The sequence below is a fragment of the Sturnira hondurensis genome, unplaced genomic scaffold (assembly GCF_014824575.4).
Source record: "Sturnira hondurensis isolate 20B ecotype Veracruz unplaced genomic scaffold, ASM1482457v3 Scaffold0006413, whole genome shotgun sequence".
Classification (NCBI taxonomy): Eukaryota; Metazoa; Chordata; class Mammalia; order Chiroptera; family Phyllostomidae; genus Sturnira; species Sturnira hondurensis.
Window position 1 is genome coordinate 58,276,811 of NW_028079044.1, and position 140,925 is coordinate 58,417,735.

The window sequence follows — 140,925 nt, forward strand, 5'->3', positions numbered from 1 at the left end:
TGTTGAGAGGCTCACGGGATCCTGAGGAAAGCGAGGGACCCAGCTCAGTAGGCAGCTCAGAAACCAAGCAGCAGTAGGGGAGGCTGGATCCCGTCTGCTACGGGAGCATACATACGGCATGGGTGGGCTTCAAAGAGTTCCGTTTTGCACCCCGCAAAACGGATGCAAAATACCTGTCTCCTACGAAACAGAGTTGTTAACAGCTTCCTAAAGGGATTGGGACCTGAGTAAGGTTAGGAACAGCTGCCTGGGCGGGGCCTTCGAATAAGCCCCGCCCAACTTTGCCAGAGCTGCACTATGACCCCGGAAACCTGGCCACACTGAGGTGGTGAGGCTTCCGGTGCCCCTACTGCCCGGTGGCTCTGTACCTTCTAGAGTTTGTTCCTGCATTCTGTCTACGAAGCACTACGATCTGCTGTGGGTAGAGTTCCCAACTTCACCTAGAAAACCTCATGCCTGGCCTTCCCCCTCTCAATAAATAGGATTGTCTCCCACCAATTGCTCACCCTCCAAATCAAATCCTCTGAAAAGTCCTATCTGCTTCATCCCAAAGAAGGTTTTCTAGAGTCTGCATTGCCTTAACCACCGCCACGCTCTGGGCCAGGCTAAGACCAGCACCTGCCTGATGGTCTCCTGGCTGCCACTCCCCTGCAGCAGAACTCACAGAAATCTTTCAAATACTGCCTCAGATGGTATCACTCCCCTGCTTACTTCCCAGTGCATGCACCTTTGAACCCCAACTCCTTTCTCATGCGGACAAGAGCCTGTGCAGCCTGGCTTCAGCCCAGCTCTCTGACCTCTGAGCAACTGCCTTGTTGTCTTGCTTTCCTGGCCTCAGTGTCTCTGCACTTGCTGTTCTCTCTGCCTGGAAGGCTCTGGCCTCAGCTTGCCAGTGCCGGCTACTTGGCACCCTTTGGACCTCAGCCCAAACGTCACCCCCACCACCACCGATGCCGTCTCTGATCCCCAGCGGCTCCCCTCTGCCCCTGCAGCTTCAATCACACCCCAGTACTGTGTCGTCTTTACCTCATTTATTACCTGAAATGGTTTGGCTCCTTGACAAGCAACATCTTTATAGTCATTGCTACCTGCCCACTGGAATGGAAGCCCTGTGAGAGCAGGGACCTTACCCATCTGATGGTCGTGTGTGCAATTATAGGCAACACTGAGAATAGGACAAGTGTAAATATTTGTGGAAGATGCTACTCTGAGGGATCACCAAGGACTGTGCTTCAGGCTCGCACAGACCTCCAATCATCACTTTAGTTTATTCATAACCCGTGGAGGAATTGTTCGTACCTTAACACGCCATTGACGACTGGATGAGTTTTCCATCGCTGAAGCACTGATCACGAGACTCAGTGGCTCACACAACCTGACCACCAGCTCACAGTTCTGTAGGGCAGGACGGCACGCCGTGGCTGGGCTCTCTGGCTCAGGGCACATCAAGGTGGAAACAAAGGTGTCAGCCAGTGTGAGTTTTGTTTTGGAGGCTCCGGGGAGAGATCTGCCTCCAGGTCCCTTTCTGTCATCTCCTGCCATTGTCACACCAAGACCCACTGTTTGGCATTTGTTGGTTTTGCTGGAGGTCAGCTGGGACTGCTGTTAGCTCCCAGGGTCCATCCCATCCTCAGGGCTTTGGGCTTCCCATCCCATGGGCACGCAAAACAGGGACACTCACTGAATTCCTTCCAGGCCAGCCAGAGGGGGGCGCTCTGACTTCCTCTTCTGCCTCCAGCCCAGAAAGCTCTTCCTCTAAAGAGCTCATGGGAGGAGGTACGGCCCTATCTCAAGATCAACTGATTAATAGCCTTAGTTGCATCTGCAATAATGTGTCAAATGGACAGAGGATGGAATTATGCAAGGGTGAGAGTCCTTGAGTCATCTTAGAATTCTGCCTACTGCAACAATTTGTATAGTCATTGTCATCATTATCCTCGTCCTCATCACTGAGCACAAGTTAACTTTCCTACCCAGGCAAAAAGAGAAGCATGCCTCCCTCCATACACCAGACTCCTGGCTTATAGCTAGGATTTGAGAAATTAAAGCTGGTTAAGCAGGCATACATGTGGCGACTACTACGCGTAAACACCTTGTTTAAATTGGATTGGAATAGCTTCAGGACTTACTGTGACTTTTTTGGATTCTTTTATGCTATTTTAATACTTCTTTACTCTTGAGCATATGCACTATAACCATAACCACTCACATATTCATTCGACAAACACGGAGTGATCCCTACCGGTCCAATGTAGTTTGGACATTCATCGGTATGTCTGCTTTAGATGTTAAGCTTCTAGAAGGCAGATTTCCAATGATGACATTATTGAACAAAATAATGCCATCTTGAAGTTCTTAATAATTTTTAACTCTTTTTAAATCCTCACCCAAGGATATGTTTATTGATTTTACATACATACAGAGAGAAGCATCAGTGTGAGAGAGAAACATTGATTGGTTGCCTCCTGCAACCTAGATGTGCCCTGACTGGAGATTGAACCTGCAAGCTTTTGGTGCATGGGACAACACTCCAAGCAACTGAGCCACCCAGCCAGGGCACTGAAGTATTCCATAATCTTTGAATAAGGGGATGCATATTGTGTAGCCAGTCCTGTGTACAGGACATAGTGGGCAGGCCAAGGAGAGGCTGGAGAGGCTTCCAGAAAGAGGAAGGCACATGGAGGATCAGAAAATGCAGCTGAAAAGGTAGGAAAAGGCCAGGTCATGAACATGGTAAAGTTCAAGTTTAGATAATCAACTTCATCCTGGAGCTAACGGGCTTACAGGCAGAGTGGCAGGGTCAGATGTGCACAAGCAGTCTTTCCGAGGCTGGTGTGCAGCTAGATTTGTGGGGTCCAGTTAGTTAGGCCCCAGGAGAGTCCAGAGGAAGGCCCGCGTGGGCACAGTACTAGTAGGAATGAAGAGGCGAGCCTGGATCCAGCAGCTGGTCGGGGAGAGGCATGCTCAGCAGCCCTTACCAACCGTCTTCAAGACCAAGGGAAAGGGCAGCGTCCAGGGGGCCTCCCAGTCTCAGAGTCAAGGAAGAGGGCAATAGCGATGGGTTGGAGGACAACGGGGGGAGACAACTAAATAATTCAGGATGAGATTTATCGTTGAGAAGTCCATTCTCATCACATTAATTTATAGATACATGCAATACCAATCAAAATCCAAACGGGCTTTTAATTTTTTTAAAAAATGTTTTTGAGCTCTGGCTGGTATAGCTCAGTGGATTGAGCACAGGCCTATGAACTAAGGGATCATGGTTCGATTCCCAGTCAGGGCACATGCCTGGGTTGCAGGCCAGCTCCCAGTGTGGGACACACAAGAGGCAACCATACATTGATATTTCTCTCCCTCTCCCTTTCCCTTCCCCTCTAAAAATAAATGAATAAAATCTTTAAAAAACTTTTATAGACATCAGCAAACTGATTCTAAAGTGTATACAAATGGAAAGAGTTGTTTGTTTATTTGTTTTTCAAAAACACTTGGGAGAAGAAAAACAGTTCGAGGACTTCATGCTACCCAATTTCCAGACAGACTGGAAATCAAAACAGTGTGACTCTGGAGTAAGAATCAACACACAGGGCAAGGAAGAGGAAAAAAAGCCCAGGAGACTCCAGTTAATGTGATCATCTGATTTTTAATGAAGGTACCAAACCCAACAAGAAAAGGAAATTCTCTTCAACAAACAATGCTGGGAACAGTGGACATCCACATGGGGAAAGTGGAGCTTGAATCCTATTGTATACCGTATCAAAAAATATGATTCAAAATAGATCACAAACCATAGATCATCGAAGTTAAAACCATAAAGCTTTTTAGAATTTTTTTTTCATTGATTCTACAGGGAGGGGAAGGGAGGGAGGGAGAAAGAGAGGGAGAGAAACATCAGTTAATTGCCTTTTACATGCGCCACTACTGGGGACCAAACCTGCAACCCAGGCATGTGCCCCGGCCAGGAATTGAACCCACCACCTTTTGGTATGTAAGATGACACCCAACCAACTCAGCCACACTGGCCAGGACTAACCATAAAGCTTTTTAAAAGAAACAGGAGAGTATCTTGTGACTTGGGGGACAGGCAAAGATTTCTTAGGTCACAAAAAAACCCATAATCATAAAAAAATTGGTAAATTTGAATTCATCAAAATCAGAAACCTCTGATCATCATAAGACACAGCCGCAGGTTGAGAGAAACTAGTCACAAAACACAGCTGGCAGAGGACTGGTATCCAGGATGTATAAAGAACTCTTGCAACTCACCCATTAAAAAAATCCAATAAACATACATTAGTATAGTAATGACTAATAAGCACATGAAAGTGTCCTTTACACAATTAGTCATCAGAGAAATGCAAATCAAAACCACAATGAGTGTTATTACACACATATCTGAATGACTTAAATGAAAAATTCCAACAGCACCAAGGATTAAGGAGGATGTGGAGTGACGAGAACCATCCCACGTGGTTGGTGGGCATGTGCCATTGCTGGTGGGTGTGTGAGTTAGTGTGATCACATTGGAAAACCCTTACCTGCCTTATTTGAGCATACATAAGCCCGAGGGCTAGCGATTTGATTCCCAGATACATATTCAATAGCAATGTGCCAACATGTCCAGCAAAAGACCTAGACACGAACCTTCTCAACAGAGTTATTCACGGTGACCCAACACTTGGAATAGACGTCGGTCCGAATACACTGTAGGATCCCGACACTGAACGCTGTACACCGATTAAAATGAATGACCCAGGTCTCGCTGCACGGAGGAGGCGACGGCCCACCTCACACACCTTCCCCGATGAAGCCAGGTAGTTTTCTGCCACTGACATTGCCCTTCCTGCGCCCATGTCCCCACATGCCCTTCCCTCCGCTCCTCAGGTGTCTGGGTCGTTCTAAACCGGCAGGCCTGTCCTTCTCCCAGGGAGAACTGCATTTAAAGTGGGTTTCCCCAGTTGCCCTCCATCTCACGGCCCCTTATTCATAAAGCTGTGAACAATGTGAGAATTCCTCATTTTTTTAAATTTACCTATTTACCTGTGTGGGGAAGTGGAGAGATTCCCCGCTTCATCCTCTGGTCCCTCTGCCCAGCTGAATAGTCAGATCCACAAGAGACAGACTGACGAGGGAAAATCAACTTTAACTTTGTGCTCGGGGACCCCATGGACACAAGAGTCAGATGAAAGGTCCCAAGACAGAAAGGGAAACTGGGGTATGTGTGCCATCTGGAGAGAGGGAGGAGGGGAGGCACCTGGGGGACTCTGAAGGGTCAGCGTAGGACGGTAAAAGAGCAGAGGTTCGGTAATTACTAGTTTGCCCTGCTGTACAAATAGGTCAAAAGGCTTATCTCTGGTAGTCTCTTCTCACGGGCAAGGCCCCTGATTCAGATTCCTCTAGATAATGGAAGGAGGTGGGGGACAGAAGTTTCTCTTGAGCCCTGTCGGTGTGGCTCAGTGCACTGAGTGCCGGCCTTCGACCCAAAGGGTCGCTGGTTCAATTCCCCATCAGGGCACATGCCTGGGTTTTGGGCCAGGCTCCCAGTAGGGGGCTCATGAGAGAGAACCACACACTGATGTTTCTCTCTCTCTCTTTCTCGCTCCCTTCCCCTCTCTCTAAAAATAAATAAATAAATGTAGGGGCAACTTTGCCTGCAAGTTCCCCCGCCTCCCCACCCCGGTCTGCCAGGGATGAAAATAATACTGCTAAGACATGATTCGCTTGGGGAGGAAAGGTGGTCAATCTCTCACAGGAGAAGGACCAAGAGCCTTTTCCTCAATGGGCTTTTATTGGGTTCATTTTGCACAAGAATACAGGTAAGGATCAAACAATAGATAGCGTTGAAAGAACTATGAGGGCTCAGGGTTAGATAGCTGAAGAGCCATAAAATTTTGAGGAACAAACTTCCCGCTTGGACCCTTATCACTTAAATGAGAGCATTCTAAACAAAGCAGGTTTCACAGGATTTTACATATTCTTTCTTAGGCCTGATCACCTGGGGAACCCACCCTTTCCAGCACAGGACTGTACCGCCTTCCCAGTCATAGGTTTTTAGGCTTAAGTGGATTAGAGCCAGAAAGCGCTTCTCCCAGGCGGAAGTGGGGACTCAAATATGTCAGAATAGCCGGGGGGGGGGGGGAGGCGGGGGGGGGGATGGTGAGGGTCCATCACTCCCTCTTTGCTGCAGCCCTGAGTCCTTCCTTGAGGGCCTCCCAAGTGATCGTGTCTGGCTTAGGTTGCCCCCCTCTGAGGAGTTGTACCCATCACTGACTAACCGACCAAGCGTTGGGGGCAGGGGATGAAGCAGAAGCAGCGCTGCTGCCAGAGACCAGCTTTGTCTCCTTAGTGGCTCGAATTCTGGAGGTCGCTCACTCAGTCTTATCCATGGGGGCAGTTACAACCCCTGAAACCAGGCAGAGCGGTTCCCAACAAATAAAATCTTTAAAAAAAGAAGGAGTTTTTCTTGAGCCTACAAGGTCTTAGTCACCTTTGGCTCAAGACAATGCACATACCACAGAGGCACGTCTTTGGGTAACTCATTCTGAATCCCCACACTTGCAGAGGACCTGTTTCAGCCCCAGAATGTGAGCTCTCTGAGGTAGGTGGCCTTGCCGGTTGTGTCCCCCACTGTTACCCCAGCAATTAGCACACAGTAGGCCTTCTACTGTCGGGTGAATGTGTGCATGGGCGGCAGTCAGACTCGAAGACTCTGGGAGGCCAGAAGTCCTCCCATTTGGGAAGGAGCACAATCAGCTGGCGGGTAGGGGGACTCAGGGGTTGAGGAGGAAGATTTTTCAGACAGAGGACCACTGAGCTTATTTGCAAGCTGAGGGGAGGTTTGGGAAGAATGACAGTGAGACAGTAAGGAAAAGGGGGGTGACCACCCCTTGATGGTCAGCTTGAGAGGATCTGTGGTGAGCACAGGAGGAGGTGCTGACACAGGCCAGGCAGCCAGGACACGTGGAAGAGGGAAAGCTGACACAGACGAAGAACCAAGCCATTTTCGGCCGTCCTGTGAGTCAAAAAATCCTATGTGCCCTCACCAGGACACTCTGGAGTACATAGTTTACAAGTCTGCCCAACCCGAGGGCAAAGAGCTTAAAATCACCCACTCAGGGAGATAGACGGAAGAGATCCAATTAGTGCTAACCACACCCAAGGACAGATGAGGTTAAGGGAATAAATCCTATATTGCTGTATCAGCATAAAGCTGATGAATATTCTATTAAGATTCTCCCCTAGTCCTCCCCTAAACTCCCAGCCTTTAAAACCCTCTGGACGAAGGACTCAGGAGGCTTTCTCCCTCCTAGAGCACACCCACGTTTTTCCCTTTTCCCTCCTCTTCTCCCACAGGTGCACCTCTCCTAAACTCTAAGGTCCCCACAACACTTGCAATCAGGGGTGCATAGGGCAGTGGCAGCTTGTCCCGGGCTAACCCCTGCCCCTGTCTCCAAGACCTCCACTTCTCTGACTTTTCGGTGAGCCGATAGCAGCCCCACCTAGGCCCAGTTCTGTCACTGTGACTTTTATTTCTCAGGGAGCCACGGCAGCCCCACCCTGGCTCTCTCCTGTTGCTGCTTCTACCCTAAGCCCTTCCTTGTTTCACTGTCCCCAGCTGTAATAAACACACTCCCAATCACGTACTCTTCACGTACTCTGGTATTGTGAAACCTTTCCTCCACAAAGTCAGGAGCCCACACACTACTGGCTGGCTGGAACCAGATCTGCTCCCGGCCAGTTCCTGTCCGGCCACGGTGCTGGCCTCAAAGAGGAGGAACCTGTCCCATCCTCCGAGGCCAGAGAATAAAGGCAGCAGTGGGGTAAAGGGGTCTGCGGGGTGATGAATCTGTGATGGCGGTATTAGAAGGGATGGGAGGGGACCACTTTTCCTGAAGTAGGAGGCAAGGGCAGCAGCAGAAGGAAGACTGCAAAGCCCAAGGAAGGAACTCCAACAGAACAGTGATGCTGACGCGGCTATGTCGCCCTGATGGCTGTTCTCTGTTTGCTGTCTCCCCCACCAGCACGTAGGTTCCCGGGGCAGGGGCTGGTCTTGCCTTGCAGACCACTCACCCCGCAGAGCCTTGCACGTTGCTGGCTCAGTGCACAGCTGTGGGATGCGTGCACAAGTGTGTGAGCACGGCAGAGGGACCTCTGGAGAAAGAAGGCCGTGTGTGTGCCAGGAGTGGCGCCGGTCAGCCCTTGAGGGGCCCTTTCTGGGACAGCTGAGCTGCCAGGATGGAGGTGGAGAACTCACACATTCTAGAGCCGATCGGTGTAGCCGAGGGTTTTGCTGAGACAAGGTGGGGCATTTGTGGAAAGAGTAGGGCTCTGGGGAACCAAAGGCGCCAATGAGCGGGGAATTCAGACAGTCAGGTCTGGCAGGAAAAGAGGCCAGATGGGGAGGAGGCACCAGCACAGGAGAAAGCGGGGGCGGGCCTGCACGTGTGTGCTCTGCGGGTGCATGCAGTGGGAGTTAGGCATGAGGGTGGGAAGGCCAGCAGGCTGTGGTAAGGGAGTGGGATATTGGTAATGAACCTGCATAGGTGGAGCAGTTTCAGGTGATGACAATGTGCAGGGTGTGGCCCCAGGAGTGGGCAGCTGAAAGGACAAGAAAGGGACAGACCTTGGAGTGGAGGAGATCCAGGTGGTGAGAGGTAGGGGTGGACATTGTCCTGGGGACACTCCAGCCACCTTTTCTGGGGCTGGAGAGCAGTACTGCACCAAAGACAGAAGCCTGAGTCTTCCCTGAGGAAGGAGGAAGGACCAGATGCCATTTCACTCTTGCATTCATTCCATCGTTCATTCATTCCTTCATGAAATACTGATTATTGATTACCTTAACCCCACAGTGAACCAGGCAGATGTGGGTCATCCTCTGATGGGCCTGGTCATCTGCACGGCCCTACCATTAAGGCACACATCTCTGTTTTCTCTGTTCTTTTCCAGGAGGGGCATAGGTGACCGGTGGGCTGGATGGCAGGATCCTCAAGGGCAGGGCCTTTCCACAGACATGGGGACATCTGGTCTGACAGCAGCTGTTTCCTCGGGGGTCTCCTCGGGTGGCCCCAGCAGAAAGCCAAAGGAAGGAGATGTTCTTGAAGGGCCTGCTTGGCCTGAGAGATGGCTCCAGGGGGCCCTGAGGACTCGGGATCAGGGAGAGAACACAGAGCACCCCGGGCAGAACAAGTGTGAGGACAGCAGGGTGACCGGGAAGTGCACAGGGTGGGGTGGGTCCCCGTGCACTCATGAACACCTGGCTCAGGGACATACCCAGCCCGGCCTGCGGGCCTGTGGGCCTAAGGGCCCGCAGGCCTGCAAGCACTCGGAGGGACTGAGCCCCCACCCACGCCTTGTGGGCCCCGCTTTGAGTGTTGGTGTGTGCAGGCTGCTCCCGCTGCAGGCGGGTCCCACAGACTCCCTTCCGTGCGGCAGGGCGCTTTGTGGCTCTTCTGTGTGTTGAGGACCACTGCTCCTCTATGATCTCTCATGCAGAGCTCGCTGTGCACACAGTGCTCCTTTTTCAAATGGAGAATACTCCTGTGCTAAAAAAGATGTCCGTCCGTGCTATCTTATCTCGTCTATCAGGGTGTCACCCCTGTCGCCTCAGTCTATGGGAAGGGGGAAGGGGGTGTACAGATCCTCATGAGCGCTCACGGGTGCCACCAGCAGCCCCGAAAGGGGTCCTTCAAACCTGTGGAAGAAGAAGGTGTTGGGCAGGAGCCTCATCTGCCCGCCAGGGCACCACCACTCACACTGCCCTCCCAAGGTGCAGGAGTGTAAGGGTATGGACTGTCCCCTGAGCGGGCAGCCGGCTCTCTGTGGTGTGAAAAGAGGAGGAGGGCAGGGCTGGCCTGACCCCAGCACTCTCCCCTGTGCTCTCTTGCCTCTCCCTCCAGACTCCCTCCCACTGGTTCCTGGGCCCGGCACAGGTCTCCTCGGTTAGGCCAGGCACAATGACCACAGCCGAGCCTTTCCTGAGGACCTGCTGTGTGGGGGACACTGAGCCCACAGCAGGAAGACAGTGGGGACCCAGAAACAGGCCCAGGGGGACCTGGTTTGTCAGCAGAGCTGGCCCCAGGCTGAGGGCCAGGAGGGGGTGGTAGCAGGCAGGGCCCAGCCACTCCAGCCACCTACACAGCTGCGCCCCCAAAATGTTGGCTGCACAGCGCTGAGACCAAAATGGAGGTCAAGTATTCAGAGAATCCAACATTCTTGTTTTTAAAGATTTATTTATTTTTTAATGTTTTATTGTTTATACTATAACAGTTGTCCTATTTTCCCCCTCTGGCCCCCTCCACCCAGCCTGCCCCTCACTTCTGAAGTCATACCCCACATGGTTGTCCATGTCCACGGGTCCTTCATGTATGTTCTTTGACTAATCCCTTCCCCTTCTGTCCACTGTTCCCTACCTTGCCCCTCCCCTCTGGCCACTGTCTGTCTATCCCATGATTTCATGTCTCTGGTTCTATTTTGCTCATTAGTTTATTTTGTTCTTTAGATTCCTCTTATAGGTGAGATCATATGGTATTTGTCTCTCACTGCCTGGCTTGTTTCCCTTAGCACAACACCCTCTAATTTCATCCATGCTATCACAAAGGGTAGGAGTTCTTTCTTTCTTTCTGCTGTGTAGTATTCCACTGTGTAAATGTACAATAGTTTTTTTTTAATCTACTCATCTACTGATGGGCATGTAGGCTATTTCCAAATCTTGGCTATTATAAATAGTGCTTCTATAAATATAAGATGCATAAATTCTTTTGAATTGGTGTTTCAGGATTCTTAGGGTATACCCATTGTATGCTCATGCCCCCTTTCTCAAATATTAATTGCCCATAAAGACATGGGTTTATTTCTGGGCTCTTATGTTATTTATTTAAAATAAATATAGAGAGAGGGGAAGGGAGGGAGAAAGAAAGAGAAACATTGATCAGTTACCTCTCACATGCACCACCTGGGCACCAAACCTGCAAACCAGGCACGCATGTGCCCTGACCCAGAATTGAACCAGCTTCATAGGACAATGCCCAACCAACTGAGCCACATCGGTCAGGGAAGAATTTGACATTCTTAACCTCTGATGTTCCTGCCACAGCATGGTTCTCAGAATCTTAGTTTCAGCAATGTTTGTTGGCTTTTTATGCACCAGGGATATACTATTCACAGCAATGAACAACATACGTATTTACCTAATAATCCTATGTCTGACTGATATACACATTCAGTACGATATTTCTCAAGATGAGCATTCGCTACTTAAACAAACACTGGCGACCTGCCAGGCATTGTGCCAGGTGGGGGTGATTCAGAGAGGAGTCAGGTATGACTCTCGCTTACCCTCCAATCCAGTCATGGGGACAGGGGAATAACCCAGGACAAACAAACGACCCACCGCAGTGACCAGGATGGGAGAGGCCAGGGGTGTCAGAATTCAAAGAAAGACCTGGGAATTTTCACAGGCAGGTCATGCTTGAGCTGACTTTTTTTTCCTCAGGTTACTTTTTTAGTAGGTGGTATCTGCAGCAGCTTTCTTTTTTGGAAAGAGCTGCAGTGAGATACAATCCATATGCCATATAATTGGCTGATGAAACTGCCATTCACGGGATATTTTGCCAGTCTGCAAAGGGAACTTTTCCTTTAGGGGGGTAATTTTATATAATTTCAAAATGACAGAAAAATCTTACAAGAATTTCCACAGATATAGATGTATAGATAGACACTGAGATTATATATTTACAGAGAGGTACATTACTATTTAGCTTGAGAGTGTGTTGAGAACACTGTGCACCTTTATCACCCCCTATTTCAGCCTGGGAGCCAGCCAGCTCCCTAAGGACTCCCAGATCCTTTCAGCGGACTATGCCCCTGGGTGTGGACTGTTGCTGTTCAGTGCCACTGGTAAGTCATTGCTTCCAGGCACTCTCAATTAACAGAGTTAAGAAATGGTCTCTCTGTCGTCTGTCTGTCTATCCATCCATGCACCCATCTCTCCACCTGTCTATCCATCTTTCCATCCACCTGGAAATCTAGCAGTTCATCACTCATACATCTAGTTCCAATGCAGCGACACAGGGCTGATTCTGATTTTTCTTTCTCTGTATCTGTAACTTCCTCCCTCACGTGGGAGCTCTGGCTTCCGTCATGCATTTGCTCAGTCGAGGGGACACCAGGACTGCCATTCATACTCTTCTGAGGAGTGGACTGCTAACTAGTGTTTAGCAATAACCTCTTTTAACATCTTGATATAATTCTTTTAAGATTTATATTATGTATTATATTTATATACCTTTTTTTTACAAAATTAGAATCTTAATTTTGGATTTCCACTTAAAATTTTATGCTTGTTTCTTATGTCATTTACCAGTCCTCTAAAACATTTTTTTAACGACAGCACGATATACGTTATTTAACTTGACCAGTCCCTTTTTGCTGAGCGTATATGTTGTCTCCAATTTTTAACCTTACAAACATAAATGAATGATTATGGATATCACTCGCGTTTCACATACATACCAATACTTATGCACACAGTGTTATATCTTTGTGACCTTTCAAATCTCTTAAAACTTCTGAAACAGCCCTGGCTGGTGTGGCTCAGTGGATTGAGCACCAGCCTATGAACTGAAAGGTCACAGGTTCAATTCCTGCTCAGGGCACATGCCTGGGTTGCAGGCCCAGCCTCCAGCTGAGGGCCCACAAGAGGCAACCACACATTCATGTTTCTCTCCCTCTCTTTCTCCCCTCCTTCCCCTCTCTCTAAAAATAAATAAATAAAATCTTAAAAGCAGTGTTATTTAATAAAATCCTTCTAAAACAGAATAGATTTAAGAAGAGAAAATAACTCTCACTCAGCTTCTCCTGATTCTCCAGGCAACTCCAGCACTTGAGTTCCCAGCTGTGGGTGACCCAAAAGTACTCATTGAGCAGAATCTACACAGTGCTAAGAACTTGACCATGAATGAAACAGATATAACTCCTGCCTTCCTGAACCCAGTGAGCCAGACCAAAAGGGCCAGCACACCAGGATCAGGCATGTTTTGGTGTTTAGCATGTTTATCGGAACTCTAATAATTAGACCTTGACACCCCCATGTTATAGGTGACGAAACGGGAGAGCAGAGAGGTTGGGCGCAGCTAATGAATAATAAAAACGGGACTTGAGGTCTGATCCTCTCAGCTCCAAAGCCAGAACTCAAAACCCCTGGGAGAGCTCTTTGCTGTACCTCAAAGACTCTTCCCAGAAGCCCTTGCTCCACTCTGCTTCCTACCAGGTCAGTGATATCAAAGATGTGCTGGAAGTCATTGAACGCACAAGTGACAAATGGACCACAGGTGTGCCACAGGCAGAATCAGTATCTTCCGAAAGAGCTCTGTCAGGGAGAAACCAAAGGGAGGGAAAGAAGCAGAGAGGAGTGGGGCTTTTATGGTAGTCAGTTCTCACAGAGCATCTGGACTAGTACTTGGTAGGGCCTGGCCGCTGCGCCATGCCATTTAGTCCCCAGAAAAACCTTGCGGGACACGTCCTATTACTCTCCCCGGTTCATAGCCCACTGAAGTCAGGTACCTGGTGCCAGTTCCCTCGGCTGCTGAGCGGAAGAGCCAGGACTTTCACAGCCAACAGAGTCCAGTTCTTTGGAGAGGGCAGCAGGAGAGTCGTTTAGATCTTATTGTGCAACACGCATGCACAAATAGAAGAATGAAGTTCAGGTCCCAGAGCTACCAGTAACTGCGCCCTTGATCTGATTGCTGGATCTTCTCAGGCCTGTTTTCTCACCTGTGGAATGAGGATCACAGGATTTCTTGGATGTTTTCATCTCCTTGGGAGCCTGCGTGACACCCTGCATGGTGTTTGGTGGTCACACCTTAGTGAGTTGGGGCTGCTCAAATTTTTGTTTCTCATACTTGCTCTGCTCCTACCACAAGTCTGAAAACTCTGGTTTATTTTTACAGACCTCTCACTACCTTGCAGATACTGAAAAAAAGATAAAACCAAACCAAACCATAACTCATTAAATGAGGAAATGACCAGAGGACCCTTCTCCTTAACTATGTCCATTTCGGCAAATAAATCATGAAAATTCCCCGGCCTTACTTTCTCTGACGAAAAAGCTGAAAACCCTCATGGTATCTGGACGTTGGCTGAATGAGGAAACGTAGATCAAAGTGCCCCCTTGAGGAAAGATGCTGTTGCTATTGCCACATTGCTGAGTGAACCCCGAAAGACCATTTGAGCAAGGATGGGCTATGAGAAGTGAAGGGGACCTCCCCTGAGCGCAGCGGGCTCTCAGGCTGTGTGCTAGGTGCCTCTGTCATCCTACTCTCTATCATCAGGGCTATTTTCCATCATCCTCAGAACGAGCTGGAAGGTGGGCTCTCCTACAGGGGATGGGCATCTACACTCCTCAAGGTTCAGCAGATTCTGAAGCCTAGTCTGTTTCTACAACACCATCTGGACTCACAAGGGACAATTCTGCTCACGTTTTTCTCCTCTAGAGACCTGTCCCTCTGGGCTCTTCTCAGCAAAGCCTAGGAAAGTTCGCCCAAAGTTCGCACTTGCAGGGGAAATTGCGTGCCTGTGCTAATTTGGACAGAGCATTCTCTGAGGGCTGCCCCCCCAAAGTCATAGTCAAAGGGGACCAGAAGGGCGCCTGCTGGGAGGGGCGGTGGAAAAACAGAGCAACTAGGCCAGCCTCGTTCTTCTGGTTCCCAAACTTGACAGGACTGTCGGATCTTGCACAGACGTCAGCGGGCTCCATGCGTGACCACTGCCAACTGCGGAGACGTTGCAGGCCTATCTGGCCAAAGCCAGATTCATAATAAGCTAGAGATGATTCAAGGTGGATGGCATTTCCTGCTCAACCTTTATTTATTTGTAGAAGAGATAGCATTCTTTATGACCTGGGTCCTTTCGGGCTGTGTGTATGAAGCACTCTCTGTGACCCGGGGGTATTTGACAAGCAGTGCTCATTCGCTGCAGGTGTTAAGAGACTTTGGAAGGGTGGGGTGGGGGATGGAAAATGGGCTGTTGAATGCTGACTCTCAAGGGAACGGCTTTCCTTCACAATGGAACGGCTTTCCTTCTCAAGGGAAGGGCTTTCTTTTGAAGGTGGGAATGATAGTTGATCTTCTCCTAATACACTAAGGGACCGGGCTGAACAACTTGCGGCTGATTCCTCCCCGTGATCTCCTTCAACAGGGAGACGTGAGGGATTAATACACGTCGCCTGAAAACTGATCAATATCTGTGTGGTTGCCTCTGGAAATTTCACATCAAAAAACCCTTGGGCAAGTTAGTGTGGTTTTCAACTCTCCCCCTCCCCCCTTCTCTCTCTCTCTTTTTTTTTTTCCCAAGAAGTAAGTTGTCTAACAAGATCTCTTTATTTGCCTTTGAAATGCAATGTCTCTGACTCAGGTCCGAGAGGTGACAAACTACTGATGACACCGAGTTAAACTGCACTGATAAGATATATTTGACACATTTCGTGATCTTAAAAAAGCAATCGCCAGCAGGATGCCAAACTTTATGTATAACACGTCCGTAATCTCAACCATGCCAAAAAGTTTATATGTTAATATGAATATGCATTAAAAAGGAACAAAGAGACTTTGAATGTTAACAGTGGTTACTGTCATGGAAACACAGGTGATATTTTTACATTCTTCTTCATACTTTTCTGTGTTTCCCAAAAACCTCTATACAAAGCATAAAATTACCTTTATAAGAAGAAAAAAATTATTCAAAAAAGTCAAGCTACCAGTAAATCAGTAGTCACTATTACAAATTCCAATGTCTAAAGATTTTATTTATTCATTTCCCAAGAGAGGGGAAGGGTGGGAGAAAGAGGGAGAGAAACACCACCGTGTGGCTGCCCCTTGCAAGCCCCCCACTGGGGACCTGGCCCACAACCTGCGCATGTGCTCTGACTGGGAATCAAACAGGTGACCCTTTCAGTTCACAGGACAGTGCTTACTCCACTGAGCCACACCAGCCAGGGCTACAAATCCTGATATTTAACAAGAAGATGACGATGTGAATGACCACAAAGACCGACCTTGAATGGAGAAATTGTCAGCAAGACAAGGAACATTGTAGGTCCTCATGCTTTTCTGAGTCAGACGTCCAGCCATTATTTGGTGCCTGATTCTTCCCTCGTGTCACGGGACAATCTACCTAGAGGAAACCACGTGAACAGGCAAAATGGTGCCACAGGCAAAGCTGGGGACCTCTCAAGGTGTTGCCCGGTCTCTGAGAAGCTGGGTCAGAGGTTCTGAAGGTGGAGGCCAGAAAAACGTTGACGGGAATGGAAGCCACAGGTCCTCTTTCCACGTCGCCCCTGTGTCTGGCAGGCTTGCGGGGAGCAGCTGGACAGACACAAGACGTGGGTCAGAGGCAAGTTCCACTCGCAGCTGGGTCGCTCTAACCAGCGGTGCAGCCCCTGGCAGCACGCAGTCTCTGTGCACATACGTCCCTGCACGTGTGTGTCCCCGTGAGGTCTGCTCCAGCTCCAGAGTTCTGGCTGGGAAGAGCATTCCTGGGTAAAGTCCAAAATTGGAGCTCCATTGCCAATATCCAACCAGGACACTCCTTCCCTGGAATTGCCACCTAATCTCCCCGCACAAACCAGGTTTCCTCATCCCTGGGTTTCAGGTGTCCTCCTCCCTCAGGAAGATGTTGCAAGGACTGACTAATGCACAATGGGGATGAGGCAGAGCCAGCTCCTGGGAGTTCCGGGCTGCCGACTCCAAATCTGCAGCAGGATTGCGGCAAGCTCAGCTCACTCCATGACCTTAAAAGCCACTTCCCCATCCCAGCCTGTGGGGGTGACACCTGGCTCTCCAAAGATCTGATGGCATATTCACAATAAGTCGACAGTCTCTGTATATAAAGGGAGAGCCCATTCTGAAGGCAGCAGCCACACCTTCTTCAACATCCCCACTCCGCCCCAAACATTAATTCTGAGATTATTTTTACCCCAGAAGGTTCTGAATACATTGTCCACAGAGGAAGGTACTAAGGTCTCCTCCTTTACTCCAGGGAAAATGAATTGTCAGAGTCTTTGTTTTGCTTTTTACCAGTCGCAGGTTATAGAGTCTGGGGCTTGATTCAAGCAGCCCGGATTGCGAGCTCCCATCGCGGTTCGCGGTCCCGCACAGGGCAGAAGGCGAGGTGGGCGCCTCGGGGCAGTGGGGAGTCTCCTGGCAACAAGGCCGAGCTCTCTCGCCCACGTCGACGGGAAGATCCACTGCTCTGCCCAGGTGTGCTCCCAAACCTGTGAAGCCCTGGCGGCGCTTTCCACAGGTCAATCCTGTCTCACGGTGACTTTTCCCTGAGACCCTCGTGCCCTGTCTCTGGGCCAGGGGTGGCGGGGCTGGGGGTGGGGGTGGGGCCGCCAGGAGAGGATGTCCGCGGACGCGAGAACTTCGCCTCTCCCTGCTGGGTCGTCTTCTTGTCCCGTCCCCTCTGCAGTGTCGCGGGGCTGACGACCCCTTCGGATCTCCCAGCACCCCTCCAGGTCCCGGCCGCGGCAGGGAGGGTCTTGCGGATATTTTCCGAGACCCGAGACCCGAAGGGCAGCGTCCCCTTTCCGCAGCCTTGGGGATGGCTCTTGGTCCGGGGTCAGGCGCCAGCGGGAGGCGGGGCGGCCCGATATGCAAATACCCGCAGGTGGGCGGGGCGGCCCGTCGCCGGGATAAAAACTCGGGGCGGGGCGCCTCGCTGAAGCCGCTGCTTCCCGGGAGCCGGCTCTGCGCTCCTGTCCCGCGCCCGCCCGCAGCCCGCCCGCGCGGCTCGCCGGCTCCCGGTAAGGACGCGCGAGATCCGGCACCCGAGGCGGCGGGGGGGGGGGGGGGGACGCGCGCACGCAGCGACCAGACTGGGGCCGCGCGAGCCGCCCGCGTCCTTTTAGTCCCCACGGGCGCTGTCCTGGTCCGCCCTTTCTCCGTGGGAACCGGTGCCACCGCTGCACCGTCCCTGTGGCCTGGCAGGTGCCATCTCCCCAGGTTGTGCTCCGGCCAGTTTGTCCCCAGGTAATAGGACAGGGAGGAACTGCTATCGGTGTGCGGGGCGCGGGTTAGGAGGCACTAAGCTGATCTTGGAGTAGAGTGAGATGAGTGTTGAAACGGAAAGCTTCTTGATGGGTCTCCGGTCATACCCTGTTTTTCCCCCGTAGCGGTCCGGAGACTATCTGGGGGAGGCCACCGGCAGGGAGTGACAGAACGAGAGGAGAAAGGGGTGGGTGTGCACACGTCCGAGTGAGCAGAGCTAGTGGGCTTGAAAGGCCACAGACGGTGGACAGAAACTACCTGCCGGCCCAGCAAGTTATCCGCTCGGCAGAGTGGACACTCACTCTCGTGGAAACGCGACTTTGGTAGTCCTTGTCCCGCACTTTTTTTTATTCTTTTAAAAAACGAGTCCTTCTGAGGTCTATTTTAAAGCTAGCACCCCTCTCTAGGTTGGGGGTTCTCCCAGGTGGCCTATTGTGAAAACTCCTCATCCCATTTCTGCTTCCAACGCATCCTGCATCCCAGAAGATGCAAAGTGGAAGGGAGAAAATACAACTGCAGAGGGTCCCGAGCCCTGCGTCCTGCGCCCCTGTTTTTGATGTCAGGTTTTCACCGCACTGGGGAGAGGGGAGGGAAAGAAGCCCCCTCCCTCCCCTGCTCCGGAAAACCTGTCGGAACCCCCTAGGGAAGGAGGACCTTTGGGAATCTCTGTGAAGACCTGAGGGCTTTTCAGGTGGAGGTAGGAACAGGGCAGCAGGAAAAGCCACAGATCCCAGAGAGGGTGACTTCCCAGGGAAGGCAGAGAAGTAGAGATATTTGACACTTCTCCCCTCCTGTTTCTTTTTCTTTTTTCAATATATTTTATTGGTTATGCTATTACAGTTGTCCCAATTTTCCCCCTTTCCCCCTACACCCAGTACCCCCATTTCCTCCCATAATCCCCCCCCATTCCCTTAGTTCATGTCCATGGGACATTCATAAATTCTCCTCCTTCTCTCTGTATGTGTGCCTGCCATTCTGGTCAGTAACTGGATAAAAGAAGACTGGAAGCATGTCGGAGTTTTGGTTAATTTCTGCCCCTGGCGATAAGGAAAATTTACAAGCACTGGAGAGGATGAACAGGGTAACCTCCAAGTCCAACCTATCTCATAACACCAAGTTCGCCATTCCTGACTTCAAGGTAAAAAAGGTCTTGGGGAGGAGGAAGGAGGTGATGAGTTTGGGTGGAGGTGGTGTCTTCTGGAAGCCAAGGAGAAAATAAGGGCAGCAAAGGGAGCAAAACTGAGAATCAGCCTGGGGGTGAGGATGGTCAGGGCGGAGTCAATGGTCCGGAGGGGACTTCATGCCACAGCCCAAATTTAGTCATGGAAACTATGGGCAGACTGAACTAGAAGAGAGAGTATGAGGAGCAGTGTCTTCAAAGAGTGGGAAGAGCATCCTACACTTGGCTTCTTATGAATTACTCTCAGATTCTTCCTGCTTCGTCTTCCACATCTACAGAGACCAATCATTCAGCTTAATGCTGCAGGCATGGAGAGCTTCAAGCTGTGACTGTGCTCTGGAACCAGGAACAGGACAGGAAATCCAGGACCCTTCTGGTTCTGTTGGAGAGGCGGGAAGGGGATTTAGGGATACCCGGGGAGATGGCAGGATTTGACCGTGTGTGAGTATCTGAGAACCAAGCTAGATTGAAACGAATAAGTCAGGGGAGAAAGATAGGCATAGTCCTCTCACTTCAGAGAGAGTGGACATTTTGCGATGCTTCCTAAGAGAATAGGTTTCCAAGGAGAAGCATCGTTGTGAGCGCTGGAGGGATGGCACTACCCGCACAGAAGTGGCTCTCCTAACACCCCGTCATACACACCTCTTTCGAACCTCAGCTTGTCCCTGGCCAAAAAAGCTGCACCACCAGCTGCCACAGCTGTTGGTGATGCCCCTACTCTTGCTAGTGTTTATCAGACAGTATGCTGGGGGTCAGGCACTTTCAACGGATCACCTTGAGTCTTTGCAAGACCCACGGTCTATATCAGCACGGCCTGAGAGTGGGCACTAGGGCTGTAGCAGAGCTGGTAAGCGGCAGCTCTGGGTTCCGAACCCTGTTCTTGCTGACTTTCAAACCTGCCACTGTTTGTCCAACGACAGATGCCATGACAGTGAGTGAATTCAGCACCCACTCATCACCTACCTTGTGCGAGGCAGCACACCAGCCTCGAGGGAACAAGGAGAAAAAAAGACAGGAGTCCTGCCCAAAGCTGCTGACAATGACATTTATTGAAAAGAAGCGACTTATTAGAGATATCCAGGCTTGCCCTAAGTTGGTTGGAGCATTGTCCCAAAGCCAAAGGGCTGCGGGCTCGATTCTTGGTTAGGACACAGACCTAGGTTGCATGTCTGATCGCTGGCCTGGGCGCAGGTGTGCGCAGGCCCCTGGTCCAGGTGCTTGTCCCCATTCTGGTGCGCAGAAGGGATGCTTCTCTCTCTCACCCATGTTTCTCTCTCTCCCTTGCTCCCTTCCTCTTTCTAAAAGCAATGAGAAAAAATGTCCTCGGTGAGGATTTAAAAAGAGAGAGAGAAATCCAAGCTTCATAATTTCCTAGTTACTTTTCAGGGCCTGAATCGGTGGTTGGTGACACGACAAAGTTTTTCCTTTTTTTAAAATTTAATTTTGTGTTTGTTTTCTCCCCATTACCATGTATCCCCTTGCACTCCCCTCCCCACACGATCACCAGGCTGTTGTCTGTGTCCCTGAGTCCTTTTTCCTCGATCCCTCCGTCCCCTGACCCCCACCCCCCCACCCCACCACCACCACCACATTTTTTTTTCTGATTCTGTGAATAGACCTTTAGACACAATTTTGGACTCTAATGATTTCCCCACACCAGAAAAGAAAAGGACTTCGACAAACGATGAAGTGGGAAAAAGCTGTCCCCTGCCCCAACGAGATCATTGTTAATAACCTCAGAAAAGGACAGGGAAAGGGACTTGGTTGGACCCTCGGAGAAGAAAGGATTTTAGAAATGATCGTGTCTCTGACTTGCTCTCTGGTGATCCCCTTCTCAGCTGTGGGGGTCAATCTGTGAGCAGCGGACCACAGCCATAACATGAAAACGAGCTGAGGGCCGGCCATGACCTCGTGGTCACTGTTTCCCACGGTGGACACATGACAATTTATCCTATTGGCAAAAAAAAAAAAGGACGTTTTTCATTCCCAGATCCACTGATTTCCTTTAAGAGCTGTTCCCAGTTTCCAGTTTGGCTACTGACCAAGACAACTCACTGAAGGTGGAAGTTACGAACCCCTGGCGCCGTGGAGCGCTGTGGAGAAAGGCGCACTCGCTCCTCTGCCACAACACCCAGTCTCTCCTTTCTTCCTATCTTTCTAGGTGGGGACCTTGGACTCCCTGGTTGGCCTCTCTGATGAGTTGGGGAAACTTGATACCTTTGCTGAAAGGTAAACTGTTGCTTATTTACTACACACAAGCAAGAGCTGGACCTTGTTTCCAGAGAACACAGTGCTCTGGCTTTGGCTGAGCCCATACTCGCCAAGACCCGGTCCTAGAAGTCACGAGGGGGGAGCCGGGGTGGGTCCGGTGAGGGTGCAGGGTCAACAGTGGCATGTGGGGCCCACCACATGGTTTTGTTGGCATGGGTTTGCTTCAGCATTTTTTAAGGGGGCTGTCTTCAAAATGAAGAGGACGGTGGGTAGGGGAAGGTGTAGAAACACTCAGAGAACTGGCACAGTTTGCCGCCTAAGGCTTTTTAAGTTTTGTGTTTGGGTTTGGGTTTGTAGTAACATATGCCTGTAGGAAAAAAATTCAACAGCACAAAAGGAAAGCTATCCAGTGAATATTGTTTTCCTCTGACCTGTTTTCCTCTTTCCTTTCCTCTTATTTCTCCTCCCTTTAAGGCAACGTTGTTCATGTTTTCTGGGAGAGCCTTCCAGAGACAGCCAGCACGTGTACAAGTAAATGCGAATGTATTGTTCAAAGTAGTTTCATGCAGTTGACAGCATGTACTCTGCACTTCGCTTTTTTTCACTTAATCACAAAAGTAGAGACAGGTCAGTCCATGACGCACGTTCTTTTTATTGGCTGCATGACCTCGAATAGCTGTTGCCTCCATTTATTTGAATTTCCCTGTCGATGGCCGTTTACACTTTGTAGTTTTTGCTTTACGAACAACTGCTCTTTTCCCTGCTTCTTTGTGCGCGTGCGCAAGTGAGATCATTGTGAAACGCTGCTCAGGGTTTGCCTGTGGAGTGTTACGGGTGGGTCCATCGCACCCTCCGAGAAGCTGTGGCTGTTCACTCTGCCCCCCAAAATGCAGGAGGATGTTTTAGAGTCTGATGATCATTTGTTGTCTGAAAAGAACTTACACAAAATAGGGAAAAAATCATTGGAAGTATTTATAGATCATAGAAAAGCACGAAAAAGGAGTTCCAAGTCACTCATAATTGCGCCACCCGGAGATCACCTGTGCTGTATTTGCAGTGTGTAAATCCACACTTTTGTACACATAATATTATTCCTGTACACACAGAGTAATCCATGCACCTCTATTAATAAAGGTGACACCAGGTGACACATATTTTGTAACTTTTCATATCTTATTCTTTCGATCTCTTCTTCCGTTAACTGTTCCACTGTAGTGCTATGTCATATGGACTTGCCATCGATTGTTGGGTGGCTTTTAAATAATAATGCCTTGTTTTGGTGAAATGAAATTCTGTTGTTTATCCGGCGACTTTTTATTTTTTTTGCTTCATTTTGTACACTTTCCTTTTTAAAACATTTTAAAATTATATTTATTTTTATTTATTTTTAGAGAGAGGGGAAGGGAGAGAAAAAGAGAGGGAGAGAAACATTGACGTGAGAGAGAAGCATTGATCTGTCACTTTTCCCACACTCCCTAACCAGGGACTGAACCTGCAACCCAGGCGGGTGCCCTGACCGGAACTGAACTGGTGGCCTTTCACTTTGCAGGGTGACACTCAACCACCTGAGCCACCCTGGGCAGGGCAGTAACGGATTTTGTAAAAATGCAGGTGGGATGGATGAGGAAAGGGTCATCAGGGGCCAGGCCCCACACCTCCTGAAATGACCCCGGCTTGACCGTCCCTACGGAGGGTTTCAGGGTTTCGGGGCCTGTGGGCATGCGCTGCTTTTTCTTGTTGGTTCAATGATGATAAGGCTGCTACTGCCTTTCCTAATGTACTTTTATGGAAGAGGTCGAGACTCCTTCGAGGCTTTCTGACCTTCAGAATCAGAGCCACGGGCCAGGAGTTTGGTTTCCTGTGTGCAGTTGTTGCTCAGGTACCCATTACCTAAGACTACAAAGAATCTGTGTTGCTAACGTTTTGTTCTACGTGGATGTTGGGCTGACCACAAAAAGGTAGTCTGCATCTCTGAGAAGTTTGCAGCTCTTCGTCTTTGAGTAAGAAGACTAACCTTTGGCTTTCTTGTCTGTACAATGGGATCATCGTGGCCACGACCGCGCTTTCAGGGGAGAATGAAGGGGGTAAAACCGGGTTAGATCAAGAATCACCAAATCCCAGGACATGCTCTGTGACAGCGTAACATCCAAGAAAAAGCAGCTGGGTCCCTAAATATCAGCTCCTTTTCTGAGTGGCTCTGCACGGGGGTCCAGGGGGGTCTGACAGATGTCAGGGGGAGTCAGCCCCTGCCCTAGGCTGGCGGTTGCCTGCCCTTTTCTTACCCTGACCAACCACAGCATTGGCTGAACTGAGCTGTTCCCCAGCCTGCTGCAGAAATGACCCCTACTCAGCAGTTTATCTTTCTAGACCTTTCCAGGTCTTTCTTGGCTACCAGTTTTCTTCTCGAGGGCAAGTCCTTTAACCCCTTCCTCACCAGAGGGTTTTTGAACTCTAACATTCTGTGATCCTGACTCACCATTGTGGCCACTTTCATTTTTTGTTGTCATTTTCAGTAAGTGTAACTGGTTTGTTCTGTATCTATTTGGCGTACAAGTTGCTTGTGATGGGGGTGGGTGGGTAACACCTGTTTCAGAAACAGTATAAATGAACATGTGCAAACTAGCAAAGTCGAGGCCATTGCTGTGAACAGAACGGACCCACATGAATTAAAGTTCTTTTTTTTTTAAAAAAAGGCTGCGTGTGGTAAAAATGAAGACCACTGTGTATTGTTTCCCTTGTAAGTATATATTCTCAAGAATCTTCCTACGGGGAGAAAGAAAGATGTCGTGCTCTGAGACTCCCACAGTTCTTATTTCCGGCATTTATCTAGACCAGAGAGCAGGGCTCCTTAGAGCTGATACTGGAGCCTGGGGTAGGATCGTGGGGTGTCCAGAGACTGGCTTCAGGTCTTTCAAATGCCCTACCTTGTTCTCTGAAAGGCACTCGGTTGTTATTAGATAAATAAATGCTCGCTGGCTGTGTAACCGGGGCAGCCTGAACCCGCCAGCTCTGCTTCTGGCCAGAAGCACAGAGAAGGGACACGAGTTTTCAGGGTGTATTGTTTCCATATCCTTTTATTATTTATTTACTCGGGGCAAGGCAGTGTTTTTCCATGTAGCTGGAAGGCAGGGTTTGCTTACTGGAGCCTCACATTTATTTTTGATTTATTCCCCAACGCGGCCTTTGTTAATTTACTTCGTATTTACACTGTAATTCACTAACATTTGAGAAACCAAACCATTTTATCTTTTAAAATGCTCTGCAGCCCCACCCCCACTGCACTGGGGTTTTTTCTTTTTTTTTTTCAGCATTTGAGCCCCACACAGTATCTTAGCTGTTTTCAATGAGCTGGTTGCAGTAATCCATTTCCCAGGAGCTTGGGCACTCAGACATACCTCATGCGCTTCTGTGGGAAACTGGTGATTGTCACATGAACTGGGATGCATTTCCCGGACTGCGGAGGAACTGTGGACTTTCTTTTGCCCACGTGCTTCCAAGCAGTTGACCGAGGCTTGGCTGATCAAAGAGGGTGGAGGTCTGCTTAGGGACGCAGATCCAGCGAGTCTGTCCTCTTAAGGGTGTCCTAGAGAGAAGCAAAGCATGATTGTTGAAAATTACTGAGACTTCTCTGGTACTGCAAAGTGAAGGTCACCTGCGTGACATTTCTCCGATGTATTCGACAGAGATCAATCGAATGCCTGCATGCACTGTGTGGTTTCTAGGTTCCTCGGAGCTGCTTGGCAGTCCTACTGTGTGTTCGCTCTTTCCTACACTCTCCAAGAGCGGTTTCAAGCCTTCCCCACGCCCCATTCACCCCCATGGTCATCTGTGCATCCTGCTCAGCTGCCCCAGGCTTTCCCGGTTCAGATCTTCTGACTTACTCTCTCCTGTCCCAACCCGAGTGCCCCTCCTGCATAGCACTCACCCGAGTGGAGTTTTACATTCTCTTGTGGGATTGTTTGCTTCCCAGCTGTCTTCCCAGGCACACTGCAAGTCCCACAGGCCAGTCTTTCTGCACAATCACGTCCCCAGAACATGGAATGTCACAGGCCCGCAGTGACCAGCAGAATGAACGATGGAGGGCAGATTCCTGGAGGGGCAATGCTACACAGGCCCCTAGAGACCTGCTCTAGCCCCTCATGCTCCGAGTGAGGGATGAAGACCCCAGAAAGAGCTCCGTGGGTGGGGGGCCTGGCGGGGGATAGACCTTTGATCTAGATTCACCAGTTTACCCGTTAGTGTCTATCTGTCTGTGTCCACCCTGCCCCTAACTGGTGTCCACCAGCCCCGCCAGGACTTGTCTCACTCATGACTCAGATGATTACCGTTGTCATTAAAAAAAAATAGTATTATAGTTACACATTAGAAATATCAAATGGTGTAAAGGTACCAAAAGAAAATAGTCCCACTTTAACCACAGTTCCTCTCCCTATAGGTAACCATTAGCAGGGGGCTGTGTGGTCCCTTTATTGGTAAAACAGAATGAAAAACACCCCCCGCCTCCACTCACATTCGTTAGCCAGTTCAAATGCTTACAAATCTCGAGGACCTTATTTTGAGATCTCTACCAAGCAGAAAACGATTTTTAAAAGATGTATCCTGAGCACCGAGGGCGGCAGCTGGCCCGTGGTTGGTGCAGAGATGCTGACGACGATTCCGGTGGCCTCACACGGAAAGTGCGGGGGGGTGGCGTCCGCACAGTCCTGAGCGTTGCCAGGAGCGGAGTTCGCCTTGCAGCGGACTCGTTGCTTTTTCTTCATCTTCTAGTAGAGCTTTTGTCTCTTGTTCAATAACGGTCCGCACGACATATTATTGATTTTTCCCTAAGTATCACTTTTTAGACATTGTGTTGCTATTATAAATGAGATATTTTCTCTAAATGCTCTTCATTTGTAGATAGGGGTTTTTAGGTACGAACTCCACGACTTGCCCCCTGATTGAATTTCCTTATTGTTTCTAGTGGTTTTCAGCGTTTCTTCTAAGGCTTTCTGGGCTTGATGATTTTGTCTGCAAATAGTAAGCTCTCCTATTTTCTCTTATTTTTTTCTCTTGCTTAATTGTATTGGCTAGTGTCCCAGAACAATGTCGGATTTGTCAGGGATGAGAGTGAACGTCTTAGTCTTGTTCCTGCCTCTCATTTGAATCATTCTGGTGTCTCACCATTGAATGTCATTTTGGCTCTTGTTTTAAAATGTGTATTATCACGCCGAGGAAGTATCTGTTTCTGTTTTACTAAGAGTTTGCCTTAGCGTGATATGAAAAAGTACAAAAAGAAAATAGGGATGAATCTTGCACATTTTTCAAATTCCTTTTGTGGGATGTAATAAATTGGTCTTAGGTTTTGTTTTTCCTATAATGTGGCATATTTATTAATTAATATAATTACTGAACCATCCTTGCATTCCAAGGTGAAGCCTTACTTGGAAGGTTGAACTTGCTAATGTTGAAACATTTTGCACCAGCGCGTGTGAATAACAATACTGCCATCGCGATGCCATCTCTATAGCCCGATAGTTCACGTTTGTCGAGGGCTCGCTCTGTGGCCTCCTGGGAATGTGCAGTGACTGCTGGCGCTGAGGTTAGAGGGCAGGGAACCTGGCTCTGGGGTCCCATTCTTACCCACAGTATTAAGATTGGTCCAGCGCTGCCCCGTGTGGCCCAGTTGATTGGACATCGTCCAGCAAAGCGAGAGGTTGCCGGTTTGATTCCCGGTCAGGGCACATGCCAGGGTTGCAGGTCAGGTCCCCAATCGGGGACCTGATACAAGAGGCAACCGACTGGTGTTTCTTTCTCACATCAATGTTTCTCTACCTCTCTTTTCTCCCTCCCTTACCTTCTCCCTAAAAATAAGAAGAATCTTTAATTAAAAAAATAAATAAATGAGCCAGAGGCTCTCAAACTGTGCCATCAGGACATTTGCTGAAACGTAGATTCCTGGGCTCTACCTCAGAATTCCTGGTTCAGCGGGCAGTCTCAGGCAGGGCCTGGGGATCTGCATTTCTGCGTGTTCCCGGGTGCTAGTCATTGCACCGTGACTGAGGACAGCCGCTGTAGAGGGTGACAGGGTGATCTGCTCGTGGAAGGTTTAAACTGTGTCATTGGGCATGTTGGGACCTGGTCTGTTTCTAGGAGTAGTTTCCAGTCACAAAATTGTCCAGTGTTGCCGGTCCCTTAGTTTCCTCTGTGGGGAGAGAGGCATATCAGTTTGGGTAAATTTAATTTTCCTGAACCTACTCCACTTTGTCAACTTCTCCAAATTATTTGCAAGGTCTCTCAATATGTATTTGGGTGAGTTTTGTGACGTGCCCACTAATGTATCTCTTTTGGAGGTGTTTCATTTTCTTGGATGAGGCTACACCGCGGTTCATCTATGTCAGCCTTGGTGTAGAGAAGCTGATCTTTTCTCAAGTTTTTAAAATCATTTTTTATTGATTGCTCTTCTTATTTCTGGCTTTGACATCTGCATGCATCCCAGTTTTTTCCCTCTTGCTTTGTTTGGGTTTGTTTCCTTGCTCCTCTCCATAAAACGGAATTGTATGCTTAGTTCCTGTATTTGTTTTGTTCTGTAAACCTCGAGGCAATGAATTTTCCTCTGAGTATTAGTGTATAACTTTTGACATGTGGAATTTTAGTGTTCTTTTTTTAAATTTCTGGAAGGGTTGGGGTTTTTTTTTTTTTTTTTGGTTTTGTGTTTCATTTCTAGTTCTATTGCTTTGTTGTTGGAGGATGAAGTCAGTGCTGGTTCTGCCTCGGGAGACTTCGGTTTTCTTTGTGACCCGACACGGTGCTGCTGTTTGTAAGCGACCGCGGTACCCGCTCTGGCGTCTTCTCCTGGCTCCGTGGGGGCCGTTGCTGTGCCCACTGGGCTGCGTGGTTCCCTTCTCTGCCGCCCCCTGGTTTTCACACGTGGCGCCCTTGGCCGCTACGGCTCGCTGCGTCAGGCTCCGTGACAGTTACACGGCCTGAGGGTTGTCCAGTGGTGTCCTCTCGTGCCTCTATTGCATTGTTTCCTGTCCTCCGTGCCACACCCCCCCGGGGCCGTCCCGTCCCTGTGTGGGAATGGCCACTTCTCCGTCGCACCTTGGGTGCCAGGACCGCACTGGGTGTTTTCTCTTTCTCCATTTGCTGTGACATCTTGGCCACAGCCCAGTGCACGGATGAACAGTCCCTCATTAGAGAGGAGAACACGCACAGTCACACTGTTAAGTCCCGCAGGTGGGCCGGGCCCCGTAGCCGACGTGTGTCACACCTTAACCCTGTCAACCTGCTTCTCTCCTTGGCACTTGGCAGCTGGCTTCTCCCCAGCCTGCCCTGCCTCCCCCCCCTTTCCCCAGGAGCTGCTGGGGTGTCTCTGCTTTGCCTTAGGTGGCTCCATACCTGACAGACCCCCTCCCCCACCGCCACCCCCCAACACACACATAACTCCCAGCAGCTCTTCCCAGACCAGAAGTCCAGCCAATGCGGAGGAAGGTATGTTGGCTGGCCACTCGGGTAAGGGCCGGCCTGGGGCAACATTGTGAAATTCGCAAACTAAATCCTTAGAGATTAAGTTTCATCTCAGGCACGTGCATCTTAGTTAGGCCTTGGCCGGCTCCTGGAACCCATGGCTCCTCCGGTCACCAGACCTCACCCTGTACGCTGTGGCACTTTGTGACGCCCTCCGTGGGTGGCAGCCACTCGGACTCTCCTTTCCAAGAGCTTAAGGGACAACTTGAAAGATTCTATTTGTATTTATTTATTTTTAGAGAGAAGGGAAGGGAGGGAGGAAGAAAAGGAGAGAAACATTGATTGGTTGCCTCTCGTACACGCCCCAACTAGGGACCTGGCCCACAATCCAGACACATGCCCTGACCAGGGATTGAACCGGTGACCTTTGTCTTATGGGGCGATGCTCAATCCATTGAGCCACCCAGGCCAGGGCAAGGGGCACCTTTAAACGGTGCTTTTTTTAGCATGGCTTCATGCCCGAAGTTGGTATTATTCTGAACAGGCAGCTCACGTGGATGCAGCCTCTTTTGACAAGGCCTCTCCACCTCGACACAGGCTCCCTGGGCTCACACACCTGGTGCTCACGCCAACAGCCTGGCCCTGCTCCCTGACCGTCCACTTGTGGCTCCAGTGAGGACCAAGCCCTGCGGGCTGCACCTCCCAAACATGTCCCACACCTGTCCACTTCTCAGTGCTCCGCCTTCATCCATGCCTGCTTCATGTATTTTTACACCAAACTGCTAACCCATCTTCTGATTTTCTCTTATCCACTCTCCACACAGCAGCTAAAGTGGTTTTTTTTTTAAAGGTATCACATGACTTTCTTACTTGTGACTCTCCTGTGGCTTCTCAATGCCCCCAGTGTGAAGGGTACGCGTTTGACCCTGGCTCCTGGATCCCTTAGCGTTCCAGTCCCAGGTTCTGCCCTCACAGCCATGGGCCTGCTCACTTCCCACCCCCAGGATTCACCTGGTCCTGGGCTGCGCATAACCCTAGTCTGAACCACCTCCATCCCACCCCACCCTGGCAGGGCGGGCTCCTTCTGTCATCTGGTCTCCGTTTAAACGTCACCTCCTCCAGAGGCCCTCTCCAGATTAGGCAGCCTGGTCCCTCTGGGACACCCTGTTTTGATTCTCTGCATTCCACGTGCCACCGTCTGGTATTTGCCTGGCTTGTCTTCATCTCTTATAGACTATAAGCCCCAAGAACACACAGGCTGTATCTCTGGGCCCAGCCCCTAGAACAGGGTCTGGCTCACTCAGGTGCTGAAGGACTATTTGCTGAAAACACGTCCATCCTGTCACAGTTCGGAGCCCCCACTCTTGGCACCTGTACCGTCTCCTGGTGCGCGGGGGCAGGGGCATGGGCACCCTTGCAGGGGCGCCGGTTGTGTATGTCCAGGGCAGGCTCCGGGGCTGCCTCTTCGGTGGGGGCAGGTGGGGTGGAGACCAGCCCACTTGCTGAGGCACTTGCTGCTCTTCGGTCGGCACTTCACACAGGTGCATTCCATTGAATCCTGATGCGCTTCTGAGAAGCTGACCCCAAGGCCAGGGATTCTAAATGTACATGAAAAAGCTTGCAGTAAAGCCTTTTTCCTTTCTGAACAGGGAATCTGTTCACACGCGTCGAAGTTCAGAACAATGCAAAAGGCTGCACAGGGAGAAGCCCCCCTTCCGCCCTCTCCCCATCCCACCCTCCTGGCCCCCGCTTAGTTCCTCGGGTGCATCTCCGGCGCTCCTTTATGCAGACACAGACAATTCCAGAATATGTTTCTGTACTTTCCCTTTTTGGACACAGAGTAGTAACCCACATGTGCTACTGAGCATCGCGCTTCTTTTTCATTTAGCAGCGTCTCCTGGGAGATTTCTCCCATCGGTATGTAGCCCGCTTTCCAGCAGCCTGGCATTCCCCATGGGGAAGCACCTGCTGGGCAGCCCCAGGGCTGGGCGCTGGCTGGTCCACTTTTATGGACCAGGAGCCTGTCACCGACCCTCATGCACCTGCATTGTCGCTTTGCACCTGTAAGTGTGCAGGTGTCACCGCAGGATGAATTCTCAGAACAAAGTTGCTGGGTCCTGGGGCCGTGCGCCTTTGTCATTTTGATGAGTGACACCGGATTTCTCTGGGCCGGCCACCCTGCTTTTCTGCCAGTGGTGAAGAGAGTGCTCCGTACCCTGTGATTTTTCTCATGAACTGTCTTGCCAACGTGGGGGATTTTATGAACCTCTGAGGTAGGAAATGCTGCCTCTGTGGAGTATCGGCTTTTTAAAAATGCCTTTATTCAAATACAGGTAACATGCAGTAAATGGCACATTTTAAGAGGTGCTTTTTGATTGTCGAGTTTTGACACGTAGGGTGGGGCAAGAGGAGGTTTACAGTTGTTCGTGTGGACACTATGACACAATGATCGATAACACAGAAATAAACTTCTCTGTACTCACAACTGCATACCTCCTTCTGCCCCACTATACACACACGATACTGTCACCACAGTCAAAATGGTCCACATGCCCGCTTCCCCCAAAAGGCCCCTGGGACCCCTTTGTCATCAGGCTCTTCCTGCACCTCAGCCACCACTGACTGGCTTTCTGTCACCAGAAGATCGTTGGCACTTTCAGAATTCTTCTGTGAATGGGGTGATGTGGTACACACGCTTCATTTTGGGTCTGTTTTTCCCTTGCTGTATCACTATTTGAGATTTATTCATGCTGCAGGGTCCTTTTCAGTGCTGCATAGTATTCCGTTTTATGTAAGCCACGGTTTGTTTATCCGTTCACCTGTCAGGCGATGTTTTGATGGTTTCTAGTTTGGGGTGATGGTAAATAAAGTTGTCATAAACACCCGTGTGCAACCTTTGTGCGGACATGTGATTTCCTCCCTCTGGGTTGACACTGACCCTCTGTTGAACCATTAGGGTCCTGGGCACCCAGAGTGTCCCTTCACACATTCCCTTTGATCTTGCAGCTGTCATATTGCTTCCTGGGCCTACAGGAGGGATGTGGCTTACAGGGGACAAGATTGGGATGCTCCAGAACACGGGGTCCCAGGGCCTGGCCCCCTTACCGGGGACAAAGGCTGCGTGGAGTACTATTTTGCCATCATAAGAAACACTGATCATTTTTTAAGGAAATGTCCATTCTTCAAGAAGTTCACGTTCTGGCAGAGGAGGTAGATGAGTAGAGATGGTTAACTGTGGTGACGTGTGCGTGATCAGGAGCCCTGGGCTGGGTCCCCTCTCTCGTCTTGGGGGCTCTCGTTCCGCCTGTACCTCTGGGCCGCCGGGTGTTCTGGGAGCCATTGCGTGTTTGCACGGTGTGCACGTTTTGTTCCACGGGACGGGCAGGGGAGGGAGGCAACGTGTCTGCCGGTGGTAACTGATGCAGCTGGGGGGGCGTTGTACTGGGAGCCCCTCGAGGACAGCAGCCATGGTCAGTTTGCTCACCCCGGTGTCCCCATCACGTTGCCTGGTGTGAAGCAGACACTGTGTGTGGGTGTGTTTAATTCTCACCTGAGGATATGTTTATTGACTTGAGAAAGAGAGAGAAACATTGATTGGTTGCACCCCGAATGGGGGTGGAATCCACAGCCTAGGTACGTGCCCTGACCAGAAATCGAACCCGCAACCTTTTGGTGTACAGGACTACGCTCCACCCACCTGCACCACCCAGCCGGGCCACACGATGTGTTTTTGTTGAGTGCGAGAAACAGCATGTATCGAGTGGGGTGTCATCCAGCACTGTTGTGTTTGTTACGGGTGAGTTGCCCCAGGAGGGGACCCATGGGCTCTTATAAAGGGTGAGTGGCATCCAGGGAGCTCGGGCGAGTCCAGATGGCCCCGGCACAGCGAGGGCGGGGTGAGGGGTGGAGAAAGAGGAAGCCGGGCTGGCTGGGGTGCTGCTTCTAAACTGTTCTAAGGAGTGAGAACCTCAGTGTTGGGACGCCTTGGGAAACCTCTGGCGTGGGTGAGACAGCACGGTGGCATGCGCACAGGTGTATTTTTAGACACCTGTCTGGCTGCCATGGGAGGACGCACGGGAGGAGGCCAGACTGGGAGAGGCAGGGGAGGCAGAGAGGATGCTTCGGAGGGAACCTGGAGAGCGAGGGCGGGTTCTGTCTGGGACAGTGCCCAGGGACTAGCTGGGCAGACTCGTGGCAACTGTAAACTAGGGTGCTGATGCAGGAGAGGGAGCAGAGCCAAGGGAAGGGACTTTGCAGAAGGTGTGACACCCAGCATAAAGGGCCAGTCTAGAGTCTCTGCCATTGTCCTCCAGGCTGGGTCTCCACCCTAAAGCCGAGAGAAAGGCTAAGACGTGTTTTTTCATTTGTGATACAATTCATCCACTGTAACAGTCACCCTTTGACGCGTGCGGTTCATTCCTCTCTAGTGTGTGTACAAGGCTGTGCGGCCCTCCCTGTCACCTATTGCAGAACCTTGTCACCGTCTACAATAGAAAAGAAAGCCTGCACACATTAGCAGTTGCCTCCCTCCCCTCCTCCAGCCCCCCCGCCTCCCTGNACCCCCCCCCCCCCCCCCGCCTCCCTGCCTTGCCATCGGCCACCCACTCTATGGGCTTGTCTGTTCTGGACATTTCACGTACGTGGACAGCCAGGAAACACACCCCCTGCAGCTTTGCCACAAAATGTGTTGATGGGGAACCAGATGGGGACTGGCCACATATGATGTCCCACAGCTGGAGTGGCAGGAGAGGCCCCAGGGGTGTCCCAGCCGTCCCTGCAGCTGGAGAAAATGTTTGCCTGAGCCGCCTGTTGCTTTCTCCTAAAACAAAACAAAGCTCTCTTAGGGTAAACAGACAAGGAATTTAAATGAGGATATGTCCTGTGGAAAAATAGTGCCTGGCCAAGATGGAGGTACAGGTAGAAACCCCTCGCTTCTTCACACAACCAAAAGGAGGATAACAGCCAACCTACAATCAATAAACAACCAGAAGTGCCAGAAAAATCAAACTGCATGGAGCTCCAACCACCAAGAAATTAAGGAAAACGTCAACCAGAACAACCAACCGGTAAGAACCTGCAGCGATGTGGCGGACTGCACGAGTGGGGCTGGCTGAAGGTGGAACTGAGCCTCAGAGCTGACGGTGGACTAGGGTGGGGTTGCCAAGGTGGGAGAAACTCCCTGTCTCACACGACAGTGCGCTGGAAAGTGCGCTAGAGCCCAGCAGGCGATCCACACTGTTCCCTCTCTGGCCCCTCCCCACAGGCAGCTCTGCAGCAGGGAGGGTTGCCTTGCCCTGGTGAGTACCTAAGGCCCCACCCCCTTACAACTTAACAGGTGTGCTGAACAAAGAAATAGGGCCCAAGTGAAAGAACAGAGCAAAACCTCAGAAAGAGAGCCAAGTAATGAGGAGATAGTCAACCTATTGGATGGAGAATTTAAAGCCCTGGTAATCAAAATGCTCACAGATCTGATTGAGCTTGGTCTGATTTTTCTACGAAAAATGAAGAAACAAATGAAGGATATCCAAAGTGAAATAAAGCAAAATATTCAGGGAACCAACAGTGACAGGAAGGAAACGAGGACTCAGAGCAACAATTTGGAGAAAAGGGAAAAATAAACATCCAACCAGAACAGAATGAAGAAACAAGAGTTCAAAAAAATGAAGAGAGACTTAGGAACCTCTGGGACAGCCTGAAACATTCCAACATCCGAATCATAGGGGTGTCAGAAGAAAAAGAACAATAGCAAGAAATTGAAAATTTATTTGAACAAATAATGAAGGAAAACTTCCCCAATCTGGTAAAGGAAATAGACTTCCAGGAAGTCCAGGGAGCTCAGAGAGTCCCAAAGAAGTTGGACCCAAAGAGGGACACACCAAGGCACATATCATTAAGCTACCCAAGGTTAAAGAGGAGAGAATCTTAAAAGCAGCAAGAGAAAAGGAGATAGTGACCCACAAAGGAGTTCCCATCAGACAGACTATCAGCTGATGTCTCAAAAGAAACCTTGCAGGTGAGAAAGGGCTGGAAAGTATTCCAAGTCATGAAAAGCAAGGACCTATGTCCAAGATTACTCTCTCCAGCAAAGCTATCATTTAGAATGGAAGAGCAGATAAAGTGCTTCCCAGATAAGGTCAAGTTAAAGGAATTCATCATCACCAAGACCTTATTCTATGAAATGTTAAAGGGACTTATCTAAGAAAAAGAAGGTAAAAATGTGAACAGTAAAATGACAACAAACAACTATCAACAAATGAACCTAAAAGAAAAGGAAAATAATGAAAACAAAAACTAAGCAAACAGCCAGAATCAGAGAAATGGACGTCACATGGAGGGGTTTCAGTGGGGAGGGAGAGGGGAGGAATAGGGGGAAAAGGTACAGGGAAGAAGCCACGTAATTAGTGGGCATAAAATAGATGGGGAGAGATAAAAATGGTGTGGGAAACAGAGGACTCAGAGAACTTATATGTACAACCCATGGACATGAACTAAGGGGGGGATGCTGGTGGGAGGGGCCTCCCCCCCCAGCCCCCGGCCCCAGGCTCCGTGTGGCCAGGGCTGGCCCCTGCAGCAGCAGCAGCAGACCTTGTTCTCCAGTTGGACATCGGTGACCGGCTCTGTCCTCCCACACATGCTGCCTCCTGCCTGGGAGCAAAGGGGATTTGGAGAGAGGGCCCGAGGCAAAGATTTGGCCCATCGGAACTTTCAGGCTTTCATCCTGGTTTGGCACTTTTCCAATTGCGGTTCTAATTAGCCAACTTCTACGAGTAGACCCTCTTTGCTACTATATGCCAGGTGCCTGATTAGTTATATTAATGCAATTATCCTGCAAAATGGCTATAACCACATTTTACACCTAAGAGAGCTGAGGCTCGGCGAGATGAAAGAAACTTGAGCCAGGTTATGCGCCTGGTAATTGGCGGAGCTGTGCAAAGTCACGTCCTTCTGCCTCCAAGTACTTTCTGAAGCCTTCAGTATACTTCTGGTGACTTAAAAAGTTTTAATTTTCTAATGATAAAAGTGATACCAGCCCTGACTGGTGTGACACAGTGGGTTAGGTGCTGTCCCATAAACCGAGAGGTCACTGGTTTGATTCCCAGTCAGGGCACATGCCGGGTTGCAGGCCAGGTCCACAGTTGGGGGTGTGCAAGAGGCAACTGGTGTTTCTTTTGCACATCAATGTTTCTCTTTTTCTCTATATCCCTCCCTTCCCCTGCCTCTAAAAATAAACAAATAAAATCTTTTTAAAAAGTGATACCAGATTATAATACAAAATAACTAAAATTGGAGGAACAGTTTTCACGGAGTTGTAGCCACACTTTCTGTACAGGTTTGATTCTTGTTTGTTTTCCACGTAGCATTATAATTCACGCCTCCCTCCACAGGATTAGAAATTCTTTGTAAACCTTGTTTACAAAGGCTGCCTGATAACCCCTCAGCTGCATGTACCAATATTTACTAAAACAATCCCCTATTGTAGAACCTTCCAGCGGTTTCCAGTTCTTCGCTGTCAGCCACACTGCTGCGAAGAACATCTTTTTTATTCAGAAAGCTTTTCCTGTTTGTCCTGTTTCCTTAACCAGTTCCCAGAAGTGGACATCCTGGTTCAAAGGCCGCCAGCAGTTGAAGCCTTTTCCTCCACATTGCCAGATTATTCCCCAAAGGGTGGCACCCACTCCTTTCCCCACCAGCGGGGCTTGTCTTCTGAGGGCAGTGTGCACTCTAACCCGCCCTGTGTTCTCTTCCCAAAGCCTCATAAAGAGAATGGCCCAGAGCGTGGTGGAGGTCATGGAGGACGCCAAGGGGAAGGTCCGGGAGAACCTCCTGGCCAACGGAGGTAGGTTGCCCCTCTGTCCTCACTGCCGTGCTGCCCCAGCTCCGCTGGCCCGTGGGTAGCCCTGGGTGTGGCCATACCATTCGGTGCCCCCCCCACCCCCCCAGGAGGCTCTGAAGTGGCTGACACTATGCATCCCGCTGTCAGCCCAACAGCAGGGAGGTTGGGAAGGCCTGCCCCTTGGCCAGTGTATTGCCCCCTGTCGTGTGTTTTTACCCCATAGCTGAAACCCTGAAAGAAATTTGAAGTGGAAATGTGTTCAGGGGAGTTTCCTGGGTGTCTTGCCCTCCCCGCCTTCTCCGTCAGCCTCTGCTCTCTCCTTCGTGGGCGGTTCCACCCTGGCCCCCAGCTCCCCAGCCCCCCTCACCCCCGACGGGTTTATTGGCCTTTTCCCAGAACAAGGCTGAAACACCCTGCTATCCTGCGTGATGTCTCAAACTGAAATTGTACCTTGGGCCCAGAAAATAGGGAGTTAGACCGAGAATGTTTTGGCCCATTGTGTACCTGGAATTGGAGTGCACTTAAAATGTGCTAGATGAAAAGTTGGCAACTTTGGAGACTTTAGAAATTAGGTGTTTAAATATCTGCTGTTAATTAAACCTGTGACGACACAGGCATCTGTGCTGAAAACGAGGGGTTGGATTCTACACTTAACATTGACATCATGTGTTACACAGAAATTCGTATTTCCCCCCTTCCTGGCAACCTTAAAAAGCTTTCTATTGGCTTGTTTCAATTGACAAATGGAAATGTTCATACTCCCAGACCTGAACTTGGCTTTGTACGTGGATGCGGTTGAATAATGACACCTTCTTACATTGCAGGTGTGAAGGAAAAAATGAAATGTTTAAAGAGTAGGTCGTGCATTGTTTGCTGTGTGTGTGTGTGTGTGTGTGTGCAGTGTGGTGCCCACATGTCCCTTGGGAAGGGGGGATCTTGGTCTGGTCATCAGGGTACAGTGACCTGGTGACAGTGGATTTCCCCAGTACCACCCGGCACTCGGTCACTATATCCATGTGACCCAGAGAGCAACTGTTTCATTCCCTTCTCCCTCCCTCAGGCCTCCCCTGCCTCCACAGCAGCTCTGCATACCTCCCGGAGTGGGGGTGCTTTGGCTCTGGGGTCTGGGTAGCCTTCTGCATCTTGGCCTTGCAGTCCCCCTTCCTGCCTGGGAGGCTGGCCATTGTGCGGCCCCAGGCAGCTGCAATGCCAGGCTTGGCTCTGTGCAGCCTGGATGGGCAAGGAGCCTGCTCCTCCCAAGCACCTGGAGGGAGCCCCTGTGCCCACACAGGCCTTTCCCAGTTTCAGCCTTAGAAGAGCCATTTGCTCTGGGTTTCCCCCACCGGCTTCAGCTGGAGGAACTATAGCCAGCAGACCCTTTAGGACCTGCTGGCTCCTACAGACTGGAAGCTAGCAAAACACCTTCCCCAGTGTAATCTCTTCATTTGCAGTGAGATTTCTTGCTGATGCTGATACACAGATTATGTTATTATAAAAATCAACTGGTCTTATTTCCCAGCAGGGCCCTAGACAGAAGAGCTGACTTAAGGTAGAGAGCTGCTTTTCTACAAGAAAACTGGTCTCTAGGGATGGAGGGTTCAAACTCACAGCCAAATGGTGCTCACACGCTGCTCAACATTCACGTGACTTAGTATCAGGCGTGGTTATTCCGTCACATCCCCTGCCCAGATGGCTCTGGCTCTGAGAGACCCTGCCTCCCTCCTCCAGGGGAGGCCATTCGGCTTTGCTCCTTTGAGTCATCATCTCTAGGCATCGTGCAAGTTGGGTCCCTGTGAGCTTCCACAGCTTGTTCTCTACCCGAGGCCATTGCCGACAGAGGCCAAGGATGCCAGGGTACGGGCTCTGAAAGGGACTGAGGTCAAGCGACCTTTTACACTTAGCTTGGCTTGGGCTTTGCTGATGTTCTTTCGATGGGGAAATCCTTTTGTTTTGAAGACCCTGGAACCGGGGGCTGACAGAGCCCACCAGAGGAACTCAGGGTGGCCCCAGCAGGTGGGATTTTAGTCCAGTCTCCCCCAGAACATACCTGGGAACTCAGATTGTGTGGAGGGCCAGGATCCCCAGCCAGGAGGCGGTCAGACCTGGCCCTGCTGTGGAATGTGCTGTGTGGCCTTGGCAGGTCGCCTCTCTGGGTCTTGGGGTTCTCCCCTGCCAATGACTTCATGCCTGTTCAGGCTGGTAGCTTTGCCTGGGCACCTTCCACTTTTGTTTGCTCTTTGCCCTGAGCTGAGCCTTGGACACAGAAGCGCATGGGGCCTGGGTGCATTTGATCTCAGCGGAAGCTGAGCGAGCACACCCTGGTCCAGCCCAGGCCCCAGAGGTGCACAGACGCTCTCCACGCCGGAAGGTCCCTGTGACTTCTGGGTGGCAGCCTGTGTGGTCACAGGTCCTCGTTCTGCTGCACGCCTGCCAGGCAGGCCTGGCTTTGGTCTCAGATGTGAGCCTTGTAGCTCAAGAGCTGCTGCCTGAGTGGGCCTGCCTACCTCGAGGTCTGGATGCACAGGCCACATAGCTCCCTGGGAGACCAGGCTTCGCTGACCTTGGCCAGGAGAGGGAGGGGAGGCTGGTTCTTTCCCAAGCGGACAGAGATAGGCTGCAGTCCTGGACATACCCTATGGCCCGAGGAGGCTATGCCTGCTGAGGGGCAGACTATCCCCAGAGCCTGTTCTCACCTAAGGCCATGTGTGGACAGGCAAGGCCTCCCTTGGATGAGTGACTCGGGGCCACGGTCAGTGTCTGGAGCTGGAGCTCCGGACGTGGTGGGGCAGGTGCTGCAGGGGAGGGGGCGGTCACTGTCACAGACTGCAGCCTTCCATAGGGAGGTCTGCATGGGCTCCTTACCCAGCCTCCCCTCCTGCTTCACTCACCAGACGTCCCTGCTTGGCTCCTGAGTGCCAAGCACTGTGCCAAGTGCTGGGCATCCAGATGTGACTGTCCCCCAGAGGAGTCAGCCCAGGGTGGGGGGCTTCCCGCAGCAGCCTGCACTCCGTGGTGAGACAGAGACCAAGGGTCTGGGAGCCACTGAGAGGGGGCCCTAAAGGGATTCTGGCCCTTCTTGTGGAGACAGGGAGCCCACCGTCCTTGGTCCAAGTGCCACAGAGATGCTGGACTTTGTGGAGGTGCACGGAGATGAGAGCTTGGGCTGCCACCTGCCTCCTGGGAGCAGCCCAGGCCGGGCGAGTTAGAACAATGACCAGGGTTATTAGGAAGATTCGAATGTGGGGCCCTTGCTCTGCACCAGGCCCTGGGGACAGCAAGACAGCGCGCTTCCCTTAGGGACCCCAAAAGGGCAAGCGACTCAGGGATGAGTGGGTAGCATTGCCAGTGTCGTGGGAAGGGGAGCTTGCGGGGGCTCCATCCTGATGTTGCAGCGAGGGACAACCCGGGGGTCAAAGGTGGCTTGGCTTGGGCAGTGGAGTCTCTACCAGACGCAGGAGGTGGTGGCAGAGAGGGGACGAAAAGGGGGACTGACCCTAAAGCCTGGCATCTCCTGCCAAAGGTGCCTGTCCCCTGGCCTGTGGGATAGGCGGCAGTCTCTGCCTGTCAGCGTGTGACCCGCATGCTTGCCCAGTGCCTGGACCACAGTAGGGTTCAGGAAGTGGGATCAGGGGCTCCTGGTGCCACAGGAGGAGTCCTTCCCGACCTTCCGGTTCTGCCCTTGACCACACCCCCTGTTATTATCCAGACATTAATTCGGTTCCTCCCAGGGCTGTTTCCTTTTACAAGGTCATTTCCCTGCCATTGGGAGGCAGTACCAAAATCCATACTAATGCCAAATTAACACCCAAACCTGTGTGACTCTGGTCTGGCTGCCATAACAAAGTACCACGAACTGGGGGCTTACCCATCAGACGTTCATCTCACGGTTCTGGAGGCTGGCTCAAGGTCAAGGTGCTGGCAGACGTGGCTCCTGGTGAGAACCCATTTCCTTCACTGTGTCCAATGCAGGCCTTTCCTGGGTACAAGCATATGGAGGGGGTCTCTAATTATAAGGCCATTTTATATAAAAATGAAGAACATACACTGGAAAAATGCACATCCATGCCAGATACTAAGAACCACATTCACCAGTTCCAACACTCTGCTCGTGTTTAAAACACCTTTACAACAGACCCGTGTGTTGAAATCACCTCTGTCCGGCGCTTGGACACAGGAGGCAGGAAGATGGCTCCTCTTGTGAGCAGGTGGCATCCAGGACAGTCTGCGTGTCTTTGGGGGTTGGCTGGGGGGTCCCTGGTGTGCCTTTGGGGTACCTCAAATCCAAAGGATAACCTAGCAGGGAAGCGTCTCCCAAGCAACTGTAAAAGGCAGGGAATGAGCCCGGCATCCTCGGCCTCTCAGCCAACTTCGCTCCTCCCTCGCTCCTCCCTCCTGGTGCCTGCTCTGGGGCAGCCAGCGGAGGCTGAGGCTGGGCAGAGGGCGCAGCTGGGGCAGCGTCCCTTCCGCCTGCTGTGCTTCACGGTGGGGTTCCAGGTGCGGGCAGCGGCCAGGCAGCTGGCCCAGCACTCGGCCCCGCCGCGGGGTGCGCTGCCCCGGAGCCCAGGTCTGTCCTCTGGTCCCTCTGATATTGCTTCCCGGCTGGGAGTGCAGTAGGTGGTTGGGGCCCGACAGCTGGATCTCACTGGTTATCAGCCCCGCTCACGTGCTGATACGCCTTTGTGTTCTTCCAGTTGATTTGACGTCCTTTGTGACTCAATTTGAATGGGACATGGCCAAATACCCTGCGAAGCAGCCACTGGTGGGTGTGGTGGACACCCTAGCAAAGGTAAGAGAAGGGCCTTCCTTCAGGGGATGCTTATGCTTCAGTGACCGGGGCCCTCGGACCATCCGACATGGATCTACATGCATCTGGGCCCTGGCAAAGCAGATGGACTTTCTGGGGAGGGCCAGAGCAGGAGGCTGGGCTGTCCCCGTGGTCACCCTTTCTTGACAGGCATGGCCTCCAGGTTTTGCTTCTCTGCTCTGGGGGCCCTGGGTGGGAGGTGTCTCATAGCTCGTTGTCTCCCTGAGGGCAGGCGCTGATGGTTTGTGACAGCCTGTCCCCACTCCCTCCACACTCTGTGGAGCCCTCCTAGGTCAGCTCTCCTGCTGGCCCAAGTGCCTGGGAGAGAGCCTGAGCCGGGCCAGGAACAAAGCGTTCCTGTTGTCTGCTCAGTGGCAGAGCCACCTGGGCAGGGCTGGGTGGACCGGGGGAGGAGGTGGCTGCTGGGACTGTCCCTGTGGTGCAGCTGGCCTCTCCTCACTGCAGGCCCTGGCCCTGCCTGGGGCCAGAGGGCCCGGAAATGTGGGTGCGGCTCCATGGGCACCCCTGATGTCACAGAAGTCCCAGCTCCTCCTGGCACAATCAGGCAGTGATTCTGGAAGTCCCTCCAGGAGGGGCTGCCTGGAGCCCCTGGGCCGGGTGCAGTTCCTGGGTGGCTGCTGTGCCCCTGCCTCCCCCTAACCCAGGAGCAGATGGCTGTCCGGCGGGCTGGCCAAGCCCTGCCCCCACTACAGAGGCCAGGTGGAGCCAAATGGGGCAGCCAGTGCCCATCTCTGAGTCCCCTGGGACAGTGCTCACCGCGAGGCTGTCCTGGGGTCACCAGACCCAGTGATGAAGGCCTCAGAGTGCATAGGGCCCTTGGCTGAGGGGGCAGAGCAGGCTGGGGGACAGAACCTGGCTTCTCTCTAGTCCAGGGGATCCAAAGAATGGCTTTGGCAAGGAAGTAGAGACAGGGAGAGAGCGGGGGTTTGGTGGCACCCTTGTGTGCCTGGGACCACGCGGGGCTCTTTCACTTCTTTTCCTTCTCATATCCGTCCTGGGAGGTAGGTGTCACCTTCCTCTGATTTCAGGTGGGAGGCCGGCCCAGGTGAGGTGCCCACTGCAAGGGCTGCAGGGTTGAGGCCTTGCACTAGGTGGGCATGAAGGGCTGGGTCATGCGGCATGCAGGGCACCTGCCCCAGGGGTGCTAGGCTGACCCTGCTCCCTGAGCCAGCCCAACAGAGGCTCGGGGCATGGGCTCCCTGACCCTGCCCTGTACCAGAGCCCCCATGTGGTGCCCTCAGCCCTGGCTCAGGCCTCTTCCCCCAGCAGGAGGTCTCAGCGGTCAACTAGACACATCCCAGCCCCTGGGAGAGCCGTGGGGAGGTACCTGTCACATGTGGTGGGCGTTGAGTAGCATCGTCTGGGTGATCGGACAGGTCTCTCATCCTGGGAGGAGCCCCGTCCTGAGACAGTCCGGGGAGGCTTGACCTGCTCAGCAGCCGGGAGCTAAGCCACCTACTCCTCCTTCAATGAAGAGGTGTGGGGAGAGCTCCCAGCCCTGCACACTGAGTGGCAGCATGTCCCCTGGCCGGGGGCCTGCCCAGCCCGTGGCTGTGTCAGCCTCCTCAGGCTGGGTGATGCTGTCATTTCAAAAAATCCCCAAATCTCACTGGTGGAACAGCAACAGATCCATTCCTCCACCATGGGCGTGTCTGCCCGTGGTGGAGGGCCAGCTCCCTGCCAACCCACGGGGTGCTGGCGGCTGGCGATGCCCCTCTGGTGCCGCAAGGGGCCTGTCTCCTGTGGGGGGTGACCCCCTAAGGAGCAGGGCTGGTGTTGAGTTCTGTTGAGCATGTGCGATCTCAGCTCTGCCCAGCACTGGCCACTCTGCCGGGAGGTGCAGAGGGGACCCAGGCCTGCCTCCCTTGGGAAGCTCAGGCTGGTGCAGGAAAGAACTCACCCCTGTGCACGAGCTGCTCCGTGCATTGGAGTAGCTTGCACCGGCGCCATGGCTCCGAGCTCATCGAGGTTCAGGGACAGACGCCGGGTCACACAGCTGATCAGAGTTGGAAGTCTGGCTCAGAGTCTCAGCTCCTCTCCCCATCTCATTGGGTCCCAACACCCGCTGTAGGGTGTTTTCATTGGCTTGTGGTGAGATCAGAAAAACAGAGAGGTTGCAGGATTTTAAAAACATATATGAATCTTATTATAGAAATCAAGACCTGTGGACTGTGCCCATGTCAATGTGCTGGTCACGGTGTCACACTGTTCCATGAGAGATCTTACTACTGGAGACTGGGACAGGGCCCCCATGGGCTATTTGTACAGTTTTCTGTAAATCAATAATCTTTGTAAAGTAAAAAACATTTTTAAAATTGTGAAAAAAAGTATAACTCTTTCCCCCCCAAATCAAACATAACCAAGTGTAAAGCTAAAAACATGAAAGGTCTCCTGGGACACCACGGCCCACCCCCATTCCTGCTCTCTTTAATCTCCCTAAACCGTAAACCGGTGTTGAGAAGTCTGAAGCAGACCCTTCCAGCTATATAAAAACTGTATGGATTTCAACTCAGCATTGTCCGTCCCCTACAGAGCGCCCCTTTTTCCCTATGAGGATTCTGGGATGTCCCCATGTCAGCATGTGCTGCTCTGTTGCGTTTGGTGGCTGATCACGAGTCACCGGTGAGGTATCACTGATGGTGGCCAAGGACAGGGATATGGGCACAGTGTCTCTCAGGAGCTGTGGGAATAGGCCCCGTGCCCCACACATGTCGGCTCGGGGAACCCACCTCGTTCGAAGTCCCTGTGCCGTGGGTGCCAGGCGCTGGGGCACCGATTCCACGGTAGGGGACTCTGCTGTTGCAGTATGGCCCCTGGAGGGCAGCGGCCGGTGGGCGTCCTTCCAATTCCCGACACCGCCCACTGCATAAGAAGGTCCCACTGAGGCCTGGGCTGCGCTTGTGGTGACTTCAGAACACTCGCTTGGGGAAGCCGTCTGTTGTGAGGGCTTCGGGCAGATTGGGCACTGGTGGACATTTTCTTTCTCTGCTTCTGGCCCCTGGGGAAGACATTGTCACTGTGGCCGGGCTGATGGGGTACCTGCGGCAAGAGAGCTGGGCCTTGGGCCTGGCTTGTCTCATTCCCTGCCCAATGCAGGAGGGGTCTGGGGAGTGCTTCTAAACATTCTGGAATAAGGGAATCTCCTGAACATCAGGCCGAGGACCGGCCTCCCAGCTAAAGGAGCCTTCCCACCTATGTGGAGCAGGGAGGGGCTGCCGTGGTGCACAGCTGAGCCTGGAGACCTGGGCGGTCAGGGCTGAGCCGTGGAGCCTTCACATACAGAGGTGTTTGAAGCGGCAGGACAGGGTCAGCCTGCGCTGGCCTCTGGCCAAGCCTGAGTGTGCACGTGTGCAGGCGCCCTGACCGGGGGGAGGTGGGCTGGAGTCCACGGCGTCCGCTCCCTGAGCCTCTGCATGTGCAGAGCAGGGCCACTTACCCCTTCCTGCCCTCCCAGGGCCTCACAGGGGGGCCGAATGTGGGTGCTCGGAGAGCAGGGGCGTGGAAGGGAGGCCATCCCTGGTGAACGGGCAGGACTCGTGGTTTGTCCTGAAGGGCGCCAGGAGCAATCTGTGGCCAGTTGGAGAAGTTTGACCAACTCTTCGAACTCTTCTGCTTTTACGAATAGCAACTGGCCCAGATCGAGACCGACCTGAAGTCCCGCACGGCCGCCTACAACGCCCTGAAGGTAACCCTGGAGAGCCTGGAGAAGAAGTCCCAGTGAGTGTCCTGTCCTCGTGCCACTCGTGGCCACTGAGCCCAGTGGGGGCGGGATCCTGCCCAGCCATGGTGGGAGCTGTGCTGATCGTGGGGTGACCGGGGTTTGTGCGTGTGAGAGAGAGTGAGACAGACAGATGGGCGGACAGGCAGACACACTTCTGACTCTGCAGGAGCTATGTTGGGAGCGGTGGACCTGAAGCAAATAGGGTGGAGGGTAGAGGGGAGGAAAGGCCCAGGCCGGGGTTCCTGGCATATCCCTGCCTATGCCCAGAAAGGAGCAGATGCTGACAGGTGCTTCCTCCCCTTTGCCACCCTCCCCCAAGTTGTTAAGAGCATCTGGGCTGCACCCCAAGGCTTCCCCATGGAAGCTCTGCAGATGCCCCTCCTCGCAGAGGCAGCAGCAGGCTGGGCTGCCAGAGCCTGGCCCCTAGTGAGCACCAGCAGGAGAGGGCAGTGGGCTCTGTAGTTGGGGCAGAGTGGCTTCAGGAGCTCAGGGCCCTTCTCTGCCCACCTGAAGGGCCACCACGGGGGAGAGGGAACAGACTGCCTGGCTCTGCAAACACAGCTAGTCACCAAGAGGGTGGGAGGTGTCAGGAGAAGAGCTTAAGGCCAGTGCCATCATGGCTGCCACTGTCTTATGAGGCAGTGAGCCCCCTGTTGTTGGAGGCATGTAAGAAGAAGCCATGTGAGCTCCTGCTGGGGAAGCTGGAAGGTGATCATGAATAGGGCCAAGTTGGCACCGACGATCCTTCCAGTCCCCGCAGATGGTGGATCTGATTCCCTTGACGGTTCTCTGAGACACTCCAGAGAAGGGAAGTGGGGAGCTTCCCTGGGGGAGCTCGGCACCAGCCGTCCTGAGGTTGGCCATCCTCCTGGTTGGCTCACCACAGTGAGCAGAGGAAACATCACCAGGGAGGTGTCCCTCCTACGGCATCTTCTCTCTTCTGATGGTCCCTGCGCCAGTTGTCTCCTTGTGACAAAAGCAGATAGTACATTCGTGGGGAATTTAAAACCAAAGAGGGAGACGTACTTCAATTAGAAACCATCCTTGGTTGCCTGGCTCTGTATCAGAACTGAATGGGCACCCATGGAGTTGCACCCCCCACCCTTGGCCTGACCAGGAAGGACTGGCCAGAAGGGCAGGGCGCCAAAGGCACACAGCCCTAAATGGTGGCCTTGGGGCAGATCCGCCATGGTATTGACCAGTGGGCCATGAGGCCGTTCGCCTACGGGGCCATCCACTCCCACCCCCAAATCGTGGACATGAGAATGGTCTGGGATGAGAGCAAACCCCAGCCCAGCCTGTTCAGTCCAGTGGTAAAGAAGTCCTCGCTGACTCAGCGTACACCCCAGGGAGGGAGAGGAGTGGAGAGGGTGAAACCAGCCCCCCTCCCTCCTCTGCCCTTCTTTTCTTCACCTGGTAGATGTTTATTAAGCACCTACTACACACTCAGGCCTTACGCTAGACCCTAAAGCCACAAAGCAGAAGAACGCACGCTTTCTGCCCTGGGACCCCTCACACTCACTCACGCAACAAACAGCTAGGGAGTGTGTGCTGTGTGCAAGGGCTGCACGAGCGTGAAGCAGGCAGGTGAGGTCTGACCGTGTAGGGAAACGAGGTGCCTTTGGAGAGGGGCCCTCGGGGACTTACTGGCGATGCAGAGGAGGCGGAGGGGAGACAGGGGCCGGCATTTCACCTGAAGCTGTGGCCTCGGCTCAGCGCCCCAGGGCTGTGCACTCGGGAGGCGTCGTGTGCTGCACGTTAGCTGATGCCATGGCCTGTGCACCAGCGGTGCAGGCAGTCCCATTGGCTGTATTGTGTCTCGTTTGCTGGTACAGTGGCCGTGATCCCAATGCTAAAAACACCATGACCCGGCACAGGCCAGGTTCCACTGGGCACACAGAAAGCCGTTTCAGGTGTGTGTCCCCTGGCTGCTGTGAAGCCTGTAAAGTGACACGGCGCTCTCTCCGGGCTGGTGCCTGCCCAGGACAGCCCAGGCAGCTTCGAGAGCTGGCCGCTGGGTTGACACTTGAGTAATGAGCTGTCTGCCACTAGTGGTGCCCTCCCGACAGTGACAGCAGTGGCTTGCGCCAGGGCAACGCAGGTGACGGAGGTGTTGGATTCAGCAGCCCTTCGGGTGACCGGTGATAGCACCTGCCAGCCACAGCGGTTTTGCTGGGGGCAGGCACACTGAGCCTCGGGAGGGGCCCCTTCCCCAGGGGCAGCCTGAGCCTCCCTATTTCCTGCCAGTGGCTCCTGGTTCTGCCTGCTCCCCTGCTACAGGTGTGCCGGGGTCCATGGTGCCTCCACATGGCTTTCTGCTGATCCCATCCCCTTTGTCCCACATGCACCCAGGGGAAACCTCCTCACCCGGACACTGAATGACATTGTGAGCAAAGAAGACTTTGTGCTGGATTCTGAGTATCTGGTTACACTCCTGGTCATCGTTCCCAAGTAAGTGGCGAGGGAGGCAGGTAATGGGGTATCAGCCTGTGTCAGTCATCACGGAGGTAGGCCAGCCATGCCCCAGGAGCTGGGGGAGGAGCCCGCACGGCCTGGTCCCAGGCCCTGAGCGAAGGCCACGTGGCAATCACAGGAGCGGGTGACAGTGCCTGCGGCGTCACAGCGGTGACAAAGGGCCACTTCTTGAGCACTTGCTGCGTGCCAGGTGTCACAGACAGCTTCGCATCACTTGCTGCAAGCCTGGGGGTGGCTGTGGTCAGTTGTCATGCCCAAGGCCACGCAGGGCCAGGGTTTCTAAGCTGCCAGTGGGGTCTCGGCTGAGTCCCCCTTGCAGGCCTTTCCCGCACGGCGCTAGGGGCCTCCCAGGCAGGCAGGGCTCCACCCTGCAGGGCCACACACAGGGTCTGGGGCTGTCTCTGGCCCCAGCCCTGCTCACCTCGGCCCCTCGGGGGAAAAGGGGTGTGCCACTCCCTAAACACTCAGGATGCCCGAAGCCTTTTCTGCGGGAATCACATAACCACTCTGTGTCCTCACAGACAAAACTATGCAGAATGGCAAAAAACCTACGAGTCCCTCTCGGACATGGTGGTCCCTCGGTCAACCAAGTGAGTACAACCCCAGCTTCCCCCAGTGCCCCTGGGAAGCATGTGCGGGCACTCTGGGGCACCCAGCCACCAAACACTTGTGGCCACACTAGCCCCTGAGTTCCTGCACGGCCACGCAACCAGCCTCCCTCCATCTTTCGGAACTTTGCTTCCCTGCCCCTCCTCCCGGGAGCCCTCCCTGGCTGCCCTCTGCCCTGCCTTTTCAGGCAGCTCCGTGTGGGTTCTGGGGCAGGGGTGGGGCCTGCTGGGGTCAGAGCAGGAGCAGGCAGTGAGGGCTGGCTGAGTCACAGAAGAAGGGATAAGAGAAAGTAGTCACGCTGATAATACCAGCCACGGAGCTGGGCCCAGAGTGGGCAGGCCTCGCTCTGTGGTGCTGAGCAAGCTGCAGAAGGCACACACAGCACGAAGCTACTTACTTACGGTCTAAAGACCAACGAACTCCACCACGTGGGACTTGGGCACACTCAGGTGCACAGCGAAATTATGGGCGTGTCCGGGGATAAGAAACACCAAGCTGAGCACAGAGGTGGCCTCGGGCCAGAGAGCAGAGGGCAGTTTGGGGCAGAAGCTGTGTGTGGGGGGCGGAGAACGACACAGGAGGGTTTCTACTGTATGAAAGTCGATGTCTAAAGCTGCATGGCAGACACGTAGGCATTTGATTGTCTGAAATAGCTTGTGATTTTCACAGGTTTGATCAATAGTGAGGCCCCTTCCTCTGCCTCCCAGGCCCTGGGGTCAGCCTCAGGGCAGCCCCGCCCACTCCCAGCTGCCCGGCTTGCTCTCCCTGGGTCCCGACTCACAGGATGTAGCTATCAGGAGCTAAAATGAGGGTTGCAGGGGACAGAACAGTCACAGCCTGAAGTCACATGGGAGGCTGGAGGAGAGAGCCCGGGGCAGCTGTGTCTTTGGTGGCCGGGGGTGGGGAGGTGGCACCGAGAGCAGAGGAGCCGGCCCTCGAGGCGGGCTTGCTTGCCTGCTTGGCAGCCTCTCCGCTGCGTCTCAGCAGCCAGGTTCCAGGACACCGGCCCGGAGAGTCTCTCAGACCAGAGCCCCAGGCCCTGTGGGCCCCTGAGAGTCCCAGAGCTGACTTGAGAAAGGGCTCTGGGGCCGGGGCAGCCTCTGAGGGTGCCGGCTCTGAGGAGCAGGACAGGCGGCCTGCTAGCATGCTCATAAAGCCCTGCCCAGTCTGAGGACTCCCCTTACCGGTCACCTGGCCAGCAGGAGTCACAGATGCCTAGATCACTGGCCCCAACCACCCCCATACCCTTGGGGACAGCAGCCAAGGCGGTTTTACATGGAGGTGTGCTGGGAGGCTGTGCCTGATTAGGCCACTGTGAAAGTGGACGTGAGATGGCCACTGTGAGATGGTCTTCACCAGCGTGTCAGGGCCAGGGGCACCTGTGCGCACACAAGGAGACTCAGACCCAGGAAGGGGTGGCTTGAGCCAGACCTCAGGTGACTGCTCGCTAGAGCCCAGTCCCCTGAGTCCCCTGAGGGCCTGTGTCTATGTGGCCAGAAGGCCCCCAAGGCTCTGGTGAGGAGAGCAAGTGGGAGGAAGGCAGCCGGGACCACAGAATTAGGACGCCCTGGGCTCCCCACCCTCGACGCCTGCAGGGCCCCAGTGCACAGGCCACAGGCCGAGGGGACAGAAGCCACCTCCACAGTGACCTAGTCCCGAGGGAGAGGACAGGCCCCTGCCAGCCCAGCGCCAGGTTGGGGCCTGAGGGTGAGGCCAGTGAACGGAGCTTCTCTCCCACAGACTGATCGCCGAGGACCAGGATGGTGGCCTCTTCACGGTGACCCTGTTTCGGAAAGTGATCGATGACTTCAAAACCAAAGCCAAAGCCAACAAGTAAGGGCCGCGATGGGCTTCCCCGGGTCTGGGCTCCACTGGGGGGGCTTTGTCATGAAAGCCTCTCGTTTGCTTGCTTTAAGGTTCATGGTCCGAGAATTTTACTACAATGAAGAGCAAATTAAAAGGGAAAGGGAGGAGATGACCAGGTTGCTGTCTGATAAGAAGCAACAATATGTGAGTACCCGAGTCGGGACACGGGTTTGCAGGCAAGATGGGCCAGAAGGGCCGTGTCGGGGCCCCCACATCTCAACGCCAGCGTCCCCATGGTCCTAGGCACACGCCACAGGTCGTTGTAGAGCTGGTGCCTGAGCCATGAGCCGTGGAGCGGCGCGCCCTCTGAGCACGATCCCAGCACTGTGCTGCCCGGGGGCGCTCAGTCCCATCCTGCTGATGAGAAACCGAGGCTCTGAGTGGTCAGAGCCTCGGGGGCCCTGGAAGGGGACCCTGCCTGATCAAGCAAGGCAGGCGGGGCTCCAGAGTGAGGCCTGAGGTCACACCACTGTCCTTGACAGTGTGATTCTAGGTGTGGTGTGACATCTCCGTCCCCAGCACCTGTGTTTACCTTCGCTCTGCTTTCAGCAAAGAGTGGGTGCTTATCCTTGAGACTTCCGACAACAGCCACTCAGAAACTTTTCAGGGCTGAGGGTGGCCGAGCTCCAGGGGCAGAAGGCCAGACTTGGGTTTCTGAACTGTGACCAGGGGCGCTGAGGACAGTCACTAGGATGCAGCAGCCTCACTGGCCACGCAGGGCTGAGCCCTAGCTCCTGTCTGGGTGGGGTGTTTTCGGGTTCCCTCCCCCAGTCCCCGTGGAGTGGGGCATCTGTCAGCACCTACCTCTTGTGCAGAGGGGAAGAATGAATAGAAAGCACTCGGGGCCTCTCGGAGGAAAGCCCGTGGGTAAACAGAAAGCTGTAAGTATGTGCTTAGCTGGAAGGCCAGAAGTGCTTCTCCTGGGGCCGTGTGTTTGCCCTGGGCCTTCTGGACATAGGACGGGGTTCAGTACACCTGACCTGACCTGCGCCGAGGCAATGGCCTTTCCCAGGGGCTCCAGGAGACCAGCCACCCGCAGGAGCGAGCACCAGCTGTGGGACCCCTGAAATGGCTCCTCGGAACCCCCCTGGACTGGCCTGTCCCTTTCGACCAGAGGGGAACTGATTGTATAAAGTGTCCCCAAGCATAAACACGCACACATATGTGTGTATAGACGTGTGCGCCCTGGACGGACATGCACACTTCTCAGGTCCTCTACAATGAAGGGCTGAGTCAGAGCCCTGGGCCCCCAGATCCCCTGCACCCAGGCAGGAAAGGGGGTCGCCACCAGAGGTGAGATCCAAAAGGTTTCCTCTGAACCTTGGCTCCGAGACCTGGGACTGCTTCCGAGGCCTCTTCTGGGGCCTCCGGCTCCCCGCCTCGTGTGGACAGAAGCCAGATCATGGCAGCTTCCATGAGTGTCCAGGCGGCAGGCCCTGCCCGGAGGACTGGTGGTCAGGTCCTTTGGCACCCACCCTCACGCTGGCACAGCCCCCCAGAGGATCAAGGTGACACACGAGCCTGCCACCTGCCACCTATGTCTCAGGTTGCCAGCTGGTGTCGGCTTCTGCACCCCCACGCTGGCCTGGGGAGCCCTGCCAGACCTCTCTTCTGCGGAGGGAATGGAGCTCCGGCGGAGACACACTGCCTTGGAGACAGTCCCTCTCAAGGCTCTTGTTGTGTGCCAGTGCACAGGGGACAGCTGGGCTCAGCCCGGCCTCAGGCTCTCCAGACTCTTACCCCTTAGCCTGTGTGTGGTTGGGTCGGACCCGCTTCCTGCATCTTTCCGGTTGCTTGTCGACCAGAAGGGATGGGCCGGGTCCCAGTGTCACTGAGAGCATAGGGCAGGATTTTCCTAAGCTTTGACTGTTTGAGAGAAAAATGGTGCTGAAGGGTGACACGTCCTAAGAGCAGGTAGCACGTGTAAGTGCACCCTGGCCACCAAGGAGGCTGCTGTGGGCTGCACTTGGTACGGACACCTCGACGGGGCCCAGACAAACAGCTCAGCAGGTAGAGTCTCTTCCACTGCACCCCCGGGAGCTGTCCTACCCTCGTCTGCTTGCTCAAGGGGGAGGCCCCGGGCCAGGCCAGGCAGAGGAGGGGTGCAGGAACTGCCCCTCGCCAGCCATCGGCTCTTTCCACAGAATCTGGAGCCGAACAGACTTCCCACGCCCCCAGGGCGGATGGCACACACCTCCTGGCTGCCAGCCCTATCAGGCAATGGGAGAAGTATTTCTGTGTGTTTCTCGTGCATGTTTCCTAAAAGATTAATCATTTCTGTGCCTTTAGCAAACTTCCAGTGTTGCTCTTAAAAAGGGATCATCCACCCTCTCGGACCACAAGGTTAAGGTAACCCCACTAGGTCATCCCGATAGGCCTGCTGTGGGGCACGCCGACAGAGAGAGTGAGGGCGAGGGCGAGGTAAGCACCCTGTGGGAGCCCTGGGGTTCCCTGGTTCGCATGTCCTCGCCAGCGCAGGTGCCTTCTGAGAAAATCAAGCCTTGCACTTTCTGTCATCTCTACGGCTTTCGAGGTCTTCCCTTCGAGGAGCCCAGATGGTTTCTGCCTCCTCATCTGGAGGCCTCTTTGGGGCTACGGGTGCCCCCTGCCTCCCACAGTGAATGGTGCTTTGGGGCCAGGGTGCCTCTGCTCTGTCTGGAGGTGGCTGCAGCTGGTGATGGGCAGACCCTGGCTGGTGATGGGGGCGGCAGTGGTCAGGCAGCCCTGGTGGACCCCCTCAACCTTCGTGGGCAGTTGGAGGTATCGGGGGGAAGCTCGGAGCCTTCGCTGCAAGACTTTGAACTCCCCCAGATGACCTGCCACCCCAGCACTGGTGACGGCTGCCACGGCCCTGAAGCGCTGTGGTCATGTGAGGAGCTTCCTGAGCTTGGTGGCCGTGGGGGATGCCGGCAGTGGGCCAGATTCTTCCACGAAGGTGGTCCCCTTGGCCATAGTGTCAGGTGGAAGCCTGTGGGCTGCCGGCTGAAAGCCCCGAGGTCAGGGGCCACCCGGCCTCGAGCCACCTGGTCTGAGGGGCCCGAGCACTTGCCTGTGGCCAGCTCGCTGAGCTTCCCGGCAGCAGACAGCCTGGAGAACATGGTCCTGGGCACCCGCTCCCGGGCCGCGCCGGACCGACTTGCTGCTTCTGCTGGCCCCTGGGCGTTTCTTCTCCATGCAGGGCTTGCTGTGTCAGACCGTCGCCCTTTCTTGGCTTGGTGTCAAGGGGCAGAGTGGCCAGGAGGGGTCACGCTCGCCTGTCTCTGCAGGGACCCCTGCTGCGCTGGCTCAAGGTGAACTTCAGCGAGGCCTTTATTGCCTGGGTCCACATCAAGGCGCTGCGGGTGTTCGTGGAGTCTGTGCTCAGGTAGGTGGGGGAGGAGCCGGACGAGCCAGGTCCAGGGGCACCTGGGGTCCCCTTGCCTGCCCCTCACCCCAGCCCCCCCAGCCTCTTCAGGCAGGACCTTCCCCCGAGCCCCTGGACTCCTGGCCAGGGTTTCCTGATCCAGTGAGCCGTCCCTCAGCTGTGAGGCCCCCTGCTGGCCGGTGCCCTTTACTGCCAGACCCAGGAGTCACCTCCCACTTCCCCGGCACCCACCCCCCTGGCAGCTGCCAGGGCCCAGGGCCCAGGACCTGGCTCAGACCCTGACCTTGAGGCCCAAGCCTGACAGAAAAGTCAAACACAGCCACACCAAACCACCACCACCAAAACTTTAATGAAAGCAAAATAGTTTCACTGTGGAAATTTTGGAAACTATGGATGAACACAAGAAATGAATAAAATCACCTGACATTTTAACAGGGAGAGAAAGCACTGCTAACAACACATACTAGTGTGTACTCCTTCAGATTTTGGGTTTTTGGCTTTTTAAATGTATAGAGATGGGTAATTCTGACTAAATTTTTATGAAAATGGGATCTAACGGAAATTATTTTTCGAAGCTAGCTTTTCTCCCTGCTCTGAACATGTGGGGTGTCGCGAACACACCACTGGCTGCACCCTGCTTCCCGGTCTGCTCTCCCAGCCCTAGGACCCTCTCTGCTGGTGTCCCTCCCCACGGCAGGGTGCCCCAGGATCCCCTCCTCCCAGCCCCCCACCTGGCCCACCAGCCTTCCTCTATCTGGCTCATCTTCCCTTCCAGCACCTTCCTCCAGCTTCCCTGTTTCTGCCGATGGCCAGCTTGGATGCCTCTGCCCCTCGCCCTCTGACCTCACCTTTCTGCAGATCAGAGACCCCAGCGTTTCCAGGCGCACTGCTCCATTAGCAGCCCGCAGTGGGGCCTGGGGACGCTGGGGAACGGGCATAATCATGGACATCAGGAAACAAAAAACAAGCAAGAGTAACAGGTGTTCGCCTGTGAATCATGGACGTGTCAGGCATCTCCAAGGGTGTCACTGCCCTAAGGGCTGCATTTACAGCTGGCTTGGGGACAGGAAGGCATGCAGGTGACAAGCAGAGGAACATCCGAGCATTTGCTCCCTGATGGTGTATTTTTTAAAAAATCGACACTCTCCAAGGGCATGTTTATTATGTATACAGTACTCAATTGTATTTGGGCAACACCACAGAAAATGCACCAGGCAAGTGATTTTAAATGTACTCAGGCACGCGAAGTCCATTTAAAGTCTTTTGTTCACCCGAAAGCTCGGTAAGCTGGATTTTTTTTTGCTTTACCTTTTTTATTGGAGGAAAGGCAGCAAGGCTTCGTTCTGGACAAATGCTTTCCGTCGGAACCACCAGTCCCGCCACCCAATGGTCACAGGCAGCTGGGACGGCCTCTCAGCTCGGTGGTCAAGAACTGCCGCTGTCAGAGTGGGTTGGTGTGTCCTGGTGCCTTCTATCTGGAAAGATCTAGTGATCGTTTACCCGACCCTTGGCTCAACCGAGCTTTATTTTCTCAAGCTGCTATGCTGGCTGCAGCTTTTCATTTTACTAGAACCTGTTCAGTTGGCTTGGCCCACGTCCGCCCCTGGTGTAACGCACGCACTTTGTCTGTCCGAGAAGGTATGGACTCCCCGTGAATTTCCAGGCCGTGCTCCTCCAGCCTCATAAGAAGTCCACCAAGCGGCTGAGAGAGGTTCTGAACTCCATCTTCAGGCACCTGGATGAAGTGGCAGCTGCAAGTCTGTTGGACGTAGGTATCGGACCCAGAGGTAGCCGCCTTTCTGCAGTGAGGGTCGGCCCCTGTACAGGGGACACCCACTCCCCAAGATGGTACTTGGCAGACTATTGTGAAAACCTGCATTTCACAAATACGAGGTGTCAGAGGCCGTGTGTGCGTGGGCGTGTGCGAGGCGGGGGGTGCAGGGCTGCAGGGCAGAGCAGAGGCTCAGTGTGTCTGGAGAGCTTCCTGGAAAACGTGGAGGTGCCACGGGAAAGCAGCCTCGCACTGCGGCCACCAGTCTGTTTCCCTCCGCAGGCGTCCGTGGAGATCCCCGGGCTGCCACTCAGCAACCAGGACTACTTCCCGTACGTCTACTTCCACATCGACCTCAGCCTTCTGGACTAGGCCCGGTGGCCCCGCCGGGCTTTCGCGCACACGCGGACGGACCAGACGACGGCAGATGGCCTCTCCCTCAGCCGGAGCAGCTCACATGTCCTCCGGAATTTAGATTTTCAGAGAAAGTGCTCACAGCAGCTAGTTCCAGTTGTATTTATTTTTTGTAAGTTACAATAAAGACAGGCCCAGTCCTTTCAAACGGCTCCTGACTCATACTCAACCCTATGGCAAAACGTCCTCTTTCTGAATGTTTCACCTCAGCGGGGATGGCCCCTAAATTGGCCGCCTGCTGCCGTGTGCCTTACTGTCGGGGACCTTCCGCAAGGACTCGGCGACATGAAACCCTTGAGCGCACTGTCGAGCCAGCTGTGTCCCCGAATAGCCACCGGAGCTGGGCCAGAGATGGCGCTGGGCATAAAACGCAGCTTGAGGGGCCAGCCCTCATTTTCCCCTGCCATCCCAGTCCCCGAGGCAGCCTGGCTGCGCGGGACGAACACCACCTGTGTTGCAGCCGCACCCAGGTGGCACCCGGCGGACCACAGGTGTTTAGGAAGGAAAGGCATCAGGACCAGACACTCACGTTAATTTACTGGCTACGCAGCAGACTCAGAATCTATGATGGGGACACTGATTTCATACATTTGTTGGCATTGTCCAAAATATTGTTTTATTCTTTAATGGAAAAAGCCATTAATATTCAAATGAAAGAATCACATTAAAAAACTTACATAAGAAACAGCCTCCAAGAACACCCAGCAGCAGTCAGAGGGGGGAGAAGTGTTTCAAGAGCCCATCGGTTTTCTTCAAAATATCACTTGACAGAATACAACCCAATTTACTGGCTACAATTCACAGAATTTTTCATTGTTTTCTTGAGATGCAAAAGTTCACTGTTGCAGTGTCTTCGAACGACCAGTCAAGTGCTACTTCCTGGTTAACAAGGCCACTGGCAGATGCACCTGCGCGTACAGAACGTCCCTTCACTGCCGGGAAAATCTGCTCCCAAGAAAAGGAGACCAAGTTCTCTGCGGAGCCCCTCACAACTCGTCTTTGTCTAAGTCATCCAGCTCCACGTCGCTGAGGTCAATGTCATCTTCCATGGGAAGCTGCAGAACAGAAAGCCACCGTCAGCCCCACAGGTCTGCTGCAGACACAGGTGACCCTGAACCACAATTTTACTGGCAGCCATTCACTCGCCCTCCCGAGGAGGGTGGGGCAGAAGGGCCCCGGCGCAAACGCCCACTGCGAAGCTGCAGCTGTACCTCTGTGAGGCAAAGCAAATGAATTCAGGGGTACATGTTCACTCTGGGCGGTCACCAGGAGAGCAACCTTGTTGCCGACATTTGTTTTGGTTGCCTCTGTTAAGTACAAATGCCACACAGTACTTACTGATAGGACTTGATCCACAAGTGGCAAAGGTGCCCGGGGTCAGGAAGGTAGAAGGCAGGGGAAGAGGAGGCTGGCCCCAGTCCCCGTGCCGAAACTCACCTCGCCGTCCTTGCCGTCCCAGGGCTCTCTGGTGCTGATGGCGGGGAAGGCCCCACCCCCCACAGGTGCGGTGGATCCTCGCCCGAAAGACAGCTCCCTTGGGGGACAGAGCAGAACAAGGCGTTACGGGGGCTGCTGGGCAGAAGCAGAAGCAGCAGCAACTCGGGAGAGAATGACGCGCCTGTCGTGTTTATGAAGAGGCACTTCCCACAGATGTCCCTGGGAAACACCTTGTGAACAGCGTTGTCTTCTCCATCAGGGACAACAGTACCAACCGGGCATGAAACTCCTAAGGCCTCAGCAGCAGATAAAGCTAATTACTAACAAACATTTAAAAAATAGCAAATATACTTTGCTAAAATGCAAATAACAACGTAAAAGCTATCAAAGTTGAGAGTTTAAGAGCCCAGACAGGCTTTGGAAAGGTGGTGCGCTCAACCTAGAGCTCTGTCCCCCTCCTCTGAATTCTGACGGCGAGCAGAGGCCCTGCCGAGTGCCAGAGCCACAGCCTCTGCTGACCCACGGATGCGGTGGCTCTTCTGTCTCGGCCCCAAGCTCCAGGGCGGATGAGAGCTCCACCGTGAACAGCTCCAAAGACAGGAGCTGACAGGAAACATTTCCCTGGAAAGACGTAGGGGCAGTCGCAGGCCCGAGGACCGGCTTCTCAAAGGGGTCTCCACGTCGCCTCTGGTGACGGGGGTCTGGAATAGGGTGAAGGGGGAAAACCCAAACAGGGTGCTGTGTCCGTGTGTCCGACTGCAGCCGTCTGGGCATGGTGGGAAAGCTGGCAGCCGCCCCGCACTGCCTGCAGTGCACACCAATGGCTGTCGCACAGGGCTGGTTTTTGCCCCCAGAGGACACCTGGCAGTGCCTGGAAACATTTTTAACTGTCACAGTTCTGAGTGTGTGGGGGGGTCCATTGGCACCTGGGGGTCAAGCCCAGGGATGCTGCTAAACATCCTGCAATGTGGAGGACGAAGAACGACCTGGAGGTGGAGACACCTTGGCACAGGCGCATCGCAGTCAGAAGGCAGGACGCGGCTCCTCTGCACCCCGTTCACGACCACCCACCGAACTGTTACTCGTGCAGCAGGGGACAGGTGCTGACCGTCCGATGGACAGATGGGCGGAATAAAGAGGGGTTCAGCACAGAAAGCCAGACCTGTGTCTCCCTCGGTCTATCTGAAATCCATGCTAATAACAAAAATAAATAAGACCTAGAGCTGGAACGAGTCGATCTACTAGGAAGGGGCACAGGCCAAGCCATCCAAGCTCTGGCTCCCGTGGGAAACCCATGGCCCTTCAAACAGGGAAAAGAAAGCTGGGGGCTCTCCATCTTACTGCTCGGGCTATTTACTACCTCTGGACAGCAGCCTTGTCATCCATAAAATGCCGAGACAGACTGGTCGGAGCTTAAAAAAAAAAAAAAGGCAGCCAGCCTCCTACTTAATGTTGGAAGTGAGTGCAAACAGAAAGACAAGGGAAGAGGGGAAACCTTCACAGAGGAGCAAAGCTCTGCGGGAACTGTGCCTTCAGGGCAGAGCTCCATCCAGCACCCGCCCAGTTTTCCCTCTCTTCTGCCACTGTCTTCTGATTGAGGGAACCTGACCTCAAACTGGACAGCCATGAACATGCATAAAACTCAGGTCCTCCGGTCCATTCTGGGTGCATGGTGCACTGATAGACACTTGTGTTTTCTGACTGCTACTCCAAGAGGAACACAGTGTGGCATCTTCAAGGAAAGATGCAGGGATCGCTGATGTGCTGGGTTGACCATTGGCGCTATTACACCTATAAATTGTTAAAACTTCTCTGGGTTGTTCGGCCAGCCACATGGACGATGACATCTCCTTCTCACCGGTTTTGCAACTGCCAGACTGCAGCAGGTCTGAGGGGTTCCAAGTACAGGGCTGGGGGACGCTGCCCCAGCTCCCTGCCTGCCCATTAGCCTGCTCACGGCGAGGCACTCCGCACACACGTGGTCTCCCTACGTACAGGTAGAGACTCACGTACAGGTAGAAGCAGGCGCACTGCCACCTACTCACTACCACATTGGATTCTGAGGTTCTCTGCCATCTCCGAGACAGGACGTTTGAAGTCACTGTCTCAAGTCCACTACATGCTCTTGTTCCCTGTACCGTTCCCATGAAGCATTTACACCGTCACCTACTCATTACTCACACACCTTCTGAAGGTCTCTGTCATTGGAATTAGCGGTTGGAAAAGGACGAAGGACATTTTATAAACTGTCTTCCTCTCAGTGTGCTATGTCCTGTTCAACAGGAAGCTTCCTGAGGGCAGGGAAGTCCTTCCTAATTGACACTGTCCCAGAGACAAAGAGTCAACCCTCTGTTCATGAAATATTTACCAAGAGCTATTACCAGCCAGGCTCTAGGGCAGCAGGTAGAGATAAGACTCTGTGTAACAGAGAGGCACCCCGTCAGTTATGCAGAAGAGGCCTCAATCAAGTTACTGCACCCCCAAGAAACAGTACAGGTCAGCGCCTTGTGCCTGCCTAAAAGAGGCTGCTATCGGTTTTAGGAGGAGCTGAACAGCAAGGCAGTGTAAGGAGCTCCATGAACTGGTCCAAGTTTGAGAACCTATCATGCTGTTTCCCATCTCTGGAGTCTCTCAAGTAGGGACACCCACTTTCTAGTAACTACACTCTAAAGCCAATGCCCAGAAAGGAAAACCCCATCACCTGAGGTCAAGGGTACTGAGCATCTTCGGGTGGGAAAGGGGAGGACTGGGCTGTTTCTCGGCCACAAGAAGCTTTATGAGAATCTGGAAGAGCCCAATGTCCACTGAATAGAATGGCAAGTGGCCTGAGAACAGGGAAGTATTAGCACTGTTCACTACCATAGAATATTTCCGTGAAAAGAAAACAGAGCACCGCATGATGTAAAAGCTCCAAATCTATAAACATCTAATTCTTCTCCAGAATGTTAAATGCAAAATAATCCCTTTTATTGCCTGGTCCATATAAACCTAGTTCCGAACCACAGCCCACAACAGAACCAAACAAAACAACAAAACAATCACCTGAGAAACTCGTTAATGCCCTGCTCACTGAAAGAGCCTTTGAGAAGAGCGAACTTCATCTTGCGTGCGTTAATGGCTGCCATGGCGGGGTAGCCAAACCCTCCAATGCCCAGCGCACTCTCCAGCTCCGACTGGGCTCCAGCCTCTGTCCACAGCCACCTGGAAAAGCAGACTGGCGTTCAGGACAAAGATCTCTTTCAAACTAGTTATCATCTAACTGGCAGATCTTAATTAAAAAGATTACACTTCAGACTTCCGATGGAATGAAATGGGTGTAGAAATAAGTAAAAAGGTAGGTATGCCCGACCTTTTTCTAGATGTGCTCTTCAGTGGCCACAGTTCCTCTCACATTTCCCAAACCCTAACTCCAGGAATCCCCCCGAAATGGACTGGTCTGCCTGTAGGACAGCTTCCCCCAGCCCAGTCTCCAGAACACTGTCCACTGAGCCTCATGAGTTTTCTGTTTTTGGCATCAGTATCATTTAGGTTATTATGTATGGTCTTTAAAAAGTGTAACAATGTCTTTTTAAAGTTATAGCATGTCATCCTTATTCAATACATATAAAAATGCTCAATTAGAGATAAATTGCCCACATCTGGCTATCTATCACTCAGGAGAGGGCAAAGAAACAGCTTTACCTCTATATCTTTTTTCTTTATCTATGTATCAAAGGCCGTACTAGAATCTGGCTGCATTACTAATTAACTTTTTGCTTGCTGGCCTGGGACCCTAAAAGCCATTTAGGCTACAGTCCCTACGAAAACAGGTGTGCCGTGGTAAAGGTAAGTGCCTTATACATAACAGACCCATGTTACTTCCTTTCCTTCTAAGGATACAAACATAGGAACACATCCCACACGACACAGAAGGAACCAGACCCTTTCAAGAAGCACTAAACTCCCCCTCGCCCCCAGTGACACAGAGACTCTGAGTTCAGTAACTCACCCCCACATTTTCTTCTTGTACTTGTCTGCCAACTTCAGAAGAACTTCCAAATAAGAATTTCTGCCTGCAGCTCCTGATGGAAACACAAAATTTCAGTGATGGAAATGAAGGTGCCTGCAGTGCTGATAGACTCCGCGCGTGAAGCACGGAGCGGGAAGGAAAGGAGCGCCTGCCCCTCGTACCTGTGTCAAGAATGTGGGGCAGGACGGCCACGACACAGAGCTGGTGCTCCTCACACGTCTTCTTGGCGACGTCCTCGCTGACGATCTGTGGGGCCCAGAAGACAAAGGATGGAGGACAGCGACTGACACCGCCACTTACCTTACAGAGCAAAGCAAGGGACCGAGAAGACACCTCCCGAATGGCACTTCCTTGTCCACATTCCAGAAGCACCACCAAAGCTGCTCTGTGGAGTCCCGCCCGTTACCTACCACTAGGCCGGCCACCTGCAGTGGTGGCCAGGCAGGTGCACGGACCGTCTCTGAACTCAACACCGGGCACAGCCTGGCTCTGACACGCAGCTCTGAGTAGGCAGACAGACGTATTCACACACATCATGTGTTTATATGAACCCGAGGCTCGCTGTGCCTCAGTTTCCTCGTATATAAAATAGAGATCAAAAGTAGCATTACCTCTGAATGTTCACATGAGAATGAGTGAGAACGATCTACGAGAAACCCTAGAACAGAGCCCGTTACGTGGTTGGGTGCTAAGTAAATGCCAGCTACTATTCTGAGAACGAGAAAGGAGAGACCCACTCTACCTTTAAGAAGCTTAGGTTCCCTTTTACTCACAGTGCAATTATTTCAGTGCTAAAGTTATGAAAAGCAGCAATTAATCGGACAGGTCTGCCCCTTTGAAAGTACAGGAGCACTTTTAAGAACGTTTTAAAGGAGCAGAAAAAGAGCTTAAGTTGAAAAGACAGAGCGTGTCCTCACGGCTTCAACAACCCCGCCGTCAGACGGGACAGGCTGAGCCCAGGGCCGCCCACCCAGTGCCTCACCTCCAGCAACTCCGGAGGAGGGGCGTTATCGGAAAACAGGTCGAGGGCCCGGGAGACAATGTCGGACCGCGTCCGCCCTCCATCGTAGTCCACAGGAGACTCGCCTTTCTGAAAGATCTTGATTGTAGGGAATCCCCTAATCTATTAAAAATCAAATTCACATTTGATAAGAAATAAGGAAATCTTTATGGTATTTCCGAATCCCCCTTCGAGGTAGCTTGATGTGATGAATGTCCCAAGGGATGAGGCCCAGGTCTGCCAGGCGGGGGTTTGGCAATCCAACTGACAGGCGCAGCCACGTCTGATTCAAACCCTGGACCACACTCACTGTATCTGCTCTAGAACAAAAAGGCTGGCTTCAGAAGCCCCATGAGCAACCTGCAGAAGCTTGGGACATCTAAAGGCTCATATCAAGCACATAAAGCTAGTGAAACACCGGGGGAAAACCCCCAATAACAGCCCCCATCTCCAGACTTCTTAGTTGTGACAACAAAGCGACTCCGCAGGCTCAACACCCTGCCCCTGCCTCAGAGGGCCGCCTGACGCACTGGATGAAGCAGCAGCGAAACCCGTGCATTTCGCAAGGAACAGTCCCAGAGACGGACTCACCCCGTAGCGGCCGGCCAGCATCTGGTTGACCGTGGCGTCCACGGCTGCCAGTTTCACCTTTCCTTTCGTTTGCTCTTTGACCTCGGTAGCAGCGGCGGCCCATTCTGGCTCTAGGCTACAAAAAAATATCTTAACTCTCCGCACAAATACTTTCACTGACATGTGTGGTTCTGCTCAACCCAGCTGTGTCACCCCTGGAACATTTCCAGTGTGGCTTTGAGAGACAGGATGCTGCCTCCCAGGTGTGCTTCCCAGTCCTTCCTTTGTCACTCCCCCAAAACTTGGATATTCGCTCCCTGTTAGCCTTTGAGACCATGAGAGAGGACCCGCTTGGCATCAATGCCAATGTTCACCACTTGTTTAGAGTTGGAGACGCTGGTCGCATCTGTGACCTGGCTCAGCTCTTTCAAAGGGAGCTGCGCACACTCACAGGCAGGTCTAAAAGGTGCCAACCGAGCCCCTAGACAGACAGAGAGCACTGGCAGCGGCACAAGCAGGCAGAGGGGTGGGCAAAACGGGCAGGGAAGGTCGAAAGTGAAGAAACAGACAGAAAACCCCAGAGCAAGCAAGGCAGCGGTCTGAAAGCCCGGGACTTACTTTTTGCAGTGTCCACACCAAGGAGCGTAAAATTCAACCATCCAAACGTCTTCGCTGTCCAGAACATTCTTATCAAAGCTGTCGTCTGTCAGCTCAATCACGTCTTTCTTACTTGAACTTTCACTTCTGCCCTGTCAAAGCGACATCAAACAGCAAGCTGTAGCGTGGCCACAGCACAGGACCCCCATTCTCAATGCTCCTGCCACAGAAACTGCCTCTATGAGTTAACAACGTTTCTGAGTGTTCCTATCAAGTGAAAACTGCTTTACTCAAATGAGGGGCATCGTGTAATACTATTATTTTAGTTTTGCTTGGTAAATAACACTTATTTTCAAGCGATCACCAGCACATTCAGTATAAAACGTAGCACGTGTCTATTCTGCCACTTGCTATTTTTCTTGAGAGACATCGGCACGGCCCCAAGAGTCATGTTGATAACCAGCTCCGATTTGGACCCAAGCACAGCTGCTGGCTGCCTCAGGGGGCTACACGTCACTGCCCTTCCTGCCCTTTCACAAAGTCCCCACCATTTGAGAAGGCAGACAATGACCTCTAGTCCTCTCCTGTCTTCAGCACTGGCCCTCAGACCCAGGCAGGACTGCAACCCTGCGCTCTGCTGCCTGGGCCCACAGGCATGGAGCTTGGGGAAGCGACTGCGCTCATTAAATGTCTACACTGGAAATAAAAGGCGAGAACACAGAACCTCTGGATGTGCTCCCAGCCCGTACAAAGCAGCTAGCCCCCTGGTCCCCTACAAGGGCAGACGGCCTTTCCATCTACATTTATCAGTAAGGACCCACTGTCTCTTCACCAGCTCATAAGCACATGTCATGGGGAAATGTCATATTTTACAGACGGGCATCTGACGCACCCACCCATGGAACAGGAACTTCTCGTCTTTGCTATGTATTTATGTAGAACTGTCCTTGGATTTGGGGCTCATGGCCGCAGATACAGGCCAAGAGGTTACCCGAATTTCACCTGTTTACCCAGTCAATCTGGAGGACAGCTGGCCCCCCTCCCCCTACTTTGTAACCACGTGACAGAGTGGCCTGCAGCTGTCCCTTCTGCAGCCCACACTCTTCCACTTCAGCCCTGGCCGAGGTGGCCTCTCTGGGGGCTGGGTCTTGACCCTGTGCAGTTTGGCAAGATGTCCTCGGACTGACCAGCTATGGTGACGTTGGCTCTGAGGAAGCCGAATGTGGGGGCTGGATGGCTGATTCCCTCTGGACCCAATCTCCTATTATCTTTTAATTGTAAGTTTACTGATTTATAATTTTTAAAAAACCACAAACAAACCTACCTTCTACAAGGGGTCTATCTCAGGCTTCAACATTGTCACACACTGTAAACAGACACGATAAAGCCTTACCTGTTTTCCAGAACTGTACCCGCCACCCTTCCCGCCCAGGCGGTCCTTGACGAGCTGGCGCACGGCCCCGAGAGCAGCGTCTACGATGGCCTCGGCAGTTCTGCCACCTGCAGGCGGACAGGGGCCTGAGCGCATGGTGGTGGGCGGGCTGCGCACCTCCCTGCACTCAGGCCCTGCAGCTGGGACTCAATGACGACGAGGACGGACGAGGACGAGGACGACAGCCTTTGGAATTCTGCCAAAGCCCACATGCTCAACAGCCAGGGGCTGTGAATGGGCTCAGAACTGTCAGGGCAGCACTATATGCCACAAGGCAAATTTCAGAGTTCTAATGCAAAACTCTCATATTCAGAAAGTTGCATCTTTCTTTCTTTTCTAAAAAACAACTTTTCCAATCAAACTCCCTAGGACAAGATAAAATCTGAGACCACCTCAGACGCGGCCTAAGAAAACCCAGTACAGCACCACGCAGAGCGAGTTCCACCTCGCTGGTACTGCGACCCCGGCAGGATCCCCAGTGCCGCAGCCTGGACAGAAGGGCAGTGTGGAGCCCACAACAAGTCCTTCCTACCAGGCTTTACCTGGAAACAGACCAAGTCAAGAAATGGTCAAGCAAAAAAGGCAGAGGCCCTGGCTGGTGTGGCTCAGTGGACTGAGTGCTGGCCTGCAAACAGGGGTTGCCAGTTTGATTCCCAGTCTAGGCACATGCCTGGGTTGCAGGCCAGGTCCCTGGTGGAGGGTGCATGGGGGGCAACCACATACTGATGTTTCCCTCTTCCCCTCTCCCTAAAAAATAAATAAATAAAATCTTTAAAAAAAAGCCAGAGAAGATTTTCTCACTCTAGGCCAAGGGTCAGCAAATTCTTCCTTTATTTACAAAAACGGGCAGCAAGGGAAATGCAACCCTACTTCTGACACGTTTGATCAGTCACAGTATCTTCTCCATGCACTGCACAAATCTCCTTTTGCATTTCAGTTGCGTTTTTACCTTCCTTGAAATAATAACACATAATATACTGAAAATGTGTATCTTCTTCCATCTTCAATATTAAAATGACTGCACAAAAACTCACCAATTCTGCTGAGTTTTTTGTTAAATGCAGACTGTTATAACAGCTGTTACCATACAATCTAACAAAGTTGTTTCAAATGAAGTTAAAGACACCTAAACACTATCAGAGCCACCGTATGGAAAAACCAAAGGACTTTTTGGCCAATCCAACGTTTAGCTGTGAAGCCGCAGGGCGGTGAGGCGGCAGCAGAGCCCGCTCTCACTCTCCAGATTCTGCACTCCCCCCGCCCCCCTTCGGAGAACGTCCTCTCTGTCAGCTACAGTGCAGGCCACCAAGCACAGGCGACACAGTAACACCCTTTCTCCAGCATGCTGATTCTGCAACGCCCCCACTCTGCAAACTTGTTTTTCTCACATAGAGCAAATCTGAAGATGTTTGACTCGTGGTGAAGTTGCCACTTATATGTCCCAAATAATGAATTTTAAAAAAATATTTATCAAATGAGTTTTAAACTTTAAATACATTATGCCCAATACTTTTTATTAGGACCATGAACATGGCTCAACCTAGCACTGCTGATTACCTTAAATATGATAACCTGTTTGTGACATCTTACATGAAATAATGGGACCATTCTATAAAAGAACACACGGGATAACTAAAGTAACATTCAGCTTCCACAGTCTGGAGCCATAATTCTCTCTTCGGCTGCCTCAGTGACCAGGAGCAGACACTCACGATTCCCCTATCTACGAACCGGGCAGACTGCGCAGCCCTTAGCAGGTAGTTCGCAGGGGCTTTCCCATCATGGGCCCTCTTTGGGCCGCTGTGCTAGGCCCTTTCCCAAAAGCAGAGGGAAGATCACAGCAAGAGAACATTGGTAAATCTTTACTCAATATTAAGTAACTGTAAAATACTAAATAGCTAGTAAATTTAAAAAGTTGTAACGAGAAAGCCAAGAGGGGAGCACAGAACATCATTACTCTGTCGTCTCAAAGGCCACGTGGGCCTAAGCTGGTGTGGATGACGATGGAAAACCTTCTGCCTGCACGACACACGCTCAGCCTTCAGAACGACTCAGAACAGGCAGGAGCCGCTCTGTGCCGTCACAGAGGTGCAGGGGTGCAGACGTGAGAAGGCTGAGGTAGCCGCGGTGGCGGGGCTGGCAAGTCACAGAACCCAGTTCTCTCCTGAGTTTCCCTGCCCACTCAACTGAAAACTCCAGCCAGGGCAGCCGCCAGCAAAGTCCTTACCCTGATAATCTTCTGGCCTGTTTTTGTTGGAGCCGAAAATCTTGATGGTAGGGAATCCCTGCACCCCATACTGCCCTCCGAGGGACTGGTGTTTGTCTGCATCAACGGCACCCACTTTCACAACACCCTGTGGAGACGTGAGAGAAATGCCTGTTTCTTTCACCCTCAGAGGATTCCACAAGAATCTTCATCTGACTCATGTCAACTCAGAGACACGCCGACAAAGGGCAGGGTTACGTTTACACACAGAATGAATGGGGGCTTTCGTCTAGGAAGCCATTTCCAAGTGGAATGATGGGTAAAACACAAATTAGCACAAGAAATAGAACTGACACAAATAGACAACATAAAAATTAAAATGCACATTATACCTTTGCTTCCTACATGATTCTATCATTAAAACAAGGATTTTGAGCTTTAATATCACAAATGAGTTTCTTATACACTAAGTCATTTGCATAATTCAAAATACACGCAGGTACATGTGGACACCTCAGGAACTTACTTTTAATGCTGTTGCTACTTTCTTCCATTCTGGAGTCAACCTTTGGCAGTGGCCACACCTTTCAGAGAAAAACACAGCACAATAGTTAAAGCCGTCTGTCCCAGATTCAAAAATCACCCAAGTCTGCTGAGTGACAGCCACAGGGACCGGGGGCTGCGACGAGCACAAGCACCCGTGGAACGGGAACCCGAGGGGGCTCAGTCTTCTACGGCTTTGCTGCGATTCCTTTCCATCTTGAAACTTTCCAGCGTTTCAAACTGCTGCTCAGTTCAACTATGTTCAAGTCGTTTAAACAGACTCATCAGTCCTAACCCGACACCGGGCCGGACCTTCAGTGCGTATGTGGTCAGGTGTCCCTCGGCTCGCGGCTTGAGCTGCGCGACGAGGCAAAGCGCAGTTTCCCAGGCCCCAAGAAACCCAAGATCCTAGGGAGAGTGGTTTGGGAACATGTACTTTCGTAAATTCTGCTAGTGGTTCATTCTTAAACCCATTGCGGCTTGATATTCTCTGATCTAGTCCAACCTTTCCATTCACAGATGAGGCACCTGCACTAGAGCCTAAGTATCCATGAGCTGTGGCCCCCACAGCAGCGTGTGGGGCTGAAACACACACCATCCCACGTCACTGACCCTGACACGTGGAAAGCACAGGGCACTATGAGGTGGTGATAAAAGAGAAGAGAGACAGAGGGGAGACAAGACCACGAGGAAACCCCTCATCTTTTAGGAACTAGTATTTGAAAGTGGGGTGAACTGTAATATACCCAGAAAAGTGCTTCCTAAAAGTGATATGCATGCAGCCTGTGGTGTTTATGCCTTGCGGGGCCATGCTGCTCATCTTCACTGATCTGTAACACCCATCACGTGAAGGTGCCTTGGCTAGTTTACCCACGGGCGATCAGGTTTTTCCTGCTGTCAACACAGCGAATTCCCTTCTACTCAGGTCTGTGAGGGCTACTGCGTGAGCGCAGTGCGCCAGCGCCACGGGGGCCGCTCCCCGCAGGACTGCAGGCAGCCAGCGCAGCCGTGAAGGCCGGCCTCAGTACTTGTGTTTGACGGAGGGCGAAACGTGCCGCCCAGCCACCTGTTCTGCGGCAGAGCCACCAGGCAGGCCTCACGCCCCGGAGCCCACGTGCTCAGTCACTACGGAGCGGTGGCTTTCTCCGGAGTTCCACAGGCCTTTTGAGGAAGTGTCCTGAAGTCTTGTTTCTACATATTTGTTTTGGTATTTAGCTTACCATATGTTTTGGTATTTAGGCGAGCTACTTAGAAGTCCAGGAGTCCAGATTTTATAGACCTTTGTGCCTCTTTAACGCCAGCTTCCTCTATGAAAGAAGGTTGCAAATACAAATGCAGCACTCTGACCCGAGGGCTCTCCACCCGAGGCTCACAGACCCCCCCCGACCCTCACGAAGAGCTGTGAATAAAACTTAAGGGCTCTGTGAGCTTTGCTGGCAGCCCCACCCCTCTGCTCTTGACCGATCTGTAATGGGAATTTAGGGCTCCCTTTAACTGTGAACTTTAACAACACAGCACAGCTGGCCACTGCCCGGCTGTTTTCCTGTCACCATGACAGAGCTCCAGAAGGCGGGGAGCCGGCTGTGAGACCTGCTGCTGGGCCCCATCTGAACTGTGCAGCAAAGCGGGACCACATACACACGTGCAATTCATTTTAACGTCTTAATGAAGTTAGTATTTTAGGTTTCCTTTGTGATCCTATATGCTTCACTTTCACCAACCTGCTGAAGTACAAACACAAAAAGAGGCTGAAGGTGCCTGCTCCAACGAGACAGTCTCACACGCAGACCACCGTGAAGCGAAGCCTGCCTGGGTGGCAATAATAATTAACCCTGGGTCCAGATCCGGCCTTCCCGACAATGCGGCCTGGCTTTGTTCTGGAGTGAGGCATGTTGTTACACATGCTAGTTCCCAGAAACAAGGTACATTACTCATGCCAGTAAGTAATAACTATGTGTTCATTTACTAACACCAACGAACTAGCCCATATAAAATTCTCACTTGGATTTAACAGCCAAAAAACAAATAGGAGCTTTTAAAAAATAATAAAGGCATTAAGATGAACATTATTCATGATGTGACAGGATCAACTTTCAAAACAGAGGGTTTTGTTTTCATTTGCTACCCTGATCAACACTAAGTAAAATATTCCATGAGGACTGGTATTATGTTTCTAAAACTCAGTTCCATGGTCCTCCAAAGGAAAAACTGAAGCAATAAAATCAGGTACACTAAAATACGAAAATCTCGGGTAAGAATGTGGCTGACCGCCCCAGGTGAGCTTTGAAGGCACAGCTCACATCTGAAAGGACCCCTCTGGGTCTCGGATCAGCCCACAGTCCACCTGCACGCACACCAGCGGGAGCTGGGGTCTGCTCCCAGGCACCGTAGCCTGCTCGTTTACAGCAGTGATGGTCTCGTGTGCATTTTGCACCATTTCCACTGACCTGTCTCTAAACTTCTATTTGTTGAGTTTTTGTTTTGTATTCATGAAACATTTCAACTACACTCTGTGTTCTGACTATATGTAATTGTACACTATTAATTTCAATAGTAAGTACATCTTTACCCCACAAGGGTTTTTTCCAACAATGAATTTAAGGCAAGGGAAGAACTGTTAAATCAAACCAGATTTTCTAATCACGTATTTCTGGAAGCCACCCTCTTCAAGAAAAATAGGGGGCTGGTCACCAGCTCTTCCGTTTTCTTTGCCCAATGTCCTCCCTTTGTAAATTAGTTCCCAGTCCATCTCCCTGCTACTTACCCCTCATGGGGATAAATTGTCTTAAAGTTGTAAGGGTTTTTTCTCTCTTTCTTCTGTCCTGCAAGAATTAGCTTCCTCACCCATTATTTTTCACTCGACTCAATCTCCATGGCCCTTGACAAACACTTTGTGGAGTCTCCCACTTCCCTCTACTTCTTTAAGTAGGTAAAGTAGATGGCTGAATAAAATCACATTTCTATATAGTATTTTTCCTTGTAAAGTAAATGACTGATAATATTTTATAATACTTACCATGGAGCAAAGAATTCTACGAGCCACAAACTGTCGCTCTGAATAACTTCATGGTTGAAATTTGACGGGGTTAATTCGATGACATCATCACTAGAGGAATACAGACCCTTCGCTGTCAGGAAGAAGGTGCAGCTCACCAGACCTGGAGAGACCAAGGGCAGACCATTAAGGGCAGGGCTTGTGCTGAGAGGAACCCCCAGCGACCAGTCTTCTTCAACTGATGAAGGCCCCCCGCCCCCGCCCCGTGCCTCTGCCCCCTGCTGCTGTGGGAGCCCCTGGCATTTTACTCCCCGGATGCAGTGCCGAGCAAGAAGGGAGCTGCCCCGGAAAGGTTTACACATTGTTCTGAGTGCCTCCACTCTCTGCGGCCACCCTGTGCAATGGGACTCCTACTGCCTTAGGTGGGCGAGGACACTGGGAGGTTGGGAGGCGACATCCAGCTACGACCCGAGTAATCCACACACTACTTATTTCTCATGTTCCTCAGCTGCAGTATTAGCATGTCATCTTTATTAAAGCGTTTTGGGTTTTATTACATTTATTGGGGTGACACTGGTTAACACAATTATACAGGTTTCAGATGCACAATTCTGTAACAATCAAAGCTTTTTTTTTTTTTTGTAGGGAGAAATATCTGTCTCCCCTACTAGACTGGGACTCTCTCAAGGTCTCGAGAACTCCGAAGTCTTTTGAATGGTAACACCATCAAAATTTCACCTCCTCCTTTAAGATTTATATGTAATTTCATGTTTTCTAGTCACATTGTTTTATATCTCCAGAACAATGTTAAATAATGGAATGTTCCTGATTTCAGCAGAAATAGTTTCCCATTTTCATGGTGCTTCCTGTTGGGTTGAAACAGGCAAACTGTATGTCATTAAAGAAATTTCTGTCACTGTCTTTTTAGCATCTATGAGATTATCACATGCTGTCCTTCAATCTGCTGACACAGCGAACTGAAAGGGAGACTGACCTGTCCCCCAAGGCAGGGTGCGCGCCTGCGCCACCGCAGAAACATCTTCCTGTGCTCACTTCACAGACGGAGTTGGGAAGATGTCAAATGGAGCTTTTTTAAAAAAGATTTTATTTATCTTTAGAGAGGAAGGAAAGGAGAGAGGGAGAGAAATATCAACATATGGTTGCCTCTCGTGTATCCCCTGCTGGGAACTGGCCTACAACCCAGGCATGTGCCCTGACTGGGAATTGAACTGCGATCCTTTGGTTTGCAGGCCCACACTCAATGCACTGAGCTACACCAGCCAGGGCCAAATAGAGCTTTTTAAAAAATAACCCAGTGGCAAATTCCTTTTGGAAGGTGTGTACACCAATGTGAATTGTTTTATTGCTAAAAAGTCCACCTAATACTTACATAGTGCTTTAAATTTTCAAACTATTTTCCGCTACGTTGTCACTTGACTTTCCACAGCATTACTAACGGAAGAGCATCACTAACTACAGGTAGAAAGAGGCCAGGGGCCTGTCTACAGGCCCCTACACATGTAAGTGGCAGAGCAGCGATCTGACTTCTATTCCCAAGCTTTTCCATTAAACTGCGCTGTCCTTTTAGTGCTCAAGATCAGAAGGTTGTGTGCCAGGGGCATGAATAAACAATCACACTATTCACGACTACTGCTTCTGAATGACAGAGCCTGCGAATGGAGGAACGTGAAATAAAACTGTAGACTCTGCTAATGGTGATGTGAAGCCACTAACGGGTTACCATGGGGGCGGGGGTGCAATCAGATTTGCTTTCTAGAAAGGGTCTGGCTGCAGTGTGGGCAGTGGACAGGAGCTGTCAGGAGGGCGGTGTCACACAAACCAAGGGCAAGGTGGGACGAGCAACAGTAACAACTGCTATTGGGACCTCAAGCAGGAAGGACTGGCACTGCACCGGCTCTCGAGACAAAGAGGTCACTGGCAGCTGGGGTGGGGCAGAGGAAGCAAGCAGCAGCAATCTGTCAGAGCCTGGAGAACAGGAGGGAGACACTGGCGAAAAGAGTACAGGTACTCTTGAAATGAGTTTCATCATAAAAAGCAGCAGAATGCAAGCAAATGTGGGAGGGACAGAAGGCTGGTTTCATGGTAAAGACAGGAGTGGACCAAGCACGAAAGGAAGAGGTATGGGCAGAGGGAAAGGCTAAAGATAAAGCACAGAGAATCATGAAACAGAATAAAGTGCCCAGAGTCAGGAGGAGGGGAAGGGACCCCCAGCCTGTGATGGATAACCTCCTCCTCCATTTTTCAGAGGGAACATTCACTGATACAAGAGAAGGGGGGGGAGAGAAACATTGGTATCGGTTGCCCTTGGTATGTGCCCTGACACGAAGCAAACCCACGGCCTTTTGGTTTACAGGATAATGCTCCAACCAACTGAGTCACACCAGCCAGGGCTCCTCTTCCATTTCAAGAGGTGGGAAAGGGTGAATGTGGATGAAGATTAGGCCAACCAAAGTGGCTCCCTCGATAACTGTGCTGTCCAGGGTGGTAGCCATTAGCCATACATGGCTACCTCACACTGAGATATGCTGTAGGTATAAAAAGCACAATGTATTTCAGAAACCCGGTGAGAAGGAAAAAAACTATCATTAATATTTTTGATATTGATTATATGCTAAAATGGTATTTTATTCAAATGGTATTTTAGATATATTGGGTAAATAAATACATATTAAAATGGACTTCACTCATTTCTTTTTGCCCTTTAAATGTAGCTATTAGAAAAATTTAATGACACAAGTTTGCACTGCATTTCCGTTGGATGGTCCTGCCCAACAACGTTCACAACTACAGGAAAGTCAACTAGACGCAATATATCCGGTGATGCGAGTAAATCAAGAACCTGAGCAAAGATGGTCTTAATTCTACGGAAGCTTGAGAGACAGACCAGTCCTGGAGAATCCCCCATGGCGATCTACTTCATTTAAAGAAGCTTATCTTTTGGGGAGGTGTCAGTGTGGGTAAAAATCGATACATATTACTACTTCTTCAATACACTGAGTTCACTGTGAAAATTTCAAAAATGGAAAGGACAAAGTCCCCTCCATTCATATTTGCACTGACATCTCCATGCAACACAGGCCTAGAGCTTTATTATTACTAATTATAAACGGGACCTTAATATATATACATATATATACACACACACACATATATATGCACACACACACATATATGTATTCCCTTCTGTAATCTTTGTCACTCAAAATAAGTTAAACAGTCTGTGTAATAATTATGGACTTACTGCCCCATGTAACCATTTTGATGGCTGTCTACTGACAGAATCTGTCTCCCATTTTTCACTATTAACAAGCCAATGCTGAAAATGCTTATTACTCCCTCCCCGCAATGAATATGATTCCTTAAAATCTTACAGAGGGTACTGGGGATATGACTAACATTTTGATATATTTATCTGTTGAACTATCCTCCGGAAACTGACATCTTAACTAAGAATAACACTTCTATGATGCCATGTGTCAGGTACTGTCCTAAATAATTAAAATGCATTAACTCATTCAAGAAGTGTATGTGGTATGTACTACCATGTTCGTTTTTAGGCCAGAAAATGGAAGTACCGAAAGGTAACTTACCCAAGGCCATATAATTAGAAACAGAGCCCGGTTATGTAACCCAATTTTTTAACCAGAGGTCTGGGGACTGCAGAGGCCTCATGCCAAGGCAGGCAGGCAGGTGGTGGCATAGGGTCAGGCTCCTCCCCGTCTCCCGCCCACCCGGAAAGCTGAAAAGAGTGCACTGTCCTCTTCCGCCGCAGCCCCCAAAGGGATGGTCCCCGACTCTGACCTCAGGAACGTGCTTCCTTCCACACAGAGACAGTCACGTCTACTGACACTCACTATGACATGGACTTGAGCTACTTTTTCCCTAGTAGGGGTGTTGGACTTTTGTCTTTTTAACTTTTTGCCTGGTCCTCACAAGAGTCACCCCTCTTTATAAGTGGCCACCCAATGGTAATGCCTCGATGCTGAAGCTTCAAGACCAAACCTCCTTAAAAGGGAGAATGACCCAGGAGGTTGAGAAGGAAATCAAACATAATAATCTGAAAAACATTAAAAGATGTATAAATTCCAACAGCGAAAGCGTAGCCAGAAAGGTCTCCACAAAATCCCTCAAGAAAACAAGACCTCCGGGCCCACTTAGGATGATAAACAGCAAAGTGCTGACCAATATGGTTCTGCTCCTAACAACCACGTCGCTCTCCGCTCCCTGGGAAGGAGCACCGGGGACACGGGGACACCTATCCCCTGGGCACCCCATGGCTTTGCCGCTATCCTTCCCAGGAGAGGAGGATGCTCTAAACCCACGTCGGTAACATCTCCCAGGAGGACACGGCCCCAAAGCAGTCATCTCCCCAAAGCAGTCATCTCGACACCAAGGGGGCTCCCCCAAACGCTGTTTGCATTCATTAAAACAACCAGTCAACTGACGGAGCCGCGGCCTCTCTCAGAGCTTGGTCTGAGTTCATTTGCGGGCAACTTTTAAACCGGGACAGCCCCCGCCCCCCTCCCCGGTCGGTACCCTCCGCAGCGACACAGCAAACGTTTCTATGTTGCTTCCTTCCTGCAGACGTGCACTAACTCGTCGCTCCTCCGAACAGCGCGGCGGAGAACGAGCCCCGAGGGGTTGAGGAACCTGCTCTGGGTCACACAGCAGAGCTGCGGGGCAGCGGGGCTGGGAGTCCCGACCCTCCAGCAAAGGCGGGGTGGGGGGCATCAGCGCCACAGCGCTGTGGCTGGGACCCAGAGGAGCCCGAGAAGGGCGGGATCCTCAACTTAGCTCTCTCTTTCGAAGAGACTTACGTAATTCAAGAAAGCCTGGGCTCAATTTAGTTTTTAAAAGTTCGGTCACCTTTAAAGTGCTCTTGCATCGCAAGGCCAGCTTTTGAATGGCACCGTTCCCTTTAGAGGGCTGGGTTTTGATAGTTCAGTTTTTCTTCGAAGTGGGAATTCCATAAACCAAGTGATGAGGAAAAGAAGCCGTGCGAGGAGTACGTGACTCTCCCGTCCACAGTCGGGCCCGAGGTCCCTTGTAAGTTGCGCCCCAATACTCACCCTCCCCCAGGGGTGAAGTCAGGCGGATCTCAGCGGCTCGAGCGCAGCTCCCGGCCCCTGCTCTCGCCGGGCCGCCCCCACCCCCCACCCCCAGGAGGTCCGTACTGATGCTCGGACTCAGGCTCGGGCATGTCTCGAGAGGCCTCGAAGCCCTAAGTTCGGGCCCAACCTCGGGGCTTCCTTCACCCCGCCGCGCCCGTGTAACACGCTCCCCCCGGGGTGGGCTGCGGCAGCCCCCGCCAAGGGCGCCTTCCCCTCCCCACACGACCCGAGCCCGTCAGGGCCCCGCATCTCCGCCCGAAGGCCCGGGCGGGAGCTCCGGCCAAGGGCAGCCCCAGTCCCCGGGGCTCCCCAACCGTCCCCCCGCGGGCTCCACAGGCTTCCCAGGCAGCGTCCTCGCGCAGGCCAGGCCCGCGAGCCCCCATCCCAGAGGGGACCCTGCCAAGGCCACGCGCCTGCCGGCTCCCGGGGCTGAGGACCGCCGCGAGGGTTCGGGGCCTTCAAACGGCACGCCCAGGACCAGGAGGGCCGCGCGTACCGAGCACCAGGCGAGCCATGCCGAGCGTCCGGGCCGCCGCACAGTCCTGCCGCGCCTCAGCTCTGCCGCGCCGCGCCCCCGTCGCCCCACGTCCCGCCCTCGGTCCGCGCGAGGCCGGAGGCTGGCGGTGCGTCGGGGACGGGCCGGAAGACGCTCGCCAAGCCGTGGCCGCGGCTCATTGGTCCCTGAAGGCTTCTTTCATTCGCACAGCCAATGAGAGGTGGCCGGGTAGAGGTTACGGGTCTAGTGGTTTTTTTTTTTTTATAAAGGCGGAGCGAGCGGCGGAAAGAGGGACTTGCTGGGGGCGGGACTGCCCAACCTCTCCATTCTCGTTGGCCCTCTCCCCTTGCCAACCACCCCCTTCCCCAGGCCTTTGGAGTCCACTATTTGGTTTTTCTTATCTCTTGGTTCATTATTCTCTCTTTAACCCCACGTTGACTCCAAGGAGCCCCTTTCCAACCCTCATTCATCCTTGGCCTCCCCATCTCTTTTCATCTTTGTCTCCTGGGAGGATAACTTTCTTTGGGCCCTGAGTACATCCAGGACCTTATTAAATGATGTTAATTTTTCTTGTTCCCAGATGAGTACTCAGTCAAAAAACACTTACTAAGCACGTGCTATATATAACCTGTGTCACCAAGTATTTTGTTGAATTGCTTTAAAAGTTGCCATGTCCTGGGCACAGGACTGCAAAGCCTTCCTCAGACAGAACCATATTCCCCGCGGGACTCAAGCTTCAGTGCTCCTCGCCCGGTTTGCTTCTTCGCCTTGGGTGGGGCCCTCGCAATGCCTTCACATGGCCTGACGTCTTGAAAGATTTGCAAAACTAAAATGTTTGAAGTGTAATAGACTAAGACTAAGGTATCTTTCCACTCTGATTTCCCCTCCTATGTTTGGAGTAGACTTGAGCATTTTGGTTTTTTATTAGAAATAAATAGTTTCTTTCTCTGTGCCGCCTAACACAGCTATGATTCTGGCAAAAGCATTTATGTGCACAGTGGAGTCCAGGAATGGTAATGACTAGTAGGGAGGCACTACACCTGAGTCTGGAAGATTTGCTGGACAAGCAGGAGAATGTCTTTCTGGGGGAGAGGGACCCACGGGTGTGAAGAAGGCATAGACAGGTGAACCTACACGGCGAAGAGGAAGCTGCAGCCAAAGCCCGTTTTGGGGTGGTGCTGGGGGCTGTGTGACATGGTGAGACCTTCAGACTGTAGTAAGCAGGCTTGCCTCTGTGGATCCCCGAGTTTTAATTCTCTAAGATCTCTTTGAGTTTATTGATGCTATTGAAAAATCTAGGACTTGGTGTGTCAGGGTAATTAATGGTAGCCTCTAAAACAAATAACCCTAAAATCTCATTGGCTTATACTGTAAAGGGCTGTTTCTTGCTCTCACTGGGAGTGGCTTTTCAGGTGGTGACTCAGGGACTCTGGCTCTGCCCACCATGCAATGCCACCATCTTCTGAAACATGGACTCTCACTCAACGTGGGAAGTACTGTCCCCAACGGGGTACAACTGGCTCGTGGAGGGAAGGAGATGAAAAAAATCTTAGGTATTCCTAGGGCTATAGTACATAAACAGATACAGAGTATATCCGTGTTTTTCAAATTTCATGGGAAAGAGGAAATTAGGAAGTGTCTAAAAAGGCTCCTTAGGAGGATGACAGTGAGAAAGAAGAGAGAGAAAAGCTGAGAAACACGGTTCTAGAACAGGGCTGTTCAATAGAAATACAATGTGAGCCACGGCAACATATAAAATTAAAAAATTTCTAGTAGCCACACTAAAAAGGTAGATTAATTTTAATAATATGGTTTAAACCAAGATATCCCTAATGTTATCATTTCAACCTGTCATCCTATAAAAATGATTAATCACCTATTTTACATTCTTCTTATATTAAGTCTTTGAAGCCCAGTGTATAGTTTACACTTGTAGCACATCTCAAAATAGCCACATTTCAAGTGCTCGACAGCCGTATGGAGCTAGGGGCTGCTCTATTGGACAGCACTGTTCTGGCTGAGTCCTTGCTTGGCTCTTCTGCCTTCGACTGACTGGAGAACAGAGAGAACAAGAAGGATGGCACAGGTAGTTTGGGCCAGGCCTAGCACCAGCCTTCTACTCGGATCCCATTGGCCAGAAGCCAGTCATGTGGCCCCAACTTAACTGCAGGGCAGGCTGGGAAATAGTCTTCTCTGGCCGGGAAGAGAAATTGCACAGATTAGGATCAAGACCATCTCCGCTGCAGTCTGGGCTCCAAGTATCTGTGCTTGTCTTCCTCCACACAAGGGTAGACGCAGTCCCTTCCCAAGGGGCCTGCACCCAGCTCAAAGTCCTGGATGTCTGGGAGATGCGCTGACCCTCTAGGTCAGGGTGTGAGGCCTCCGGGTACAGAGCTCGTGAACTGAAAGAACGTGCTATCCTCCCCACCCGCAAGCCCCTGAAGTACAGTGTTAGGGCAGGCAGGAGGATCATAAACACTCCCTGTCCAGAAGGAGAAGAGTAGACACAGAACCGTCCCTGGTTAGGCAATTCTGAAACCACCAGGGGTTGGCGTGGTAAGGCTTCACACTGGGCAAAGGTGCCTCTTCATCAGGGTCAGGGTCAGGGTCAGCCCCTGGGGAGGAGGAGGGAGGGGACACGCCTGCTCTCCTGGGCTCTGTCCCTCCTTGCCTGTGGAAGGTTGGGGGCCCAAGGTCTTTTTTTGTTTTGTGTTTTTGCCTTTTGTCTTAAGTAATTTTTATTGAAATGTAACATTGTTAGGGACTAAACAGTGTCACCCCCAAATCCATAATGCTGAAGCCTTAACATCTAAATGACTGTATGTGGAAATAGGGGCTTTAATGAGGTGATTGAGGCTAAGTGAGGTCATAAGGGGGGTCCTAATCCAATAGGACAGGTTTTTAAGAAGAGAAAGAGGCACCAGGAGCGTGTTTGCACAGTAAAGACACGTGAAGACACAGCCAGCAGGCAGTGGCTGCACACCAAGGAGAGAGGCCTCAGGGTAGACCAGCCCTGCCAGCACTTGGCCTTGGACTTCCAGCCTCCAGAACTGTGATAGAATACATGTCTGTGGTTTAAGCCCTCTAGTTTTCGGTACTTTGTCATGGCCACCCGGGCAGGCTAATATCCTCAGTACAAACATACGTACTAAAAAGAGCACGAATCTTTAAGGGGAACAGCCCCTTGACCTCTTCCTAAGGCAAGCAGCCCATGTAAAATAAACAGCACCCCAGAACCAACCCCTTCGCCTCCCGGAAAAAAATAGCTAATACTGCGTATTACCATCATATGTCAGCTTTGCCTAACTGGGCACTTCGTAGAAATGGAATCACACTCGTGGACAACAGGATGGTGATTGCTGGGGAGAGTGTGTATAAGGGGGATAAATGGTAATGGAAAAAATACAATACAGTAAACATGTAAATAAAATACACATAAAAATTAAAAATAATAAATAAAACCCCAGCTCCACCACTCAGTGTAAAAAATACAACCACCAGTATGCACTGTATCCGGCTTCTTTCGCTCAGAGTTCTGTTGGGCGGCCCATCCACATAATATATCATTGCTGGCTGTGCCCCACTGTGCGAATGGACCACAGTCTGTGTGTTCTCCTCGTGGACACTGGGGTGGTTTCCACGCACATCGAGGGTTGGCACAGTGCACCGTGTGCCGGTGCCACAGCAGTTTTCCGGGTACTGCTGAATGTGCAATGGCCATTTTGTATAGCAGTTTAAACCTCAGCTCCAGCCGACACCTCCCAAACGCAAATTGGTGAGTAGGCCTGAGGTTGTTGACCCGGGGCTGCTCTGTACAAGAGAGCTGTGTGTGATTATGAACCCCAAATCTGCTCGTCTCTGGAGTTGGGGATTCGGTGCCTCCCTTGGCAGCTTCCCAAGGCCTCTTGGCTGGATGCTGAGCGTAGAACAAAAGAAATACAGAAAAACATGGTCCCAGCCATCAAAAGGTAGGCTTATCAGTGCACGTTGCCTAATCTAGAATATTCTGGCTCTTCTCAGAGGCTTTGACTTTGAAAGCTAAAGTATAAAGGTGGCTTGGCTGCAGATGTGAGCAAGGGAAGGGTGCCATGCTCACTCTCATTCACTGCTTCCCTCCCTTGCTGACTCACCTGACCAATATTTGCAGAATATCCACTTATTTCCGGCACAGGGCGGGTCCTGGGCTGCTAAGACACCTAAGAGAGGTTCCCTGCTCTAAGCTGCACACCCGAAACTAACATAAAACAACATAGAATGTAAACTGTAATTGAAAAATAAAATAAAAGAGAGAGAGAGTGGTCTCCTTCCCCTAGATGCCCACAGCCCAATGCAGAGGGCAGGCCGATAAAAAGCAACAAGGAAGGTACAGACAGAAAGTTCTTTGAGACCGCAGAGCAAACAAGCAACTCGCTCCCTTTCGGGGAGTCTGATGTTGAAGAGGGTTCCTGGGTGGTGGGGGACTAGAGGGGGGCCGTTCCTGGCAGGCGCAGCTCAGAGGCGCAGAGGGGAGGGGCTTGGTGCGGGCGGACCCTCAGTGGTCAGTCCTCTGTAGCTGGCCCACCGGGACCAGCCCCCCAGCTACGCAGGTGCAGGGACAGCCAGTCACTTTTCTTCTAAGGCTCTGTGGGTTTTAAGAAGAAAAGATTAACGCCTCTCACATGACTAAACTTGTTGAATTCTAGAACTTTGGCCTATATTTCATATGGCTCTCTGGGTGCCCAGTAAATGAGGATCGAGTGTTCCAGAGTTGGGTGATTTGAGACAATTTCAGAAAGTCCCCTGGGCCTCTGCTGGAAGCAGGCCGATCAAACACCAGCTCGGGGCTATCGTTCCTCGGAAAAACGGAAAGGACCACAATGATACCCTCTGAAGCAAGGCAGACTCTTCTTCCTGATCTGCCCTCAGAGGCTTGGTGGCTGGGCAGAAGAGAACACACCAGACGATTTAAGGGGGAGGGAAGGGTGGCCCAGAAACGTGACTTTTTTTTTCCAGGACAATGAGCAGAACTGATGACTCAAACTCCCACCACAGTTCACATCGTTTATAATATTACTAATAAATAAATACATTAACGTTGTATGTGCTATCTCCCAGAATTTTTGTAAGCAGGGTTGGGGGTGAGGATGCTGATGAATAAAGCAGAAAAGTTTCTTTTAAATCTCCCATCTGGAAGTGACATACCTCTCTGACTTCCACTCCCATTCACTGGACCAAGCAGGACACAGGAGTTCAACTAGTGGCGATTGTATCGGTTTGCTAGGGCTTCGGGGAGGAATACCACCCACTGGGTGGCTTAAAGGGCAGAAATTTGATAGCTTGTTGTTCTGGAGGCTGGATGTCCAAGGTGCAGGTGCCGGCAGGGTTGGCTTCTTCTGAGGCCTCAGCCCCTGGCTTCTCTGCTGCCTCTTTCTCTCCGCGTCCTCACGTGGTCTTTCTCTGGGCCACATGCTCCTGGTGTAACTTCCTCTTCCTGTTGGGTTAGGCCCCACTCCGTGACCTCATTTAATCTTCATGTCCTCCTTAAAGGCCCGTCTCCAAAGACAGTGACATTGGGGGCCAGGGCTTCAACGTATGGATTTTGAGGGGACACAGTTGGGTTAGTAACAGCGATATATATTCTTTTCCCTCAGGGAAGAGCATGATGGGGAGGGAAAGTGGGACATTTCGCAGAGAATGTATATAACCCACCAGTTTGTAACCCAGCTTCTTCGACTCCGAAGCCCAGCAAGGAGCCCTTGCTCAGGGGTCTCTGGCGAGGGACCGGGAGCTCCCTGAGGACACGGGCTTGGCTTATTTCTCGTGTATCCTCCACGTTGCCTGGATGGTGGCTGACACCCGGTCACGCTCAGCATCTTCCTCGAGTGTGTGTACTATTTTTATTCCATTATAGTGGCACAGAACACCCCTTGAAAATAAGGAGAGGAAACTGCTACCATACTCCTAGAAAACCCCTCCTTTAGAGGGGGACACAAAGGTGCAGCGACCACCGGCCCTGGCTCCGCGGGGGGCCGGGGTATCAGTCCCCAGCACTCACGGCTCCCTGGGAAGGTTCTCAGGGGCCTCTCTGCTGAGCCCCAGCACCAGGGTCAGTGAAACGGGACTTGCTCCTTCTGTCTCTTAAAATGACAACTCCACTCAAAGCCAGGGGTTGGTGCAGTCGGGGGACACTTGATTCTGTCAACTCCCTGAGAAGGTGGCCCCTTCTCCTGGTCATCAGGGGCAGAAACGGGCTCATTCTGGGTCCACTTCTGCTTTCTCCTGGGGCTGGGTCCCCAGGTAGTTTCCGTGACTGTGCCGATGTCGGCAGGCCTCCACACCCCCCAGGGTTCCTGTGTGGCGGATCCAAATCTCTCCCAGGTTCTTCTGGGATACTCGGGGTGAGAACCCGGCCCAGCAGGGGCCCTCCCCTGGGCAGCCTCAGGACCACTGGCGCCTGCAGCCTGTGGACGGTGCATGCTTCTCGTCTCTGCTCCCTCTCCTGGTTGACCAGTGCAACTCCCTCCAGCTACTGCAAGTTCCCATTGCCACACCTGCCAGGCCCAACTCCTGTCAATTTGCCAAAAGCTGTAAAACCAAGGATGTTGGCTTTCTGCTCACCAAACAACAGATCCCGTGGTTACCAGGTTTTGCTCTCTTTCGCAGGCACAGGGGATTATCAACAATTTTTTTTTTCTTTCCCAGAATCAATCCCCAAATCCTGTCAAATTTGAAACCTAAATAGTATTTCTTCTCTCCATCCACACAGATTCTGGCCTAGCTCAGATTTCAGCATCTTGGACCTCAACTGTTAGAAAAGTCCTTCTTGGTCCTTTTCTAGTCCATCCTTCCCCAGAGCTTTCCAGAATTTTCCAGAGCTTTCTAGAGGGCGAGAGGGGCCTAGGACCTTTCTTATTTTATTTTCTGATATACTAAAAAATCAAAGACATGTCTAAGTAGGGTGATAATGTAATGGATTTCACATGTTTACTTTGAACAGAATTAATGCGTTTGTTTAAAAAATGTAATGCTAACCACTTGTGCTAGTCATTAGGTAAAATTGTAGAATTTAAAAAATTAAGAGAGTACATCCCAAGTGGTACAACCAGGTGGTAATGAGAATAAGGTCAATGCAGTTCCTCGAAGACCACATTTCTCTACCTTGCCAGTTTGTCTTTGTGACTCAACATTGAACCTCACTTGGAGATGACCTCTGAAGTCCCACCATGGATTCCTGTGAGACTTAGAAGCTGGCCAAAATGTCCTTCTGGCCTCCTGGCAGTGGCACAAATCACACTTCCCAGGCTCCAGTGGGGAACTGTGAAGTCCAAGGGTGCCTTAGTCCCGCCCTCCCTGCTCCAGCTGCCCTGGGTTGGTCCTCTTGCTGCCAGACCTCCCTCTCTGGCTGCCTCTGCTTAGAACGTCTGCCCCCACCCCTCTCCCCACTCCACCCTTGGCTGATTCCCATTCAGCATTTAAGACCCAGGTTCTCCCACAGCTGTCCCCAGGGAGGGTGGGGGCCTGCCGCTCCTCCAGGCCCCAGCTGCATCCTGTTCCTCCAACTTCTTAGCACGCGCGGGTGCCTGCCTCCTCCAACACTCCCTGAGCAGTTGGAAGGGCCATGACCTTGCCAGGTCTATATTCGCAGCTCCTGGCAGGGGCCAGGGGGAATGAATGAATGAATCTTCCAATAAATAAACGTATAAATGAATGAAATGCCACGGAGCTCTATGCCTATCAGTTCTCTGTTTGTTTGGGGCTGGATAATTTTGTTTGAGCTGGTGGGATCTGGTGAATTTGCAAGACGGCTGCAGCCGAGTTCCGGTCCAAGGCCAAAATTCTCTGTTTTTCCGGGGGGAAGGGGTTTGGGGGAGTGTAATTAGGACGACCACCAGGTGGCGCCAAGTCCCGTGCTGAAGTGTTACAATCCGTGTTCTCTTCAGGAGTGCGTTCCAAGAGACTGCAGATTATTCTAAATTGTTTTCCAGAAGGAGTATCCGTCCATGGGTTCACTCTAAAATGCCAAATCTATCCCTGGCTGGTGTAGCTCAGTGGACTGAGCACGGGCCTGTGAACCAGTGGATCGCGGTTCGATTCCCAGTCAGGGCACATGCCTGGGTTGCAGGCCAGTTCCCAGCAGGGGACCCACGAGAGGCAACCATACATTGATATTCTATCCCTCTCTCCTTCCCTTCCCCTCTAAAGATAAATACATAAAATCTTTAAAAAAATAAAATTCCAAATCTAGCCCAGGGAGGAAGAGAAATTTTGTAAATGATATTTAAGTTCAGTTAAAGGGAGAAATTGGTACAAGGAAGTATTCAGAATGTTGCCCCAAGTTGGAAGCTACAGCTGCGCTGGGCTGCTTGATCATCCCCCACCCCAGGGGGTCCTCTGGTCACCCCCGATGCAGCAGCCCAGGCCCAGGCCCTGAGAGAGGGAGCGGCTGTGCCCCTGGACACACGTGGAGCCTGCCTTCCGCAGAGCAGGCTAGAACAGGCCCACTACCAGTGTTACCTGTGTTGTTTAAGACGCAACTGGGCGCGCTGGTGTGGCGTCCTCCAGGCATCGCCCCCACCCCCAACCCCCGGCCCAGAGCAGCTCTCCAGGAGAATATCTCATTCCTGCTGGTAATGACCCCTTCCTCCACAGGCTGCCACCTCTCACTGCCCTGAGCTGTGAGGGGCCTTCTGGGAAGTGAAGACCACTCACTCTGCTCCAGGACCCTGCTGGAACAAGCCTTCACCCCACCTCCCTTCTTCCCTGATTCCTTTATCTCCCAGTCAGTTCAGAATCTTCATTCATACTACCTGGAGCTACGGGTGAGTTCACTGCAACCGAACGAGTACGATGAGTTTCAGATCTGAAGCCTGACAGACAGGCTTCGTGGTGATCGGCTCTGTGACTGCCCCCTGCCCCACCTTGCAGGGCCACAGCCTTGCCCAACTACCATCTGTATTGCAGTCTCTGTAAAGGGCACTTTCCTGACTCGATCTGCAAGGGCCTCCCACCTCCGCCAGGTCACTCAGCTCACTGAGAATGCTCCACACTGGGCACACCGCCCCTGGAGGGAGGGGGCGGCCAGTTCCTTCCCGGTTGAGAGCCCCCCTGCCCTTGGGCCGACAGACTCTCCACTTTCAGCTGCAAACACTGACCGCCTTCGGCGCAGGGCAGGGACAGATCCTTGCCAGGTCTCTCCTCGGCCTGGATGGGACGGGTCGCGAGGTGCCAAATCAGGTATAACAGGGAGCCTTCTGATCCCACTTGACGCTGCAGCCCACCCGGACCAGCCCCCGCTCCCCCGAAGTCATACCAGCTTCACAGAAGGGGCAGATGTCAGTTTGGCCTCCAGCCCTGATCTGGCCCAGGCTGGCTCCTGCCTGAGGCCAGGACTCTGAAATTCAGGGTCTTTTTCCCTCTACTGTACCTCTCTCTCCTCCTCTCCCCCTGCTGGCTCAGGGGCACCAGGAGGGTCTGGGGAGGCGGGGTCCCAGGGCTCCTTCTGTGCTGCTATTTCTCTGCACTCAAAAGTACCTCAGCCCCCCTGGAGGGTTTCATCGCCCTTCAGATGGGTGGCAGATAAACATCCCAGACAGGGGAGTGGGCTGGCGGTCTGCACAGATCATTTTGGGGCCCCTTCTGAGAGGTTTCTGAGGGCCAGGGAGCCTGGGTGCAGGCCTCTTGAGCCCTCCCAAATCCTCACACCAATGACAGACTGGAGCTCCCACAGGCCAGGGCAGGGGACTTGGGCGCACGTGTGTTTCCAGGTGGTGCGCCTGGCACACAGCAGGCTGTCCGACGGTGTTAATGAGGTAAGTGGGCATGCTGATCAGAGCTGGACAGATTTGGCGATGTTCCAGGGATGGACGCTGCGGTGTCTGGAGGCAGAGCCAGGGCCCCAGAGCTCAGGGCCGCAGCCAGCGGCCAATCAGCCAGAGAGAAGCCTTCCTTCCTCCAAGGGCTTGCCAGTACCTCTCTGCATTCCACTCACTGTTGGCGGATGCCGCAGGGAAACCGAGTTCTACAACAGATTCCTCTCCCCACCCCACTCTCCCAAGCTTCTGAAGAAGACTTAAGCCTGGCATTACCAATTTTCTAAATTCCGTTGCAAACTCCCAGCAAGCAGCTTATACCTCGAGCACCACGCAGGACTGAAGAAAACCCCCGGTGCATTTCCATCTCTCCCCTGGCAGCGCCATTTCAGACGGAGGCAGCAGCACCGTCTCCACTCGGGCCCCACTTCTGAGCAGAGGTTGAAATGGTGAAAATCCTGAGCTGGATCGAAGGGAAGCTGTTTCTCTGTGGGCTGTGTGGGCTGCCTACAGAGTGTGCTTTGGAGAGAAACTGACTCAGTGGAAAGGGAACATTCTGGAACCTCCTAGATCAGTGTGCCTCCTCCTCTGAGAGGCCTCCCTGCTCCCATGGAGCTGAGCACAGATCTCTGGCAAGGTCTCCCTGTGGTTCTACCCCTCCAGGTGGCCTCTGAGGGTTGGGGCCCCCGCTGGACCCGGACTGACCAGGTGCTCAGTGGACAGTTGATTGGGTGAAGGGCCCAGCCCGTGGCCTAGGAGGGTCCTGGTTCTTCTTGGTTATAAACACGGAGAGGTAGGTCTTTTCCCTTCCCTCTGGCACATTCAGAGTTTTTGTTGAATGAACAGATGTTGTAGCATGTGTTTTATGAGTCTGAGTGTCTGGGGCGGGAGAGCACCAGCAATAGCGGAGTGATCCACCCTTCTGTTTTACTGCAAACTTACCCGGTCAGCCACCGCTTCCATGTTACCTGAACTGTCTCAGGTAACTAGCCCCCAGGAGCAATCTGGGAGCTGGGAAGGGTTGACTTCCTTTTAGATGCGAGCTTGTGAGGGGTCCTGGCACTGCCCCAGGGTCACGGGCTGGAAGGTGTCTAAGTAGGCAACTCAGCCAGGTTGGTCAGGCTCCAGGGCCTGTGTTGCTGACCAGGCTGCACGAGTCCATTTTCTGTTCTATCACTGTCCAACCTCCTCCTCGGGCTTCTTTCTTCAGTCCGGCTTTCTCAGCCCGCCCAGGAGCCCACCAGGCTCAGTCTGGCGCCCGGAGAGGCACTCGTGTGGCCAGCCATGTCCACTAGGTGTCGCTGCAAGCAAAGGCTAATGTTGGTGCGGAAGCCAAGGAAGCCAAGGAAGCCAGGGAGCCTGGGGTAGGTGGGAAACAGGAAGTATGGCTCCTACACACATTGAAATCTAAGAGGTATCCAGCCATGTAGTATGAAAAATAGAGACGTTTATTGAAGGAGATACAAGATACAAGAAACAGTGTACACAGGATAACGCCCCTTCACTCCCCTTCAAATAGACACCTTGGGACCCCACACAGTTCTCCCAGTTGCCATCAGCTGTCCTGTAGTATTTTCCTGAATCTCACTGATGGTCTGAAATCCCTTCCCTTTCAAAGGTGATTTTAGTTTGGGGAAAAGGCAGAAGTGGCAGGGTGCCAAATCTGGGCTGTACGGGACCTGAGTCACCTGGGTGATTTGATGTTTTACTCAAAAACACTCTGCGCAAGATATGATGCACGAGCAGGTTCATTGTCGTAATGAAGCCGCCCATCCCCAGTTGCCCATAGCTACGACCTTCTGAATCATCCAAATAATTTCTGTGGAGGAATGTTCAAACTTAATGCAAAATTTGATGCAGATGTGTTGCTCTACTTGCTCAGTCATTTTGAATTTGATGGCCACACAGGACACACACTCACTTGATGGCATCTACCGCCCCCACTGGCTGGTACAGTGAAGTCGTTATTGTTCATGCATTTGCATTTGAGTCCACTCTCCTTGGCTGCCAGTTTACATGGTTGGTTCGCAAACCATTCTCCTTACATTAACAATGGCTGGACTTTTCCCAGACACTCTTTGTGTTTCTGTGAGCGAAATCTAGAAGACATTTTAGGAAACGTGTCTTGGCCCATGAGGAACTCGTTGTAAGCCCTGGCCTGGGTCCCACCTCGCGACCTCACCTTTCTGCAGCCTCAGCCCTCAGACAAAGCCATGGCCGCAGTCCTGCTGGAAACCCAGCCCCCTCCTCTTTGGGTAAAGGACGCTCAGGGTGAGCCCCGAGTCCACATCCCTTCTCCTCTCCCTGCCCACTGGGTGCCAAGCGCAGGTTCCCCCTCTCACCAGGCAATTGCGTCACCACACTCAGCAAAATGACTGGGCTGAATCAGCAGCCGACTCGGAACTGGGGTGGCTGACTGTGCCGGGCCAGGCCAGTATGCTGGGCATTCCCGGAAGAGCACATAGCAGGAGCAGAGGCCAGGCGAGCTCTGTAGTTCAGTGTTTCTGGAGTTTTAAGAGCTTGCAGCGCTGTTAGGACGGACGAGGGGCGTTGGGCCAGGGGAGGCAGGCTTGCCATTTGTGTTCAGGGAGGGTTGACTATATCTTTAGGATAACCCATGGAGTGGGGAGATGATTTATGGTCCACCCAAGGACACTTCTGAGAGTGAGCAGGCGCTACAAATAATTCACAGGTGGTAACTGGTGTATCCAAAGCATGAACTGACTGCCCCAGACAGCCGTCCTGGAGAGCCCCACAGAGAGTGAAGTGCGGAATGACACGTGAGCAGATTTGCACTTTAGAAAGGTCTCTGGCCACGGGGCACAGGACAGGTTGAACATCTTTTCATTGGAAAAAGCAAAACCCACTCAATGTAAAGAAATCGGAAGGGGACTTCAGGCCAAGAGGGAGGCGTAGGTAGACTCACTATGCCTCCTCCCACAACTGAAATAAGGACAACAACAATTTAGAAACAAAATAACAACCAGAACTGATAGAAAAATTGAACTATATGGAAGTCGGAGAACCAAGGAGATAAAATAGACACATTCATCCAAACCGGTAAGTGGGGCGGAGTTGGGCAGCTGGACAGGGGGGGGTCCTGGCACAAAGAGCGGTGGCACCAGGTGCGAAAGGTACCTGGGGCATGCAAGACGGCAGCCGGCGGACCTGGGCGCGGGATGGCAATGGGCAGACCCAGCAAGGCGGCGACTGTGAAGTGAGGCACCACACGTAAGGCGGCTGACCGGGCGGTCCCACATTTCCAGGCAGATAAACCAGGTGAAATTGGGGAGCGGGAAAGACAGCATAACCCAGGGCCCCAGCAATAGGAAATAAAGCCTCAAAACCTCTGACTAAAAAACCTGTGGGGGTTGAGGAGTAGGGAGAGACTCCCAGCCTCACAGGAGAGTTTGTTGGAAAGACCAACAGGGCCCTAGAATGCACACAAACCCATCCACCCAGGAATCAGTGCCAGAAGGGCCCAGCTTGCTTGGGGGAAGCAGCAGAGGGGACCGAAATCCGAGAGAGAGCGACCAAGGACCATTACTCCCTCTCTGACCCTGCCCCCACATACAGCATCACAACCCAGCCCCAGCCCTGGTGAACACCCAAGGCTCTGCCCCTCATATGTAACAGGCAAGAGGAGACAAAAAAATGGCCCAAATGGAAGAACAGATCATAGCTCCACAGCAAATACAACTAAGCGATGAACAGACAGCCAACTTATCAAATGCCCAGTTCAAAGCACTGGTGATCAGGATGCTCCCATAATTGACTGAATTTGGTTGCAAATTAGATGAAAAAATGCAAGCTGGCTACACTAAGCGAAATGAAGGAAAATGCACAGGGAACCAATAGTGATGGGAAGAAAACTGGGATTCAAATCAATGGAGTGGACCAGAAGGAAGAAAGAAACAACCAAACAGAAAAGAATGAAGAAACAAGAATTCAAAAAAATGAGGAGAGGCTTAGGAACCTCAGGACATCTTTAAATGTTCCAACATCCGAACGTATAGGGATACAAGAAGGGGAAAAGAAACAGCCACGAGTGGAAAACTTATTTGAACAAATAATAAAGAAGAACTTCCCCAGTCTGGCAAAGGAAATAGACTTCCAAGAAGTCCAGGAAGCTCAGAGAGTCCCAAAGAAGGTGGACCCAAAGAGAAACACACCAAGGCATGTCATAATTACATTAGCCAAGACTAAAATGAGGGAGAGAATCCTAGAAGCAGCAAGAGATAAGGAGACAGTCACCTGCAAAGGAGTTCCCATCAGACTGTCAACGGATTTCTCAAAAGAGAACTTACAGGCAAGAAGGAGCTGGAAAGAAGTATTCCAAGTCATGAAATGCAAGGACCTACAGCCAAGATTGCTCTCCCCAGCAAAGCTTTCATTTAGAATGGAAGGACAGATAAAGTGCTTCTCAGACAAGGTCAAATTCAAGGAGTTCATCATCACCAAGCCCTTATTATATGAAATGTTAAAGGGACTTATCTAAGAAAAAGAAGATAAAAATATGAACAGTGAAAGGACAGCAAACTCACAGTTATTAACAACCACACCTAAAACAAAAGCAAACTAAGAGGACAGCTAGATCGGGAGTGGAAACATAGAAATGGAGATCACATGGAGGGTTAGCAACAGGGGAGTGGGAGGAGGAGAAGGGGGGAGAAGGTACAGAGAATAAGTAACATAGACAGTAGGTAGAAAATAGACAGGGGGGAGGGCAGGAATACTATGGGAAATACATAAAGAACTTGTGACACATGGACATGAACTAAAGGGGGGGATGTGGGTGGGAGAGGGTGTGCAGGGTGGAGGGGAATGAAGGGGGGAAATGGGACAACTGTAATGGCATAATCAATAAAATATATTTAAAAAAAAAGAAATTGGAAGGGTCAAAAACGTAGACCGGGAGCACCCCACTTTCCCTTACCCCGAGTTCCATTTCTGGAGAGCAAGCTCCGTGCCCAGTGTTAGCGTTTTCTTCCAGAGTCTGAACACCAGAGCGTGTATGTACATGCCCTGCTTTGGCACGACAGCGACACGCGGTGCCACTGTTGCAGCCATTGCTTGGTGTTTCCGCACCCCCGAGTTGTCCTGACTAGTGTGCACAGCCTGCCTTTTTATCAGCTTTAAAATGTCCCCCAGTTCAGCACGTTGTTTTCCACATCTCCCCTGTGGGGGGCGCCCTGCGGTTTCATCAGCAAGGTAAGGTGTCAGAGGCCGAGCGCCTTGCCCTGGAATGGCGGAGTCAACCAGCGTATACGTTTATAATCGGGATCTGACGTCAAATCGCCCTCCGTGGAGGGAAACCCATTCTCTGCACAGGTTCTGTCCCTGCGGATATCAACCGCGGAGAGAGTCCTGGTGACCCGCTAAGTGGGTTGTCCGACTGGAGGCTAGAGAGTGACGGGTGATGACTGCCACCGGCTGAGACAGAACCACGAGGGTCTCACGTGAGGCGGTCACAGTCGGGGTGGCGAGGAAGCAAAGATTCGGAGAAGTACGAGGAGGTGAAGTCAGCCTGACCAGGGGGTGGGGGGACGACTTCCACTTTTCTGCCTGGGGTAACTGAGGGCTGAAGGTGAGCTGATTAACCAAGATGGGGGTGCGGGCCCCTGGAAGATGAGGAGTTGCTGTGGAGGAGCAGGAAGGCGGCCCCAGCCAGGTGGAGACATCCAGAAAGAAGGTGGATACATACACCTGAGGCTGGGGAACAGCTCGAGGTGGAGCCGCGTTCCGTTCCCTAGGGCAGCTGAGGCCTGTTGGCCGTGGCGGCGGCCTGGGCCAGTGCGCCCGGGAGACGGCATCAGCAGCGGAGGGAAGGGAGAAGACAGGGTCCTGGGAGGCCAGATTGCAGAGGCCTGCCCTCAGTATTGGCTCTGAACTTGCAAGTCTTGAGAGTCAGGGCCCCGGGGGAGGAGCCTGAGCATCAGCAGTATTTGAAAGGCACAAGGAATGTTCTGGAGACCATGGAGTGACCGGCCTGGTTGCGGAGGGACTAGAGAGTGTCTATTAGGTAGAATGATGAGGAGACTGCGCATGCCCTTAGCCGAGCTGGTGTACTCAAGCCACAGAGGCTGGATTCTATGAAACAACAACAGGACTCGGGGTGTTTACTCATTGGTTGTATCCTAGCAACAATGTCTCTTCAACAGGGGTAGTAAGTGTTCTAGACCTGGAGACCGGATTTTATAGGAACAAGGCGTTCTAGAATGTCTGCAGGGGTTGTCAGTCAATTTCCTACTTAGAGGTACTCAGGAGATTGGAAAAAACTGCCCCCACTCTTCTGTGAATTTCCGGGGAGTCAATGGCCGGGCGTTTAGCACGGCGACAGAAAACTCCAAAGCTTTGTAGGGTCCCCTCTCTGGAGCTCAGAGTGTACTGGGGGGAACAGGGTAAGAGCCGGTTCCCAGCAGAGAAAATGAGCTGTGCATTGCACTTGGCCACCTGTTAAATCCGACATCACGAATCGTTCCTCGGACTTCTCTATGGGGTTAGTGCTTTCCTGAGACCCTGGCAATGCCTTCCTTCCCCTTCCTGTGAGTCTTGTCGCATCAGTGGGGCCCGTTGCACCTGCAGATCACTTTTAGCAGCTGTCAGTTATGCCCAGGAGATGGGGAGAGGGGGTGCCATTCCCCCACTGGGCGCCCCCTCACCCTGGCACCACCTCCATGCCTCCAGGAGGGATCTTAACCCTGCTGATGTATGACTGTTCTATGAGCCTCGTCCCCCAGTAGGCAGACGGTGAGCTGGCTGTGAGGCAGGGACTGCTCTTGGGCCTCACTCTGAGGGGCTCCTTTCTCTGGGCGAGTGCAGAGAGGCTGCCACACGAGCCTCAGGAAGTGTGAGGATGAGAAAAGTCTGGTCTCTCCTTCTGAAGTCCCGCCAGCCATTGAGTAGATTGCCCAGCTTCCTTCGGGGAAGTGCAGCCCACTAGAGGGGAGAGGCCAGGATGAGCTGGGCAATCAGCAGAGACTTCCTGGAGGAGGCGGTGCCTGAGCCAGATCTTGCAGCAGGGAACGAGTTGGGATGGTGGAAGATGTGGGCTAGCATGGGGCTACAAGTGCAGGGTTTTGGCAAACCTGGGGTTCGAAGTCTAGACAGGCAGTGTCTCTGGCTTTATGCCTGGCACGAAGTAGCCTCAGCAATTGCCGTGCAGTAAAAACAACAGGACAGGGACCGGGTCTTTCCTCAGGAAGGGGGTTGGCTCCTGGGCAGATCAGTGTGAGCGGCAGTGGTTCCACTCTGTCACCGGCAGTCTCCTTGTCCTTCGTGATCACCGACAGCATATGCCTCTGAGCCCAGTTGTGGCAGGAGAGCGGCGGAGAAGATGCTGTCAGCTCAGCCCTGCGGGGCTGGGGGACCTAGAGGGCAGGGTAGGCCCTGTTCTTGGGGATCCTCACAGATGGAAGTGGGGTGACAGGGTGCCCCTCAGGTCCTCCTGAGTCCTATATAAAGAATTCAGTGTAGCCTTGGGTGGGGCTGAGCCCCGTCTTCTCTTACTTCGCCGTTCCCACCTTGCCTTCGATTTGAGGGACTGCGGGGACTGGTCTTAGTGCTTCCCAAAGGGACATCACAGGAGCCAACTCCTGTCAGCCTCAGGGATCTCTAGGAGATCCGTGCTGGGGGGAGGGCCAGATGGGCTGGTTTCTTCCCTGAACGGCGACACCTCTAGACACGTGGCCTAGCCTCGGACTCCAGGCAATGATGGTGTTCTTTTGGCATGTAGGTGAGGGTTCCTAAGTAAAGCCCATCTCGGAAACTGTCCACTTGTTTTGCAAGCAGCTGGGAGCACGTCTGACCCTGCCTGGTATGTCCTCTTCCTCTCAATTAGCTTCTGGTTTGGGGTTCGAGGGGAACTGAGTAAAACATAACCATGGTAACTAACAGGCAACTAACTCCAGCCCTGGTTGCTAACCTCTAGGTTAGACTTGCCCCGCCCCCCAAGCTTGCCCCGCCCTCCAAGCTTGCTCAGGACAGCCTGGGAAGGGGCTGTGCAAGGCAGAGACCCCACTGAGGGGGTCGTGCAGGGTCCTGGGACCTGGAGCAGGTGCTGGGGGAGAGACACCTGCCTGCTGCTGCCCTGCCCGTGTGATCTTGGGCACGTTGCCTTCCTCGGGTCTCTTAGGCTTCCCTAAGAGAGTGGCACGCCCCGGAGCCTCGTGAGAATAAGGGGTAGAGCTTGTGCAACCAATTTCGTAAGTCACGAGCAGATAGGAGGGGTCCCACCCTTGTTCTTCAGTCCCAGGGGCCTGTGTCTGGTGGGTCCCGGAGCAGGGGAAGCTGGATGACATAATAGAAATCTTTTATTATGGTAATCTTCAGATACCAGTGAAAACAGGCAGAATAGAATGGTTTTCCAAGTACTCACGGCCAGTTAACGTTTGGCCCATCTTGCTTCATTCATAAGTCAAGTTTACTGAGAAATAGTTTATGTACAAATAGTGCACCTAACTGTACCTTTTGATGAGCTTAGACAAATTTAGACATTCTCCTATATCACCATAATCGAATACATTCCATCACTTCCCGTGTGCCCCCATCATAGGCTGTGGTCCATCCCCTCGGCCCCAGGGCCTGAGGCTGACCCTCCCCACCCTGGGACGCATGGGCTCCTGTTCTCCTCAGCCAGGCTGACAGCACCAGCACCATCTCCCCTTGAGAGCTGAGCGCCCTGCAGGGGCGATGTGGCCCTTTCCTTGGTCAGCAGGCAACTAGGCTTCACCTTCTCAGCCTGTTGTGTGGGGACGTTTGGGACCAGGCTCTCGGCCCCAGGTCCCACTGAAGCCAGGCTCTGGTTTCCCAGACTCGTGTCGATGTTGGCTCCTCTGGTCTGAGTTCCTGTGGCTCTGTGGTTTCTCCAGGTCAACGTCAGGGGCAGGAGTGTCGGTTGTCACAGTTTGCCATCCCAAGTCGCATCCAAGGGAACTCACATTGTCACTGGGAGGACGGCTGGGGCCAGCCCGCCAGGTTCTGATGTCTCGGACACTGCCAGTCTCTGGGTTTGTTGAAGCAAATCCCCCCATTTACATTTTGTATTTTCCAATGGCCCTGAAATCCAACGAATTTGGCCAGCGGTTCAGTTTGGATCAGGAGGGAAACCTGTCAGTCGTGTGACTGCAACACATTGGTGAAGTAAGAATGGAGCCACCGCGCCATCTTGATTACCTGCTCTCGGTGACTCTGTCTCAAATGCGGGGTCTGCTGGCAGCGGGTAATTACACACCGGAACCGTCTCGGTGGCTTCGGCACTTCTCATATTTTAATTCTAGGTATCTGGTTAGCGGAATGGGCATTGTTATTCACATACAATAAAACACCCAAGTACTCCCCAAAATTAAATACAGTATTAAAGTCAGCTTATAATTACTGCCTGCGATGGCTCCAGCAGCCGCAGCAGCCGCAGGAGAGCCCCAGGCAGCCTGCCTGCTCCGACTCTGGGGAAGAGATGGGAGCACAGGCGGGACCTGGACCCAGAGGGACCCATATCCAAGTCCCACCTGTGTCACTCACCAGGTGGGGTGTACACCAAGGCTGTGGCCATCCGGGGCCTCGACTCCCTCTTATGGAATACAAATACCTGTATTGCACGGGGCTGTCAGGAGGACATTTGCACTGGTTGTTTGCTTAATGGAAGTGAATGTCCTTTCAGCTTTTCTGAGTTGTCGCATCTAACTCCACACCTCCAAGGGCTTGGACATCTTTCCTCACCCAGCTTGTCCCCTAATGGAGAACGCTGTACAGCAACTTCAAAACAGAAGGAGGGGCACTTGTTGATAAACATAAAAAATGGCCACAATGGGGAACGGTGGGCAGAGTCTGAGAACAGGTTCTCAGCCCAGGAGGGAGGACTGAGTGCGAGTGGGTGTTAACTTGGGACACGGGTGTGGGTCTGGGCAAAGGAGGAGCTTGGCAGGAAGACTTAGCGGTGCATGGGGGAGAGGCATTACCAGTGGTGGGGAGCTCTGATGGAGGGGGCTGCCCTGCAGTCCTGTCCCGGGAAGGGCAGGGAGGGGGACTGTGAGCCCGGCTGCGGCTGCCCCTTCCTGGCTCTGAGGTCACCCGGCAACCGCCCTGTCCCGGGAAGGCCCCTCCTGCAGGGCTGTCCTGCAGCACGACGTGGACTCACCGGATCCCCCTTCGCAGCCTCCGAATCAGGGGTGCACAGGGTGGTTCCCTGGAGCGGCTCNCACAGGCGGGACCTGGACCCAGAGGGACCCATATCCAAGTCCCACCTGTGTCACTCACCAGGTGGGGTGTACACCAAGGCTGTGGCCATCCGGGGCCCCGACTCCCTCTTATGGAATACAAATACCTGTATTGCACGGGGCTGTCAGGAGGACATTTGCACTGGTTGTTTGCTTAATGGAAGTGAACGTCCTTTCAGCTTTTCCGAGTTGTCGCATCAAACTCCACACCTCCAAGGGCTTGGACATCTTTCCTCACCCAGCTTGTCCCCTAATGGAGAATGCTGTACAGCCACTTCAAAACAGAAGGAGGGGCACTTGTTGATAAACATAAAAAAATGGCCACAATGGGGAACGGTGGACAGAGTCTGAGAACAGGTCCTCAGCCCAGGAGGGAGGACTGAGTGCGAGTGTGTGTTAACTTGGGACACGGGTGTGGGTCTGGGCAAAGGAGGAGCTTGGCAGGAAGACTTAGCGGTGCATGGGGGAGAGGCATTACCAGTGGTGGGGAGCTCTGATGGAGGGGGCTGCCCTGCAGTCCTGTCCCGGGAAGGGCAGGGAGGGGGACTGTGAGCCCGGCTGCGGCTGCCCCTTCCTGGCTCTGAGGTCACCCGGCAACCGCCCTGTCCCGGGAAGGCCCCTCCTGCAGGGCTGTCCTGCAGCACGACGTGGACTCACCGGATCCCCCTTCGCAGCCTCCGAATCAGGGGTGCACAGGGTGGTTCCCTGGAGCGGCTCCCTGGGGTCTGGGACAAACCTGAGAGCCCCCATTTAGATTCAGCTCCATCTTGTTCTAGGGTTCTATTCGTGGTTTACTTGTTACACCGTGCATACCACGTGGTGGTTTAATCCTATGCACCACTTTTAGAATTTATGAAAGATAAAGGTGCACTTAATGGGGATTCACACTCTAAATATAAAAATAAACCGATGGTATAAAACGTGGGCCAGAAGGAGGCCGGGCGAACATAGAAAGTTGATTTGCAACAAACACGGCCGTGTGACCGAGCGGGGGTGTGCGGCTGAGCTCAAAGGAGCCTCACAGGGAACAGTGGAAGAGAGGCCTTCCTCGGGCCTTTTACGAAAACCACTCCAGGCGGATGCAAGGCCTAGCTCTAAAATCATAGCACTTTAAGGAGATAATGTTTTGTTTTAGAAAAATATTTATTGATTGATTAGAGAGAGAGGAAGGGAGGAAGAGAGGGAGAGAGGAATCCACGTGAGAGTGAAACACTGATCAGTTGTCTCGTATGTGCCCCAACCAGGGACTGAACCCGCATCCCGGGCATATGCCCGGGCCGGGAATTGAACCAATAACCTTTCGATGTGTAGGATGGCACCCAGACAGCTTGAACCACGCAAGTCAGGGCAGAAGATGATGTTTCTGTTTACGACTTGTAATAAAGAGGGAAGATCTCAAATGAAATCCAGAGAAGTACAGATCATAAAAGTAAAAGGGGGTAAAACTGATCCCATTGAGAGTAAGAATTTTTATTCATTAAAAAGACATGAAGAGAATCCATGAATCTGTCCCTGGCAGGGGGCACTTTCAATTGGGACGTGGTACCGGCAAACAGTGGGGCACACGTGATCGGAAAGCAATACCTATAAAGCAGAAGATACCAAGACCCGGCAGACCTGCCCTCCCAGGAGCATGTTCTGGAGACAGTCTCGCCAGGGATGCTCCGGGCAGCTCCGCTGCTCGTGGCACAGACTGGAGACAGCCTGAGTGTGCGTCAGCAGGTGGAGGGGTAGACGAGTTCCCGGGTGTTCAGACGGTGGAGTGCGACAGAGAAGGGGAAGCGAGTGAACTTCAGGCATGTGCGGTAGAGCCCCAGGATGCGATAGAAGCACCAGCCTCTATCGTTCCATTTACACAAAGTTCAACATGTGCAGACCTAAATACATTTTTGCAGAGGCAGACCTGGGAAAACTATGCCACACCCCAAGGAAACGGAAACAGAATCCATGCTGGGCGTGGGGGAGGGGGACGGGGAGGCCGTGCATTCCTGTGCAGGTGCCGGCCGAGTTCTGGTCCTTAAGCTGGGTGGTGGGCAGGTGGGCATGTGGGCATTTGTAACACGGATGGTCTTCACGGGCGACACACACTCTTCTTTACCTATTGATATCTACTAGCATCTATATCTACTCCATAAAAACAAAGGTTCAAACACTTTGCGTGTGCAAGGGAGCACAATTGTTGCCTCCCCTTGGCCAGCCCTGCCTTTACCCGACGGTGGGCTGGGAGCTGGCGGTCGCCAGCCAGAGTCTGCTCTGCACATTCCCGAGTCCTGCCCACGGGGCTGGGCGCGCTCTGAGTAACCGCAGCCAGGATGGGACGGTGCCCGGGACGCAACACAGAGGGAGGCGGAAAGTGGGCTCTCCAGGAGGGTACCCTGCCCTTCCCACGGCAGCCTCAGAAGCAAGGAGGTGTCCCTTTTCTTCTAGAGCCTGCCGGGACCATTTCTGTGTAGTTTAGCCAGGCCAGTGCCAGGCCCTTCGAGGCCCTGGGAGATGCCTCATCTAAGGAGTCAATCACCAGAGACCAGCGCTGTGAGGAGGAGATAAGAATGGAACGCAGCCAGTGGATGCGCCATCGTTCTGCTTTACCTATGGTTGCCAAGGTTACCAGAGCCTCATGTTTCTTAGTAACCACTCCTCCCAAAATAGCCTCCATTGGCGCCAGCCAGCGCACCGCACCCCGTATCATGATCATTACACCCGTTCCTCATCTCATCTTTCCCGGCGCCTGGTAAAGAGTTAAAATCCCCACTTTTCAGATGAGAAAAGGGCCCGGAGGGGTTAGGTGACTTGCCCAAAGCCAGATGACTCACAGGTGTCAGAACTGAATGGAAAACCCAGACTTTCTGAGGCCATTGAGGGGAACTCTCCCTATGCCCAGCTGCCGCCTCATCGCTAGTGGTTTGTCACCCCTCGGGGGATGGACGAGGTGCGGCGAAGGTCTGACGTGTTGTGTTTAGAAGCTGACACTGCCCTGCCTTCTTCCTCACCCACAGAGCCCCAGTTTTGCTCACGAGTAGAGGGCCCTCTGCCTCCCACGGTCGTCCCCTGCCCCAGGGGTAAGGGCTGATGAGCTGTGGCAATAGGTCTCGTCCTCGTGTTAGTGACGGTTTGAAAATGGAAGGGGACACAGTCCTGGCAGGTGGGGGTGGGTGAGTCTGCAGGGCAGTGACTCTGGGAAAGGTGTTTCTAGGGAAAGAATGACCCTGGGGAAGGCCCTTCCTCATGACCTGTGATCTCTTGTGCGTGATGGGGTCTGCTCGTGGGCCACAGGAGGGCGCGCTGCTGCTGACGTCTGAGTGGAAGCGTGGTCCAGCTCGCAGAGGCCACCTCTTCCTCAAAGCCAGGTCCTTCCTGTTGGGTCCCCTTTGGTTGTACCTGTGGCCTTCTGCTCNGTGGGGGTGGGTGAGTCTGCAGGGCAGTGACTCTGGGAAAGGTGTTTCTAGGGAAAGAACGACCCTGGGGAAGGCCCTTCCTCATGACCTGTGATCTCTTGCGCGTGATGGGGTCTGCGCGTGATGGGGTCTGCTCGTGGGCCACAGGAGGGCGCGCTGCTGCTGACGTCTGAGTGGAAGCGTGGTCCAGCTCGCAGAGGCCACCTCTTCCTCAAAGCCAGGTCCTTCCTGTTGGGTCCCCTTTGGTTGTACCCGTGGCCTTCTGCTCTGTGCTGGGCTCTATTCGGATTGGTCCTTCCAATCCTGTGGGGCCACAAGCTCCCAGGGAATTTGTCCCTTACCCCCGCCCCCCCAGTCCATTGGCAGGGGAAGTGAGGAAGGACGTCACTGAGATTCCGGCCGGTACTCTTGGCTCTGATCTCTGGTGGGAGGTGCCTGCACCCCACTTATGGGGGGCTCCTTGGTGGCTGACTCTGCAGAAGGTCCCCAGCTGAAGTACAGTCTTGTCCTCCTCAACATCTAGAGGGCAGGCTTATTTTAGAAACTCAGATGAAATTCCTTCACCATGTAGACATGATCTTAGGGTGTGGAAGATGTGTTCGTGGGCAGATGACGATCGCTCACGGACAGGACCGCCACTCCATTCACGCATTCCCCCTCAGTCAGGTGCTCCGTTGTTAAATGTCTGCACAGCGCCGAGGAGTGAATTCACACCCATGGAGAGGTGTGCTGAGTGTGGTGGGCAGGTCCGGCTCGGCCAGGGATGGGCTGCGGGGGCCGGGAGAGGCTGCCTGGTCCTTTGGGTGGGAGGGAAGGAGACTGGAAGAGGCAAAAAGCAGGGCGAGGTCAAGAACCACTCATTTGGGTCCCCAAGTGGCCTGCAGCTCCTGGGAAGACATCAAAAGGGTTCAGGTGTGACAGGAACACATGGCCGACGAGACTGTGGAGGGACAGGTGGAGTGAGGAGTGACCCAGGAGGAGGCAGCAGCGGGTGTCCCTGTGAGAGCTACTGGGGAGGGACAAGGAAGGAGCAGTCCCCTGCCTAGGAGAGAAAGGAGTCCCGGACACAGGGCCAAAACACACGGGTCCTCGTCCTGGTCTGGCTGGCCTCTTAGTCAATGTCACATTGGTGAAGCCATTTCTCTGTCTCTGGGTTCTGTTCTCTCGGGGCAAACCAGATGGAGGGACCCCAAGTTCCCTGTCACCCTGGCTGTCTGTTCCTCTGTGCGTGAGACAGATGTCCTGCAAGCTGCACAGGTCACAGCTTCCTACTGGACGTAGGAACAGTGAGCGGGACAACGGCTCAAAGATGCCTCCCTCCCTGTTAGGCAGAGCGGAGGGGGGCTCGGGAGGATCAGAGACATCAGTGCCATCTCCCCATGACCTTGCAGGCCAAGGGCCCCCACTAATGGCTTTCCGCCAAGTCCACACGTGCTGAGAGCTCAGGAATGCTCATGCCTGCCATGGCTTGTTTTTCTAACTCTTCTTGATTTGGGTTTTTTTTTTTTTTTTTTTTTTTGCTTAATTCCCAAGCATGCATGAAAATTAATGAAGCAGTTCTATGATTAAGCCACTTAGAAACTTAGAAGACAATGTACTTGGATTTGAATGGCATAATTGGAGATTGGGGGGAAAACATCTGTAAGAGGATGACATACAAATCTTGTGTATCACCCCCTTGTACCACGTCCCTGAAAAAATAAGTTCACCGAAAGTGCTCAGAAATGAGCTACCTGGTGCGTTTTGGTAAAGAGTGAAAGCACCTCTGTCTCCAGGGGAGTGCTCTGTGCAACACTCCAAAGTGTGGATCCTAACTCCGGCTCTGGTCCTGCAGCTGGGAAGTCTAGAACCCTCGTCACTTTTGGGGAAGTGGGCGGTGCTGCTGAAAGCCACCAGCAAGTGCTCTGGCAGGGCCCTCACTGCTGAGGTGTGGGGGCACCATTCTACTCTTTGCAGTGAATCATTGAATATATTTTAAATTTTACTTTTGTTGATGGAGAAGTGGAGGCTTTAGGATGTGGAAGGGACTGCGGTGGGGGACTTAGCTGGGCAGAGTCTAGGGCGAGCAGACGGGGTCCGTGTGGGATGAACTTGGGCTCTCAGCCCTATTTGCTGCCTGTGGACACACAGTGGGCAACCTTAATCTCGGCATCGACCCACATTTGTACGGTTCAGTGCTTTGCAAGGCTCATCTCAGGCATCATCTCACAGGTTTCAGATCCCTCTTGCAAATAGGGGCAAATATTTTCCCTCGAAGGACACACATCGTTTGCACACTTGGAGTCAGGGTGAATTGAGATGTGCCCATATTCAAATGTGTTTAGACTCTGCCAACTTAGACACACGTGCGTAGTGTGAGTAAGGTGCTGTGCGTGGGGCCAGGAGGCAGCTGGGAAAGGTGGGGAGGGCGCTGGATTGGAGCCAGGAAGATCTGAGGTCAGACCTTGGCTTGTCACTTACTAGTTACTTGACCTTGGGCAAGCGAATCAGCCTCTCTGAGCCTTTTTCCCCTGGTCTGTAAATGAGCTGGCTACCATGCCTCCTTCTCGGGGGTGTCGTGAGGCACAGGTGAGGTGTGGGGTGTGGAAGCGCTGTGCCGAGGGGGCAGCACCTGTAAAGGCACCAACCTGAGTTTTCCAGAAAACCTGCTGTGTCCCAGGAGGGCGTGACCAGAGCCCTGGAGGGCCCTGAGGCCATGTCACCTGTTCCAGCAAGCTGTCCTCCCATCCCACATCCACTCTGCTGCATAACTTAGTGGACATGTGACAATGCAGTGATCCTCAAGGGGACTTTGGCCAGTCGCCTCTGGTCTCAGCCCTCGCCCAGTGCCTGGCCCACAGCCTCCGTCAATGACAGAATGAACTTGGGTGGTGGTCAGTAGGTGCACAGAGGAGCAAGAAAGAAAAATCCCTCTCTCCCCTCCCCCCCTCCCCAGGACTCCTCCCCCCTATCGCGGTGCTATCTCCCCCTCTGGCTGGCAGCAGTTCATAGAGCTCTAACCATTTAGTGCTGGTTTTGCTTTTACTTGTTTGCCATGAAGTGACTCGCTTACTGAACAACACACATTCGGATGTACTTCCTTACGTTGCACTTGGACACGAGAGCCTTGCGTTTCACTTTGGGGGACCAGGGATGGAGCCTGAGGACGGCTGGGCATGTCAGGGACCTCCTAAGTCCCAGTGCCTCTGTCAGGAGAGGCAGGGAGGTGACCAGTACCCCCCCCCCCCAGTGTTCCGGCACAGACCCTGTGTGCATGAGCGCTCTGTGTTAACTTGGAGCAGATGCCCTCTGGAGAGAACAGCAGCGCCCTCCTTGGGGGCCGGGGGACGTGATGAGGGCCAGGCGTTGCTGGCAGATCTTCAGACTGGGAAGAGTTGTTCTGAGGGATTCTGGAGGCTCCTGGGGGTACTTGTGCCCCACAGATTCTTCATGGGGCAGTGGAGGCAGCAGGCCCTGCCCCATGGTGAGTCCCAGTCCCTCCATAAACTCGATGGTGTTCTTGGGAGGTATGAAAGCCATTTTTACCCTCAGATACTGAACAATGAAGACAGGGGTTCTTAAGAGCCTGTTTCACTCCACACTGAGCTCTTGGGTGGTCGAAACATCTTTAATTAGTCTGCCTGGGCTGCCGCCAAGTACACCTAGGGGCTCCAACCGCAGTAATGTATCTTCTCACTGTTCTGGAGGCTGGAAGTCCAAAATCAGGGTCAGTTTCTAGGGAGAACCCCTTTCTGGTTTGCAGATGGCTGCCTTCTTGCTGTGTCCTCACATGATGGAGAGAGTGTGCTTGTGTCCCTTCCTCTTCTTATAAGGACACTAGTCATATTGGGTCAGGGTCTACCCATATGACCTCATTTAACCTTCGTTCCTTCCTTGAAGACCCCCTTCTCTGATACAGCTGCAAGGGGTTGGGTCAACACACATGGATTTTGGGGGATACAGTTCAGCCCACAGCAAACCTCAAAGGTCAAGTCCACAGAAGTGGAAGGAGCCAGGGCTTAGCAGTCAGTACGACCTGGGCTTAAGGCCCACCTGCCCCTGGAGCCGAGGGACTGGGCACATTTCTAACCTCTCCCAGCGTATTTCTTTTCCTGTAAAATGTGGCTAACAGGCCCGGAGCTCCCAGGTTTGCTCAGAGCTTAGGCGGGGGAATGGCTGTGCAGCAGCGAGAACTCCACCAGGCACCTGGCGTCCTTGGGGACAGTCAGCCCCTTCCTTTTCTGTCCTCTCTTGAGATGCCAGCCCTTGTCATCTTGCTCTCTGCACACTGAAGAGGTTCCCTAGCTGTCTCTAGGGTCTGTGTCTTCATCCTGGACGTAGTGTCTAGGAAGAGCCACTGGGCTCTGTCCTTGGCCCTGATGAGGGTCGCAACATACACCGGTTAAGGTTATTAAGGTGAACTAAGGTGCCATATGGGAAACACCTGATTCAGTTCTTGGCTAGTAGTGCCACTCAATACAAGTTCTTGAACCAGGATCCAGATGTGGCCTGAGTTGGGAGGATGTCAGCCAACAGAGGTTTCTTGAGCCCCTACTGTGTGCCAGGCACTAAGACTATTGCAGGGGAAGCCACCATCCCTGCTCTTATGGAAATTCAAGTATTCAGGGAGAAGGGAGGCCTTAATTAGGTGATTATGGAGGCTCGCGTCTGTGATCCTGGGTCCATGCTGCCCCCACCTCTGCCGCTCCCGCTACTGCACCAAAGGTAGCCTCTGGGGGGCCTCCACAGGCCTTGCCAGCCCGTCCACTCTGGGAGCGGGGTCCCCGGGGTGGCAGGGAGGATGCTGGAATTCCTGCTCTAAGCCCCTGGCACCTCATCAAAGGCCAGCTCAGCCTGCAGCTCTGCGCTCCCCTCCCACCCTCTCCTGTTCGGTGTCTGCCAGGCAGCCACTCCTGGTCTCTGCAAGTCGGAGAGCCACTTCGTACCCCCAGCCTGCTCACAGTGGGGGAGACGCTGGCTCATTAGAAGCAAGTTTCGAGGGATGGAGGCACCTCACTTATTGATACTGCCCGTGCCCTGTGACTGCTGGGGCTCTGGACTGGGCTGGGTTGGCTGCTCTCCTGCCCTCTGGCCCAGCTTTGCTGGGGTCTTGCCGGGTAGCACAGAGCAGTTTCTGCCCTCTTGGTGGTACGGAGGGTTGTATGGTTTTAAAAAAATGCATGGGGCAGGTTAGGTGGGATGAGGCAGCCTGGTTGGATTGAAACGTCACCCCGATTTGGCAGAAGTTAGGAGACGGGACCTTAGCTTGTCACCTTGACACTGCATAAGTGGACCTTTGTCTTGGCAGAAGACTTAATGGAGTAGCAATCTGAACCTGCTGCCTGGAGAGCTGATCAAATGCCTTACTGAATTGTTCGAATAGTCTCTTCTCTTTACCAATAATTAAGAGACAACAGCAAATGGAATTAAAAAAAAAGAAATACAAAGCCTTGGAAGTGGTGAGCTCAGTGCATTAGTGAGCTCCACAGTCCTTTGCCGTTTGGCTGGTTTCTCTCTGTAAAGGCCTGTGCAAAGATGTCGAGGCAGAGACTGCTCATTGCCCTTTTCTTTTCAGCAATGGAAGCCTCTGAGTTCTAGCCAGGTACATAGTCAACCCCAGAAAACCACACTGCATGGACTCCCTTGCAGCTAACTGTCCATAGGACTAACTTGGCCAAGAGAATGTGAGAGGAAGTGGTGCATGCAATTTCCAAATTATTGTTATGTTTTATCCTCACCCAAGGACATTCTTCATTGCTTTTAGAGAGGGGGGAAGGGAGGGAGAAGGAGAGGGAGAAAACTAATGATTCGAGAGAGAAACATTGATCAACTGCCTCTCATGCATCCCAACTGGGATGGAACCCACAACTTAGGCATATACCCTGACCGGGGATTGAACCGGTGACCTTTCTGTTTATGAGATGACACTCCAACCAACTGAGCCACACCGATCAGGGCCCCAATTATTTTCTTAAGTACATAAATTGCTGGCCCTGCTTGCTTGTTCCAGCTTTCCTGGAGCTGGCATGTGGAGTGGTTTGGAGGAGTGAGTGACCACCATGGAGAGAGAAGACAGCCTAGGGGACGGCAAAGCAGTAAGACAGAAAGACTTGGATCCCTAAATGACATTATAGACACCTGCCGGCCTTGGCCCGGTGCCCACGTTCAGACTGCTAGGTGAAAAAGAAGCACATTTCTATTTTAAACCATTATATTTAGGAGCCTCTGACATTGCAACTTAGCCCACACCCCAAGTAACATATACGCTAGCCACAATAAGGTATGGTCAGGTGTCTAAAGTACCAGCAAGTGGTGGTACTGTGCGGATGATGTTTAGACGTTTTCATTGCTTCCTCTCGTATGACATAGGTTGCTCAGACTTGATAAGTCATTATAGTAGGTATATTCTTCCCGTCTTGCTTATAATTTTGAATGCCTTTTAATTTCAAAGCCCCAGTATATGCCAGGTAGCACTTGGGGAAGCTGTCACTCTTGGCAGGCTTGAGTACTTATGTATCTTGGGCAGTGAAAATTATGTGATCTGGTGTGTTCCTTTATTCTTTTGACTCCCAGGAAAATCAGAGCCAGGTAGTTATGCTCATTGTAATAAGACTGCTACCAGAGGTTTCTTTTTATTGTTTCTTCCCCTCCCTCTACTTAATTCTTGTTGGTTCGGGGACCTAGCGCATCCGCCGTCACAGCCCCCGGCGCCACGCCCACCCGTATCCTTTCCCCTTTCCTTCTGACTCACATTAAGTGTTTTCTCTCTGCGCTGATGGCCTTCCCTTCTGCACGTCTGCCCGAGCATCTGTCACACTGAATGTGCTCCAGCTGTGAAGTTACTGCTAGAGCGTGAGCCCACTGTGACCCTCACTACTAACTGTCCTCTTACAGGTAAGAGTGGATTTGTCCACGACTGATCCTTTGTAAGTTGGTCTCTTGCAGGGCTCCATGGGGACGCACTAAAGCCGAGGGCCTGAGGCAGTTAATTCCGGTGGATTCCCGAGGGGGCCACGTCACACGAGCTGGACTGGCAGGGCTCCGAGCCCCCGATAACAACACAGGGTGGGCTGGTGGCCTCCACACTCTGGATGCGGAGATGGCAGGGCTGAGTTGGAGTCAAACTCCTGTGATGTCACACAAATATGGGATCCGAGCTTCTGATAAGCTAGGGTAGGAGCCTGTCCCCTCTACCCAGGTAGCCCCAGGGCGAGGTTCCGTGCCTCTCCCAGGTCCTGATGCCCACCTGCTGCTGCTCCATGAGTCCCCTCGATGAACAGGCTCCAGGGGCCCAGGGGCCTGTGCCGTCTGGCTGTTCACCCTGCTTGTCTGACACCCCTGAGATCCATCCGCTTCCTTTTGGTCATTGAACCTAACGAGGCTTCTTGGCACCTGTGGTTGCTCCACCAGAGGCCGTTTCCCCAGCAACATTTGCAGCCCATAAGGCCAAGCGACTCTGAGTTCATCGGCAGAGGGTGGACGGAAGTGAGGAGTGCAATTCCCAGATCCCACTTTTTATCAGGAAACTGCATGCCCTGCTGCCTACTGTCCCGGGGGCCCCACCTGGCCCCCCACCTGGCGCCCCACTGGCTGAGACACCACCGAGTGTGGGGTGCAGCAGCGTTTGGGTCCATGGAGGTCGTCTGTCTCCAGAGGGGCTTTTGCACTTCAGGACCCGTTAGAGCGAACAACTGCAGAATCACAGCATCTTGGGCGCCCCAGCTCCTGTCTGTCACCCCGGGGCCCACACCACCTCGCAGGCTCTGGGCGCCGAGATGTGGGTGGTGTTTTCACATCCACGGAGCTGGTTTGTGGAGAGCACCCAAAATAGACCGCAGGGCTGCAAACAAGTTGCCTTCTCGCTCCTTGATGTCCCCCTCGGCTGGGCTTCCAGTTCGGCACACAGCTCCTGCTCTCGCTTTCCACTTTGTTGCTTCCGGGCAGAAGATTTGGGCAAATGTATTGTTTCCTCAGTGGTCAGAAAGCATGGGTCCCAGTTCAGGGCTTGCCAGTTGGCAAGCTCTTCAACTACATCCGCACGTTTATGGAACGAAACAGTGAAACCCTGGCTCTGCCCCACCCTCTCTGGGTGTTGGTGAGACGGGGCTGGGACGAGAAGCTGACCCCAGCACCTCTTTCCTCAGCTGTTTGTCCTTCGTTCCGGGAACAAAGGCAGCTCTGGAAGTTCCTGGTCAGGTGCGGTGTCCATGATGCGTCCTGTGAGTGAGATAGATGTGTCTATTTAGAGCTCTCTCTACACAAAAATAGGGTATTTAGTCACATGCCAGTAAGAAGAAATGAGCATAAATAATGCTTCTTTTCTCTTTTAATGACAAACTTTTGCCAAAAGGAAAAAAAAGGAAAGGAAACATTCTCTAAATATGGTAATAATGATAAAGTCAGGTTGTAATGGGAATTGCAAAGTTTAGGTGTGCAGTTTTGTGAGACCAGCTGATGTGTAGAGTTGTACAAACACCATCAGGGTCCGGGCAGCGTGTCTGCGGTGTCCCTGAAAGTCCCCTCTGACCCCCTGTGAAGTCAGCCACTCTCCCACCCCCAACGTCTGATTGGACTTCTGTCTGCACACAGTCACCTTTTTCCTGGTGGTGTATAAATGAGATCATATGGTAGCTTCCTGTGTCTGCAAAGACCTCTTTCTAAGGAAAGTCACACTCTAAGGTGTCAGGGTTTATTGCAGGCTTCGGCCTCTCTTCTTTGAAGACACAAGCACACACAACACACAGCAACAGTCAGAACCCCTGGAACACATTTGGAAAGTGCTGCCCTGGGCCCCAGGCTCTGGGGTTCTGTCCACATTGTCACCACCCCAAACGTGGCTGTCAAAAGAGGCAGCTGCCGGATGCCGCAAGGCTAACTGCCTTTGGCGGGAGGTGGGGTGGGGTGTTCTGGAAAACTCAGGCCCCGATCCTGGCTTTGCCGTGTAGTAGCTGTGTGACCTCAGGCAGGACATGATACCTTCCTGCATCATTTTTATGCACTTGTCAGACGAGGGTAATTTAGAACAGTTGTCCTTTGTCTTAGCCAGCTCAGGTGCAGTAACAAAATACCACAGAGGGGGTGGCCTACACCACAGAAATTCATTTTCTCATGTTTCTGGACCTGGAAGTTCAAGGTCAAGGTGCCAGCTAGTCTGGTTCTGCCAGGGATCTCTTCCAGGCTCGCACACTGCCACTTTCTTGCTGTGTCCCCAGGTGGTGAAGGGAGAGAGAGAACAAATTCTCTGGTGTCGTCCTCTTATAAGGTCACTAATTATATGAGACCAGGACCCATGCTTTCGACCTCAGTTAACCTTAATGACTTCCTTAGCAGCTCTGCTTCCAAACGCAGTCACACAGGGAGCTGGGCTTCCATATATGAAACCGAGGAGGTACGAACGTTGAGTCCATAACATCCGATGTTTCAGTATCACGAGGAGCGTTAAATTAGACCCTTGATACAACCATTAACACGAGTCCTTGGGTAAGGAGTGCCTCCTAGAAAATACCACCACCCTCCCTGGACTGCCTACATGGCAGAAGTTCATCTCTCTCCTGTGTTTGGATCTTTGTAACGGATGAGCCTAAGTCCTCAGTAACGCACAGGAATCGCCGAGAAAGGGACACAGCAATATAGCCACCGGAAGATGCAGAGGCTGCTATTGACTTGGGAGACACCAGAAAGACCTTGTTTAATGAAACTCTTACTGATGTCCCCTCCGCGTCCGGGTGCTGGAGGTACACGTCGGAGACACCGGAGGAGCAGGCGAGCTGAGTGCTTTGGCAGGAGCGGACCGGCACTCCTGTCACGCAGAGAATGACAGAAACCCTCACGCAGTGTCCAGGGCCTCCCCTGCTCCCTTCCCGTCTGTTGTGTCCCAGTCTCCACACTTGGTCCTGGCAGCCGTTTGAGACCGAAGGTAATGAATGACCTAGCGGGAAGGAGGATGGCAACTCCCGTCTGTTGTGTACCTACTGTGTACTTGGAGATCTCACACATGTGTTCGGGTTCGGGTTCCTTTACTTGACCCTGCAGTTTGTGGGCGAGACGTCTGAGGCTCAGGCAGACGAGGCTGGGCATTGACCTGGGATCTGACTTCACAGGCTGTGGCACTGGTGACCCAGCCACAATCCTCAATAGACTGCTCTGGGTCAGGGGCAGGGTGTGTGTGCGGTTTACATTAGTTGTGTCCTTGTGTGTGTGAGGACCTCGTCAAAGTCATTATACCTTCTCCTCGACAGCATCTGGTGCAACATGAGGGCCTCGTGGACCGCTGGGACGGACAGAGGCAGACGGGCAGGTGGATGGACAAAGCAGTTGGCAGCTCCAACGGGGAGTCCTGCCAGCAGCCTTCAGCTCCCACTCCCAGCCCAAGGGTCCTGGGCCACAGACCGGGACCACGGCTCTGGGTTTTGGATCCTCTTACCTTTCTATGTGCAGAAAAAGTGAGGAGAGAAGAAGAGGGCAGTGAGTGGACAAGGGTGTGTCTTTCCAGATCAGAGGCTGCCCTGTCCCAGCCTGGCGCCCGCTCTCCTGGGGCCTGGCCCGCTGGTTTCCTTGTGTCTTGTGTCTAGGGCTGGAAGGGGCTCAGCACCCGTGGCCTGTTAGCCATCACGGGGAAGCCCTGGGAGGCTGCAGAGAGGCCAACCTTTCAGCCTGCATCCAGTAGCAGGGACCTGGGTGTTTATCCACAACCTCCGAAGTCAGTTTACCGCAGGAGACCGGGAATAGAGTGTTCCAGAGCTCAAACGGAGTGATTTTTGAGAAGTCAGACACCGGGGAAATCGAGGCCGCTCCTTCTTTCAAACCATCAAAATCAAGGTCTATTTGTTAAGCTGCTTATTCAGTACAGAAAGCTGCCAAAACTGCAAACAAAACACTCATTCCTGGCGCCTGCGATGGCACTGAGAGGCCAACCTTCCTTCTCGCTGCCGAGGACACCCAGTAGCTTAACCCCTCCATCCTGCTTCTCAGCTCTGGCGTCTTTGCTGTGGGCATTTCTCAGGGCTGCCGTGAGCAATGGGCAAGGGGCTGACGGCTTTATTAAGGATTAAACATCTCTGTCTGAGGGACCATCTCTTCTGTTGGCACTGTATTGTTTAACTCTTGCTTTGCAAATTAGCTTTTCACATATTTACACACTCTCTCCCCGAGGGGACGGCCACAGCTGGAGGGCAGAAGTCGTTTCCTACGAGGCTGTTGCTGCCTTGCACATGGTGTTCGTCGAACACCTGTGGTCTCAGGGAGTGTGTGCACACGCATGTGTTCATCACACGTGCACTATTACCGGGGAGGGCAGAGTTAAGGAGCCAGCCCTGGAGAGGCCGTCTGCAGAGTTTTTAAGCCCAGCTGCTTGGGGGGTGGTGGGGGTGGTTGATAACAGGACAAAGTCCGCAATTATCGTTTGAGGACTTTTTGTCATGGGGGAGGCTTTAGGGAATCAGCCCAGATGACATTTCCTTCTAATCCCCCAAATTCAAGATCGTGGGGGGGGCTGCTCTGAGGGCTAGAGGAGCCCATTTGCATGGCGGGGACCTGTCCCTTCAGACCTTTATTCTGGGGCAGAGAAAGACAGGGCCACAGGGGAGGGGAAAATCAGCCGGTGGAAGACAGATGCCGGCACAGGTACTGACTCTTCTCCTTCCTGTTTCAGCTCGGGGACCAGGGGAGGGGCCCTGTGGATCTTCCCGGGATTAAGAAGGAGGTTTGCACTTGAAACAGAAAAGAGTAGGAAGTGGGAGGACGGGGAAGTGACCTACCGTGGGGAGAGGTCAGCCGCAGGCAGTCTTGCAGGCTGCCCTCAGGGCTCAGGAAGCTACCCGACTCTGCCCTGGGGTGGAGGTCAGAACGAGTCATCCCAGTGTGCCGCTGTGGTGTTGGCTTGTTTTGAGCTAAAAGCAGCCTAGACCCTGTGGGGTCAAGAGCAACTTCTGCCCCACACCCTTAACGACTTAGAAGGATTTGAATTAGGGGCCTTGCCCATAATAAAAGATTATCAGAGAGAAGCTCTTTCCACCCAGTTCTCGGGCAGGGCAAACACCTGCTCTTCTTGTCACCTGGATCTGGCCCTTTGGAGTCCCCAAGGCGCCTTCCCTCCTCCCTAGCTCCAGATGGCACATGTACCCCTGTGTTCTCTGTCTCAAACATCACATTCGTGTGGGGTGTCAGGCCATCTCATGTGTGCAGGGTTCCCATACATACATGTGTTTAATGTGGTTATTTTCTCTTGTTAATCTGTCTCCTGTCTACCTGACTATTAGGCAGCGGAAGGACCCTAGGAAGGTGGGGGGAAGTTTATTCCCCCCCTGCAGTGTGGGTCAGCATTACTTAACGACCCCTTTGGTTGCCCTTGGAACTCTGTGTTTGGGCAAAAGAACCTCAGGTGTCACTCACCAAGTGGCTCCCACTGACGTTCTGAGGACTGAGGTCCTTGGAGGCTGTGCTGCCCACACCTAGCATGGGCAGGCTGTACCCTCGGAACTGGAATTTCCCAGAATTAGGCTCATTTACATATTCATGCCAGACGATATGCCCCCAATTTTTTTTTATATTGTGTGGTTGCCTCACCCCCTCCTGGGAACCTGGCCTGCAACCCCGGCATGTGCCCTGTTGGGAATCGAACCAGCAACCCTTTGATTCACAGGCCCATGCTCAATCCACTGAGCTACACAAGCTGGGGCCATATGCCCCCTATTTTTATTCAAAATGTGTGGTTGTCTGAGGACGGCTCCCCAAGTCCTCACCCTGGGCACTGCCCATTCTCTGAACACGGCGGCCTCTCTCCACACCCTGGCACTTCTGGCCGAAAAGCATCCCCTTCCCCGAGCATCTCGTTCATTTCTCGCTCCTCCTTACGGTTCCACATCACCTTTCTGAACTGATGTCACCTTTCCTTCATTTGTAAAAGGAGAACACTTCGGTTTAGTCTGCTCTGGCCGAGATGACAAAGTATCGCATGGTTTAAACAATACAAATTGGTTTCCTCATGGTTCTGGAGGCTGGACCTCTGAGATCGAGGCTCTGGCAGATCTGGGTCCTGGTGAGAGCCCTCTTCCTGGCTTATAGATGGCTACGTGCTCGCCATGTGCTCACATGGACTTTCCTCCATGCTGGGGCGGAGAGGGAGGGGGAGGGGGAGGGGAGGGGAGGGGGGGGAGGGGGAGGGAGAGGGGGAGACTAGAAAGAGAGCTTCTCTCAGGTGTCTCTCCTTATAAGGCACTGATCCTGTTGGATTAGGGTCCCTTCCTTAAGGTCTCATTTAACCTTAATCACTTCCTAAGAGGCCCCCTCTCCAAATGCAGGGCAGGAGTGTGAGGGTCCCACCACATTGATTTGGTGGGCATGCTCAGTCCGTAACACCGGGTCCACAGTTGTTGTTTCAGAGCCCAAGAGTCCCTAAGGGCAACATGTCAGGAACCAGAGGCTCCCACTTGACAGGTGGGGAAAATGAGTCCCTGATGGGAAAGTGACCCGCCAAATGAGAGGCGCACCCAGTTGTGTCCACCTTATCTTCACTCTCAGAGGCCAGTGTTCGGGGTAGGACAGCTAACGTGTAGGGAGAACTCTCAGGATGCGCTCATCCGTTTGGTAAGTATCCACCTGAGTCTGGGTGGAGAGAGTCAAGGCCGATCTCAGATGTCACCAAGTATAAGTCGACAGTCCCTCAGGGCCAGATATATTTTAGAATCAGATTTCTTTTCAAAACTATGAAAAGTAATACGGCCTACATTCCATTCGTTGAGCAGCGCCTTTGGGAGGCCCTGGTCTGGGCGGAACTCTGCAACCAAATGCCCGTGTGTTTCTGGTGAGAGTCTCGGCACTGGCCCACCAGGCGGGGCAGCTGCAGACAGCACCCCACCCAGGTCAGGGCTAGCGCTGCCCCGAGTGAGGACGCAGGCGGATGGATGGCCCTTGGATTGTGCGGCGTGACAGCGCACACACCAGACTCCGGTGGAAGGAGAAGTAGCCCGTGGAGGGGAGGAACTCAGGTGGGGCTGGGGGCCCCTCCCACAGCCGGTCCCTCAGCTCTTTCACAAGCTCCGGAGACACAAGGGCGGCCTGTTGCTTTGGTGACGGTGGGGGGCTCAGGCCATGGCTCTCAGGTGGCCAGAAAGACGCTCCAGAGACTTCCCACCCACTGCCTGCTGAGCTGGAAACAGCCTCACCCCCCGCACCCCCCCCCCCCCGGAGTGTGCAGATGCTTCTCTGGGATCGAGGGCATAATTAACAGCTGTCAAAGCACTGGGCTGGGTGCGGGGGTGCAGGGGTGGGGGGTTCCACTCTCACTGCAATAACTGTTCCTCAAAGGTTTCACTGTCTAGGGCAAATGTCTCCCACCTGGAGGGGCGAAAGGCCACCTTGCACAGCGAAGAGGCAGGTGGTGTCTGGGCTCGGGTGTCTGGGTTCCGTGTTTGATGTCAGTCAGCGCGCTGACAGACATCTTGATGAACTACAGAACCTCATTCATGATGGACCCGCAGCCACACCCAGTAATGCTGAATCTGGGAGCGACCTTTCGCTTTGCTCCTTGAGAGTCAAGAGACCCTTCGGTGGGCAGAAGAGATTGTTTGCTAAATTTCTTTGTCTCCATAGTTATTTTGTACAAAGCAAAAGAAGGGAGAGATGACCTTGGAGATCTCTTCATAGTAAGTCATTTTAGGGAGCTCTGCAAACAATTGCATGGATAGCCACTGGCGATGCATTGCTGAGATGGTTGTGGTCTCAGGGGACAGTGTTGCGCATGTCACCGGGGTTTTTGTTTCCATTTTGGAAGGTGCCAGAGCGGGTCACACACGGTAGGCTGATGTGGCCGTGGTAACAGTGACAATTGTAAGGAGCGCTGGGTGGTACCACTGGGTCCGTGAGACCCCTCACATTCATTCTCCCCACTGCCGCTCACGGCAGCCGTAGGACGCGGTGTCTGTCCTGATGTGGGCAGTGTGCAGGTGGACGTGCCAGCGCCGAGGGACTCGCATAGAAGAGTGGGAGGAGCGGATCCCAGAAGCCATACGTTGCCCAGAGACGCCCTTCACGTTCCCTCGTTGGCAGTGGAAGCCCGCACGGAGGCACGAGCCTTATAAGGACACCAGTCATATTGGAGTGGAGTCCAGCAGAATTCACGGTCCACCTTCAATTGATATCATCGGCAAAGACACGACTTTGCAATAAGGTCCCGTCTGTTTGGTTGGACCCTGCTCCTGGCCTGGGGCTCCTCCGACCACCCTTGCAGTTTCCTACGTGAGGACATCCATAAATATAGCTTGTTAATGAGGTGACTTTGGGGGCTGGTCACCTCCTCCCGGACCAACTATGTGATTAAGAGGTTGGGATTTCCAGTCTCACCCCCAGACCGTCCTCCTACCCCAAGGGAGGGGCAAGGGGCTGAAGATGAAATCAGTCACCTGTGGCTGACGATTCCATCAGTTGGGCCCCTGTAACAAGGGCTCCCTGAGAGCCCGCAAGACAGGGATCTAGGTGGGTGGCCACGTGGCAGTGAGAGTGCCAGGGCTGTCGTGGACATGGGAGCTCCACGTCCCTCCCCACAGACCTCGCCCTGGGCCTCTCTTCCATCCGGCTGTTCCTGAGTCATATCCTTCCATAATGAACTGGCCGTCCGGTGCCTTGTGTCTCTGAGTTCTGGGAGCGACTCTAGCAAAGTAATCAAAGCCAAGGAGGGGGTTGTGGCAGCCTCCCATCTACAGCCAGTTGGTCAGAAGCACCATGATGACTGGAACCTGTGACAGGGATCTGAAGTGGGGCAGTGGGTGGCAGTCTTGTAGGACTGAGCCCTTCACCTGTGGGACCTGACGCCATCTCGGGGTACATAGTGTCAGAATCGAGGCGAATGGAGGACACCCAGCTGGCGTTGGAGAGTTGCTTATTGGTGGAACGTCATCCCTCTCGCCTACTTGTTGGAATTGTGATCAGCACCCTCTTAGTCACGTCAAAGCCACCAGGGGTAGGACTCTTGTGTACTCTCCAGGCTGCATATTCATCCCACAACACACCCCTAGTAATGGGGTCTGTGATGCCACCTGTGGTCCTGTAACCTGTCACACCACTGTGCCATCACCAGGTTCCACACAGCCTGAGGACAGTCAGAGAAACGAGGCCTGCGTCTCTGATTATGTCCTCAAAGACAGGGGGCTGTAGAATGAAGTCCCAGATCCCAAACCTGCATTGTCCTTGGCTGTGAGCCTTAAGAGATGAGGGTGTTAACTCTCCCAGGAATGAGTAGCTCTGTTTTAGTCCAGACTCTCTGGAAAACAGAGCTGGAGGCGAGTCGTTTTCGGGAGGGAGGGAGAGAGAGGTTGCAAGTCCAGAGAGGTAAGGGTGAGGGGCATAGGCAGGGAGACCAGAAAGGAGGGAAAGCGAATTCAAAGCGATGCAAGACCAGGCCGGCCACAGCCCCTAAAAATTGCAGCAGATTCTGAAGTCACTGGGATGTCTCTGGAGAAGCCCCATGACCCACTGCATTGCAGAACAATCCCCCAGGGGTGGGTAGGGGGCAGTTCGTAGGAAGGACAGGGAATCCATCTGCCGGCCCCTTCTGGTCCCCTGTCTCTCAGAGTTAAAGTTTGCCCTCTTGGGCAGTAACTCTTCCAAAGTTCTGGGTCATGTCATCAAGCCCCCACAGGCTGCCGCCGGGCAACCAGAAGCCCGAACTCTGCTCCCTCTGAGCCAGGAAGTGGTGGGAGGAGCCAGGTTGGTTGCTGTGGCCACATCGAGCCCAGGCAGCACCTGGGGTAGAGGACAAATCCAGACACTAGGGTCTGGGGCCCACCCCACGTGTGTAGGCCACGCCGCTCCAGGCTGGGCAGCTGAAGGTCTGCAGCACCTGTTCACCTTGCACACCCAGGGGAGGTGTGGCGGAAGCTGGGGGCAGTGCAGGCCCCTGGCTGCTGGCCTGCAAAGGGCCCACAGCTGGAGGCTGGGCCAGTCTGAGGGCAGATCTGGGCTGATTCAGGCTGTACATGTCTCGACTCTGTTTAGGAAACCCTTCTGCAGGGCGTTAACACCTCACTGGCATTAATCTGTGGAGCTTTTGAAAATGTGAGGTTGATCTCGGGGGTCATCAGACACAGGAGCCTGGCGAAGCTCCCGGTGGGAGCTCTGATGGAAGCCCCCTCCTGCACCCAGTTTCACATGGGGACAGTCCCTGCCAAGTCTGTGCTCGGCATTCCTTACACGGAGGCAGAGACCAGCCATTGTAAAGCCCTAAGAGGAAACAGCCGGGGTGCAGCTGCCCTTATTTGGCTCAAAAGCCAGTGAGAAGAGTCTTCCTTAAAAAGAGCAGGGACCTGGAGATGTGCTGCCCTGGTGCCCTGCCAGCAAGGGCTTGTGGCTTCCACCGGCTGCTCCTGCCCAGCTGGCGGTTTCCCACACCACTCTCCGGTGATTCCTGCATGAGAGAAAGTGTAGGGGAGCCCAGTGTGGTTCACTGTGGAAAACCTTCCACTTGCTGGGCAGGAAAACACTCTCTTCTCTCTGTGTAGTTCCCATCTCCCCTATCTGCAAAATCCCCCCAAATCAGAGCCTTTGGCATCCATCCATCCGTCATCCATCCATTCACTTACCCTTCCATCATGCTCCCATCCACCCACCCATTGATCTATTCCACCCTTCTAGCACCCCTCTGTCTCGTACCATCCATTTATCTATCCATTCATCATCTGGCCATCCACTCAGCTACCCATTCATCCAGCCATTGTCCTGACCCCCATCCTTCTGTCATTCATCCATCTCCCCAGCCATTGATCCATCCCATCCACCACCATCATCCATCCATCCTTCTGTTGCTGGGGTTGCCAAGGAAAGACTTGACTTACAAAAGATCGCCTTGGCAAGTGAAGAGGCACCTGGGACTCCAGGAGGCAAGGTGACTTGTTCAAGGTCCCACAGCCAGTGCACGGTGGGGGCGGGACACAAAGCTTAGTTCTCTGACTCGAGGGCCAGCCTGCCCAGAAAGATAGTGCCTGTACAGTCTCGGGGCATGGAACAACCTCCCCGTCAGGAAACAGGAAAAGGCCTCTTCTTCCTGAGAGCTTTCCTGTTGTACCACTCCCCGTTCCCTGCATGTCATGAGCTCTCCATCACTAGAGGCATACAAGCTGAGACTGACGCCTGCTTGGAGGAATGCAGTGCATGGAAGACCTAAATGGTCTGAGTTTCCTCCCAGTTCTGAGGTTCTTCCAGGGCCCACCTGTACAACTGTGAGGTCCTATTTGGTTGTCGTGACGTTACGAGGAAGAAACTTCTACACCCCAAGGGGCTCTGTCAGTAGCCCATGTGTGACTAAGGCAGAGGGCACTCCTGGGGACCCTGCAACCATACGCATTTGTGACTGGCTGCTGACTTGGAGGAAGGCACTGAGCTCATGACACCATAATTATTTGGTTCTCTTGCACCGAAACACCCCACAAATGACAGTAATTATCAGGTCCTGCCTGACATGACATGTTCTTCAAAACACGAGAAGACATCGATGAATTTTCCCTCTTTAGTCCCATCCCCCTCCCTCCCCCTCTCTCTCGGCCCACCTCCCCCTCTGCTCCCTCCCCCTCTGCCTGCAGGCACCACCCTCCACTTCCCACACCCTGCCCTTTCTGCCCTCACTTGACCCCGTAACAGCCCCCGCCCCTTCCCATTCTTGGGCCAGGAGCGGACATGGAGCAGGCCACAAGCACTTGTCAACTGCTTCCCAGAGCGGGGCCAGGAGGAGTTCCAAAGGGGACTTAGTGCTGGGCCGAGCCAACCTCCATGGCTCTTTGCTGAATTCCACGGGACATGACGGGGGCCGGGATGGGGTGGCTGTCCCCCTGCCTCCAGCTCCCTTTCCTCTGTGCTGGGCTGGGGACCAGCTTCCTACACAGAGGCCCGTGAAAAACACGGGACTTGGACAGCCCCGCCCCCTTTTATAACTAGGTGGTTTTCTGACTGTTGAGTTTTAAGAGTTCTTTGTATATTTTAGATAACAGTTCTTTATCAGCTGTGTCTTTTGCAAGTATTTTCTCCCCATCTGTGACTTGTCTTCTAATTCTCTTGACATTTCAGATGTCAAGATTCAGATTCTCTTTCCCAAAGCAGATGTTTGTAGTTTCAACAGTTGAGCTTATGAATCCTTTCTCTCATGAATTGTGCCTTTGCTGTTGCATCTAAAAAGTCAGTGACATACCCAAGGTCACCTAGGTTTTCTCCTCTGTTTTCTTCTAGGAGTTTGGCTGCTTTGCAGTTTGCATTGAGGGCTCTGATCCACTTTGAGTTAATTTTTAAAGTCTGTGTCTAGATTCATTCTTCTTGCATGTGGATGCCCAGTTGTCCCAGCCTCACGTGTGGAGAAGACTATCTTTGCTGTGTGGCACTGCCTTGTTCCTTCGTCAAAGACCGGCTGACCGTATCTGCGTGGACTGTGTTCTACCCCACTGATTGCTTTGCCTACTTCTCGCCACTGGCGCACTGTCTAGATTCCCGTCGCTTCATGGCGAGTCTTCAAGCCGGTAGTGTCAGCCCTGACTTCGTTCTCCTCCTTCAGCACTCAGTTGGCTGTTCTGGGTGCTTTGCCCGCATGTAAACTTCAGAATCGGATGTCGACATCCACAGAATTACTTGCCAGGATTTTTTTTATTGGGATTGCACTGAATCTACAGATCAAGTCAGGAAGAACTGCCATCTTGGCAAAACAAGCTTTCCTACCCGTGAACATGGGCTAGCTCTTCGTTTATGCAGTTCTTCTCTGATTTCTTCCACCAGAGTTTGTCATTTTCCTCAAACGGGTCTGGTAGAAATTTTGTCAGACTTATGCCTAAGTAGTTCATTTTGGGAGGAGGTTACTAGTGTAACAATCATACGATAGTGTTTGTTTGAGTTAATCAAAGGGAGAGCCTTCTGGGTGGCCAGGCCTAATCAGGCGAGCCTCTTAAAGGGGGACTCAAGCCTTCACTGAGGTCAGGGAGGTCTGGCTGCTGGCCTCAAAGGAGATTAAGCCTCCATGAGTTCTGTAGCTGCAAAGAAGATGAATTCTGTCACGTGAGCAGGGAGGGGGGTCCTGAGCTCCGGATGAGACCCCAGTCCTAGCCATGCTTTGAATGAAGCCTGTGAGACCTCGCTTGGATCCAGCTGAGCCCTGGCCAGACTCCCGACCACGGGGAAACTGTGAGATAAAAGAAGCACTTGTGGTTTTAAGATGCCGAGACTGTGGCAACTCATCGAGAGCGGAAGCGCTGCGGACGCACTGCTCTTTGGCAAGTCAGCCGTTGGGGGACACCAATATGGGGCTTATACATCTTTTCAAATTTTTACAATGAGTATATATTAATTTTGCAATTAAAGAAAGGAAAATGCTAAAGGGCTTGTTTTTCAAACTGGTTTTTCCTCTTTGTACACTCCCTGTATGCTTTAAAAGCAAACGCAAAGGGAAACAGCATCCCACCCCTCTCCAGGGGACTGGCGCTACTCCAGCCTGTGGGCCCTGTTTCCCAGCTGTTTTTCTTTCCCCAAGAAACACAGAGGAACCTGATTTCCACCGAGGGACTCCTGTCCCTCGGCCACCGGGCAGCGGCCCTGGCCCAATGGCTCTCACATCTTCCTACACATCTGGGACGTGTGGCTGCTCTGTCATGTTCTCGTTCCTCCCACCCAGCACCCGAGCTGGATGAGTCACTGCCGAACAGAGCTGGGGAGGCGGAGGTGTGTGGACGCGCAGGGACCCGCCCACACTGGGACCCGCTCCCAGGAAGTCGAAGCCCCTCCCCTCTCCTCCCCCTCCCCCCCCCTCCCCCCTGCCTTCTTCCTCCAGTCCTCCACATTTCCAGCATCTCCCAGTCCATAAAGCCTGTTCATGCCCATTACTGCATTTGTTCCTTATAAGACCTTGTACTAGTTCCATTTTGCAGATGAAAGAAATTGAGGCATAGAAAAGAAAAAAAAAGGCTGAAGTTTCCTGGTGGTTCAGTTTTACATCCTTTTCCTCTCTATCCACCCCCCACTCTTCTCCATCCAAATGCCTGGTACCCAGCCAGTCTCCTGCACTTGACTTTGGAGACAGTTCATTCAGACAGGAGTAGGTGGGCTGAGCCTTCAGATGCACAGCAAATAATGAAAAGTCAATTTTCAATGCAGTATGGAACCGAATCTCGATGGAAGGTATTTTAAATTCGGCAAAACACAAAGAAAATTTAACTGAACAGAACTGATTATTCCATAAAACAGGAACAGATTATAGCTTACATCATTCCTTGTCTAGACAAATCACGCTAGTACTCACATACTGGTTTTAATTATGCCACTGAAATTAAGCACTCTGAAGCCCAAAATGTTATTGTTCAACAAATCAAAAAAATACATAATCAATAAAGAACAGTACAACTCAATCGCTTCCATGATGCCTACGCAGGTGGTGGGCTTCTCCCTCTTTATTTAAATAAAAAACCCACCTGAGTCAACATCCCTGCTGCTTCCTGTGTCTGACAGAAGGTCTTACATTCCCACATCACCAAGCCCCCGCGGTGCAAGCCCCCGCAAAAACAATGTACAAATGTAATACAAGGCACATGCAAGACTGAATATACCACAGCAAGGAACATTCCATTTTTAGCCAGAAAGGTCCAGACTTTCTTCCCGGTGTAAGCCTTCAGGAAATTCTCGGTGGATGTAGGCTCCTGCCTCGGGTTTCTATGTGTCAGTGACCTTCGATGAGAAGGCGGCAGATCACTTATTTTTAGCCTTTGGCACCCCAGGCTAAGCCTTCACAAAACGCAGAATGGCCGAGAGGCCAGGTGACAAAGGGCCCGGGAAGAGGAGTCTGTCTAGGGAGGACTCGGCACGTGGGAGGGGAGAAGGATATCGCAGTCTTCCCCAGCTGCTACAACGCGCTCCTCCAGGCTTCTGCAGGCCTGAGCTCAGGGCGCTGTTAGGGTCTCTGGTGAGGCCTCCCTTCCTGGCCTGCAGACCGGGCTGCCTCTCTGCAGCGCCCTCACAGGGCCTGTCCCGGGACTGCGCGTGCAGAGAGAGAGAGAGAGAGACCTCGGGTGTCTCTTCTTACAAGGGCGCTCATTAGGTTCGGGCCTCCCTTCGTGAAACCTTAATTATCTCCTTCAAGGCCCCATCTCCAAGTACAGTCACACTGGGGGTTAAGGCTTCAACATTGGGTGGGGGAGGGGCACAGTCCACGGCGGAGGGGGAGCATGGGTCAGGGGAGAGCCCAGGTGGGAAGGAATCTGAGTACTAGCCTGCAGCTGCGCCCTAGCCAGCTGAGCGGGAGGCCCGGGAGGAAGAGGGAGGCTTGTGGGGACAAATTCTGGGCTCAGACATGTCGCTAGTCAAGGCTCTGAGGCTCGTGATGGTTTGAGGAGTCCGGGAGGTGGGGGCACAGGGTATGCAGGTTTGGGGGGAGCGAGTGAGTGCCAGCCTTTCACTCCCCTCCCTCCGTCCTGCTGGGGCTGCGTCCCGCAGGGTGGGACCCCTGGCCTACCTTGCTCCTTCCGCCTCTGCTGTGAGGCTTCAGGCTGGTCTGGTGCCTCCAGCGCGAGTCTCCTCTCTGCCCTCCTCTGTTACCTGCTGGGCAGGGCAGACGCCCCTGTCCTTGACCTGTGACTCACAGCCACCTCTGTCTCCCATGCCGGTTGTCAGGGGGCACCAGCTGTGGGCTGTCTGGGGCATTTTCTCTGCTGTATTTGGCATCTGCCGCCCCTCTTCCCCCACTTCAGCCCAGGACCAGCTATCTCCCCCAGACAGGACGTTCTGGAGGCGGAGTCGGCCTCTGGATGCTAGGACGAGACTCCAATCATACTTGTTTTTACCCAGGTGATGTACTCTGGGGTTTTCTAGTTTATGCTCTGAGCTATCTCTTTTAAAAAATGCTGGTAATACTCAATAAATTCATCACACAACCAATCAACTACTGAGCAGTGACCAGAGGTCTGAAAACTCAACGCAGAGGTCGGACCCCTCCAGGGCCAACTGGGCTCCCTGCTGCCTGTTTCCCGCTTTCCCGGCAGTTTCAGGACTGCCAACCGGCCTCCGACCACGTGCCTTCCTCTGAACCTGCTGTTCTCTCCCAGGTGAGGCAGGCAAGCCAGGTGAGCGCCACTCTTTCGGAGGCCTGAGTCTCCAGGGTGGCTGGACCGGCGAGGTGTCCGGAACTCCAGGCTCCTGCTTCAGGGGTGACCATCACACGCCGCCGATATACACCCAGCCCAAGCAAACACCTGTTCCGAGCAAACGCAGCCTCTCTCCTCTCTCTGCAGGCTTCCAAACCGGTGGGCCACTCCTCAGCGCCCCCTGTAGGGACACTCAGGAACCACGACTCCTGGCTCATAGCTCGTTACACTGATTGATTACTGCAAGCTGTAACCATCGTTAGAAAAAAGTACATTCTCTGCAAAAGATGAACCCTGCTCCCAAACCCCGTGTGTGTGTGTGTGTGTGTGTGTGTGCGCGCGCGCCCGTACTTGCCATTGGACTCAATACGCATTTGAACAAAGGAAGAAATGAATGGGTATTTTTAAGCCCATTAAGCTTAGGCTAAGATACAATTGCAACCGACCTCTGCCAGTTCTAAGGAGCAACTGAAGACCAGGGAGACAGGAGTGAGTGAGGCAGGGCTGCAGGAGGAACGGGCTGTGTGGGGGAGGGGATGCCCTGCCCTGTGCTGGGGAGAAGAACTGGCCTTAGGGCCGTGGTGGGGGGCTCGGCTCAAATCCCGGCTCCGCCACTACCAGCTGCGCGACCGGGAGGTGGGAGGCAAAGCGTGGGAGCCGTGACAGGAGGCTGCCCGGGGGCAGACCTCGGCTTTGCCACTTGCTGGCTGAGTGATCTTGGCCGGCCGCCTGACATCTTGTTTCCTCAGAGAGACACTGAGGATTAAATGAGGAATGTGCAAAGCATTCGGAAAGCGCTTGGCTCGTGGTGCCTTTATAACAAATATTATTACTGCTCAACCTTTCGGAATCTGGATTTCTGACTCGGTAGTAGCAGGTTACAGGTTTCTTTTAAATAGAAAGGAAATAACATGTGTAAAACGAAGTTTCCCCGAACGGTACTTTCTCAGTATGATGTATTCTAATATACTATCTCATTAAAGAAAAGAAGGGATTGTCAGTGAGCTGGCGAAGTGATTTCGTGATCCATTAATGGATTGAAACTCAAGTTTAAAAAAACGCAGCCTACAGAACATATTTTAAGACTTCGTTTTTCAGAACAGTTTTAAGTTCGCAGTCAAATTGAACAGAAAGTACAGAGAGTTTCCACAACCCCCCTGCCCCCACAACTTCCCCCCCCCAACACCCCCACCAGAGGGGGCCATTGTTACAACCGATGAACCTGCCCTGAGGCATCATTATCACTCAGTCCCTATTTACACTGGGGGTCGCTCTCAGAGTTGTACCTCTGTGGGCTTGGACAACCGTATAATGACATGTGTCCATCATCAATGCATAATACAGGTGACTCCACTGCCCTAAAACTTGTCTGTGCTCTGCCTGGCCATCCATCCCTACATAAAGAATGGGTTTTTTTAAAAGATTTTATTTATTTATCTTTAGAGAGGAAGGGAAGGAGAGAAGGAGAGAAATATCAATGTGTGGTTGCCTCTCGTGAGTCCCCTGCTGGGAACTGGCCTGCAACCCAGGCATGTGCCCTGACTGGGAATCAAACCGCGGGTCACAGGCCCGCGCTCAATCCAGGCCAGCCAGGGCCAGAATGTTTTTTTTTTTAAACCCGGTCCCCTGGTCACAGGTGACGCTGGATAATTTGCAGTGTAGGTGATGGAAGCTGGCGCCCTCGCCTAGAGGCATCTGTGGCCACAGGCTGGGAGAAAGGGGAGGCTGTGGGACACCATGCAAGAAGGACAGGCAGGCCCCCACGACAGATGGGGAACGGGGTGGCAGGAGCCGTGGACACTCGGGGCTCTGGGAGCTAGTAGCAGCGGCCCTGGGCTGCGGGGACGCGGGAGGCGGAGGACAGCAGGACTGGGAGGTGGAATTTCAGGCTGGTAACCGGCGTGCGTCGAGCAGCCGGGCCCGTGGAAAGCTCTGAATTCAGAGGAGCTGGACTGTACTCCCGTCTCACTGTGTGACCGTGGGCAAGTCCCTGCTCCCCCCTCCACCCCGGGCGCGGGGCTGGGCCGGACATCCTCGCTGTGCGGCATTCGGGTGAACATGGAAAAGCGCTGCGGGGCGCAGGGCAGCGTTAGAAGGAGGTGCAGACGCTCCCGAGGGCCGGGTGGCCCGGCGGACCTCCGGCGCAGGAGCAGCCTCTGAGGGGCTCTCTGGGCACGTCTTCCCACAGAGCAACAGGCAGGTAGCGTGCTCTCTCACCATCTGTCTTCTCGCAGAGAAACTTCCTGGCCTGAGCCCGCCTGCCGCTTTAAAGGCCGGGGTCCAGGCCCTCGGGAGCGCGCGGCGCCGGGGAGGGGCGGGCGCGCACGGTGGCGGCAGCTGTGCCGGTCTCTCCAAGGGTTAACCCGTCCCCGGCAGCTGCCGCGCGTGCCTTGCAGAATCTCACCAGAAGAGGGTACAGTTTGAAAAGCTCTTGACGTCAGGCTGGAATCCCTATTGTGTTTAGAAACGGCTTGGGCAAAGCGAGCCCAAGTTGGCTCTCCAGACGCCTCGGGGGGCTGCGAGGGTCCGGTGGCTCTGGGACGCGTCCGGCGCTGGGGGCGCACGCGCGGGGGCCGCACCGCTCCCGGACCCGCCAGCCACTGTCGGCGCGCCCCGGGGCGGAGGACCGTGCCTGCCACTCGCCAGAAGACCCCACTTCTGTAGGAAGCTGAGCCCAAGGGGCGGATCGCCAGGGAGCCGAGGTGAGTGCCCACGGCAGGGCCGGCGGCCGCGAGAGCGCCCCACCAGCGCGCCTCTGCGCCCGGATGCCCGTCCGGAGCCTCGCCGCCGGGTGCATGCCTCCTCCGCGGCGCGTCTCCGCCTCCGCGGGTTGCTCCCCTCAGTGACCGCCCTTCCAGGCAGGCGAGCGCCGGCTGGGCTTCCTCGAGGGCCGCTCACTGGTGGGACCCGCGGACCCCCAGGCGGTGGTGGTGGCGGCGGCGGCGGGGCACAGAGCCGGGAGGATGGACGAAACCACGGAGCGCAGCCTCCCGGAGCCCGGCAGCCAGGACTCCCGGGCTGGCGACGACATCGAGATCATCGTCAACGTGGGGGGCGTTCGGCAGGTGCTGTACGGAGACCTCCTCAGCCAGTACCCCGAGACCCGGCTGGCGGAGCTCATTCACTGCCTCGCGGGGGGCTACGACACCATCTTCTCCCTGTGCGACGACTACGACCCCGGGAACCGCGAGTTCTACTTCGACCGCGACCCAGACGCGTTCAAGTGCGTCATTGAGGTGTACTATTTCGGGGAGGTCCACATGAAGAAGGGCATCTGCCCCATCTGCTTCAAGAACGAGATGGACTTCTGGAAGGTGGACCTCAGGTTCCTGGACGACTGCTGCAAGAGCCACCTGAGCGAGAAGCACGAGGAGCTGGAGGAGATCGCGCGCCGCGTGCAGCTCATCCTGGACGACCTGGGCGTGGACGCGGCCGAGGGCCGCTGGCGCCGCTGCCAGAAGTGCGTCTGGAAGTTCCTGGAGAAGCCGGAGTCCTCGTGCCCGGCGCGCGTGGTGGCCGTGCTGTCCTTCCTGCTCATCCTCATCTCGTCCGTGGTCATGTGCATGGGCACCATCCCCGAGCTGCAAGTGCTGGACGCGGAGGGCAACCGCGTGGAGCACCCGACGCTGGAGAACGTGGAGACGGCCTGCATCGGCTGGTTCACGCTGGAGTACCTGCTGCGCCTCTTCTCCTCGCCCAACAAGCTGCACTTCGTCCTGTCCTTCATGAACATCGTGGACGTGCTGGCCATCCTGCCCTTCTACGTGAGCCTGACGCTCACACACCTGGGCGCCCGCATGATGGAGCTGACCAACGTGCAGCAGGCGGTGCAGGCCCTGCGGATCATGCGCATCGCCCGCATCTTCAAGCTGGCGCGCCACTCCTCGGGCCTGCAGACCCTCACCTACGCCCTCAAGCGCAGCTTCAAAGAGCTGGGGCTGCTGCTCATGTACCTGGCGGTGGGCATCTTCGTCTTCTCTGCCTTGGGCTACACCATGGAGCAGAGCCACCCAGAGACGCTGTTCAAGAGCATCCCGCAGTCCTTCTGGTGGGCCATCATCACCATGACGACAGTGGGCTACGGTGACATCTACCCCAAGACCACACTGGGCAAGCTCAACGCGGCCATCAGCTTCCTGTGTGGCGTCATCGCCATTGCCCTCCCCATCCACCCCATCATCAACAACTTCGTCAGGTATTACAACAAGCAGCGGGTCCTGGAGACGGCCGCCAAGCATGAGCTGGAGCTCATGGAGCTCAACTCCAGCAGCGCCGGCGGCGAGGGCAAGGCGGGCGGCTCCCGCAGCGATCTGGACAACCCGCCGCTGCCGGAGCCCGAGGCCGGGAAGGAGGGCAGCTGGAGCGGGCTGAAGATCTCCCACAGCGACACCTTCATCCCCCTCCTGACCCAGGAGAAGCACCACAGGACCCGGCTCCAGAGCTGCAAGTGATGAGGGCCGTCTGGGCACAGGTGCAGGACGGTGTGACTGGTGCCAGTGACTGCCCGGAGGGGCTGCCCTTGGTCCCCCAACCCTGTCGTGAATGAACCCTCAAGGCCCTCTCGGGCACCTCTGATGAGGCTGGGTAAGGCCCCTGCGTGTGGCTGGCTGTCCAGGAGCCGGAAGGGATGGGGGGAGGGTGTGCAGGAATTGAGTGCAGCGTGGGGTGATGGAGGCGTTGTTTTACGGATGGCAGGATCCCTCATCCAGCTCTGTATCTCTTTCAATAAAGCCCCCTGCTCTGTGTCCCCACCCGTGTGGCAGGTTCTATCACAGGCTGGGGAATGCCCCCCAAGGTGTGGGTGGCCCAGGCATGCCCCTGTGCCAGGCCGGGAGGTAGGTGTGCAGCCCAGAGGAGTTATTTTTAGTTGAAAACTAATTGAAGAAGTGCTCATACCCAGGGTTCAGCGCCAAGGAGCCTTGCCACATTCCACGGGGCTGTGTGCCCGAGACTCGGGCTTCCTTCTGAGGAAAAGCGTGCTCCCTGGGCGCTCCCAGGATGGAACAGGTTCCCAGGGCTGGGCCGGGTTCCCAGGGCTGGGACTGCCAAGCAGTGTGGTCACCATCTATGCATGGCCCTTTTCACACTTCTGTCTGTTCCTTCCATCAACCCTGCTAGCTAGGTATCCCCACTTTACAGCTGAGGAAACTGAGGCCCACAAAGGAGGGATTCTATCCCAGATCTGATGATCCCAAAGCCCTTGCATTCTCTCTGATACTGAGTGACCTCAGGAAGGAGGCATATTCTTAGATCCATGAGAGGGAGGCTGGTTCTATCGACCAGGGCAGGTGTTAGGCTTCGTCAGGGTGGGCGAGCCTGTTCTCCAGCCCATCTAGAACCTTCTAGAACTAGTGCCTCTGAGGTATCAGCAGATGGGCAGGCCTGAGCATGCCCCGGGTGGCTCTCTGCCAGCCTGGTCTGAGAGCCCCAGGGAAACGGGGACAGGCAGACCTGGGTTTGAAGCCAGAGGAATGAGGAAGTGATTTCTGAGACGCCTTCTAGCTCAGCTTTCTCTGCTGTCCCTCCCCCACTCCCTGACCAGCTTTGTGGTCTCCGGCCTGTCCATTAAACTCTCTGATCTTCATTCTGGATATGCCTCAAATGGGAATATTAGTATTACCCTCAGAGAGTCCTGGTGCTTCGAACCATGCCTGGCACATAGTAACTGCTCAGTAAACAGCATCCATCCCTGTTCCCCTGGGCTGCTCACTTTGGCCTCCGCAGGCCAGGGCTGGACCTGCAGGTGGGGGATGGGGGGAGGGCAGGGCACTGTCACACTGGTCTTAGTCAAAGGCAGTCTCCTCGGCATGGAGTTGGAGTCCGTCCCAGCAGGCCCCTTTCTCTGGGCTTCCACCTTCCAGGGACCAGAGCCCTGTCCCTTCTCGCTCAGGTACCTGCTGCAGCTGGAGCCTGCAGAGGGGACTGGGGGGACCCAGTGCGGGGTCCGGGGAGGTGGTCCCCGATTGCACTATCCTGGGCAGGTCTTTCCTCTTCTCTGGGCCCTTCCTGTCTGTACAAGGAGGGTGATTTTATGGGTTTCCATCCCCACTGGCCTCCCAGGGTGTCAACGCCGGGGGCTGCAGGGGCTGCAGGGACTGCTATGTTGGGGATGCCGGGGGCTGGGAGGCTGTCATGTTGGAGGGGGCCTTGGAGGGGGCGCTTGGGAGACTCAGGGCCACCCTTGTGGGGTACAAGTTTCTGGCCAGTGCTGTGCACTGCCCCCACCCCATTTCCAGGGAAATGCTGGGTCAGGTGCCCACGAAAGGAAGGCAGAGGAAGGAGGTGGGTTGGGGCTGTGGGCTCAGGGGAGAAGGAGGAGGGTCTGGGGAAGAGTAGACTGGGGCGAGGGCTCGGTGGGGCCTGCTGAATGGGGGGCTGCCTCTCTGTGTCCCCCTGCCCTAGACCCCTAGAGAAGAGGGCTCTGGGCCCCGAGGGGAAAGGAGCTGGGGCAGGGGACAGCTGGAGAGAGGCCAGGAGGGGCTTTCCCAGCTGTCTACCCCAGTCAGGGGAGAGCACCTTCACAGCCACAAAAGCATCTGGAGCCCATCTCACCCACTGTAAGGAGACTGAGCCCCTCGAGGTAGGAGTTTCCTTCATGCATTAAGGTCGGGCAGGACCCAGGGCCTAGGGGAGCCCAGAATGTGACAAGTCCCCCTCATCTGGTGCCATGCTTTGTCATAGAGGAGTGTCCAGGGGCTTCGGGGACCAGGTGGAGGGGCAGCCGGCTCTCCCTGGGGACTCTCCGGTATCCGGGCTGCAATGGTACCTATGACATTAGAACCCAGGTGACACCCAGGCCTCTGTCTTGTTTCATAATGTGAGGTGCACACAGGCACCTGGAGACCTGGTTGATGTGCAGACTTTGAACCGGGGCATCTGGACGGGCCCTGCGGCTCTGCACCCACAGCCAGTTCCCCCGTGGAGCTGCACTGCGGTCCTTGGATGGCGCTCTGAGCAGTGAGAGGCCAGAGCAGGGCCTGGGAGGCATGGCCCCTGGCCTGTGTTTGGACAGTCCACGATGAGTTCAGAACAGTTTACATTTTAAAATGGTTAAAAAAAATTGAAGAAAGAATAACGTTTCATGACATGGGAAAAGTACCTGAAATTCAGATTTCTGTGTCTACAAGTCTCATCGGAACAAAACCACGTCCATTTCTCAGGTTTCTCTGACTGCTCTTGAGCAGCAGGGGCAGAGTTCAGTGGTTGTGACAAAGATGATCCGGCTCTTGGAGCCTAAAATGTTCAGTATCCAGCCCTCTCCAGTCAATTTCTTCGGCCCAGGGTCATAGAAGTGAGGTCCGAGTCCCGGAGCGTTGCCAGCACCCTGAACAGCCCGAAGACAGACCACGTGGGGCTCCTTGGAGAGGGCGAAGGGCGAGAGCTGAGACTCATGTCCCTCTCCCAGTGCCTCTGGGTCACGGCTCCCCTCTTTATTTTCTGAGAACCTCTGACCCCTGGTTTTCTGTAGTGGGTCCTTTGCAGTCCCGGCTCCTGCTCTGGAAGCCAGCCCCTTGCCCCTCTCTCCTGGCCTCTGTCTTATCAAATCTCCCCGACTGGGGCTCCTTGGCTCCCTGTCATCTTCCCCGACTGGAGTGAATCTGACAAACCGCTTGTAACCTCTTCATTTCTATTGAGAGAGAGAGAGAGAGAGAAAAGAAAGACGTGTTTCTTGGAACCCCAGAACGTCCAAGTGAAAAGGAAAGCAGGCACTCTGCCGTCCACTCCCACCCGCCGCCAACACCTGGTGCGGATGGGAGAGCTGTGCCTCCAGGTCATGAACAGTCGAGGCTGGGCTGGGTTGGGGGGGTGATGCATTCAAGGCCTGAAGGCCCCTGCCAGACTGAGGGTCCACCTTGCTCCCACGAGCGGGGAGCACAGGTGGTGCCACTCTGCAGACGGAGGCCATGACTATGTGGCTGTGTGTGTGAGCAGACCGCTCATGCCGTGAGCTAGCTCTCCGCCACCCAGTGGTCACCCTCCCCTGCTCCCATCAGTACTTGGTGCCCACAGGCCCTCCCAGGGTTTGGCCCCGGCTTCCTGTAGGGTGCAGGGTGCTGTCATCTGACCTGCACGGAGGCATCCCTGCAGATGGCTAGGTTCTGGCCGTGGTGTTTTTAGGAAAAGAAGTGAAGGAAGACATTTTCTTGGGCAAGCAGCTTTGGAGCAGATGTTCGGGCCACGTGGAGTCGAGGATCCAGCCTGGCAGTTGTAGGAGGCATCTGGAGTCTAAAACCCGCTGGCTAGGGTCTGGAGATACCGCACGAGACAGTGAAACGAAACACCCGGAAAATGGGGGAGGGACATCTGTGACCTGGAATTATGTCACATGAACTCCCCGAGGACACATGAGAAAGGCAGGTAACACCCCAGCAACTGCCCAGGGTGATGGTAATGGGAGAGCACCCCTGATATGTAGGGGTCCTGTTAATGGGGAAGTTGGGGTGCTGACAGGCAGGGGCCCTTGCCTCCCCTGTCCCCGGCTGTACAGGGGCTGCCGCATCCTCCTGAGCCCCAGCCGGGCTCGGGCCTCCCCTCCCCCGCAGGAGGATAGTTACATGTCTTCCACAGTCCCCTGACGTCTCTCTGGGTGACGAGGGACAGGTGCTTCCAGAGAGGCTGCCCCCCTTTATGCCCGTGAGAAGACGGACAGCTCTGAGCACTGTGCTCGTGGGACCCCACTCGGCAGATTTGAAAGGGGATTTCAGCCACATTCGGGAGGCACATTTGGGAAATGCTGCTCTCACTTGAAGCAGCCCAAGATACAGCAGCAGAGACGCTGTGGGTGACCAGAAGGGGGAAGCAATCAGAAGCAAGAGTTAGGAAATTCTCTGCTCGGGCATTTTGGACTTCCGACACTACTGTCATCGGCCAGCTCTGGCTGCTGGAACAGTGACCTCGTTTCCCTAAGCAGCTGGCCATAAAGGTAGGACTGCTCTGGCTCCAGGTGAGACCCTCGCCTCCCAGGAGGCCCCGTAAATTACCTGTGGTCCCGCAGCTGGAGAGAGGTCAGGAGGGATGCATCAGCCTCCCAGAAGGAGCTGGGAGCCCTTCTATCTTATTCCACACTTGGGAAGAGAACATGGTCATTATCCCAGTACTTTTAGATCCAAATCCTTCCCCCGCTCATGGGGCCGGGCACCCCTCGGGACCTCTGAGCCTCTCCTCTTCTGCTTCCTCTCTCTCACTCCGTCCTCTGAAATCTTGGTTCCTCTCAGTCTCTCGCTCCCTCCTGCCACAGGGCCATGGCACATGCTGCTTGTACTTTCTGATGGAAATGTTCTTCTCTGCTTACTTAGCGTTTTTCTGCTCTGCAGCCAGTCATGGCGCCTTTCCCTGACCTCCCTGTCTGGGTCTAACACCTCTCTCTTACTGCACCCTGTGCCTCTCTGCTTACACTCGTCACATTTGCCATGTTACCTTTATTTACATAACTAACATCTGTCTCTCCCACTAGACAGTCAGGTTTTGGAGAACAGGGTCTGGGTTTTCTGCTTATCCTTGACCTCCCAGGACACAGCACAGTGCCAAGCACATGGTATGTGCATGGTAAGTATATGGTGAGTAAAAGAATTTGCCCATCAAGGAGACATTTTAACCTACTTATGTCAATAACACTTCCCAGCCTACCCAGTCTCTCTCTGCCAGACACAAGAAATTTTGTATTCCTTCTACAGCTACCCTGGCTGCTTTCCACAGTACGTACAAACCTGTATTTCTCAGCACATCAGCTCTGGTCAATATCTCTTGATATAAAAAGTGAGGTTAGATTCCTGTGGCTCCCTGGCCCCCCCCAACTCTGTGACTGCCCACTCGCCGGCCCCCAGGCCTCTCATTGTTGCATTGCCAAGCCGCAAACACGGACGCTCTGTTCTGTGACTATAATTATTTCTGTGCTTTGACAGTCCAGCTGATTCCAAACGAATTTAAACCAATAGCCGGCATTTTAAATAGTATGATTATATAACAGCCTTCGCAGATGTAGAGAAGGGGGTGGAGCCTGACGTTACTAGGTGAAGGGGCAGTGTGCGCTGTTTCAGCGTTTCAGGTTTCGATAAGCTTTCCCATCCTCACTAGGGTTATCCATTCCTTCACCAGTTCTTGCTGAAGAAAGTGTGTTTTTCCTCGTGGACGTGTTCTTTTCAGGGCCTTCCGGTTTCCTGGCCGGAGCGGTACCGTTTGCTCGTGGGGTCCATGGCACAGTCATTATGCTGGGATCTTTTTGTTTGTTTTTGATCCTCACCCAAGGACATGCGTATGGATTTTTAGAGAGAAAGGAAGGGGGAGAGAGAGAGAGAGAGAGTGAGCAATATGAGAGGGAAACACTGATCGGTTGCCTCCCCTACGTGCCCGACTGGGGAATTGAACCCACAACCTTTCGGTGTACTGTATGATGCTCCAACCAACTGAGCTACCGGGCCAGGGCTGTCCTGTGATCTTTCTTCACATTGCACCCCTGGGTTTGGTGAAAGTTTTTTGGTTTCTCTGCTACTCTCATCCTCCTTCTTGGATTCTGTCTTTGTTTCGCTGGAGATGTACCCGTGGTTGTCTCTCTCGGGATCGACCTATGGGTGACAAACCTTCTGAGTCTGTGCGGTTTGAATATGTCTTTCTTTGCCCTGAGCCTGACAGGGGGCTGGACGATACTTTCCACGCTAATTCGCCCGAAGTCAGTCTTCTGCTTGTTCTTTTGCTGGTCATTTGATTTTTTCACTCTGGAGGCTTTTAGGCTTTCTCTGCATCTTAGGAATTCTGAAATTCTTTCAGAATATAAACTTTCACCTAGAAAGTTTGCGGCTTTGTAAGCTCTTCCCCTTCAACACTTGGTAGTGACTTTCGACTTGGAGACCCAAGTCTTCCGTTAGCCCAGAGAAATGTACTTTTATCGTTCTTTTATTTTCTCTCCTGCATTTCTTCTATCTTTTTATCCCCTCCAAGGACTCCTATTAGAAATTGAGCATCAGTTCTACATATGTATTGGTAATAACTTTGTTTTGTGTTCTCTTGCCTTTCTGATCTATTTTTTTTGAAGGTTTCTTTGGCTTTATTGTCTCCATTATTGATTTGGTGTTTGCCTGTGCTCATTTTATCATTCACCTAATTACCTCCATTTTTTGGAATTATGACTCTGAATTTCCAAGAAGTCTTTCTTTGCTGATTGCTCCTGGTGGATATCAGCTGGCGGTCCTGTCCAACTCAGTTGCCTTGGGCAGAGGGCCGGGAAGCCGAAGGGCAACATTGTTTCCAAGGAGCCTGAACCTGGAGGAGCACAGTGGGTCGGAATGGGCCCTTTCCAGGGTCTGAGACAGGTGGGAAAGGCAGAGCCCAGGCCCCGACAGACCGCTGCTCGAACCCTCCTCTTGCTGCCTCCAGCCTTGCCCCACCCCAGCCCACATCTGTAACTGGGAAAAACATTTCTGACCTCACAGACTTCTGGTGAGGACGGAAAGGTGTGTGTGGACACAGCTCTGGGGAGCGCTGGATTTGCACGTTGATTGTGAATGAGCCTTCGTCAGCTCACCCGGCACTAGGACTTGGCGTCTTCCCACACCCTTTCCTCAGAGTGCAAAGCCGCCTTTTGTCATTCTTCACCCCAGAGCCGTCTGGCTTTTGGACTATATATATGTATGTATGTATTTTAGTCTTTTCTGGGCAGCTTCTCATGCATATTCAAATCCCAGCAGTTAGGGTTTTGGGAAGGATCCAAATGTTTGTTGCACGGTGTAATTGATCTTAATATAGCCACACCACCAAAGGCTGCCGGCTGAGAGCTCCTGGTTCCACACCTCCCCACAGCCTTTTGGGCCACAGATCCACACACCAGAGACACTCTGCTCACGGCCTCATGGAAACACATCGTTGGGCTTGGAGGAGTCCTGCGTTTCCCCTGGGTTCTTGTTTTTCTTTGAACCTAGTGCCTGGTTCTTTGTTCACCATCCTTTCCATAGGTGACCTACTGTTGTGAGGGGGACATGGGGGAGGTCGAGCGTGTCCCTAAGCTCTGGACAGTGACAGCTCCTCCCACTCAGATCCCAAGCCCCCTTGCGTGGCTGCCCCAGGGCCAGCAGTGCCCAGAGATATCCATGGGAAGCTGTGGGTAGTGCAGCAGGCTTCCAGCCACCAGGCCTGGGCTTCCCATCCCTCCTCCCAGTGAGGGTTGGGACATGTCAACCCCTCCCCCTGTGGCACATGGGGGAGAGGCCATACAGTGGGTGTTGGGGAGAAGTCCTGGGTTACATGGGCTGAGCTCACATCCTGGCTGACTGGGCTCCCCGCTGTGTGAGCTGGGGCAAAGGTCCCCACCTACAGGAAGGGGGTGGCGGCCACAGTGTTGAGCGACTCCAAATAAAGCGCTTGCAGGTGTCCGAGGCAGGTGGGCAGGCAGGGCTGGCTGTGCGGTATTATTAGTACAACACTGGACAAGAGACAGTCACCCTTTCTTCCACCAGGAAAGCTCTGGGGACATGGAAATATTGCCAAGCTTTTAAGAAAATATTCATAAATCCATATTTATCATTGGCAATAGCAACCAAAAAGGAATATCTAGGCCAATGGTTAGAAACCAAGACAGACACATAGATGGAGAACAGGACGACAGCTAAAGGGGATGGTTAGGGGTGGAGGAGTAGAGCAAAAAGGAGGCAGGCCTCCTGGACTCGGACATCAGTGCGGTGATTGCTGGGGGCCGGGGGTGTAAGGGCAATAGTGGTAATGGGAAAAACACAATAAAAAAATTAAAGGAAGAAATATTTCCAGACTTTAAAAAAATACTCGTAAATCCCCATTGATGATTGGCAATAGCAACTGAAGAGGGATGTCTACCCGCAGCTGTTGGAGGCAGATCGACGGGCCTGAGCTGGGAGGACTTTGGACACACTGCAGAAAGTGAGTCCTCTCCTCGTCCTGAGCATCGGACATGAACGCACGTGGTGCCTGCGCCGACTGCACACGACCAGCGACACAGAAGGCACAGCCCATCAGCTCGGCGTGCCAAACACACCAGCGAGCCAGGGAGAGCGGAATACACTTTAATAAATACGAGGGGAGCGGGTTGCCTGCAGGAAGCTGGGAACCATCGCCTTCTGGACACCTGTGTGTGTGTGTTTTTCCCCACCTTGTGGGCAGTTGGGGACGCACCTGCCTGCCCTGGTGTCTCTCAGTCTCCAGGATGGGGAAGGTGGTGATTGGTCGCTTAGCACAAGGAAGCTGGGCTGCTGGAGAAGGCTCCCTCAGAGAGAACTTGCTGGGCCGTATTTATTGTAAACTCGGTAGATGCTTATTACATAAAATGAAAATAATTCATAAAGGTACAAATTAAAAGTGTAAATCCCACTGCATGGAGACAGCTAGCCATCACTCAAAGTTTGGTGAGACGCTTCCAGACCCCTCTCCAGGCACAGTTTCCCCCCTGGGGAGCACGTGGCTCTCTTCCCCGGAAGCCCAGAAGGGAGGGGGGCCACAGCGTGCTGCTGTCCCTCCCAGGAAGGGGCCCTCTCCATGACCTGCAGGTGGACACCTCCTTGCTGTAGGCTGGCACTGGTCTTTCCTTGGGGTGTGCCAGTGCGGGGGGAGAGAGAGAGACGGACAGAGAGAGAGCACTGCCTCGCACCTCTTCTAAGAGGGCACTAACCCCATCACGGCCCCATGCTGCTGACCGCCCCTAATCACCTCCCAAGGCCCCGCCTCCAAATGCCATCCCACTGCAAAGAAAGGGCCTCCACCGATGCCTCTGGGGCGACGCAAACACTCAGTCCACAACAGGAAAAAGCCCTTGTTAGGCACCTGCAGTGTTCCCGCCATGGTGCTGGCCACTCTATGGCCACTGCCTTGTTTGTCCTCACATGCCCTGAAAGACGCAGGTCACTGTCCTCATCTGACACATCTAGAAACTGAGATCTGTGGCAAAGTTGAGGTTTAAACCAAGAGAGCTGTTTGGCTACTTGGCAAAGGGTTCAGGAAAAAAGAAAATTCAAAAATGGCCCCAGAGGGAGGGAAACCTCCCTGTCAGGGGGGACAAGAGGGCTGCTCCGGCCACTCTCACACCCCCTCTCAGCCCCCCACCCACACAGGCTGTCCTGGGGAGGGGCAGCCGCAGGCACTGACCCTCCGCCTCACAGGAAAGGGTCCTCAGAGCACTGTGGCTCATGACATCAAGCCTCAAATTGGGCAGAATAAGTCCTTAAAGATAGTTTTCTGTAGCAATTATACTAGCTGTTGAGCAAACCTTATTAGTAATTAGTTTGCCAAAGATAGCAGCCCCTCAGAGAGCAGAAGAAATGGTAATTACTGCAGCCATCCTCTCCAGCTATTTCCTGCAAAAATAAACACCCCCCACCCCGCCGCCCCCCAGGATCTCCCTGAACCAATTTAAACCCTGAAGCCCGAGGCCCAGGGCTTGCTGCTCACCAGCTGTGCCAGCCTCTTTGAGACCCATTTTCCTCATCCACTGAGTAGTGAGCACAGCTTCACCTTCACCACCACCCTGCATGTCCAGCCGACCAGCAGGGGTGGGGAAGGTATACTGGGGTGCTTCATTGATATGGGGGTGTTTGTGATGAACTGCGAGGCCCTGCAAGCAGAAGCCCAGCCAGAGCATGGGGAGCCTGATCTGGGGCTGGGCCAGCAGGGACCCTCACCGAGGACATGGGACCTTGAGCCTGGACGAACTTTATCCCCAAGGCCACCAGGGAGCCGCTGGGGAATCCAAAGCAGGAATGCGACGGAATCCGATTATTGGGCAAGGGAAAAACTTTCGAGATAGGGGGACAATGGCCTGGAAGGTGGCCAGTTAGGAGGCCGTGGCAGCCACTGGGGGAGGAGGTGGGCTCTCAGGGACCTGCCAGAGGACAGAGCAGCCACAGGCCTCTGCCGACCACACCCACAGCATTCAGCAGAGCAGCACGCAGCCGCGAGTTGTTTGGATTTTTGTTCCACGTGACTTTGGATAACCTGAGATCTCTGTCTGCCGGGCCAGCTCTCCCATCAGGCAGTGACATGGATGGTAGTGGGGGCCCAGCGGCGGGTGGGCTTCCCAGAGGGGGTGCAGAGCCGGAACAGAGGGGTTCCAGGGCAGCCTGCCCTTAGGGACTGGGTGCAGCCAGGCAGAGAACGAGGAGACCAGGGTGCACTCAGAGCTGTGTGAGCAGGACCAAGAGAACTCAAGGTCACGGAGTGGGTGCCAAGTGCAGAAGTAACACCAGAAAATATGTTTTAAAAATGTTTTATGGTCATCTGAGGACTTCTGGACAAGATGGAGGCATAGGTAGACACACTGTGCCTCCTCACATAATCAAAACAAGGACAACAACAAATTTAAAAACAAAAACAACCAGAACTGCCAGAAAATCAAACTGTATGGAAGTCCAACAACCAAGGAGTTAAAGAAGAAACACTCACCCAGACCAGTAGGAGGGGCGGCGACAGCAGCCCGGCGAAGAGGACTCTCAGCAAGGTGGCAGCTGGAGGGGCAGGTGGTCCCACATTCACGTGTGGATAAACCAGGAGGAACAACTGGGAAGCGAGACAGACTCACAACCCAGGGTTCCAGCGCAGGGAAATAAAGCCTCAAACCTCTGACTGAAAACACCTGTGAGGGTTGAGGCAGCAGGAGAAACTCCCAGCCTCATGGGAGAGTTTGTTGGAGAGACCCACAGGGTCCTAGAACGTACACAAACCCACCCTCCTGGAAATCAGCACCAGAAGGGCCCAGTTTGCTTGTGGGTAGTGGGGGAAGTGACTGAAAACTGGCAGAGAGCTGAGCAAGTGGCTTTGTTACCTCTTGGACCCCTCCCCCACATATAGCGCCATAACTCGATGTGGGTTGCCCTGCCCTGGTGAACACCTAAGGCTCTGCCCCTTACTATGTAAGAGGTGCGCTAAGACAAAAAAAAAAATGGTCCAAATAAAAAAACAGGTCAAAACTCCAGAAAAAATACAACTAAGAGACAAAGAGATAGCCAACCTATCTTGTGCACAGCTCAAAATACTGGTGATCAGGATGCTCACAGAATTGGTTGAGTATGGTTGTAAAATAGAGGAAAGAGTAAAGACTATGAAAAGTGAAATAAAAGAAAATGTACAGGGAACCAGTAGTGATGGGAAGGGAACCAGGACTGAAGTCAATGGTTTTGAGCAGAAGGAAGAAATAAATATTCAACCAGAACAGAACGAAGAAACAAGAATTGAAAAAATGAAGAGAGCCTTAGGAACCTCCAGGACAACTTTAAATGTTCCAACATCTGAATCATAGGGGTGCCAGAAGAAGAAGAAGAGAAAGAGCAGGAAATCAAAAACTTATTTGAAAAAATAATGAAGGAGAACTTGCCCAATCTGGCAAAGGAAATAGACTTCCAGGAAATCCAGGAAGCTCAGAGTCACAAAGAAGTTGGATCCAGGGAGGAATACACCAAGGCACATCATGATTACATTACATGAGATTAAAGAGAAGGAGAGAATCTTAAAAGCAGCAAATCTTAAAAGCAGCAAGAGAAAAGGAGACAGTTACCTACAAAGGAGTTCCTGTAAGACTATCAGATGATTTCTTAAAAGAAACCTTACAGGCAAGAAGGGGCTGGAAAGAAGTATTCCAAGTCATGAAAAGCAAGGACCTACATCCAAGATGACTCTATCCAGCAAACCTATCATTTAGAATGGAAGGAAAGACGTTGTAGACCACTCTGCCTGGTTTTAGGAATTGTATCTCAACCCCTTGTGGCTAAGGGCCATGGACGGCCTTTGGAATGCCAGCTGCAGGAGACAAAGCCTGTCTCTGGTAGCAAATGCTGCCTCGGTTTCCTCTCCCTGCCTCCAAAGCTTGGTCAGAAGTCAATGATGGGTAAGATCCCTCACAGCGGGGGGCAACCTAAGCCAGACTCAATCACTTGGGAGGCCTTCATGGAAGGACTCGGGGGGCTGCAACAAAGAGCAATGAACTCTCGCCCCCCCCAGCTTTGACATAGCCTGAGTCCCCATGTTCCCTGGGAGAAGCGCTTCCTGGCTCTAATCCCCTTAAACCTGAATACCTGTTGGGGAGAGGTGCAGCTCCTTGCCTTGCTAGAGCGTGTCCTGGGGAAAAATCTGGCATCACAAAGACTTGCTGATAAACCTGTGAAATCTGCTCTGCTAAGAGCGCTTTCTCTCATATGATAAGGGTCCAAGAGGAAATGAGTATGTCTCCCAAAGTTTCTGCAACTCTCTTCCTGACAGGCACTGACTCAGACTCTGAAGCCCTCAGATATCTTTGAAATGTTATCTACTGTTTGATCCTTGCTGCCCTGTATTCCTGTGTATTAGAACCCAATAAAAGGCTATGGAACAGGGGACTCGGGGCCTTTTTCTCCTAGGAGAAACTGGCCACAGCTCACTTCTCCTCCCCAAGCAGATCCATCATGTCTCGGTCATTATTCAGTTTTGTCCATGGCACTCGGGGGGACTCGTGAGACAAGTCGCCCCCACAGGAAGATAAAGTGTTTCCCGATAAGGTCAAGTTAAAGGAGTTCATCATCACCAAGCCCTTGTTATATGAAATGTTAAAGGGACTTATCTAAGAAAAAGAAGATGATCAAAAAATGAATAGTAAAATAACAACAAACTCACAACTCTCAACAACCAAACCTAAAAAAAAACAAAACCAAACTAAGCAAACAATAGAACAGGAACAGAATCACAGAAATGGAGATCACATGAAGGGTAATCAGTGGGGAGGTAGGCAGTGTGGGAGAGAATGGGGAAAGAGGTACAGGAAATAAGAAGCAGAAATGGTAGGTACAAAACAGACAGGGGGAGGTTAAGAATAGTATAGGAAATGCAGAAGCCAAAGAACTTGTATGTACGACCCATGGACATGAACTAAGTGGGGAGGGCGGGAGGGGGTGTACAGGGCAGAGGGGAATAAAGTGGGGGAATGGGACAACTGTAATAGCATAATCAATAAAATATATTTAAAAGGGAAAAAATTGTCAGCTGAAAAAACCCCACATTTTTTTCTGATTATAAAAGTATTTTGCACTTAATTAAAAAAAGAGAAAAGCATAAGAAAGCAGAACAATGAGGCAAATGCTCTTCACACATGGCTTTTAACCATATAAATGGATATCTACATATTTTACATAAACACATAACACATATACAGTATCTCCAAAAGCATAAAATACAGTCACAGTTGCAAACATATTATACACATTATTTTGAATGCTGCATTTTGGGGGGCAGGACAATAAGTTCTTCAGCACTCTTGGCCGTATTGTACATCAGGCGTGCCCCGTTGCTCTGTCACAAACACTGCAT

The 140,925-nt window shown here is 52.9% G+C and overlaps 3 protein-coding genes across 6 annotated transcripts; 2 read left to right on the forward strand and 1 right to left on the reverse strand.

The window, feature by feature from the left end:
* The first annotated feature begins 17,715 nt into the window (after nt 1–17,715).
* ATP6V1C2 (ATPase H+ transporting V1 subunit C2) lies at nt 17,716–55,908 on the forward strand. Of its 4 annotated transcripts, none has more exons than XM_037048717.1 (14): nt 17,716–17,797; nt 19,025–19,179; nt 21,383–21,450; nt 36,630–36,715; nt 41,404–41,498; nt 45,163–45,254; nt 47,611–47,709; nt 48,255–48,323; nt 50,083–50,175; nt 50,259–50,352; nt 52,498–52,629; nt 53,475–53,572; nt 55,211–55,340; nt 55,626–55,908. In XM_037048717.1, the coding sequence occupies exons 2-14, from the start codon at nt 19,051–19,053 to the stop codon at nt 55,713–55,715; spliced, it is 1,275 nt and encodes a 424-aa protein (XP_036904612.1). In that variant the 5' UTR covers nt 17,716–17,797; nt 19,025–19,050; the 3' UTR covers nt 55,716–55,908. The 4 variants fall into 4 exon arrangements, with proteins under 4 accessions (XP_036904612.1, XP_036904610.1, XP_036904614.1 ...); XM_037048715.1 differs by having other exon boundaries at nt 17,723–18,023; XM_037048718.1 differs by lacking the exon at nt 17,716–17,797 and adding an exon at nt 18,716–18,738.
* Nucleotides 55,909–56,274: 366 nt separating this feature from the next.
* On the reverse strand, nt 56,275–76,281 carry PDIA6 (protein disulfide isomerase family A member 6). Its single transcript, XM_037048714.1, has 13 exons — nt 76,175–76,281; nt 70,568–70,709; nt 67,535–67,592; nt 67,030–67,156; nt 64,764–64,870; nt 63,392–63,522; nt 62,795–62,909; nt 62,186–62,326; nt 61,365–61,449; nt 61,183–61,255; nt 60,237–60,395; nt 57,195–57,291; nt 56,275–56,812 (listed from the first exon to the last, which is right to left on the reverse strand). The coding sequence occupies exons 1-13, from the start codon at nt 76,191–76,193 to the stop codon at nt 56,744–56,746; spliced, it is 1,323 nt and encodes a 440-aa protein (XP_036904609.1). The 5' UTR covers nt 76,194–76,281; the 3' UTR covers nt 56,275–56,743.
* A 48,787-nt stretch (nt 76,282–125,068) lies between these two features.
* On the forward strand, nt 125,069–127,394 carry KCNF1 (potassium voltage-gated channel modifier subfamily F member 1). Its single transcript, XM_037049029.1, has one exon. It carries the CDS (start codon nt 125,607–125,609, stop codon nt 127,092–127,094), a length of 1,488 nt encoding a protein of 495 aa, XP_036904924.1. The 5' UTR covers nt 125,069–125,606; the 3' UTR covers nt 127,095–127,394.
* The last annotated feature ends 13,531 nt before the right edge of the window (nt 127,395–140,925 follow it).

Bases quoted from the DNA above. Each gene is read 5' to 3' on its own strand.
- ATP6V1C2 (XM_037048717.1), top strand. From the start codon at position 19,051: ATGTCGGAGTTTTGGTTAATTTCTGCCCCTGGCGATAAGGAAAATTTA. The intron at 41,499-45,162 runs GTAAGAGAAGGG...TTTTACGAATAG, and splicing joins TGGTGGACACCCTAGCAAAG to CAACTGGCCCAGATCGAGAC. The intron at 45,255-47,610 runs GTGAGTGTCCTG...ACATGCACCCAG, and splicing joins AGCCTGGAGAAGAAGTCCCA to GGGAAACCTCCTCACCCGGA.
- PDIA6 (XM_037048714.1), bottom strand. The intron at 64,871-67,029 runs GTAAGGACTTTG...GTCCGCCTGCAG, and splicing joins CAGGCCAGAAGATTATCAGG to GTGGCAGAACTGCCGAGGCC. The intron at 63,523-64,763 runs GTAAGGCTTTAT...TCGCTTTGACAG, and splicing joins GGTACAGTTCTGGAAAACAG to GGCAGAAGTGAAAGTTCAAG.
- KCNF1 (XM_037049029.1), top strand. From the start codon at position 125,607: ATGGACGAAACCACGGAGCGCAGCCTCCCGGAGCCCGGCAGCCAGGAC.